Here is a 144,179-nt window from a genome sequence, read left to right as displayed (position 1 = left end):
ACACTAAGTGGTTCTGACTATATAATTGTGGTTTTTATAAAATAAGTGTATTATTCATTCATTAATTCATCATCAAACTTGTTCAATCCATTCTGGGTTGTGGTGGGGCCAGAGCCAATACTGGCAGTCAACCACACCCTCTTATCTGGGGAGCTGTTAACTTGCGGTTTCTGAGACTGGTAACTCTGATGAACTTGTCCTGTACAAAAGAGGAAACTCTTGCTCTTCCTTTTCTGGGGGGGAGGGGTCCTGATGAGTACCAGTTTCATTATAACATTTTTGATGGTCTTTGCGATGACTGCACTTGAGGAGACTTTACTTAGTTGAGTAGTTCTTGCTTTTCATAATATGGATTAGAACATAACTTAAGTAGAGCTATTCACTGTATACCTGTAACTCTACCTCTTCACTACTTTACAACTGATGCTCTCAAACACATTAAGAGAAAAGAAATTTAAATAATTAACTCTTGATGAGTTCCGCACAGCTGTTAACTGAAAGCCTGAATTCCAGGTGACTCTACCTCATAAAACTGACTGAGAAAATCCAGCCAAGACGTGCAAAACTGTCCCTATCTAAGCAAGAGGTTCTATTTTTTTATTATTTACAATTCCATATATTTTTTTCATAGCCTGGATGACTTTGTATTAATGTACAATACAGAACATTTTAAAATAATGCCAAACCACTAATTGTAAGGTGTGTCCAAACTTTGACTGATACTTAATTTATAAGCTCTGGTAAAAATAAGAGACCACTTAAAAATGATGAGTTTCTTTGATTTTAATAAATTGAAAACCTCTGGATTATAATCAAGAGGAAGATGGATGATCACAAGCCATCAAACCACCAAGCTGAACTGCTTGAGTTTTTGCACCAGGAGTAAAGGCATAAAGTTATCCAAAAGCAGTGTGTAAGACTGGTGGAGGAGAACATGATGCCAAGATTCATGAAAACTGTGATTAAAAACCAGGGTTATTCCACCAAATATTGATTTCTGAACTGTTAAATCTTGATGAATATGAACTTGTTTTCTTTGCATTATTTGAGGTCTGAAAGCTCTGTATCTTTTTTTTATTTCAGCCATTTCTCATTTTCTGCAAATAAATGCTCTAAATGAGAATATTTTTATTTGGAATTTGGGAGAAATGTTGTCTGTAGTTTATAGAATAAAACAACAATGTTCATTTTACGCAAACATAAACCTATAAATAGCAGAGAAACTGATTCAGAAACTGAGTCGTCTCTTAATTTTTCCAGAGCTGTACATAATATCTCTTATTTGTGCCTTTAAAAAAAATATCATCATGTCATTGAATCTATGTTTTTTGGTGTATCATTTTTGTGTATAGTATAGAATGTGAGAATTTCTCTCTGTGCTGTGTTGTGTATTGTTTCGGACTGGTTCTCTTTCTGTCTGTCTGTCTGTCTGTCTGGCTTTCTATCAATCTGTCTATCCCAAAGGATAATAGAAGCTCCACACTCTGCTATATGCTATATTTGGCCAGTTATTTTTTATATTTTAGTTGTTTTGTGAGAGGGTCTGTCCTTCATTCACAGTTAATTTCAGACATTAGCGGTGCATTATAAAGGGAACGCATTCAGAAATAGCATTCATTAGCTCATCTCCACAAGGTTCTGTCAGCAGAGTGGTGGAGAGAGCGGCGCGGCATTTGTACTGGCGCAGAGCCACGCCAACTGTTCTACGGACAGACACCCACCACCACACTGCAAGCCAAGGCCCAGGGAGACTGTTCTAGAAACAGCCACCGTTAGACCGTCCACACCGGGGACGTAACCTGTGGAGCGTAACTGCAGCTCCAGTCACTGCTCTAGGACCAGTGAAGCCCGCAGGAATCCGGAGAGCGGTTCCGTGTCGACAGCTTCTCGGGATTGACAGTGCTGTGTGAAACTGACATGAGTGAGGGGAAGCCATCTGCCTCTACGAGCTCTCAGCACAGTGTGTGTGTGTGCTTTAGAGAAAAATCACAAAATCAGAATAATCGTCTCATTATTTTACACTTTAGAGATGATTACTGTCTTCAAGATCATTAAGCTGCATTCACAAAGCAGGTAGAAGAACCCAAATTGGATTTTTCCACCAAATCTTATGGGTTTTTTTTTTATTTTGGCTGAAAAAATCTCTAATCTAAGGAAGAGGTGCTATTTTTTGACTATTAATAATTCCATATGATTTCCATATGAAATCTTCATAGTTTGGATGACTTTGTATTAATCTACAATGCAGAACATTTTAAATTTTAAACCACTACTTTAAGCTGTGATCAAACTTTGACTGGTACTTAATTTATACACAGCTCTAGAAAAAAATAATCGATTTTACCAAATTGAAAACCTCTGGAAAATAATCAAGAGGAAGATGGATGATCACAAGTCATCAAACCAAACTGAACTGCTTGAATTTTTGCACCAAGAGTAAAGCAGCATAAAGTTATCCAAAAGCAGTGTGTAAGACTGGTGGAGGAAGAGAACATGATGCCAAGATGCATGAAAACTGTGATTAAAAACCAGGGTTATTCCACCAAATATTGATTTCTGACCTCTTAAATCTTGCAAGTCGTACTGTGTATTATTATGTATGTGACAAATAAAAACGGAATTGAATTGAGAAATAGAGAAATGAGCAGTGCTTCACGTGAAGTTTCAGTTTCATCCTTGCCAGAATCACAGGAACTATAGAGCGTTCAAGCTCCCTTCAATAACAGCTCATTACTCAGCCACGCCCAGTTCTTTGGTTTGTGTCCTTGGTTTCTTTAAACTTTGTTGTATGGCTTTTAAAATTATATAGCAATAACACAAAAGTAATAACATTGCAATACCATGGTAACAAGAGCATACTAATAACACAAAATAAATACAATGTAATAGTGATACACAATAATAATAACATTGTAATCATATGGTAATCATACATTAAGGATAGTATTGTAATAACACATCAGTTGTAAACGTAGTGAAGAGGTAGAGTTACAGGTATACAGTGAATAGTGAATATTTGAGTAATGTTCTAATCCAGATTATGAAAAGCAAGAACTACTCAACGAAATGAAGGACAATCAATCAGTTATGATGAAACTGGCTCTCATCAGGACCGCCCCAGGAAAGGAAGAGTAAGCGTTTCCTCTGTCTTTCAGGATAAGTTCATCAAAAGAACCAGCCTCAGAAACCACAAGTTAACAGCTCCCCAGATAAGAACCACCTAAATGCTTCTTTACAGTGTATATTTTGGTTTGTTTAGCACTTTTAAGTTACTACATGATTCCTTATGTGTTCCTTCATAGTCTGGATTACTACATTATTCATTTACTATTTAGAAAATATCAAAAATAATTAACAAAAAAAACCCACTGAATTTAAAGTGTGTTCAAATTTTTGATTGGTACTGTATTTATATATCTATATATCTTACTACATGTTAATTATTTGTAGATTTCTAATTATTTGTAAAGGGTTTAAAACCCACGAAACACATAGGAATTTTATTCAAACATTCAATCAATAGATAGATAGATAGACAGACAGACAGACAGACAGATAGATAGATGGATTGTCTATAGAATGTCTGTTAGTTGTTACTTGAGTTTTTAACTCTTTAGGCAGAAAACTACAGTTGAATGAAATTTCTATGTTAGACCGATATCTATCTATCTATCTATCTATCTATCTATCTATCTATCTATCTATCTATCTATCTATCTATCTATCTATCTATCTATCTATCTATCTATCTATCTATCTATGTGATTTCTTATTTATCTAGTCTGTATAAAAGGAAATGCATATCTAGTTTGTATGTATTTATGTTTTAAGTACATAATTTAAATATGAAAAAAAATGATATTGTGTGATGTCAGTACTTTATATTTGGGCAGATTTGCTGTCTGGGGCCTCAGGTGGCCGCAGTAAAGGCTGCAGGCTGCCTGTAACCCCAGCAGGGCATTATTAAATAAGGGTCAGTGAGTTGGTGCCATGTGCATGTCCAGCGCACTCACGGGAGCTTTGATTCCAGGAAATGAGCGGCGTGTTTCCTCGGCGGAGGGCGGCTGTAGTGCACAGTCAACATTTGAGAAAGAGCATGCCAAATATTGACTGACACACATGGCTGCCACATTTATGAAAATTCAGAGCAGATTTCAGGCCGTCGCATCTGTTTCTGTATTTTTATTTTTTGTTTTGGAAAATTCTCAGTTCAGAGTAGAAAGGCCGGCTTCCTTATGATGTGTAAACAGATTTATTATTCCATCTGTATTAAAGAGTCAATCCGCACTCCTTCATTTAGTATTTATAGACATCAAAGCAAGGAATGACATGAAGACAAATGAATAAAACTGATGAGCTTATAGGGACATATGCTGATAATTATTAATTTCAATATATAATGTATAATGTTTTGTGCCACAAAATAGTTTGATGCTTTAATTTCATACAAACACTGTGTAACAATACTTTTTCTTAATTAACATATTATTACACATATAGAAGAATGCTGGTTTTCACTTTAAATCACTTTTAATACATTTTATACACACATCTTTGATATCAAGGGTTTTAAGGGTTTTAAGAATTTTTGCAGTGGCTTGCAAAAGTATTCATACCCCTTGATTTTTTTTTTTTACATTTTGTTACTTTACAACAACAAACTTGAGATTTAGAGATGCTTTTCTTCAGCAGGGACAGGGAAATTGGTCAGAGATGATAAAAAGATGGATGGAGATAAATACAGGGAAATCCTGGAAGAAAACCTGTTGACGGCAACAAAAGACTTGAGACTGGGAAGGAGATTCACCTTCCAGCAAGACAATGACCCTAAACATACATCCAGAGCTACAGAGTAATGGTTTAGATAAAAGAAGATTCATGTGTTAGAATGACCCAGTCATAAATCGCACTAAGCTTCTGTGGCAAGACGGCGAGAGCTGTTTTATAAAGAAGAATAAAAATATCAGTCTCTAGATGTTCAAAGCTGGTAGTTGTAATTGCAGTTGTAATTGCAGTGAATGGTGGCTCTACTAAGTATTGATATAGAGGGATGAATACTGCATTGCATTTCACACTTTTCGGATTTTTCATTTGATAAACATTTTGAAAACCATCTGTCATTTTCATTCCACTTCACCTCTATACAATACTTTGTGTTCGTCTATCTTAAAATCTCAATAAAATACATTTAAGTTTGTGGTTGTAAGGTGACAAAATGTGGAAAAGTTCAAAGGGTATGAATACTTTTGCAAGCCACTGTAAATGTGTACAACAATTAAGAGTTCCCTGTTCCCCCAGTCATCTTGGAATAACTCTGCCCCTTTAAGAAATAACCATAACACTGTTTTTATTCTCATAGGACTGAAAGCTCTTGCTGCTGCATGTTTAGCTACTAATAATAATAATTTAACTGAAAGTAGGAAATAAAGGCCTGTCAATCGAAAATATTTCAAGATTTTTGAAAGTATCCGTCACCGCAAAGACCATCATAAATGTTATGATGAAACTGGCCCTCATCAGGACCACCCCAGGAAAATAAGAGCATGAGTTACCTCTATTATACAGGACAAGTTCTTTAGAGTTATCAGCCTCAGAAACTGCATGTTAACACATACACGATTCCTTATGTGTTCCTACATAGTCTGAATGACTTCAGTATTAATTTACAATGTAGAAAAAAATAGAAATATTCAATGAGAAGATGTGTCTAAACTTTTGACTGGTACTGATAGATAGATAGATAGATAGATAGATAGATAGATAGATAGATAGATAGATAGATAGATAGATAGATAGATAGATAGATAGATAGATAGATAGATAGATAGATAGATGGGTTGGACAATGAAACTGAAACACCTGGTTTTAGACCACAATAATGTATTGTGGTGACGGACAGTTCTGGTGGAAACAGGAGAGTTGAGGTGCACATTGAATTCTGTCGTGATTTGATCAGCCGTGGTTTTGTGTTTTTTAGATACAATCCGGGTTAGCACCCGAACATCCCTTTCAGACAGCTTCCTCCTACAGCGTCCACAGTTAATCCTGTTGGATGTGGTTGGTCTGTGCTCTTACCCTGCTAATTGAACCTTCACTCTCTGCTCTTACTGGTGCAATAATGTGCAATTAGTGAAGATTGGCCACCAGGCTGCTCCAATTTAGCCATGAAACCTCCCACACTGAAATGACAGGTGTTACAGTTTCATTGTCCAACCCCTGTAGAGCATCCAGTAGCAGCAGGTATACACAGTACACAGAAGATACAAAAAAAAGGATAAGATAATAGGATCCAGATTTCCGAATGATGTCAGCTGTAAAGGATGTGCAAGTAAGCAATTATATAGTAATTTAGCAATGGAAAGTTTTTATATATATATAAATTATGAGACTCCAGAAAACAAAGCATTATGATAATGACCCACAAATCAATCACAGGCCTAATGAATGTATTTATCTTAAACCAAAATAAAACGAAGCACAGAAAGTCCCATTTTTCCTGAGGTAGAGGAACAGCAGTGTGTATTTCTCTCGTTCACAGTGTTATTGATTTTTTGGTGCTGCAGCTGGTTTTATTCCATCTCTGCGTGTGTTGATTCTCCAAGTGGGCCGTAAACAGTTGGCCGAACTCCTGGAAAAGCACTGCTGCCTGCAGATCAGGAGACCGGGAGAGACTTTCACTGTCTTTTTTAACTTAATATTTCAGAGCAGATCAAATTTGGAAATAGATCACGCTGCTCACCCCCCACTGACCCCCATTATTTCATATCATTCACACAGAGCTGAGCTGAGCCGAGGGCTCTGATGATGATCATACGGCCGGCCCATACGCCAGAGCCATAACCCACCGGCTCTCAGAGACTCGTCCATCCAACTTTCTGACTCTCAGACCCATGATGAGACCTCTGATGCAGCGAGTTTAGAGCTCAGCGCTCTTCACTTTATATTACAGAGAGAGAGAGAGAGAGACTGGACAGCATAAGACAGAAGAAAGGGGAGAAGGAGCTGTGTGAGAAAAAGAAGAAGAAGAGGGAGTATGTAAAATATAAGATTAAAAAGTCAGAAGATCAATAATTGTGGGAGAGTGAAGAAAAGAAAATTACAAGTGAACATAAAAAGTGTGAGACGGAAAAAGAGAGAAAGTTTGGGCTGCATTGGACAGAGAAATTAAAGAGAGAAGAAGGGATATAAGAGAAAGAGGAAGAAGAAGGAGTAAAGAAGATACAAATACAGAGGGAGTAGATAAAAGATAATATAGAAGATAAATGATTGTGGGAGAAAGAAGAGGGTCAAAAAAGACAATTAACAGAGAACATAGATAGTGTGACATAGAAGCGAGAGAGAGAGAGAGAGAGAGAGAGAGAGAGAGAGAGAGAGAGAGAGAGAGAGAGAGAGAGAGAGAGAGAGGACTAAATGGGAAAGAGAATAGAGAAAGTGAGTGTACAGATTGAAGAGAGAGACTGGAAAAGATGACAGATGAGAAAAAGAGAAAGAAGAAAGAGAAATGAAGATCCAGTAAAATAAAATAAAGAGAGGAGAGAGGGGGAGTACATACAATATAAGATAAACATGATATAAGATAAATAACTGTGGGAGAAAGCAGAGAGTGAAAAGTGAACATAAAAAGTGTGAGACAGAAGAAAGTGAGAGAGAGAATTTGGGCTACACTGGACAGAGAAAATAAGGAGAGAAGGAGGGATGTAAAAGAAAGAGGAAGAAGAAAAAGGAAATAAAATAAAAATAAAGAGGGAATACAAAAAAAAAGATGATATAGAAGATAAATCACTGTGGGAGAAAGAAGAGGGTCAAAAAAGAAGTGTGAGATAGAAGAGAGAAAGAGAGAGAGAGTGAAAAGAGGATTAAATGGGAAAGAGAATAGAGTAAGCAAGAGGACAAATAACAGAAAATGACACTGAGAAATTGAAGAGAAATGGAGATTGGACAGCATATAGATAAAGAAGAAGAGAAACAAGTGTGAGATAGAAGAAAGAGAAAAGAGAAACAGAATGTGAGTGAAAGCTAAAGCAAGAGAAAGAAAAGATAAAAGAGATAAATATGGAGAAATGAAACAGATAGAGATAGAAGAGCAGAATATATGTAAAGTGTATGATGAAGAGAAAGAGAGAGAGAAAAGAAAGAGAGAGGACAGACACTGAGAAAGTGAAGGTATAGAAACTGGATAGCATACAGAGAAAGAAGAGAGGAGAAGAGATAGAGGAATGTAAGAGAAAGAGACAGAAAATTAGGGGAGGAGAGAAAATGGACAATAAGATAAAACAAAGAGCAAAAGGAAAGAAATGAACAAAAGAAACAGAGAGAAGATGAATAAAAAGTGTGAGATGAGGAGAGAAAGAGAGAGAAGAGAGAAAAAATAAAGAAAATAGTAAGAGTGTGATGAGTAAGAGAAACAAGGGAAGGGAGGATATAAGAGATAGAGAGATGGAGAGAGAGCAGAAACAGAGAGAAAAGAGAACTAAGTAGAAGATAAAATAGAAAAAAGTTATAGGAATGATAATATAAGAAAGTCTGAGAAAGTAAAAAGAGAGAGAGACTGGAAAGTGTTACAATTATTGTGAAGAAAAGGAGATAAAATAAAGGGAGGAGGACAGAGGGAGAGCGTAAAAGAGAACATAAAATAGATCAATGATTGTGGGAGAGTGAAGGAGTGAATAAAAAATAAAGAAAGTTAGGAGAGAACATAAATAGTGCAAGATAGGAGAGAGAGAGGAAGGACAGAATTAAAAAATGAAGAGCATAGAAGGAGAGAAATGTGTGTGAGAGATGAAGAGAGATAAAGAAAGAGAAAAGAAGATGGAGAAGATACACAGGAGGAGATAGGAGGAACATTTTGTTTCATCCCAACAATTAAATACTTGTTGTGTTGTTTGTTTTGGCATTGAGTAAATACATTGGTGTAAAAAAAGTATTTGTCCCTTACAAATGTATTTTGCTTTTCTTTTTTTTTTGCCTACGTTGCTGCTTTAAGGCCTGGAAAACTTGCTGTAATTGATGAAACCATGAATTTTGCTTTCTATAAGGAGAATGCCTGGCCATCAGTTTGTTACCTTAATCTCAGGCATGCTTGGGCTCTGCAGCAGGACAATGACCTGAAGCACACAAGCAAGTCCACCTCAGAATGGCTAAAAAAACCCCCACAAACTGATGGTTTTGGAGTGGCCTAGTCAAAGTCTGATTGAAATGCCCTGGATGATCTTAAAAGGCTGTTTATGCAAAAAAAAAAAAAAAACCTAATAATTAAAACAATTCTGTAAAGAAGAGTGAAGCCAAAATTCCTCCACAATTTACACTATGTTATTTTTAAAGCCATTAGAGGCATTACAGTATTAAAGTCAGACACAATTTCCTTTTTTCTCCAGTTAAATAATAACAAATACATTCAGTTCAATGTACATTCAAATTATCCTTCAAGCTACAGTATAAATATATTTAAACAGGGCTATAGTTACTGCTCTTGAAGCTTTTTCGCACCTTCTTTCCAGATTTTTATGGAGTTTTGTCACTTGTGCTGAAGAAATGATTCCGTACCCACGACCGATTCTGGGCTCGTCTTTACTCTGAGCTGTGGACCAATTATTTAATTCTAGTCATTTCTTTTACATTTACACTGCTCTGTCGCGTCAACGCACAGCGACGTATCCCATTCATTTTCAATGGGAAGCACTGCCACCGATACGCTTGTCCTGCTTGGAGAGAAATAAGAAAAAAACTTTGTCTGAGGAGCTCCTGCTGCTGTTCCTCACTGTATGAGTGTTTTTTATCAAAGTAAAATAGAAAAACAACAGAAAACAGCAAATATTCAATTATTCAGAAAGAGATGAATGGAATAATACAATCAATCTTCAGCTCAAAGTAAAGATGAGCCCAGAATCGATAGTAGGTATAGAATCATTTATTCAGCACAAGTGATAAAATTCCATAAAACTCTGGATACAAGGTGAAAAAAATATTTTAAGAGCAGCAACTATAGCCCTAGTACATACTTAGCGTATGTATTACTTTATAGGAAATAATAATAGCTTGTATAAAGGCATTTCCCATTTATTAAAACGATTTAATTGGACGATGCAGGGAACGCCTTTGTAACGGCCACATGCGACCAGTTGGAGGGGGGCAGTGCGTTGATGCGATGAAGCAGGGTAGATGCACCGTTAGTTGTTGGTTCTTGTACGTCTTTACATCTGTTTGTTTGATGTTTTTCTTTAGTTCTATGGTTCTATGTTTTGTTTAGCTCGTTTTACTTACTTAGGTTATTTTTGTCTGATTTTAAAGTTTGTTTGATAATCTGAAAAACGTAGGAATGATAAAAAAGGAAAAACAAAGGAAAACCGTAGGAGGAAAATGCTGTTTTTTCACAGCAGTGTAACTGTGAGAGAGACAGAGAGAGCAGCTGTAGACCTCAAGCCCATTTCTTTCAGTCCCAGTTTATGAATTCCAGTATTTTCTGGATCTGAAGCCCCATGTATTTCTGTCTGTCACTGGCTCTCTGAGTGGAGAGATGAAGAGGACGCTGTCGCACAGTGTGATTACCCCTGAGCACACAGGCCTTTTCCCAGCTCTTACAGGACTCTGAAACCCTGTTAACTGACTGAAACTCTCTGGACACTTTCAGCACCACCTCCCGCTATCAGAGAGACGCGGCGAGATGGAACAGGATTGTTACGACTTGGAAGAAAAGCTTTATAGCTAATCAACGGCGCTGTGAAAGGAGGACGCCACCCGCACCTCCCTCAGGTGCTCGATCTGCACCGATCACTGCAGCTTCCCCGACAGAACTCATTTAGCCCGGTGTATGCATAATCAATACTGGCTCTATAGGTCCAACAGAGGAATGACAGAGCGAGAAAAAGAGAGGGAGAAAGATAGAGGGAGCATGAAGGGACTTTAAATCAGGAAAGAGCTAGAAATGAATAAGCAATCCTCTCATTACCATCTCGCTCCTGTCCTGCCTGCTTTTGTTGCTCAGTGGTTAAAGCTGACTCAGAATAAAAAAGTGAAAGTTAAGTTTGTAGTTTTTAACTCGCATTCTAATGGAAAATGCTAAAAAAAAAAAAGACTTAAACGTAATTCATTCACGTATACAGTACATTTCTCCTGGCCTGTTCTCCTGATGTGCTGAGCTTTCAGAACAGAATAAAAACAAACTTGCAACTGCCAAAAGGCTTGCAACTGCCATTTTTCAGCAGAATAATGCTTACCCACATAAAGCACAGGTTTCCCAGGAATGGCTCACCAGATTTATTACCAATTAAGCATTTATAGGAGCAGCTATCCCACAAAATTACACAATATATGAAGAAATCAGACATCAGAAATCATTAAAACAAAACAATAGACCATTAGACCTTAAAAAGAGATACGTCAACAACTGTAACACGGCTTCCTTTACAAAACTAAACGAAATATTTTAAATTGTTCCATAAACACTATAAACAGACCTAAAATACTCAATGTTTAAATATTTCTCTAAAAGATCTACTGTACAAGTAAGACACAAGTTTAATATTAATTTACAGTATTAAAATCAGCCACAATTCCCTTCTTTCTCCAGTTAACAAATACATTCAATTTTAATGTGCATTAAAACTTACCTCAAGCTACAGTATCAATATATTTAAACCTAGGCTATAGTTACTGCTATTGATTTTTTCTCTCTTAAAGAATGACTGATTAATTGCTGTTTCCGGTTGTTTTTCTATTTTACTTGGATAAAAAAAACACTTATAGAGTGAGGAACAGCAGCAGGAGCTCCTCAGATAAAGATATGTTCTTATTTCTCTCCAAGCAGGACAGAGCCAGACGAGCATTTGAGTCCTCAGATCTAAGCTACCATTACTCCAGTGTGTTATCTTGTTATGCTAACTCAATAGCATTAGCTTGCGAGCTGTGCAAGTGTGCTTCTTTGGTGGTGCTGTTCTACTTTCTACTGAAAAATGTATACCGGTTTTAATTTCCCCTCAGGTATATGGGATTCATATACTGGATGAACTTTTATGCTGCTCATAATAAGGCAAAAGTTAAGTTTTAAGTTCATGTGGGCAATTGGGACCAAGTGTATACATGGTTACAGTTTTTCTAGATTGTTTACACACAATTTCTGGTACTTGAGACACAATGACCACAACATGTAACCAACCCCTTGAACCAGTTCTGCTAAACTACATGCACAATTCTTGCTTTACACTCAAATTGCATACACAAATTTCTGCATTTGGCACAATTTCCATGAATAAAATCTCCTGTTTTCACAAGGAACACGCTGTTATTTAAAACTCTGAAGTTAATTACCCTACTATGCACACTGACTGGTCACATGGGCAAACACCCTTCACACAGGTTTACAATCAGCAATCAAAGCTTTAGCAGACCTAAACAGAAGCACAGTTTTTTGTTTACTGTAACTTTATTTATTTTGTTTACTGTAACTTTCTGTCGTTTTGTATGTAAATCACTGCATCTTTGTGTTGGTTGCATTGTACACTGTGTACACTGTTTTGGTTGGAAAAATAAAATATATTTTACTGTGTATTTGTGTGTTCTGAGTATAAAAACAATATTATTAAATATTTTACAATGCCCTTATGTATTTACTGTCTGTAGTAAGTGTAACACTGAACAAAAATGAGTCATTATGATGAATGCAGAATGGTGTTTTACACTGAGCACAACAGTGTTCAACTGCTTCTTTTGATTTTTCTGTTCATATGATGGTTTGTGTTCGTCATCTGGACACAAAATAGCCTTTTGTGAAGAGATAACACTGTTTTGCAGGATAATTGTGTGCGTGTTTGTTGGATTTGTGTGTAGAGTTCTGAGAATATTAGGCATGTTTTCAGAAAATGTGTGTTAACAATCCAGAAAAACTGTAATACTGGCTCTACAGTTCCAAAAGAAAGAAAGAGCAAGTGCGAGAGCATGAAGATACTTTCAATTGAAATAGAGTTTTTAGAGAAATTAATCAACAATACTGTCACTCTAATCTCACTATTGTTGTCCCTGCTGGGACTATTGATGTCAGCAGTGTTCTCAAGTCAAAGCGTGAGACACACGCACCTCAGCGAGTTCACACGCTCACACACCACACATGGTATTTCTCATGCTTGCCAATCCATCGGCTGTATATTATAATGTACTCTCGTTGAGCCAATTGGAATATAGATCGCTTTGTTGTTAGGCAGACCTAGTCAAAGAGGATGGAGTTTCAGCCAGAGTGTCAAGTGCGAAGAACTGTCCGATTCGAAAGTTCTGAAACATTCACGTCGGTGAACAACTTCAAAACTTGAGAGCCCTGATGTCAGATTGTGAAAGCTGACTCACAATAAGGCAAAAGTTTAGTTTGTGTTACAGAGTTCTAATGGAAAAAGCTTCGGCAGTACTTCTGCCCTGTTCTCCTGATGTGCTGAGCTTTTCAGAACAGAATCGAAACAAGCTTTTGTTCCCAAAGAAAACTCTTTAAAGAAAAGTCTGGCTTGTTTTCTTTCCACCCAAACACTGGACTGAGTCCATTGAGTATCTCGCCAACCGACCAGCACACAGTAAACAAGCTTTTCTCTTCAAATAAAACTCAACTACAAAAGAAAAAGCTCCTAACTGGTGTTTTTTTCAGCAGGATAATGCTCACTCACACACAGACTGCAACCCTTCCTTGGCCTGGCTGCTCTCCAGATTTATCACCAACCAAGCATTAATGGGAGCAACTGGGACCCAGTGTATATATAATTAATACTGGCTCTACAGGTCCAGCAGTGGAAAGAAAGAGCAAGTGCGAGAGCATGAAGAGACTTTCAATTAGAAAAGAGTTAAAAAAAATAATCAGCAATACTCTCATTCTGTTCTCACTATTGTTGGCCCTACTTTTGTTGTCAGATAGTGGAAACTGATTCAGAATAAAGCGAAAGTTAAGTTTGTGTTACAGAATTCTAATGGAAAATGGTACAAAAAGATTTTTCTAATGTAATTCCAATAAGGCTACATTTCTCCTGCCCTGTTCTCCTGACATGCTGAGCCTTTAGAACAGAATCAAAGCAAGCCTTTTTCCCCTAATAGTAGTCTCCGTAAAGAAAAAGCTTCAAGTGCTTTAAAAAAGTTATGCTTTTTAGATTTTCTTTACTTCCAAACTGTATAAATTGAGGAACAGCAATAGGAGCTCCTCAGATAAAGTTCTGTTCTTATTTCTCTCCAAGCAGGACAGAGCCAGATGAGCATTAGGGCCCTTAGATCTAAGCTACCATTACTCCAGTGTGTTAGCTTGTTATGCTAACTGAATAGCATTAGAAATTAATCAAAAAATACTCTCATTCTGTTCTCACTGTTCTTGGCCCTGCATGTGTTGTCAGATGGTGAAAGCTGAATCAGAATAAGGCAAAAGTTACATTTATGTTACAGAATTCTAATGGAAAATGCTACGGCAAGAGGTCTCTAATGTAATTCCAGTAAAGCTCCATTTCTCCTGCCCTGTTCTCCTGATCTGCTGAGCTTTCAGAACAGAATCGAAAACAAGCTTTTGTCCCTTAATAATACTCTCCGTAAAGAAAAAGCTTCAAGTGCTCTAAAAAAGTTATGATTTTTAGATTTTCCTCCCTTCCAAACTGTATAAATTGAGTCTACAGGCTCATTTTGTTGGGCAATTTACTCATAATACAAGTATTTTCAGTATACAATATAAAAAAAACAGATTAACCTTAGTTCAGACTTCTGATTTTCAGGTGTGAAAACGCCCTGATTGACCATAGAGACAATCAGCCCAGATGTTGATTTATCTGTTTTTATCTGCATTGTCTCTTGGTTTGTTTTATCAATCAATCAATCAATCAATCAATCAATCAATCAATCCACTTCAAACTCATTTACAATGCAGTCAAGCCTTTAAAGTTTAAAAGTAATTGAATCATTTAATAATAAGGAACAAAATAGTAAAACAAAAAAATAATAAAAAATATATTTTTAATTCTTTTAAATCAATGTTTAATATAGATAAATAAAATATGTTTGTAAAAAGGATGTAAAATAAAAAAAAAATAAAAAAGGCCATAAAAAAGTAAAGAATTTATTAAATATAAAATGAAAAAATATATATTAATAAAAGTAAAGTAAAATGACAAGAATGATAAGAAACAACTAAATTAATGATAATGAACAAATAACATAGGAATCTAAATTAAAACATAAGAATAAAAAAACGTAAGTGAATAAATAAATAAATAAAAATGAACTAGACAATATTTTTTTTAAGTATGTTTGATTCTATGGCAAAATAATAAGGTTGTAAAGGGTGTGCTTTTCCCACCTCAACCAAAGACACATTATTTCTATTCATACATCAAAGATCTAGTCATTTTACTTATTTATGAAGGCATGTGTTACATTAGAATTATACTATTCCATTTACAATTCCAATTTACAAAGTTGTGGTTACATATGATCTGCAATGTTTGCACAGCTCTGCTGGGTTCTGATACTGTACTCTGCACTCTGGAGAGGCATATCTGGTTAGGATTCTGATACTCACTGTATTGGGCTGAAAGATGCACGCTGGACAGGGGTATCTGGTTAGGATTCTGATATTCACTGTATGAGCAGAAAGATGCACTCTGGAGAGGGGTATCTGGTTTCAGTTTTCAGATACTCTTATCGTCTCAATTTAAGCTACTTTGTAACATTTGTATTGGTCCAATTATCAAGGAATTTGTTTATAGTGTAAAGAACAACTCATTCATAATTCAAAAAATTACCTCAAAAAGTCAAAAACTGCAGAATTGGAGTACATTAAAACATTTTTTTGCATTGTTATAATGTTTAGAACATTTGATGTGCCTAAATAAAATTGTATGGTATATTTAGAATTGGGTATATCAATCATTGCTTGCGGTTAAATATGAACCATTTAATTAATTTTAATTGTACAATTCTAATTAAATGATAGACTCAAATTAAAACAGATTTCTAGTCAATATGATTTAAAATTCAGCTTAAATAGTGAGAATACCATGTGTTCTGCTTAAACCTGGTTTGTTTCAGCCCTGCACTTTCCACAGTGCAGACTCTGCTCTGTGTAATGAGTGACCGTCTTTAGGCTCCTGCTTTGTTTACTTTTTCCGTTCATATGAGGAGGTCACAAAGGACACATGTTCTTTCTCTAAATCCCTCAATATATCACAGAGCAGCTTTTCATTACTCAGTTGATTTCTCTGAGGATTTATCAGAAAATGTCGTTAAAAAAAACACCTCTTCTCTGGACCAAAGTGGTTTGTGAACGTTGATTAAAATTAACCGCGGTCTGCGGAGAGGGAAAATAGCTTTTGGCATTAGTGTTAGTGAGCCAGCGGTGCGAAGGCAGCTGGGGTGGTCATTAGAGAGGGCTATTACACCACTGAAGCCCTGAGGAGCAGAGAAAGAAGTGTGATTGCAGCTTTGATTAGGTCTGCTTCCCCACGTTTCCTGCGTGACCTGCTTTCAGGAGCGCCTAACTAGTGCGACGCACCACAGGATGCGCTGAAAATAACCCCAACAGAACCCCAACAGCGACCTGAGAGGCCCTGTCTTCATCACGATGCTCGAGGTGAGAGGACTAATCCCGAATGACGCTCCAGTCAGAATACAGTGAAACGTATTACAGACATCCCACTTCTCCCGTGAGCTGCGGGATTTTCACTGACACCCGCTAATCGGGAATCGGGATATTGTATATCAGGCTACACATTTATTTATTTATTTGTTTTTAAATAATTTTATTTCTGATTTTTCCCCATTTTCTCCCAATTTGGCTATTTGGCACAGCGGCTAGGTTCTGATACATCCGTTCACCGACGCCTCATGCCGCCCGGCGACACCTTTAAGTGTGAAGGGGAGAGAGCGCCATCTACCTACACGGAGGGAGCAGGGCCAATTGTGCTCCCTCTGAGCGCCGGCAGCTTGATGGCAAAGCTGCATGAGTGGGGGTTTGAACCTGCGACCTCCAGCTCACAGTGGCAGCGCATTAGACCGCCTGACCACTCAACGCCATCATCTCATACACATTTTTGAGAGAGATCAAGCAAGACAGAGAAAATAAATTACATATTGAGCATCCTGATTGGTCCCATCATGGTTCAGTAGATCTACCAGTGTGCTCTACACGGCGGAATACACCAATGATTTATAAAGCAAAATCATGAAAATGATCAGGGTGTCAGGTAGGAGCAGAAACAAGACATGGAGAGCAGACACAAGTGCGAGTATTTATTAAAACTTGAATAATAAACAAAAACAAAGAAACAGAAACTAAGACCAAAAGAAACAGAGAACATTAAGTAACACCAGACCTGATTGACGGTAGACGTACAACCATGGAGGGGGAAAACAGGTACCAAAGGACTATTTATACAAAAGAACAAGAATGGGAAACAGGAAAAACCTGGGACCAGGGGCGGAGCTACAAATGAACAGGTGAGAAACAGAGGGTGAATAAACACAGGGACAGACCAGAGAGAAGCAAAACCGGACAAGAACGTGAAACAGCGGTGCTCAAACTTCTTCACTGCTAAAGTTTGTATGATAGCTAGCTCGCTTTAGTTAGCTAAAGTTGGTATGTTAGCTAGCTCGCTTTAGTTAGCTAAAGTTAGTATGTTAGCTAGCTCGCTTTAGTTAGCTAAAGTTTGTATGTTAGCTAGCTCGCTTTAGTTAGCTAAAGTTGGTATGTTAGCTAGCTCGCTTTAGTTAGCTAAAGTTAGTATGTTAGCTAGCTCGCTTTAGTTAGCTAAAGTTTGTATGTTAGCTAGCTCGCTTTAGTTAGCTAAAGTTTGTATGTTAGCTAGCTCGCTTTAGTTAGCAAAAGTTAGTATGTTAGCTAGCTCGCTTTAGTTATCTAAAGTTTATATGTTAGCTAGCTCGCTTTAGTTAGCTAAAGTTAGTATGTTAGCTAGCTCGCTTTAGTTATCTAAAGTTTATATGTTAGCTAGCTCGCTTTAGTTAGCTAAAGTTAGTATGTTAGCTAGCTCGCTTTAGTTATGTAAGGTGTGTATGTTAGCTAGCTCGCTTTAGTTAGCTAAAGTTTGTATGTTAGCTAGCTCGCTTTAGTTAGCTAAAGTTTGTATGTTAGCTAGCTCGCTTTAGTTATGTAAAGTTTGTATGTTAGCTAGCTCGCTTTAGTTAGCTAAAGTAAGTATGTTAGCTAGCTCGCTTAAGTTAGCTAAAGTTAGTATGCTAGCTAGCTAGCTGCTAAAGTTATTATGTTAGCTAACTGGCCACTAATTTTAGCTAGCTTTTTGCTAACCTAAGATCTCTCACCGGATTAGATGTTTACGATGGACCACTGTGTTTCCCCACCAGCATTAAACACACCGTCTGAAAAAATTATACCTACAGCAAAATTACAGTAAAATTAAGACAATTTAAAACCTTAATTACCCAGATTTTAATTTAAGACTTTTTAAGACTTTTTAAGGACCTGCGGGAACCCTGGATTACTTCATATATGATCAATGGAGCTGAAAATGAAAATAAAGGCTGTAGAATCAAGGAGGTGGTCATAATGTTATGCCAACTCCCACATGCCTCTGATAGATCTATAAATCATGTAAATGGGCCCAGAACAAGTCACTTTCAGTAAGTTAAAGACATCAGACCTCCTCTGAGTGCTTCCTCCAAAGGAATATGGCTCAAATTAGAAGGATTTCTCGTAGCAGGACAACACAGATGGGTTTTCGACATTTTCACATTGCAAATAGCTGAGTATCATTTCCAAGACACTGAAGCAGCTTGTGCCAGATAGACAGATTACACACTGAAATCAAAGGAGCAAACGCCAAGACAGAATGAGGGAAATTACAGAGCATAATGCATGGAATGATCCGCAGAATTTAACACCTAAATTATTAATAAAGACCAAAAAAATCAGGCATTGAAATTCTGCAGAATGTTCAGACGCACAGCTCTGACAAAGAGTGGGGTTTAAATTAACAGTATTTTACAGATATTTCCACACTTTCACCCTTCGTACTGAAGATTTTGGCCCTTATATGTAACTTGTTTTACTGCATAATTTGTGCAGCCTCACCAGTGTCAATTTCACCAGTGACAGTAACATCAGAGACAGAAACACCAGTGAAAATAAAACTAGTGACAGTAACACCTGTGAAATTAAAACCAGTAAAAGTAACATTATTAAACAGTAACACCAGCAATGCCAGTGAAAATAAAACCAGTGACAGTAACACCAGTGAAAATAAAACCAGTGACAGCAATGCCAGTGAAAATAAAACCAGTGACAGTAACACCAGTGAAAATAAAACCAGTGACAGCAATGCCAGTAAAAAATAAAACCAGTGACAGTAACACCAGTGACAGCAATGCCAGTGAAAATAAAACCAGTGACAGTAATGTCAGTGAAAATAAAACTATAAAGACACTAACACTAGGCATAGTAACACCAGTGACATCATCACCAGGGACAGTAACATCAGTGACAGTAACACTAGTGACTGTATCACCAGTGAAATTGGAACTAGTGACAGTAACACCAGACACAGTGACATCAGTGAGAATTTCACCAGTGACATTATCACCAGTGACAGTAACACCAGTGCCATTATCACCAGTGACAGTAACACCCAGTGCCATTATCACCAGTGACAGTAACACCAGTGCCATTATCACCAGAGACAGTAACACCAATGGCATCATCACCAGTGGCATCATCACCAGAGACAGTAACACCAATGGCATCATCACCAGTGGCATTATTACCAGTGACATTATCACCAGAGACAGTAACACCTGGGACACTGTATTCTATTTTTTCACAGTTTCATTAATTGGAATAAAGTCGTCAGTGACATCAATTAAAAGCTTTATATGTAATTATGAGCTAAATGAGAAAATATTCGAAAAAAGAGACAGTAGATTTAGAATGTGCTTCAGTGGAGTGGTACACCATTGACACAGTGACTCCTGTTTTCTGCATTTGTTTATTTATATCATATAAATCGTATAAATCTTATAAATAAAAATATTTACTTACTTACACACATCACTGCAGGGACGAGCACTTGTGTACTACTTGGAATAATTAAATTTGAAAGTTTCATTGTTAAAACAACAAATATACATGAATTTTAAAGTTTTTTTCCAATTATAATTAATATTGTTTTAAATATATCTGTAAAAGCAAAATGGACCTTTCCATAAAATGACCCAATTGTGTAATTATGTTGATGTTGATTACAGGTCATTTAACCAACTATAGATGAAGTGCATCAGCCGCTGTCTGAATCAGGCAGTAAATGAAGGACGTGTACGTGGGATGAAATGTTAAGTTATTAAATGAAGTGTTTAATTGTATGCTACAGAGTTAGAGTGAGGCCACACAATAAGCCTGCATTATATTCACTGCAGTCTGAACAGTAACACTGCACTGTAGTTCTGCGTGCAGAGTTTCTGTAGTGGAGCACCAGACTGCTGCCTGATCAGTATTCTCATCAGCACAGTACTCTACAGCACTCACTAATCACCCTGTACTTCACCAAAGGGCCTTTCTGACAGAGAGAGAGAGAGAGAAAGAGAGTGAGGAAAAATTGTGGAGGTGTGGTTGCCAGACCTCCATAAATCATAACAAGGTGCTTAAGTATATAAAGATTAACCCTTTAATAAGTCCTGCCATTACATAATGAAGCAACAACAAGCTGCTTATCATCACCTGGACTAACTGAGAGCAGGTGCAACCTGGATAGTGCAAGAGTAGTGAGAGTTAAATGACCGATCTGTATTATATTTACTAAACAATCACAATGTCTGGATAGATATTAATGAAACATGCTTGTAGGGTTGCCAGGTAGGGAACGCAATAGCAGGAACCCCCTGAGGACAGATGGAGCGATGGACCACAACGTCAGTAAATATTACCAATGCATTTGATAGATGGAAACAACTTAGAGCCCAGAAGGACTACAAGACAAGTGTTGAGCTGGTTAATTTCCTCCTGAGAAAGTTAGCACTGAGTTTTGGCTATGGTTTGCAAGTTAATTTGTCACAAGTCATTTTAAAATTTAAAGTCTTGCATTTAGGGATTGAAGTGAGATTTCAGATTGATGAGTAAAGTGATCCAGACTAGGGTTGCCAGGTAGGGAACGCAATAGCAGGAACCCCCTGAGGAGAGATGGAGCGAAACATCAGTAAATATTGCCAATGATTTTGATAGATGGAAACAGTGAGTTTGCAGTGAGATTTGAGATTAGTAAAGTGATCCAGACTAGTGCTGGCTAATGCTACAATATGCTAACAGCTATCAGTCACAGTAGAAGAGCAGACAGACCACAGCTGTGAAAGGAGCAATACGGTTATATTTTTGGTTAGAACTCAAAAATAATTGGTGGTGTCTCATCAGATATTAAAGGAACACATTAAATAAAAATTTTATGTGGATTTTAGCTTTCAAACATGCCCACCGCCAAACTCCCGGTCCCATTTCCACACCCTGGATTGCCAGATATAGAAAACAATAACAGCCATGGAAGCAAGCAAGCATACTGATTTAGCTGAAGCAGCATTGGGCTCTACACATCCTAAAAAGCTTTGGAATCCACCCAAAAAGCTATTTTATCATATGGCAGTGAGTTTGACAGATTGAGACAATTTAAAGGTCAGAAGAACCCAGCAGATGGACTAATTTTCTCCTCAGCAAGTAAGCACTGAGCCTCAGCAACGGTTCACTAACCACGGCTAAGTAATTTATCTAAATTGCATAGTTGGAATGGGTATTTTAATTCATTTGCTTGCATTCATACTCAGTTGTCTGTGTGCAGCTGGGTTACCTAGGCAGCAAGTATCTGAGATAGGTAGCTATGATGGTTAATATGGTCATGCTACAACATGCTAACATGAACAGCCATCAGTCACAGCGGAGGAGCAGACTAGCCACAGCGGTTAACAACCACAGCAGCATCCAGTGTGACAGTAATATATAACAAAAATTATAAATTTGACTCCTAATAGCTCTGAATGTGATAATACTGTAAACTAAAATACTGTACAGCCAATAGTAAGTTGAATTTATGTCTCATCCCAGATAGCATGAAGAATCGATACAAGTTAAGCTGATGTATGACAGCATCGACAGAGACTTGGCATTGGCCAAGCGGACAAAGGTACTTTATACTTGGCAACCGGGGTGCTGGCACAAGTGGCTCAGGCAAGTTCCCATATTATACTCGGCAGTTGGGGTGTTGGAAAAAGTCGCTCGAGCCAGTTCCCATATTATACTTGGCAGCTGGGGTGTTGGCAAAAGTCGCTCGAGCCAGTTCCCATATTATACTCTGCGGTCGAGGTGCTGGCCCCAGTGGCTCTAGCCAGTTCCCATATTATACTTGGCAGCCGGGGTGTTGGCAAAAGTGGCTCAGACAAGTTCCCATATTATACTCTGCGGTCGAGGTGCTGGCCCCAGTGGCTCTAGCCAGTTCCCATATTATACTTGGCAGCTGGGGTGTTGGCAAAAGTCGCTCAAGCCAGTTCCCATATTATACTTGGCAGCCGGGGTGTTGGCAAAAGTGGCTCGAGTCAGTTCCCATATTATACTTGGCATCTGGGGTGTTGGCACATGTCTCAGGCCAATTGTTGTACTCAGCGACTGGTTTTTTTTAGGGAAAACGCCTTGGGCCAATTGACATATTACACTCAGTAACCAGGGTGTTGGCACATGCAACACTATACCCGGATGTGAACTGAGCATTCCTGAACTCTTCATCTATTCTCAACTTGGCAACCTGTGTGAGCTTTAAAGGAAGAGCGGATGGATCAGACAATGGATAATCATGAAATTGCACCCTTTTTGAAAGATCTGTGAACATTTATTTATTAATAAACCAGAGACTGTAAAAAAAGATGGACGCTGTGTCGCCGTTCCCATTCATTCAATGAAAATGAAGCCAAAATCTTCCGCCCTGTTGGCGATCCTGAAACCTGAGTCTGCGCAGTAGAGTCCAGAGGAGGGAGAATGACTGTGGAGAGCAGCCTACTCATTTGAATAACCCCACCCCTGAGGGCTGCCTCGTGGTCACAGACTGCAGAGCGGAGCGGAGCGGAGCTGACGGTCTGTTATTGGTCCCGCCCATAACCAGCCCTTTTACAATAACCACACCTTTTATGAATAGAGCTGAATAACGCTTTTAAAAACGAGTTCTGTGGGGATATAAGAATTCAACAATATAAGCAGAGGTTACACTAGCTGCTGCATTTAAATAAAGGAGGTAAAATTACAGTATATTAGAAAAAAACGTGATTGAAAGTTGTCTGTTTTGCTATTGAAACCTATGGGAATGGGTGGGGTTACACGGCTTTCTGAAACCGAACAGCAGGGGGCGCCCGACCTGTGGTGGCTTCACTTTTGAGAGATGATGCTCTGTCCAGCTATATACAGTCTATGGAATAAACTCAGAGATTGGAATTGGAATGTAAGTATATTTAAATAATGAATGAATAAAACTGCTGTTTTGAACAAAGACAAATCCAAGCAGATTCATGTTAACAGGCTCTTTTAAAAAAAAAAGAAGAACATAATGCATGATATTGAGGTCAGCACAAATACACTTGTTTCCATATATCATACGTAATCTAGGTAACGTAATTGTTGTGAAATAATACTTTTTTCTTGTGTAAGCAGCGCTACTGTAGAAACTAAAGAACAGCCCAGTAATGGCTCTTGAGCCTACAGATCCAGCTGAGAGGCCCATGATTCCCCCACTCATCGTACAGCATCAAACACTCAGCCTTCAAACAGAAGAAAGGCAGGCCCTAGAGCATGTGATCAGGTTGAGTAAACAGCTGCTGTGAAGTCACGTATATATACACAGTGCTGCTTTCAAGAATTAATTGAGGGCTTTTTTGTTGTTTTACAAAGAGTACTACAGAAATGTAGAGTACACTACTAGTGTAGGCTGAATTTGGTGTCTTATTTTTTATTCATTTTTTTTTATAGTGTTTGGATGTGCAAAATACTGAACAACCAATAGTAAGTTGATTTTGTGTCTCATCCCAGATAGCATAGAGAATCGACCCAAGCTCAGCTGGTGTTTGACAGCATCGACAGAGACTTGGCATAGGCCATGCAGACAAAAGTACTTTATACTCGGCAACCGGAGTGCTGGAACAAGAGCCTCGGGCCAATTCCCATTTTATACTAGGCAGCCAGGGTGTTGCAGGAGCGGTTCGGGCAAGTTCCCATATTATAACCTCCAACTGGGGTGTTGGCGCTTGTGGCTTGGCCCAGTAAACATATTATACTCAGCAGCTGGGGTGTTGGCACATGTGGCTTGGGCCAATTCCCATATTTTACTCGGTAGCCAAGGTCTTGGGCCAGTTTCCGTATTATACTCGGCAGCTGGGGTGTTGGCACAAGCGGTTCAGGCAAGTTCCTATATAATATGGATGGAATTACTACTCAGTGATAAAACTCTTGCAACCGGACTGCAATTTTTTTAGGCTTTTTCTCTGTCACATGACATCGTGTTCAGTAGCTCCTCCATTTCCACCCGCTGTTGTGTTTGTGTATGTGGATCTCTATGCAAACGCCCGCCCGAAGTGTAATTATGGTGCGCGGCAGTGGACAAATAGCTATTTTATGAAACACGAGGTGACGAAACTCAGAGATGTGCCTCTGGACGAGAATAATAAAATTACTGGAGGACCACGAAAAACAGTTCAGCAACAGGAGATAATTCAGCCTGTCATTTTCTCAGTGCACGTCTGAGAAAAACATGTACATGGTCGTTCCAGACGGGAATAAAATCACAGAGGTTCCCCATAAAAGAGAAAATTAACCCATGAGAAACTAATTCCTTCCGGATAGGGTTGTATTTTGGGTGGAATGAGCATATATAGAATGATGTAAATGATTGTAAATGAGTAACAAATCTATTATGGTCTACTCCAAAGTGTATTAAGAGTATTACACTCTTGTAGACTCAACCAACAGTGTAAGCTGAACTGCTTGTTTTGACACAAAAAAAGTGATATTTTTTTTTTTTTAGCATCGCTAACATAAAATAATAAATCAACCTATCTCTCTTTCTCTTTCTTCCATCACGGCAAGAAAATCTATATCCAGAGCAATGCATCAAGTGAGTCTCTTAAATATTTATGACATCTGGCGAGGTTTAGAGGAAGATCGAAATAAATATTTACATCACCCCAACATCACCGTCTGTTCGGCCATGGCTCGCCCAGTGCTCCTCGCGGGCCGAGCCGGTCTCTGTAGGTGTGAACAATGATCTGGTGCTAAACTTAATGTTCTCAATAAAACATAACTCCATATTTCACACGCGGATAAAAAATTCATGGCCCTTCCCTCATAAGGCCTGCCGAGCGTGGTGCGGAGTGCTGCTCTAATATTAAAATGGCCTCTTGTTTCTTTTGCGGGCACGACTGCGGGGGGAGCTCTCCGACATGACTCCCCATGACGCTCCTCACTCACTGTGATGTATTAATGCAGCCCTGTGTAGATTCATTACAGCAGGAAGAAAGCTCTACATCAATGCCCGGCTCGTAGCTGCTGGAGAAGGGTTCCTGCCTTTGTGCTGCAACACTTGGACACAATAGAGACGAACTGCATTCACACATGTACTACAAACACATTCACGGAATATGGAAACTCCACACAGATAAGGACTTGAACTAGGGCTGCACGATATATCGTTTAAGCATCGTCTTTGCGATGTGTGCATGCGCAATAGTCACATTGCAGGACGTGTTGCAATATTTTGATTCTTGACACAAGAAGTAGATACACAGTGCTGTCTCTGTGTCTGTGTGAGTGACAGGCTGCTGCTGCCTGAGAAGCGCATGGGGGGGGGGCTGGAGTAAACAGGAGGCAACCGCATGGCCTCCTTTCACATGGTTGGGCACGTGCTTGAAAACTGGGCATGTGTCAAAAGCTGTGTACCTCAGTCCAGCACAGTTTTGCGGCGCAGATATTTCCAGTTACAGCAGAATTCATGCTTTTAATCCCAGAAAATGCTCTTATTCACCTTTTAAAAAGCCATTTAAATGCCTGATTAAAGGGTTGATAACAGTTGTTTTGCTGTTTTCCTCTGGTTGTGAGAGCTTGGTGATGATTTAGCTCTTGATCGGTCCGGGAGCAGACGCATCACCGGGCTGGTGACGTCATGGGATCTGCATTGTCTAATATCGCGCTATATATTGTTGAAAAAATAACATTTGCAATGTTCATTTTTTCCAGTATCGGGCAGCCCTAACTTGGACCCAAGACCCCAGGGGTGGGAGGTGAATGTGCTAGCCACTAAGCCATCAAATAGCACTTTTCCACCGTTGCTCTGGTTAGTGAACCTAATTTTAAATTGGTTTGTCGTGTTTCCACCAGCGAAAGTAGGTTCTGGAACCAGGAACATTTGTTCACAGTGGGAACCGAAGAATATGAGATACTTCAATGTGAATCGTGACAGCTTCTGTGGGTGTGTCTGTTTGTACAAAAGCACCGCCACTGTGCAGTGCCCTCTGTTGATGACGTATGATGTGACATTTTGACGGTTCCACTTATATTGGTGGAAACATGGCTGATTCGCTGAAAAGCACCACAGTTTTTAGGTCTAATCAGAACTGGTTCAAGAACAAGAGATCTTTTGATAGAAAAGTGCTAAAAATGAATGAATGAATGAATTAATTAATTAATTAATTGGGACATCACAATAAAAACATAATGAAGGCATGTTGTGATGTTCATTGCTATCTTACATCTCACCAACAGTCTAAGTCTATCGCTTAAATTGCAACAGTGCTTGTGTGTGTGAGTAACTAGGAAGGGTGTACTCTCTTTAAGCTATGCCAAGATATCAATGAACATCTGATGGTTGACTGTTGCCAGGGTTCAAATCGGTCAAATATCTACACTGATGGGCATGGTGGTTTGAAAATGAGGTGTGTTCATTTCTGGTGTATTGCTATCTTGGCAACAGAAAACACGTGTTCAACTGATCGTTTTGAACCCTGACAAAGGTCAACAGTCAGTTTTTTCATTGCTATCTAGAGCGCAGCTGTCTCTAAAAGCAAATGGCAGGTGATACCCTGATTGTTTTTTTTTTTTCACGTAACGTACAAAACACACTCATGATTGATTAAGAGAATTAGTACATGCCTTTTTTGCATTTTGAGGTGCACAAGGTGTACTTTTCCCGTTGTTACCATAGCAAAGACACAATGACATGCCCTAAATCAAGCTGTACGATGCACGGTTTAAGACTTACCTTTTGATCACTAAAATAGTGACTGTGTATAGAATTTCTATCTACTGGATGAACAGTAGGTGTGTATCCAGCTCTGTTGAATCCAGTGAAAAAAAAAAACATCCATTAACAATGTGCACTCGTGACTCCACAAGTGTGAGGGGGGGAGTGTGCAGTGTGTTGCGGAGTGTGTGAGTGTGAGAGTGTGTGGATGGATATCTGAGAGGAAGATTGCATTTAGCAGTGAGGTCCTGCAGTCGTGCTGTTCTCTTCACAACATCATTACTGGGAAAGGACTGTAATACAGAGTAAATTGCTTAGTGGAAGCTCGGACTGCAGTGTAATTTGAGACCCCGCTATTGTTTCCTTTGTGGTGTGTATGAGTTCTGAGGAATTCAGTGTTGAGAAATGTGTTATTACAGGCCATTAGTCAGCAGGTGGAAACCTCCACTCGGCTCGAGTTTTGGCAGGTTGGGTCTAACCGGGTCGAACCTATAGATCTCACCACGGAATTATAATGCACATATGGTAAAAACATATATATATATAAAGAATACAAACCGAACAAATTTACTTTTGAAAAACATACATATTGTAACAAGGAGGAGGAGGCCGGATGCAAATGCAAGTCATATTTATTTTTAGACATAACAAAAAAGGAAACCAAAAACTGAGACAAAGAAAACACTTAAAGTAAACACTTAAAGTCTTTTGTGATTCCTCATTTTCTGCAAATAAATGCTCTAAATGACAATATTTCTATTTGGAATTTGGGAGAAATGTTGTCTGTAGTTTATAGAATAAAACAACAATGTTTAATTTTACCCAAACATAAACCTATAAATAGCAAAATCAGAGAAACTGATTCAGAAACTGAGAAACTGAACTGACAGCAACCAACTATGAATGAATATCCTAATAGCCTAATTGCAAAATATTCATAGGGCTGCACTGAAGAGGATGATGATGACCTAAGGAGCATGTTGCATAGGGACCCCCTGCATGCTCAATATCCTCATTAATATTAATGAGCCTGAGAAACAAAGCACTGGGTCTACTCTTGACCACTGTCCAGGGAGATGCGCCGTGATAAACACACATGGCACGTCTATCTATTGTGTAAAGGGCAAGTGGCACTCAATGAAGTCTAGTGAGCGCCCCCATCGCCCTGTTTAGCTCATCTCTCGCTCTCTCGCTTTGTTCTCAACGAGTGTCAGAAAAGAGACGACACAAAAACTGGAGCGGAGGGAGGAAAACAAAGGAAACTCAATTACAGCCGAGAGCCTGGAGGACGGAGAACAGACAGAGCAGACAGGAGGAGAGCGCAGAATGACAGGAATGAAGAGATGGAAGTGATGAGAAAAGGTGAAGGTGTGTACACGTATACATGCAGGTACATAAACAAATTATCTGGAGTAAAGTCCATAGAAGATCTATTTTTGGCCCTGTAAAGATTTTTCAATAAATTATTTATTAAAGCAACAGTCCATAAGTTTTGGGGATTTGGAGTCTTTTGAATGAGATGGAACACTGGCCAGTGTGCTCATGGCAAGGCCACGTGAATTATGGGAGTTTGAGTACGCTGCGGGCTGCTGGCGAGCGGGCCGCGGCTGAGCACTAGCCTGTACTAAGCTAACGCTGCTGCGGGTGTCCTGTGTGTATATACGCCGTTACTCTGCAACGTGTCGGCGGAGTGACACAAGTTTAGTGTGAGAAGGCTGTGATGTTATCACAAATATCAGCACGGCTAGAACACTTCTCAACCAATCAGATTGTGAGGTCGGAACTAACTGTTGTATAAAACATATTATAACACAGTGGAAGAGACTGGGAACGACAGCGACTCTGTGCTCTGTCTGTGTAAAATAACAGAGCAGGGTCAGCGGATGCTGAGGAGCATAGTGCACCAAGGAACCAACAGACCTCCAGCAATGCAGGCGAGCACTGGATACTGGATACTAGTGCATATTGATATGTTTTTTAGACCCCCTATCTAGACCCATTTAGGAATCGTTATATTTAAAACTGTAGACAGAACTGAACTCTGTGAATCAGAGATGAGATTGGTCTGACACTGGACTTGTGGGCCTCAGGCGACCAATTACAATCCCACAGAAGAGGAAAGGCCATGTTTCAGTGATGCATGCATTATTGATTAGTCCTTATACTCTCCACACACATCCCTCAGTCCTCTGGCAGCTCCACACACCTCCCAGCTCTCAAACGTCTTACACAGTCTCCCGCAGCAGAGACGGCTATCAGCGAATCAGAGTAAAAAACAGAACCATCCCAGAGGAAAACAGCACACATTCATAACATTCAGAACTGTTATTAATGCTGTTCTGTGCCGTTTGATCCAAATCAAAGCTAATCTTGTGGGAAGTATATTTTCTAATATTTATGGCTTCAGGTCGAAACTTCATTTCTCAGAAATGTAAAGAAAAGTTAAAGGATCGGTTTTCTAATGATGCAAGATGTACACAACCTTGCGAGCACTTCTTAGAATTCCCTCAACACTGCACTGCTGATCAACAGCACCACCTACTGAGCTCTACTCAAATCACCCACAGTTGCAGGATGATCCATTCATTTTAAATTTGGACACACCTTCTTATTCAATATTTTTCTTTTCCTTTTTTTTTACATTGTAAATGAATACTGAAGTGATCCAGACTATGAAGAAACACATAAGGAATCATGCAGTAACTTAAAAGTGCTAAACAAACCAACATACTCTGTGAAGAAGCATTAAGGGGTGTTTGTTATCTTGTGTTTTTTTGAGGCTGGTAACTCTGAATAACTTATTCTGTGCAACGGTCCTGATGAGGGCCAGTTTCATCATAACCTTTTTGATGGTCTTTGCGACTACAATTAAGAATACTTCCAAAGTTTTAAAAAATTCTCAAATTGACGTACTCCTTATTTCTTAAATTATTTTTTCTTTACTTATGCTAAGCATACATTAGACCACTTTGAAAAGACTCTGAAAAGACTTTTAATAGATTAAAGTCTGACCCCCTCTCACATCTAAAGACAAGTTACAGACTTTTTAGTCACACACCAAGATTTTGCAATAACTGGGGATCTTGCAGAGTCACTATTTTGCAACACTGCAACTAGATTCTTTCTGAGATTATTTTATGTTTAATTAAGCAATAGAACACGAGAGGGAGTGTGTTATCACGAATAACATCACGTGATGTTATTCGTGATAACACACGACCTCGAATGTTCTATTGCTTTTATACAACAGGTTTTTTTTTTTTTACAAAATGAATAAAGGAAATAAATCAAAGAACTTTAAGAAATTCAGAATGAATATGCTTTAATATGGACTGTGCCTTCCGCCAAAAAGTAGTTCCAACAACTGTAACAGAACTGAAACTTAACTACAAAACGGTGTATGGTTTATACAGACTAACACCACGAAAGTTAGCTTGAAAGCAAAATTAGGAATAAGCGAAGATGGTAACGTTAGGAGCGTGAAATAACGCTAATACTCTCCTCTCCTGCTCCGTGGAGTCGTCTTCAGGTGAAAGCTGTGCATTTTTTGAGCATTTCTGCCTGTTTTGCTGGGTCGTGTTGGTTTTAGCTAGCCGGCTGGACTGTGGTTAGTTTAGCGTAGCTTGCTTTAGCTACGCATTAACTTAGCTTAGCCTGGCTGGTTACCGTTCTGGCTGTCAGACGGCAGTAGCCGAGCGGTTTTCCTTCCCTTTTTTCCACAAAAGACGAGACAGCGCTGTGGGCGAGCGTGCCGTGTTTGAGCGCTAGCCTGTGCTAAGCTAACGCTGCTGCTGGTGCCGGTGGAGGTGATGATTCAAAACTGTACTGTGTATATACACAGTTACTCTGCAACGCGTGGGCGGAGTGATACAAGTTTAGTGTGAGAAGGCCGTGATGTTATCACAAATATCAGCACGGCTAGAACACTTATCAACCAATCAGATTGTGAGGTCGGAACTAACTGTTGTATAAAAAAACATAATTTATATTTTTAATGTTTATATATATACTTTTATTTTATTATGCTTTTCCGCTCTTTCATGTTATAAATGGGAAGACACGTGAAAGAGACACTCTTTCTCCTCCTTTTGTACGCTCCAGGAGAACCGTGGTTTTCGAGGCATCATCGGGGTCTCATCCAGCGCTGCTTCCCGTAGTTCTCCTATTGGTTGTTGACATTGTTCATGTCACTATTTGCGTGAGAAACCTTCTTATTTAGTGTTTTTCTTTTTCTTTTTTCTCAACATTGTAAATGAATAGTGAATGATTCAGAATATGAAGGAAGGAACACATAAGGAATCATGTAGTAACTTAAAAGTGTTAAAAAATCCAAAATACTCTGTAAAGAAGCATTTAGGGGTGTTTGTTATCTTGTGTTTTTTGAGGCTGGTAACTCTAATGAACTTATGCCACTTATCCTGTGCAACAGAGGCAACTCTTGCTCTTCCTTTCTTGGAGCGGTTCTGATGAGAGCCAGTTTCATCATAACCTTTTTGATGGTCCTGCAACTGCAGTTGAAAATACTTCCAAAGTTCTTTTATTTATATATACTTTTATTATAGTATACTTTTCCTCCTTTTTTAGATTATTCTTTCTCCTCCGTTTGTACAATCCAGGAGAACCCTGGTTTTCAAGGCATCACCGAAGTCTCATCCATGTCCCGTTACGCAAACATTCCCACATTTGCCTTGCTGCTTCCCGGAGCGTTCCTATTGGTTGTTGACATTGTTCGGGTCAGTATTTGCGTGAGATAAATCTCAAGACTTCAACACATTAAAAGGCAAGAAATTAAAGTAATTAACTCTTGACGAGTTCAGCACAGCTGTTAACTGAAAGCCTGAATTCCTCCAGGTGATTCTACCTCATAAAGTACTGACTGAGAAAATCCAGCCAACATGTGCAAAACTGTTGAATCTAAGCAAGAGGTTCTTATTTTGATAGAATGTAAAATATAAAACTTTTTCTGATATGTTTAACACTTTTTTCGTTTACTAAATAAGTCCACTGTGATGGATTGGCGGCCTGTCCAGGGTGTATCCTGCCTTCTGCCCGATGCCTGCTGGGATAGGCTCCAGCACCCCCCCGCGACCCTTAATGGATAAAGCGGTTGATAATGACTTGACTTGACTAAATAAGTCCATGTTTTTTTCCTCATAGTTTGGATAGCTTTAGTATTAATCTACAATGCAGAACCTTTTAAAATAATAATAAAAAAAAACTAAAATTAAGGTGTTTTTAAACTTTTGACTGGTACTGTATGTGCTACTTGACTTTTAAATTGCAGTACAATCAAACTCCTAATAGGTGGCTTAATAGTTGTGGCATTCTGTAAGTAATTATACTTGGTATATATTTTATATTTAATGTAGCCAGTATGACAAATATTACATAATATTAGTTAGCTGGCTATAGAAATAAAAACAGGCATATAAACTGAACTGCTCATTAAACTGAGCTCAGTATGCAGATCCACACACACACACACACAGCAGTTTTAATAGATGAGAGTGTAAAGAGAGAGAGAACCTGTGGTTAGAATTATTGGAGAAAAGTCTGCACAGGGTCCAAGAGTCCAAATATATTTCAACAATATGTGAAATGGGTCTCTTTACAAATCAATTAAAACTTAATCCCTATTTTAACGCCAAACTTCTAACACAAGTTTGGTTACCAAATTTTGCTTTTTTAGTTTTGGATAAATCATTAAACATGTGCTTAAATCATTAAATCACTACTTCTGTTTCTGACCTGCCTTTCAGTCTGTTTTGCAACCCCCCACTCACCCCCCACCAATGTTCTCATCTTAGAGCACATGGCCAGTGTTATTGTCCTGTTTCCACCCCAGCCCTGCCCTAGCCATTAGTGTTTTTACCTTGTGTCTTGTTGTAACCCTGCCCCCTTGTTTACTGTCCCAGGTGTTCCTCACCCTCACCGTGTATTTAAGCCCGTCTGTTTTAGTGTTCAGTGTGGAATTGCTTGTGTGCCTCAAATGCTGTATATTGGTTTTGTGCTTGAGTTGTTTTGTCAGGTCTCTAGGTTTTTTGTGCTGTTTGTTCAATGTTTTTTGTAGAGGTGGGCGATAACATAAATTCTGTTATTGATCCGCTACCAGTGCAGAGCCAGTATTGCCAATACTTTTTAATATTTAAGCTTCACAGATCCAAAGGATCCAAAAGGTCTAGGATAAAATTTTGCCAAATGTTGTACAAAATACTTTATCACAATCAACATTTTTGTTTAGAAACAATGAAACAGTAACAAAACTTTAGGAAAATAAATATTTTTTGTGGTAGAAAAGGAGAAACTGCAATACAAAAATACAATTAAAAAATCTTCCCTCACTAGACATCTTTCCTAGTTTTTTATTTCTTTGTTTCTTTTTTCAAAAAGAATTGTTCTAAAAAAAATAACAAATTCAATTGTTCAATTGTTTTTTTTTTCTTAAATAAACAGAGTGTGGATCAAGGTCACACCTCTAATTTCTGTTTTTTAGTTTTAGTCTTGCTTTTTCTTGTTTTTTTTGTAGTTTAGATAACTTTGTCTTGTTTGTTTGTTTTTACATTTCGCTACCCATGTTTGCTTTCAGTTTTGCGTTTGATTATCTTGTTTGCCTAACATATTTGATACCCGCAATTATGTCCGTCTGCTCACCATTACTTGTGTGACACCTGGTGGCTAATCTTTTTTTTACTCATTGGCCTCGTACCACTAGTGCAAACTAAGGCTGAACAATAATTCGATATTAATATTTATTGTGATATAAAAGATTTCAATAACTGCAATATAATTTTTTCGATAATTCACCTTCATTCAGAACTGCCTGAAGGCCACATAAAGCCAGTAGCTAACTACATCCCAGTGCTTTGACATTAATAACATAAGACTAGAGTAACATACAGATATTACACACATATCAAATACAACTGCAGAACTTACTCTATCTATCCAGTACATAATGCTGATATCAACAGAATGATATCAGATATCAAATAGGTAATAATCACTGACCAGGCTCAGTTGTGAGAGCATAAAAACCTGCAGTCTAAAAAGCAACAGTTCTTTGTCGCACCTTTGTAGAGAGGTGACCGGTAACAGTACGTAACAAGAAAAGAGAAATTAAAAAAAGAAAGCAAAAAGAGATCTTTAAAAAAGTTTTCCCTAAGTTCCTTTTTGAGTTAGTTTGTTAAAGCCATGCCATGTGGCACTTCCTTTATTTTCTTTTCCCGCCTTTTTTTTTTAGCACACTGGCCTGAAGCCCCCTAGGTTGGAAGTTCAAATACTACCCTGCGCAGCGCTTAAACACAATGCACATCAGCATGGGCGTGGTAGTGGGGGGAAAAGTGGACCTGACTACACAGGGCCCGAGTAAAAAGAGGGGCCCATGAAAATCCACGTTCATTGTGTACTGGCATGGACAGGGGCCCACTGACATTGAGAGTGTACAGGGCCCAGAATTTGCTGCTACGCCCCTGCACATCAGTAACTTAATCCTGAATTAACAATAAACTTTATAACGAAATACACACAAATAAATAAATAATACAAATATATAAATAAATAAAATCAAATAATTATAAAAAGTACAACTATGCACTTGAGTCCACCTCCCCAGTACACTGTAACACACATCAAGTTACTGAGTGGTATGGGTTTGTTGGTGTGTGTGTTAGATCAGTGCTGGAACTGATCTCAGCTGGATGGTCTCTACTGGATTGTCTCAATTATATCAGCTTGTTTGTTTCCATATGCTGTACAGCAAATCTCAGCTTCCTGGGTGGCCCACAAAGAGTTCTGGGAACTGACATGTTTGTTTCAAGCAAGGAAATGGTAGAAGCTTTAATGATGAACATAAAATATAGTTTATACACACACACACACACACACACACACACACACGCATGCTATAACTGTCTCTACTATTCAAGCCTGGCTTTTCTAGTATTCCATTGGCAGAAATTCTCTAGGGGCCAACATGGGCTGTGCTTGAGTCAGCAATGGTTGCAGCTTTAACCAATTTTAAAGTAAATTAAATAAAAATTGACTGTATTTCAATAATTCAGTTCAAAATGTGAAACTCCTATATTACATAGATGCATTAAATTCAGAGTGGTCTACTTTAAGGGTTTATTTCTTTTATTTTTGATGATTATGGCTTACAGCCAATAAAAACCCAAAAATCTCAGGTTGTCTCAGAAAATTAGAATATTATATAATATCAGTGATGGTTTGGAGAGTCATGTCATCTGCTGGTGTTGATCCACTGTGTTTTATTATCAAGTCTAAAGTCAGTGCAGTTTTGTTTTTCCGCAAAATCTTACAGCACTTCATGCTTCTCTCTGCTGACAACTTTTATGGAGATGCAGATTTCATTTTACAGCAGGACTTGGCACACTGCCCATACCGCCACAAAGTACAAATTGGTCTTATAAAATATTCTAATTTATTGAGGCACTGATTTTTTATTTTCATAGGCTGTAAGCCATAATCATCAACAACAAAATAAATAAACTCTTAAAATAGATTTCTGTGTGTAATACATCTATATGTTAGAGCCATAAATAAGATTCCATATTTGTTTTATTAGGTTATGAGTATTTTTGTAATATTTGTGTTATTTCATGTAAGTAACCTTAATGTCAGTTTAATTGAACAGGGAATTTAATAAGGGACTCTTATTTTGATAGTGTAAAAAAAGACGCTCCTGAGCACTGGCTGAGTGAGTGAAGGTTTTGAGAGCACAGATTCACACAGTTTTTTGACCGTGCTTAGCGTGTTTAGAAAGTATTGGAAGGAAACTGTAAAAAGAGGATTTTGGATTTATATTTTTCCCAATTTTTTTTATTTTTTATATAAAACTTTTTTGTTGAACTCAGGGTTTCACTGGTCCATTACTTTTCTGCTTTCTAAATCTTGAATGACACAGATACTGGAGCTACTGCCATAACATTTATATAGAAGATGAGTTTTACATTTTCTACTGATTAACTAAAAATAAAGCATTTTTTATGATATTCTTTTATTTTATTTTTTTGAGATGCTGTTATTATGAATTACTTCAGACTGCCACAAGAGGGAGACATAATATCATCTAAGAGACTTGTTTTATTCTTAACCCTTTAGGTATTAAATAAATTAGGTATTAAGAAAAGCCTTGGCTTTTATTTTGAATTAAATACAATTAAGCTAAATTCATTCATAAGAGGGTCATCCTTCTGATCTATTGCAAGTCATCAGAAATGCATTTGTTACATAACAATGCCCCTTTAGGTTTTAGGCAACCTAATAAAATTTACACCGGAGTCACACTGGCTTCTTACTGTATTTTAGGCCTAATCTGTGCCTAAAGCAGATTAATAAATAAATATGTACAGATCCACAAATATACAATACCAGTCAGCTGATTCTGCCTCCCTCCACAGCTCCAAAGCCTCTTTTTAATCCCCAAACAGCTGCTTATTGAAATCAGATAAGCCTAACACTACCAAGACTTCTGCCAATATCTTAATCTGGACACAGTCATCATTTAAATTCTCATAAAATCCAGCAGAGAGGGCACAACCCCGGCGTAATGCTGCTGCAGCACGCCGAGCACTGCCAGCTCAGCCCAGCTGGAACCAAATCCCTGCACTGCTGAGCATCTTCATCTGAGGAACAGCTTTATCTCCAGCTGAGCTTAAAGAAATGTGTAAAAAGTATAAGTTTACTTACATGCTTTCTTATTTGCCGTTTAATTAATCACAAATGTATACAACATGTTTACAACATATTAATAAGGGTTGCAGTGGCTGCAGCAGGAAGGGATGCATGGAGTGGACGCAATTACACATAAATAATCATTATATAACAGTATATAATATCAAATATTATAAATCAAAATCAAATAAACAAAGAAATGAACAAAAAACAAACAGAACTAACCAACAAAAACAAGCAATAACCTGAGACAAGGAACATCAACCTAACCGACAAGAAAACAAAAACGTACAAGAACCAACAAACTAACAATAAAAACACAGGGGCTTAACTACACATGGAGGGAACAGAAAACGGGAAACACCCAGGGACAGGTAATGAGTGGGCGGAGCTACAAATGAACACAGGCGGGAGCACTGAAGGCATGGGTGGAGACAACGAGAACACAGAGAGAGCCATGTACTTTGAAAGGTAAATCAACAAACAGGAGGGCAAAAAAAAAAAAGCACAGAGACAAGAATGTGACAAAATGTTTAAACTAGAATGATTTTTAAATAAATATTTAGAAATTTATATAGACCATATTTTATTTAGCTATTTTTTCTATTAATAGCACAACACTATTCAAAAATATGTCAGAGAATTCCTTTTCCTCCCTCTCATCATAAAGGAAATAGCCCCGCCTCTTTATTTATGGATTTCTTTTATTACATTTGGTCAAATATTTACATTGGTGAATTTAGTCCCGCCTCTTTAAGAAAGCAACCAGTGACGTTTGATACCAGTGACATCACAACTTTAATACTGATTTACTTTAAGAAACTAATGAAACAAGTACTGCTGCATGTTCAGCCATTACTACTATTATTTCATTTAATATTTCTTATATTATCCTTTGTATACCTTGTATACCTTAAAGAGTTAAAGCTAAAACTATCCACCCTGTCTTGGCAAAATACCACATACATTAAAATAATAGGAGATTATCTAAATATATCTTTGAAACAGAACATGTTTGCTCACCATGAACAATAACAAAAACTAAAAATATGATTTTTGTGTTTTATGAGTTTTATAAATATGATTATAATCATTCATTATCACTGTTTTTCTTTGCATTTGTAATTCTCATTCAGCTCCATTTTTAACCAGTTAAAGAGGAGGAATGTTTTTTCATTGTTTTAACATTTTCTGCATTGTAGATTAACACTAAAGTATTCTTAACTATGAAGAAAAACATATGGATTTATTTAGTAAAAAAAAAAATGATTAGAAAGCGTTAAACAAACCAAAAAGTCTGTTATATTTTAGATTCTTTAAAGTAGCACCTCTTGCTTAGACGACAGCTTTGCACATCTTGGCTGGATTTTCTCAGTCAGTTTTATACACAACAGTCACCTGGAATTCAGGCTTTCAGGTCTCTTAATGTGTTTGAGAGCATCAGTTGTTGTAAAGTAGTGAAGAGGTAGAGTTACAGGTATACAGTGAATAGTGAATATTTGAGTAATGTTCTAATCCAGATTATGACAAGAGCTACTCAACTACTCAAGTAAATGAAGGTCAGTCAAATACGAAATATTTCAAGAACTTAAAAAAGTATCCTCAAGTGAAGTGGTAAAAAAAAAAAACATCAAAAACATTATGATGAAACCGGCTCTCATCAGGAGCGCCCCAGAAAAGGAATAGCAAGAGTTCCCTCTCTTGCACAGGATAAGTTCATGAGATCTAGAGCCACCTAAATGCTTCACAGAGTGTTTTTAAGTTACTACATGATTTCTTATGTGTTCCTTCATAGTCTGGACTACTTCACTATTCATTTACTAAAGGAAAAATATAAAATATATATAATAACATTAAACGAGAAGGTCTATACACACTACTGTGTGATGAATGAAAAAAATCATCCATAAAGAAACCCAGTGCGGTGTATAACTGTGCGTGTGAGTGAACAGTGTGCAACACGTAGCTTTAGCAAGCCTCTCTAAATGCAGCTTCCTGCACTGTAATAAAGATCTCTGCAGGAGGATAAAGGTAGTGTTTTGCCTGATTGAGGAGCTTCAGTCTCCTCGACGTTCATCTCTAAACCCACCTTATGGGCGCGTCTGCAGCAGAGTCTTGTACGCCTGCGCGCGCGCGCTCACGCTCCCTCTCTTTCTCACACACACACACACACACACACACACATACACTCGCGTACGCACACACGCGCACACGCAGAAGGTATGAGGTAATTGTTTGGTCACGTGACTCCTGCAGTAGCTGTCAAAAGTGATACAGCAGCGCATCCCTGACCAGCCCACCCGCTTCCAGCTGATTGGACTGCCGTCAAGGTGTTAGGGATCATCTGCAAATTCCACAAAACGTGAAATGCAGGTATATCCCCTCTGTCATCTAAGCAAGAGGTACTTCAAATCTAAATTCCATATTTTATTCTTCATGTTTTAATGACTTTAGTGTGAATATATTTTTTCAGTTTTTTTAAATAAATAATTGGCAGTTCCTGTATACATTTTTAATGTAAGTGTAGTTGAATACATACAATACATATATATACACATACCATATTGTTGAATCAGTTTTGAATCAGTGTAAAATCAATGTGCATTAGAGATGGAAAAACGATGTTGAGTCAATGTTCTTTTGCTATCTGGGGAGCATATAAACCATCAAACTTATATGAAAACATACCCTGCCATGCTGGTCATAACCTAAGCTTAGTAGGATAGTAGTAATACTACTACTAATAAGAATTATACTAACATTATGTCTAATATATCTATATCTACATCTATTCTTTGACATATACCATCATAACATCATCAGGCAATCAATTATTATTTGATTTATGTTTTCACATTACCAGTTACTTACTTACTTTGTTTTTAATGTTATGGCTGTGATCAGTGTCCACACATACTAGTGCATCTCAAACAAATAGAGAAACATTGAAAAGTTACTTTTCAATTGAAAATGTTCCGTTGAAAATGTGAAACTCATATATTAAATAGATGTATTACACACAGAGTGATCTATTTTAATCGTTTATTTCTTTTATTGTTCATGATTATGGTTTTCAGCCAATGAAAACCCAAAAATAAGTGTCTCCGAAAAAATGAATATTACATAAGGCCAATTGGTACTTTTGGCAGCGTGGGCAGTGTGCCAAATCCTGCTGGAAAATGAAATTCACACCTCCATAAAAGTTGTCAGTAGCAGAGGGAAGCATGAAGTGCTGTAAGATTTTGTAGGAAAACACCAACACTGCACTGACTTTGGACTTGATAATAAAACACAGTGGATCAACACCAGCAGATGACATGACTCTCCATTAAACCATCACTGATCATCAGTAAATTTTACATTTTATTTGTAAATCAAGGGATCAGAGTCTGGGGGAAGAGTGGAGAGACACACAGTCCAAACTGCTTGAGGTCTAGTGTGAAGTTTCTACAATCAGTGATGGTTTGACTGTTATGGAGATGCTGATTTCATTGTCCAGCAGGAATTGGCACACAGCCCACAGACCAATTGGTCTTTATGTAATATTCTAATTTTGTGAGACACTGATTTTTGGGTTTTCATTAGATGTAAGCTATAACCATCAACAATAAAATAAATAAACGCATCTATATAATATATAAGTTTCGCATTTTGAACTCAATTACTGAAATAAAGTAATTTTCCAATGATATTCTAATTTTTTGAGATGCACTATTAGCTATGTTCTCACACTTTATCCTCGGTCCCTTGCTCCGGAGCTGTGACCCCGCCCCTGTCGGGAGTCCTGAGCTCGTGCAGGCTAGAGAGAGTCAAAGGAGGTGAGGCGCGCGGAGAAAGTAGGGGAAAGTGGGGCAGTGGAGAGGGGGGCTTCAGGGACCCCCGCGCGGCAGATTTGGGGAGCTGGGAGGAGAGATGGTGGTCCAGCCTTCACTTTTCTCTCTCTGCCAGTAGCAGCAGACGGAGCGGGGCGCTGGTGACGCCTGGAGAAAGAAGCTGAGGCAGTGGAGGAGGAGGATGAAGAGGAGGATGATGATGATGATGATGCTGATGGTGAGGATGAAGATGATGATGAAGATGATGATGATTTCTCGTGTGTCATGGCAAACGGGACCGGCACGATCATGTTGAAGTGCGTGGTGGTCGGCGACGGCGCCGTGGGGAAAACTTGCCTGTTGATGAGCTATGCCAACGACGCCTTCCCTGAGGAGTACGTGCCCACGGTCTTCGACCATTACGCAGGTAAATAAACACACTTATACACCGGCTCTGGTGGGTCAGGGGTTGAGGACCCTGCTGAGACAATGGGCATGGCTTGGTCAAGGTGGCTGGTTTACAAGCTTAGATTTGGATCAGCATTGGGTGTGTTTAGGTCTTCAAGCCAGTATGACCAATCTTGACCATGCTGGTTGAGACAACATGACCAATAGGACCAAACAGGTTCAGCCAACATGTTGAGCCAGCTAGTTTATCAGTGTAAAGTATGTTTTTGCCTGGATGACCAGCTCTTAAGTAGCCAAGACTAAGATCAGAGATTGGGTTTGTTTTTTTGTTTGGGTTTTGATGGTTTAGCTAGTCTTCAAGCCAGTATGACCAAGGTGATCAATACGACCAAGTTGGTTTATTCAAGCAGCATTACCAAAACCAAATTAAATATATACTATACTGGTCAAGAGCTGATTAACCAGCTACTTTAGGGTGTTTTTGTTTGAGTTTGATTGGTTACCTGGTCTTTAAGCCAGTATGACCAATCTTCACCATGCCGGTTGACCCAACATGAACAAGACCAAGCTATTCAACCAGCCATACCAAAACCAAATGAAACATAAAATATGCTGGCCAAGAGCTGATTAACCAGCTACTTTAGAGTGTTTTTGTTTGAGTTTTATGGGTTAACTGGTCTTCAAGCCAAGCTGGTTGAACAGCTAGTTATAAAGTATAAATTTTTTGCCTGGATGTCCAGCTTTTCAGTAACCTAGACCGAGATCAAAGATTGGGTCTGTTTTTGTTTGAGTTTGATGGTTAAGCTGGTCTTCCACCCAGTATGGCCAAGTCTTACCAAGCCTCACCAAGCTGGTTGACCCAATATGAACAAGACCAAGCTATTCAACAAGTATTAGCAAAACCAAATAAAATATATACTATGCTTGCCAGTAACTTAGTTTGATGGGTTAACTGGTCTTCAAACCAGAATGACCAAGTATGACCAAGCTGGTTAAACAGCTAGTTATAAAGTATGTTTTTGCCTGGATGACCAGCTCTTCAGTAGCCTAGACCAGGATTCGAAATTGGGTCGGTTTTTGTTTGAGTTTGATTGTTTAGCTGGTCTTCAAGACAGTATGACCAAGCCAAGTCTTACCAAGCCTCACCAGACTGGGTGACCCAACTTTAACAAGACCAAGCTATTCAAGCAGCATTACCAAAACCAAATGAAACATAAGATATGTTGGTCAAGAGCTGATTAACCAGCTAATTTAGCATGTTTTTGGTTTGTGTTTCATGGGTTAACTGGTCATCAAGCCAGTATGTCCAAGTATGACCAAGCTGGTTGAACAGCTAGTTATAAAGTATGTTTTTTGCCTGGATGAACAGCTTTTCAGTAACCTAGACCAAGCATGACCAATAAGACCAAACTAGTTGACCCAACATGAACAAGCTGGTCATAAGTTGTTTGAACAGCTAGTTTATCAGTATAAAGTATGTTTTTGTTCACGTTTCGTAGTTTAACTGGTCTTCAAGTCAGTATGGCCAACTGTGTACCATGCTGGTTGACCAACAATACATGAAACAGTGTTTTAATCTCCTTTTTCTGTTGGTATTTAAGCCACTATGACCAAGGTTGACCATGCTAGTTGACCCATCATCAACAATATGACCAAGCTGGCTGAGTAGCAAGACCAAGCTGGTTAACCAGCATGACCGAAACCCCCACATTAAACAAACCATATGCTTGTGAACTGGTTAACCAGCTAGCTTTACAATATAAAATATGTTTTTTTTCCTGGGTGACCACCTAGACAAAGATCAAGGACTATTTTGAGGTGTTTTTGTTTGAGTTGATGGTTTAGCTGGTCCTCAATCAAGTATGACCAAGAATGACCAAGTATGACCAAGCTTGACATTGTCTTATCAGTATAAAGTATGGTTTTGCCTGGATTACCAGCTTCTTAACCACCTAGACCTCCAGAACCATCTACCAGCAAAAGTAGGTCTTCAGTTGGGTTTGTAAAGCAGAGAACTGATCTTTTGTCATGTATATGGTTAAAAATGCTTAAGAAACTGGTCTGAAGTGGCACTCAGGCTTTGTCTGCTGTTGCCCCTGTGATCAAAACCACCTGTTGGCTTCATGGAAGGAAGGAAGGAAGGAAGGCAGTTGGTGTGTGTTACCATCTTCCACCACCAACACCCCTCCCCCCACACACTTTTTTAGTGCAGAAACCACACACACAACAGTGCCAGCTTGCCGTTATTTCGTCTTCCCTGATAGCAACATTAATGTGGCTTGTTATTGGGTCACATCTGGAAATTTAACATTGGCTCACACACTGCTTGTAATAATGGCCAGAGGTGGCCAGATGTGGTTGCTGTAAAGGTTACTGTGGTAGTAGTTGAGTTGTAGTTGTTGAAGTGGTTGAATTTTGGGACAGATTTGAGTTTTTTTAAGGTGTGTGCAATGCTGCCGTTTTAGATCTGTAACAGACAGCTACAGCATTAAATACTGCTGTAAATACTTACCATATATAATGTAATATATTATAATAAAATTCTACCTCAGAACAAAAAAGTATATAATATTTAGTGCATGAATATAAACTGCAAAGATAGACAGTCATTTAAAAAAATAGTTTTAAATATTTAAAACTGCATACCAGTAGTATCATGATATGGATTTTGTGTACTTTAAGATATTGCAAAAATCTAAAATATTTACAAAATATTTCTCAATTTCAGTTGATACGATATGAACAGTATTAAAGCCACCACAAATAGAGCTGGGTGACATGGTACAAATATTATATCACAATATTTAAAGACATTTTCACAACACAAAGTATTTATCATATATATTTGCTGCACATGATTCAATAAAAACATGATTTTTAGGATTTGGGTCAGAGTTCTTTAAGTATTAATGATATCCATAAATATCTTCTCGTTGATAACAACGTTTATCACATTACAGTGAAATATTGATATGTTGTCCTTCTCTGTATATATACAGCTCTGGAAAAATTAAGAAAACACTTCAGTTTCTGAATCAGTTTCTCTGATTTTGCTATTTATAGGTATATGTTTGAGTAAAATGAACATTTTTGTTTTATTCTTTAAACTACAGACAACATTTCTCCCAAATTTCAAAGAAAAATATTACAATTTAAAGCATTTATTTGTAGAAAACTTGCAAAAAAAGATGCAAAGCTTTCAGCCATCAAATAATGCAAAAACAAAACAAGTATAAGTTCAGTTTTCATGCATCTTGGCTTCATGTTCTCCTCCACCAGTCTTACACACTGCTTTTGGATAACTTTTTGTCACTCCTAGTGCAAAAATTCAAGCAGTTCAGCTTGGTTTAATGGCTTGTGATCATCCATCTTCCTCTTTATTTTATTCTAGAGGTTTTTAATTTGGAAACTCATCATTTTAAGTATTAAGTCTTAGTTTTTTCTAGAGCTGTATATATGTATGGTATCCACATCTGATTCACCTCTGGCCATCATTCCAAGTATTTTTTGGTCCATCTTCTGTCCATATTATTTATGCTATTAAGGTTCTAATGTAATGTATTAGTGTAGCTATTAGATTGTGTTGTAAAGTAACCTTCTGTAATGTGTTTTAACAGTGAGCGTGACGGTGGGAGGAAAGCAGTATCTCCTTGGGCTGTACGACACTGCAGGTCAGGTAGGGACTGAATCCTGCTGCCTCTCTCTCTCCCTTTCTCTCTCTCTCTCTCTCTCTCGCTGCCTGATGTCCCTGTGTTTTATTGGAAGTGACAACAGCTCTATCCCTGACAACAGAGCAGGCTGACCTATGTGCCTAAATTCATCAGCGGAGGGAAGTGTCAGCTTCTGCCTCTGCAGTACGGCTCAGTCTCTGAGTCACTCAACAGGTGATTAGTGTAAACAGTGGGGCTGTGCAGTATAACGCTTGTTAATCATTATTGCAGTACCGATGCAGAGGGCTGCCGTATGCAAATGAGACCCTCAGTCATCAGATTTTCACTTTACTGTGAACTGTGAGCATCCTGACCAACCTGAGCTGCTTTAAATGAGTGTTAATGCAGTCATATTATTCAACAAACATAAATCATTTTGTTCTAAAATAAAGAAGAAATTGTTGTTTAGCCTGGTCATACAGGATTCAAGAATTTAAGGAGATTTTATTGTCATTTTACATCATGTTTGATACATAAGGTGAAACAAAATCATATTCATATTCACGGTTATAAATAAAAAATAAAATAGAGTAAAAATACAATAATGAAATACGATATGTAGTATTGTAATAATATAGTATATACTACTATAATACTAGTGTATAACAGTGCATTTGCAATATGTTGTTTGGTCTATAATTAAAATGTATTATAACTAAGAATGTTCTTAAATAGCAAATTATATTGCCAAAAGTATTTGCTCGTCTAAATCTAAATCCATCCAGTTTAATATGATATCTGTTCACCTTTACCTTCAGCTTCAACAAATGTGTGAAAGCTTTCCACAAGGTTTAGGAGTGTGTTTCTGGGAATTATTGACTCCTGATTCTTTCAGAAGAACATTTGAGAGGTCAGAGTCTAATGTTTGAAGAAAAGGCCTGGCTCTCATAGAGCTTTTCCACCAAAAGAACTCTGGTTCTTGAACCAGTTTCGTTCTGGCTTATAAGAACCGTGCGGCTTTTAAGTGCATCAGCCCACGTTTCCACCAGTTTTAGTGGAACTGTCAAAACCTCCTGTACAAGCAGATGTCATCACGGTTCGCGCTGAAGAAGGCAGTATTGTTGGGTTCCCATCGCAAAAGAACGTTCTTGGTTCCGGAACCAACTTTTGTTGGTGGAAACGCAGCGGTTGGTTTGGTGGGTTAATTTGTTTCAAAATTAGTTTTGCGAACCAGAGTGGTGCCGGTTCCATGGTGGTGAAGAAGCGCCATCAGCCTCCACTTTGATTCATCCCAAAGTTGTTCTATTGGGTTTAGGTCAGGACTCTGTAGGCGCTTTTCCAAGAGCATGGTGCTGGTGCCAGGTTTCCAAATGGTTCTTTGCGTTTCCACCGCAAAATCACAGGTTCTCGGCCAGAAAAGCTGGTTCTGTTCTGGCCCCACAATCTAGCTGGTTTGGAACCAGCGAACTTGTGACGCAAGCGGCCAAAGTGCGGGGCGTTGTAGCGTCTCTGGGGCAAAGTTGTTTACAAACCTCACCTCCATTCACAGCTAAGAGCAGCAGAAGCAGCTAAATGAATAAAAATGAATCAACAGTGGTCCACGATAGCAACACAAGTTCTCAAGCTCGGGTTCCGCTAAATTGTTTTCAAATCGTCCCCTGACTTCTGTTGATGCCCACATTTACATACGTAGTGAGTGACTCCTTGAAGCAGTGGAAACACGGGCCGGTTCTTAAAAGGTTCGCAGGAACTGGCTCCAGCTCCGGCACCAGCAATTTTGGTGGAAAAGAGGTATGTGTAGGCCAGTCAGGTTCTTCCAAACCAAACTTGCTTATCCATGTCTTTATGGAGCTTCTGCACTGCTGTCTAATCTTATTGGAAACGGAAAGGAATGTCCCCAAACTTTTCCCTCAATGTACACAGCATGAAAATGTCACATGTGGCCAGGGAAGTAACTGAAACACCCGAAACATCTAAATGTAACGATTTGGATGGGTGAGTGAATAATATAGCGCAACATAGTGAGCAATAGTGTAACATGAAAGGCCTATACCCAGCACAAGAGTTCTTCCCATTCCTCATTAGTGCATCAGACCTATACAGAATCATTTCTCAGAAGCAGACCACCTTCCAAGAATGGGAAAAAAGAAAGAAGAAAAAATGACTTCCTCTCAAACCCAGCGCTCAGACACAGCGTATACTGCTGATTAATGCACAGAGCGCCTGAGCTCCTTCAGATCCTCATTCTGGATCATCTGGTTGCACTTTTGCTGTTAACTCAGTACCAGAGGGAAGCATTGTGGCCACTTCCCTGATTTACACACTGTGACCACACTCTCTTTAATGTGTCCAATAGATTTGTTTAGGCTTCCAAGCTCGGATTATAACTGTGGGCCCAGGAGTGAATGAAATTGGGACAAATTGAAAATACTAATATTCTATGTAATCTGAGCAGAAATGTTAGGACATGTTACTCAATTTGATACAAATCACTCAGTTATACCCTAGGCTTGTAGTAAAGGCAATGCTTGCTTATTACGGTTACTGTCAGAACAAAGTCTTTTATCTCTGTATTTGACAGTTTTATTATATATATATATATTGTTGTTGTCAGAGTTTAGCTGATGTGGAAGATTGCTATTTTCATGGTTTGGAAAAACAAATTATTAGCAAAAGCAAGAATTATTATAAGTCTGAGTTGCATCAGTTCTGGTTTAAATAAATAAGCTCAATTCTGATACAAATGCTCAGCTCGAATCTGGGCCAAACGTTGAATGTGCCTGGTTGCCATATATAATACAGTAATTGACCTACGCCACTTGTGCCAAAACCCAAGTTGTTGCAGCCAACGGCCCTTTTGCCAAATATAATAAGCACCTTGGTTGCCAAGTACAATATAGGAATCGACCCACTCAACTTGTGCAAACACCCCGGTTGCTGAGTATAGTATAGGAATTAGCTTGCACTGCTTGTGCCAAAATCCCATTTGTTGAGTATGATAGAAGAATCGGCCCACGTAACATGCACCAAGACCCCAGTTGCTGAGTATAATATAGGAATTGGCCAAAGCAAAATACACCAACACCTCCATTGCTGAGTATAATATAGGAATCGGCTTGAGCTGCTTGTGCCAACACCCCGTTTGCTGAGTATAATAGCAGAATTAGATTGTGTTGCATGCACCAACACCCCGGTTTCTGAGTATATTATAGGAATCGGCTTGGGCTGGTTGTGCCAACACCCCATTTGCTGAGTATAATAAGAAAATCAGACCATGTTGCATGCACCAATACCCCGGTTGCTGAGTATAATATAGGAATCAGCACAAGGTGAATACGCCAACACCCTGTTTGTTGAGAGTAGTATGGGAATCGTCCCGAGCTGCTTGTGCCAGCACTGTTTGCAGAGTATAATACAGTAATTGGCTCACACCTCTATTGCCAACACCCCAGTTGCTGAGTATAATGTAGGAATTGGCCAAAGCAAAATAAACCAACACCCCATTTGTTGTGGATGATATAGGAATTGGCTTAAACTGCTTGTGCCAACACCCCATTTGCTGAGTATAATAGGAGAATCTGACCATGTTGCATGCACCCATACCCCGTGTGCTGAGTATAATATATTAATCGGCACAAGCTGAATACACCAGCACCCTGTTTACCGAGTATTATATGGGAATCGGCTCAAGCTGCTTGTACCAACATCCCATTTGCTGAGTAACATAGGAGAAATAGGGCCGTGACGGATGCACCAACACCCCAGTTGCTCATTATAATAGAAGAATCAGACCGTGTCACATGCACCAACATCCCAGTTGCTTAGTATAATATAGGAATCGCCTCGCTTATCGTGTGCCAACACCCTGGTTGCTAAGTAAGATATAGAAATAGACTCGAGCTGCTTGTGCCAACACCCTATTTGCTAAAAAATATAGGAGAACCGGACCTTGTTGAAGGCACCAGCACCCCAGTTGCTCAGTATAGTAGGAGTATAATTATAGATTATAGATTACTGAGTACAATATAGGAATCAGCTCGAGCTGCTTGAGTCAACACCCCATTTGCTGAGTATAACTGGAGAACTGGACTGTGTTGCATGCACCAATACCCTGGTTGCAGAGTATAATATAAGAATATTTGCAGAGTATATATATATATGCTAGAGCAAATACACCACCACCCTGTTAGCTGAGTTAAATATAGGAATCAGCACAAGGTGAATACGCCAACACCCTATTTGCTGAGTATAGTATGGGAATTGGCTCAAGCTGATTGTGCCAACACTACGTTTGCAGAGTATAATACAGCAATTTTCCCATACCGCTTGTGCCAACACCCTGGTTGCATAGGATTCTACCTGAGGTGCATTTGCCAACACCTTGGTTGCTGAGTATAAAGTAAACCACATTTGGCCTAAATCTGTATGGCCAATTTTGATTCTCTGCCATTTTGATGCTGTCATACATCAGTCCAAATGAAAATGAAAAATACAGAGGTTAGGAAAAATGCTTATTTCAAAATTTGGTACAGTATTGTCAGAATGATTGTAACGGGCCTAGTTGTGTATAAGAGGAGCTCGGAGACTGAACCTTCTCTCCTGGGTGAAGCAGAGCGGGGCCGGATCTGACATGGCTGCTGTTTTTCATTCAGAACGCTCTTTAAAGAGGCCTGGAGATGAAGGGATGAAAATGTGGGGAGTGAGCCAGATGTGGAGAGGGGTCAGGGAGGGCCAAATGCTGGGATTTAGTTTCAAAGCAGTTTGAAACCCAAAAGCTGTTCGGCGCTCTGGTTCCCCGCACACAGCTGGGTTCTATTTAAAACTGTAGAGCGACTGTGATTGATCAAATGATCAGAGGACTCATTTAGATTGGGAGTAAGAGGGTGGGTCCACGGACCCCAGTACAGCTAAAGCTGATGACTGTAGAGAACAAAGGCAAGATTTCCATGTGTGTTGTTCACTACTCTGATAATTACTGTTGGTCTCTTTCCTGCAGTATGGCTAGACGATATGACAAAACAAAACAGTAACACTTAAAAGGTAACCCACAGATCCCACAGTTCTGATTGCAATAAACTTGCAAAAAAGGTTTCTTTTATTCAGATTTTAAAAAATATCGTATAGTATGTGTTTTATACTACACTGCCTAGCCAAAAGGCACACACTCTAATATTTGGTTGGACCACCTTTTTGATTGCAGCATGCATTCACTGTGGCATTGTTTCGATAATAATTTTACACAAAGATCTTGCAGCAGCATTGATGATGGTAGAGTCTGACCACTGCACAAAGCAGCTCTTCTCCATCCAGCACATCCCAAAGATTCTCAATGAGGTTAAGATCTGGACTCTGTGGTGAACTCTCTCAATCCATGTGTGAAAATGATGATCTCATGCTCCCTGAACCCTGAACTCTTTCACAATTCCAGCCCCATGAATCCTGATATTGTTCATTTTGGAATATGGCCGTGCCATCAGGGAAGAATTGCAAAATCCATTGATGGTATCACCTGGCCTATATTCAGTATATTCAGGTAGTCAGCTGACCTCATTCTTTCAGCACATACTGTTGCTGAACCCAGACCTGCAGACCAACTGCAGCATCAACCAACCCCACATCATTTACTTACTTAAATCCAGGTGGAGACTTTTTTTTGGCCAGGCAGTGTATTATGGTGCAATATCACAATAAATAGCAATATAAATTGATATATCGTAATATATATTACACAACCTTAATAAAACAATTTTTTACTTGAAAATAGTCATTAAAATTCAATATTGTGTTTTGGAAAATCGGTACAGTAAAAAAAAGACATTACTGAGATGTAGGGTGAGTGTATAGTGAAGGAATCTGATATACAGCCCCACACACACACATACACACACACACACACACACACTACATGAGGAGAGATCAAAGCAGCTGCAGCATTTGTATTTGGGAGTGTAAGGTGTGCTATCAGCTCAGTGAGTCCTCACCCACACATCAACTCCCTGCCGGCCCACTTTGAACTGCTCCTCAAACTGCATCACACACACACACACACACACCAGGGCACTGGACAAATATCTCACACAATGCCGCTCCGACTTGTTTATCCCACAGTGGCCAAGTTTATGTTTTGGTTGCCAAATGATTTGTGTAGCTTTGAACATGAAAAGCAGCATGGAGAGAAGGCATGGTGTCCAGAGCTTTGTTTGAAACGATGCTGGATTTGGTATCTTCTATTTAAGCACAGCAAGTCACAAAACAGAGCAAGCTGTTTATTATTGTAATGGTTCGGTTCTTTAATTTAAGCTTTTGATCATTATCTGGATTAAAGCTCGACTCAGGCGAGCCAAAATAGCACCAGAGTGTTGTTTGAAAGTCTGTGTTGTGGAATCAAACAGCAACTTTACAGTATTGTGAGTGTAGACGACCAATTCATACAGGGAATGTGAAGTGTAGTACACAGCAGTACTGGTAAGAGTGTAATTAAACAATTAGCTTAGAATTCACTTTGATCCTGTTTACACCTGGTCACTTCATAGGAGTGTTTTCTGGACTATATCCCGAAAAGATTTTAGCTTAATGCATTTACACTAACAGAATGTATCTCTATTCAGTCAGACTGACATCCAATTGCTGGGAGGGTCAAAATTTGTGAATTTGCTTGCTAACTAGGGGCGTCACAGTTCCTTAAATCCTCGATTCGATCTTATTTCCGATTTTAGGGTCACGATTTGATTCGATTCTCGATTTTCTTTTTTCTTTTTTTTTTTACATCAGAGAGGCCTATGCCAGTTTTAGATTAGTCTATGGTCAGTTATTGGTTTGATTCATCAAATTTACAATATCTTCTTTCAAAAGGTGGGCTTGATATAAGTGATGCAAAGTGATACAAGTGATCTGTAATACACCACATTAGGCACTAATGGTCAAATTTAAATTATTTAATTAAGATATATATGTAATGCAATCTAGTGGCTTTTTTGGTAGCAGCAATGTGCAACATAACAAAATAAATAATAAAAGAAATACAGGAACAGTCATGTAAAAAATAATAGAACAATTAGAGGCTTAACAAACTGAACTCTATCCTACTATAACAGTTAAACATGAAAAATAAGACTAAGACTTTTTCGGTCCCTGAGAATGACAAGTTTTTTTCTTTGATAAAGATATATTATTAACTTTATCTGAGAGAAAGATGCTCCTTAAGGTACCAAAACTATTAGCATATTTGAGGCTAGACAAAACAAATGTCCACATTCTCTGTAGAAAGGGCTGCTCTTTGAGCTACAGTGCGCTGCGCCATTTGCATAGCATGCTGCGCCATTTGCGGGAGGGATCGCCGATCCTATTTTTTACTTCAATGCTCGAGACCATGACATAATTTCTAACATTTATCACGCATGTCACGATTTTTTGGTGGACGATAAATCATCCCAGAAATTATTGCGATAAACGATATTATTGTCATTTTAAAACCATTTAAATTCCAATGACAAAATGATAATAGTACAGCATAACAAAGCGAATTTGCAAAGCAACATTTTAAATAATCATAGTTTGGAAAATACTAGGGGTGTGACGAGATCTCACGAGATTAAAACGTGACGATATTTCTCGTCAATCTTAAACCTGTCTCGCAGGAAAAAAACAGTTTAGCGTGGACTTTTTAAGAGGGATCTGGCAACAAAGTAGCGATCGCAGTGAGTGTGGTGGCTGAGCAGTGAGAGCAGCTCTCAGCAGAAGAGGAAAATTCAGGTATTTGTATAGAAGATGCTTCTGCTACTTTTAAGTTGTATGTCTGGCTGCATTTTGGCTCCAGTGGAAACAATAAACGGTAACAGAGTGACCAACAAGACACAAACCATATATAAATACTGTAAGTAAATCCTACACGTTACTGTTTCATAGACAGCTGTACTAATCCCTTAGCTCTGTACTGTATTTAAAAACATGTTCTGTCTCTGTTTGCACTTCAAGCTTAGTCTTAATATGACTGGTTATGGTTTGGACTTATTGTTTGCACTATATAAGACCTAGATAAGTTTTATTTTTATTTTTTATTCTTATTTCTATTTCTTATAGAATCAATGTGTGAGAGAAACCAGTCTGTTAAAGTCTGCGTTATATGATTTTGTCAAATAAAACTCTAGTTTTCAAGCAATTTTTCATTTTTGACGTTTTCTTTAAAATTTTAATTTTAAATCTCATCTCGTCTCGTGAACCCAATATCGTGTCTCGTCTCGTCTCGTGATATTAGTGTCTCGTTACACCCCTAGAAAATACATATTCTTTCCTTCACCTACTGCAGTCCACACATGACTGACTAAAATACTGTTTACTGTTATATATGTGAACAAACATTTAAATGAACACAATAGATGATATCACGATTATCAAATATTATTGAGGTCATGTCCATTTATTGTACAATAATGTAATTATTGTAATAGGCCTATTCAGATATAATCGTGATATAATCCTCAGGACACATGAAGTGATTGGGTCAAAAATTGGGTCATGTGATTTTTACACTCAAAACTAGGGATGCACCGATGTGGGGATTCTGGGCTGATTTTTTATTTAATATAACACATGTATATATCCACCAATGCTGATACCAATATACACATTTAGAACCTACAGAGAGACTAGACACCCTGGTGCATCTTTGGAAACAAATGTACCATTTATTTTCCTTACATTTAAAATTTCAACCAACTGCATAGAAACAATAAAATGAAAGGTTTCTTCCGGAGAAATTCCTTTCACATTTGTCATAACGCAGGCCTTTTCCAGCATACTATAAATACGTCAGGAAATATTGATATTGGCCAAATACTCCAATATAGCAATATATAGTGGCAAAAAAAACTATTTGCCCCATTACAGATTTCTTCTGTTTTTACATTTTTGTCATACTTACGCTTTTCAGATTATCAAAGAAACTATATTATTAGACCAATATAACCTGAATACATATACAAAGCACTTTTTAAATGATGGCAATCACTTAAATAGTGATGAAGCAGATAAAAAAATCTCAAAAAGCAGCACATTACACACTGATCTACAGAAATGTAAAAACAGATGAGAAAACATCTGGAAAAAAGTCTGGAAAGTCATTTCTTAAACTTTGGAACTCCAGAGAACCACAGTAAGAGCTATTATTCACTAATGGAGAAAACATGGAACAGTGGTGAACCTTCCCAGGAGTGGCCGGCCAACGGTAATTATTCCAAAAGGGCATGAACAACTTAGACTGAGTCTGCTGGCCCAGTGTTCGACATCACTTATAACACCAAGATAACACCTCACAACTTGTACAGGTGTGGATATTCCCAAGCGGATATGTTATCGCACCTTTTTGAACGTGTTTATCATGAAAACTTGGTCTGTAATGGTCAGTTTTTTTGTGGATGATATATCGTCCCAGAAATCATTGCGATAAACGATATTATTGTCATTTTAAGACTGTTAAATGCCACTGACATAATGATAATTGAACAGCATAACAAAGTAATTGTAGCCTTTTAAATACAACTAATTTTAAAATAAATCATAGTTTGGAAAAAAAAAAATCTTTATCTACTGCAAACTGTGCACACTGTGTGTATAAAGTCACAGGTATTGAAGCATTGGTCTGGTTTCGCATGACTGGTAAAAATACTGTTCACTATTATATATGTGAACAGAAAAAATAACCATACAAATAAACACAATAATATTTTTGAGGTCATGTCCATTTACTGTATGATAATGTAATTATCGTGACAGGCCTACAGTTTCTCCTACATCCCTAATGATTACTGTTTATACAACAGTTAGTTCCGACCTCACAATCTGATTGGTTAAGAAGTGTTCTAGCCGTGATGATATTCGTGATAACATCACGGCCTTCTCACACTAAACTTGTATCACTCCGCCGACGCGTTGCCGAGTAATGGCGCATACACACAGGACACAGGCTAGGCTAAGCTAAGTTAATGCTGAGCTAAAGCAAGCTACGCTAACCTAACCACAGTCCAGCCGACTAGCTAAAACCAACACCACCCAGCAAAAAAAGCAGAAATGCTCAAAAAATGCGCAGTGTTCACCTGAAGACGACTCCACAGAGCAGGAGAGGAGAGTATTAGCGTTATTTCATGGTCCTAACGTTACCATCTTCGCTTATTCACAATTTTGCTTACAAGCTAACTTTGGTGGTGTTAGTCTGTATAAACCATGCACCGTTTTGTAGTTAAGTTTCAGTTCTGTTACAGTTGTGGTGGAACTACTTTTTGGCGGAAGGCACAGTCCATATTAAAGCATATTCAAACTGAATTTCTTAAAGTTCCCTGATTTATTTTCTTTATTCATTTTGTAAAAATAAACTGTTGTATAAAAGCAATAGAACACTCGAGGTTGTGTGCTATCACAAAAAACATCACGGCTGTGATCCGGTCGCAGCCGATCATCACAGCCGTGATGTTATTCGTGATAACACACTCCCTCTCGTGTTCTATTGTTTAAACATACTGCTATCCCATGACATTTGACATTGCCAGTGTAATTTTGTTGGCACTTTAATAATGATAATATAACATTACTATCAACATCACCGCCTACAAACACAGAACTCAAGACCAGTTCCTTAAATATATCTGGAATGTATGAAATGGAATCGTGATATTAAACGTCCTCCTCCAGCGCACTATTTTTGCACATGCCTGCGTGTCGCTGGCTCTGGTTTTCTGTAGGCACGTCTGTGTGTCTGGCAGCTCCTGGACATGGTGTCTGGGTTTAGGTGGTGATAGATGGACTGCGCTGTCCCCTACTCTCCATATTCCCCACAGCCCTCCACACATCACACACCTCTGACTTCATCTGACAGAAGACCGCAGGGCAGCATGGGACACTACGCTGGACAGGGCTATGAATACAGTGACAGTGAGGGTGGGAGATATTTATTTATTAATACTATATATACAGCTCTGGAAAAAAATAAGAGACCACTTAAAAAACGATGAGTTTCTTTGATTTTACCAAATTGAAATCCTCTGAAATATAATCAAGAGGAAGATGGATGATCACAAGCCATCAAACCAAACTGAACTGCTTAAATTTTTGCACCGGGAGTGTAAAGAATAAAGTTGTAAAAAGTAAAAATAAAACTATTGTCATTTAGAGCATTTATTTGCAGAAAATGAGAAATGGCTGAAATAACAAAAAAGATGCAGAACTTTCAGAACTTAAATAATGCAAATAAAATAAGTTAATATTCCTAAAGTTTTCTTTTATAAAGAGTTCAGAAATCAATATTTGGTGGAATAACCCTGTTTTTTAATCACAGTTTTCATCATGCATCTTGGCATCATGTTCTCCTCCACCAGTCTTACACACTGCTTTTGGATAACTTTATGCCTGAACTCCTGGTGCAAAAGTTCAAACAGTTCAGTTTGGTTTGATGGCTTGATCATCCATCTTCCTCTTGATTATATTCCAGAGGTTTTTTCCAGAGCTATATATATATATATATATATATATATATACATATATATATATATATATATATATATATATATATATATATATATGTAAACATCTGTCATTTTAGTGTGGGAGGTTTCATGGCTAAATTGGAGCAGCCTGGTGTTCAATCTTCATTAATTGCACATTATTGCACCAGTAAGAGCAGAGAGTGAAGGTTCAATTAGCAGGGTAAGAGCACAGTTTTGCTCAAAATATTGCAATGAACACAACATTATGGGTGACATACCAGAGTTCAAAAGAGGACAAATTGTTGGTGCACATCTTGCTGGCGCATCTGTGACCAAGACAGCAAGTCTTTGTGATGTATCAAGAGCCATGGTATCCAGGGTAATGTCAGCATACCACCAAGAAGGACCAACCACATCCAACAGGATTAACTGTGGACGCTGTAAGAGGAAGCTGTTCGGGTGCTAACCCGGATTGTATCCAAAAAACATAAAACCACGGCTGATCAAATCACGGTAGAATGTTCAATGTGCACGTCAACTCTCCTGTTTCCACCAGAACTGTCCGTTGATACAATAAATGATTGTGGTCTAAAACCAGGTGTTTTAGTTTCATTGTCCAACCCCTGTAGATATAAACAAGCTGATTGTTATCCAAGGTAGCCACAGGCAGGTAGCAGCAGTGTTATTGCAGCTGGCTGAGATATCTTGTTATAAATGTCATCTCTCGTCTGTAGTTTCCTCTCAGCGGCTCGGAGCGCAGCGTCTCTCAGCTCATTGGCAGATGTGCGTCAGTTGAATGACTTCATGCACTCTGTCTGATTGGTTCTGACATGTGGAGTGCTCTAGCGGCAATCTGGGAGAGAGCTGAGAATACAGCGAGAGAGGGGAGTTTTCCCTTTTCCTTCGGGCTCTCTCTCTCTCTCACTCTTCCCTTTTGTTTCACCCCACCTCGCCCCTTTTTCAGAGACACAGTGGGAGGGTGAGCTGTTCAGAATCTTCACTGAGGCTCATCCTGTTCTGATTCCCAATTCTGCTTTATAATTGTCCCTTTTCTCACTCTTTCCTTGTCATTCTGTGCCTCTGCATTAATGGTGCAGGCTAGTTTTGAGCAAATTTAGGGTTTTTCACACCTGAAAATCTGGGCCATTGTCCAATCCAGGGTTCATGCTTTTGTTAGACTGTGAACATCATCTATGTAAGCTGCATCTACCTGTACTTAACATTGATTGGATTGTAGAAGGGCATGTGCTTAAAGTGCACCTGTTGTTAGGCCTGTCACAAATAAATATACAGTCATATGAAAAAGTTTGGGCACCCTTATTAATCTTAATCATTTTTAGTTCTAAATATTTGAGTGTTTGCAACAGCCATTTCAGTTTGATATATCTAATAACTGATGGACACAGTAATATTTCAGGATTTAAATGAGGTTTATTGTATTAACTAAATGTGCAATATGCATTAAACCCAAATTTGACCGGTGCAAAAATATGGGCACCCTTATCATTTTATTGATTTGAATACTCCTAACTACTTTTTACTGACTTACTGAAGCACAAAATTGGTTTGGTAACCTCATTGAGCTTTGAACTTCATAGTCAGGTGTATCCAATCATGAGAAAAGGTATTTAAGGTGGCCAACTGCAAGTTGTTCTCCTATTTGAATCTCCTCTGAAGAGTGGCATCATAGGCTCATCAAAACAACTCTCAAATGATCTAAAAACAAAGATTGTTCAACATAGTTGTTCAGGGGAAGGATAGAAAAAGTTGTCTCAGAGATTGAACCTGTCAGTTTCCACTGTGAGGAATATAGTAAGGAAATGGAAGAGCACAGGGACAGTTCTTGTTAAGCCCAGAAGTGGCAGGCCAAGAAAAATATCAGAAAGGCAGAGAAGAAGAATGGTGAGAACAGTCAAGGACAATCCACAGACCACCTCCAAAGAGCTGCAGCATCATCTTGCTGCAGATGGTGTCACTGTGCATCGGTCAGCAACTGGTAGCCAATGGAGCTCAATGAGCAGTGGGGTGACGTGCCCCTTTTGACTGGTTGAAGACCAGACGTGCTGCTGCATTCGGCACATTAACAGAACGAGTCCCACGGGTGAAGCGAAGCTTCCAATAAAGTGAGATTTATTTTGGCAAAACTGTTATGTTGAGACAGTAACTTAAAAGTAACCTAGTTACTTTTAAAATCAAGAAATCTATAAACTAAATAAGTTACTTTTTAAATGGGTAATCAGTAATCAAATTACTTTTTCAAAGTAACTATACCATTCATGGTTGCAGCTCTACAATTAGGTACAACAGACTGTTGTGAAACAAGTAACGACAGCCTCAACTAATTAAGCGAATCTTGAAAAACGTAGCAGTGTTTGACACCTGTAGCAGTATGTGGGATAGATGATATATGGCCCATTACACCGTGTTCTGAGTAAGCCTGCTGTGGTGCTGTCTCAGCTCCAGATGTCAAGAACAGCTGTGTTGATTGCAGACTGCTTTCACTGCATGAGAACTCCCACCCTGAGCCAAGCCACCGCTGGTGCAGTGACTTCTTCCTGAGATAGCAGGGCAGACTCAAAGTCAAGCCTTTAGACTTTTAAACAGCCTGAATCCAGCAGCTTCAGGACTCCTTATCTCTTTTTTTGCCGTAAGGTTTCATCCTCCTAGTCCTGTTCATCCTGCATGACCTTCTGAGTTGATGGCATAAAAATGCAGCCATGTGATATAGATGCCTCAGTTTTGTAATGTTGGATTCGATTCTAATCCATTACATTTAGTATTTTGATATTTAGTTAAACCCAGGTCAGTGTTGGGTTTCACACATTCAAACAAAACTAAATAGCTTTGTTTAGATAAAAGGCTATAGGGACCACAGAACAATAATATTTGCGGCATTCACATCTACAATTTTGGCCAATTTCTGTCACAAGCTCACAATGAATGGAACAGAAATTCACTACTGTACTTAAGTACCAAAATGCTGTATCTGTATCTACTGGAGTATTATTGATTTTACTTCACTACTGTACTTAAGTACTAAAATGCTGTATCTGTATCTACTCAAGTATATTTTTTCTTTTTTTTTCTTTGTAAAAACTACATAACACAGTACTGTACTTTTAGTTTCAGTACTTCAGAACTACATTTTACAATAAACCTTTTTCAATACTTAAGTACAAAAAATCTTGAATAATTTAGTACTTAAAGAGCTTAAAGAAAACTTCAACTGGGTTTTGGTCTCTAGTACTTTATACATGTCTGAAATGGACCAAAAGAACAGCTCTTATAGGTTAAAAATACGTTTTTTTTTTCATATCGCCAAGAATATCATTATTGCAAAAAATATGCTGAGATATTATGATGTTATATTAGGGCCATATCGCCCAGCCCTTGCCTTAAGTCCAAAATTCCTTCACGGATGGCATGCCAGCCTGAGTTTCTGGAAGGAAGAACGATTATTGATTTTGATCACAAGTAGACCACATGCACTCATCATCCTAACATAGCACACACACACACACACACACACATAGTTTTCATGTCATAAAGCATCAATCAGTGAAGACAGCAAAAATGGAGCAAGCTAATCTAAGCTGATCATTTCCCCTCGGGGGGCGTGTCTGTGTGTGTGTGTGTATGTGTGTGTGTGTGTGTGTGTGTGTAGCATGGATAAGGTTTAAGCAGTGTGTGGAGATGTTGGCACATGCAGGGTGTGTGTAATCCCAGGTGCAGGAGGCCGAGAGCATCATACCGAGACAGCAAATAAAAAAGACATAAGGAGATAGAGCTTTCAGCTGTGTGTGTGTGCATGTGTGTGTGTGTGTGTGTGTCTGGGTGTGTGCTGATGTGCACAGCAAGCTTCAATTAATCTGCATCGGATGAGTAAATACAGGCATGAATTATTCTCTTTGGATAACAGCACTGAACCAACCCCACACAAACACACACACACATACACGCTTACACACACTCCATCAGCCCCAGCACCACCTTTCTCCACTGCTAACTCTCTCCATATCTCTTCATCTCCTGCCGCCGTCACTGTTCTGTGTGCTGTAGCTCTGTGAATTAGCAGGGATGTAAATATAGCTGCCTTATATTCTCTCTCTGTGCTGAACTGATTTATATAAGGAAGCGGTGCAGTCTGTAATAAAACACATTCAGCCACAGATTGACTCATTTAATGCTAAACAGCAAGCTGCAAATCTACAGGTGTGCAGACACACACACTGACAGACAGATAAGTAGATAGACAAATTAACAATTTATTCAAGACAAGAAACACACCAGAAATATAATGTAGAATTAATTGTCATAAAAAAAACGGACAGATTTTACAGCACCTCATGCTTCGCTCTACTTACAACTTTTATGGAGATGCGGATTTCATTTTCCAGCAGGATTTGGCACACTGCCTACACTGCCAAAAGTAACAATTGGTCTTATATAATATTCTAATTTTCTGAGACACTGACTTCAGATTTTATTGGCTGTAAGCCATAATCAACAATCAACAATAAAAGACATAAATGCTTAAAATAGATCACTCCGTGTGTAACATATCTCTATAATATATGTGTTTCACATTTTGAACTGAATTACTGAAATTTGAAAGGAAATTTTCAAGGTAGAGCTGGGCGATATGGCCCAAAAAAAGATTTTTTTCCCTACTAAAATCTCCTAAAAGTCGCTAAATGGCGTAATCGCCTAATTTGCATAATACATGTTTTTGAAGCTGTAAAGGATTAACTTAAAACACTCTAAATATGTTAGAAATGATACAAATATACTCCAACAAATGAACAACTTCTGTTGGTTTTAAATAGGCAGTCACGTCTCAAAATAGCTTTATTTTTACGGAAATTACATAAATCAGTTTTTTGCCGTGATGTTAAATTTTATTATTAGAGCAGTTTTTGATTTTATAATTTTTTTATTTTGCTTTCTTTAGTTTTCTTTATTTTCAAACCTATTATAGACAAATTGTAGAATAGCTTTTTACAAAGTGGGAGACACTGTGGACGAGGTGAGGGAGAGAGGGGCGGGGCTAAGCTCAGGGGAGCGTCGGTGGTGAAAATTATAACTCAGAGAAAATCGATTTTCATAAAAACACATCTTCCTTAACTATAAATTCAAATTCTTCGATAAAATCGATTAATTGCCCAGCTCTATTTCAATGATATTCTATTTTTTTGAGATTTACTACATAGACAGACAGACAGACAGACAGACAGACAGACAGACAGACAGATAGATAGATAGATAGGTAGATAGATATAATGGAAATACATTGAGCTTTGGAAATAGATTTAAAAAAGGTCAATTTCCACTAGCTTTGTCTGTAGTAAAGCAGTGCTGGAACAGATGGCGTTACTGAACCACTTACACACAGCACATTCACACTTTCACCATAATAACTAGAAAAATCTAGATAAAAACAGATAACTCTTATTAACCATTAAAAATAGAAGTTCTTTTCTTTAGAGAAATTACAGAAGAAGCCAGAGAGCGGTGAGTACTGTTTCCTATAAATTTAAAAGACTCCTGGAAACTGGAGAAAACTGCTACAGGAAGACGTCTGGCTGACCTACATGGCAACAGCTTTAGCCTTTAGCTCAGATTAACATTGGAGTAGGGGTGTGCCATATCGTATCGTACGCGATAAAATCGCCAACATTTTTGAATATCGCGAACGATATTATACCCTGAAATATGGTGCCATATCACCCACCCCTAATGATCACATCAGGGTACTACTTTTTTGCTGTTTTTAGCAAGAGAAAAATTCACATCTTTCTAATTTCTGTACAATATGATTAATTTTACTTTAATCCTGGATATATATGGAGATTTTTGGGGTATATTATTAGAATCATGGCATTCTGGATTATTTACTTCTGTTACAAATCTGATTTTGTATTTTTTTATATCTTAGTTAGATGTATGCCATATCATATTGTATGCAATAATAAAATAAAATGTAAATTTTGTTGGAGTAGTGTATTCTAAAATATTTTTTTAATTCAGTTTTTTGTCATATCGTCAAGAGTATCGCTATCGCGAAAATACCACAAAATACCGTGATATTATTTTAGGGCCATATCGCCCACCCCTACATTGGAGTAAGTCTCAGTTTCAAGTCTTCACCCAATTAAAAAATAGGGCTGTTCTAAAACTTTTGATCGATAGTGGACATACATAAAGGAGCACGGAGTTCCTTTAAATATAAATGTTTCATAGGACCAGCAGTTTGAGACACATTTTGCCGCCTCTTTTCTCTTTTGTTCTAGTCTGTTTCAGTAGGAATCAGACAGAAGAACTGCACAAGCATTGCAGATGGCAATCTTGATCTAAAAGACAAGGATAGAGGTAGGAGAGGACGGGAGTGGCTGCTGTGTGTGTGTGTTTAGTGTGTGTGTGTGTGTGTGTGTGTGTGTGTGGAAACAGAAGCAGTTCTCCGAAGAGCAGTAAAGCATCTCCACTACAGATAACACACTCCTAATCCCAAACACACACTACATACCCAGCACATATCAGCCCATATCTCTGTGGGCACCACTGGTAAACTCAAGGTAAGAGGGGCGGTAAGGATGGTGAGGTCTGTTTGTGCACCTGCAATTGTGAAAAGTTCTGTGGCTGTTCAGGTGCAGTTTAACCTGATTTATTACCCAGTAATTATTACAGCTGTTATTTAAAGCCATTTCTGCCACTTCTACAACCTATTTTGTGCTGAAATATGTGATAGTCCAGAGCACAGGACCTTCTTTCTGTATTTACTTTCTTGCTCTGCCCCAGACAGATCTGACCAATCAGTGTAGAGAACAAAATTCTGGCAGTATTTTATATTGTCAACAACTGAAAGACAATTCAAATTACATTAATTAATTAGACACAACAGATTCTTTAAATAAATGTTTTTTGTTTTTTTTTTAACTTCCAGTAGCCTAAAAACAAGAGACACATACTACATTTTCGGACTATAAGTCCCACTTAAAATTCTTTAATTGTACCAAAAATTAACAGTGCACCATATATGCAAATGTGACCAGTCAGGTATTAAGGTAAAGCCACTCTGCTAAAGTACAGCATTATAAGGGTTTATGATATTTTTCAGTCAAGTTTATCCAGCACTAAGGCTGGGTGCAGTATTAGCATTAGCATTAGCCGCCAATTGCAGCGCTAGCTCTTTCACCATTCAAAGTCTATCAGACTGTAGTCTGCGTGTTAACCGTGTTAAAACAAGCTACGTGTGATGAACCGCTAGCTGATAGCGCCCTGGGTTACAGGAACACTCATGGTTCCTCAGCCTACAGCCCACTTAGACAAAATATTGGAAATCTAAGCTTACTGTAAATAAATGGAATCGCTTTACTCACCCAAGTAAACAGTTTTCAGGAGAGAAATCTGTGTAGATTAACATCCAGCTCTTGTTTGACTTTGAACTTTTTTTTTTTTTAAGGATTACAGTTTTTTTTTATTAGGCTCTTCCCCCAGCTTCCCCCCATTATAAGGTAAACATGGCGACACCCTTGCTCACTTTGATGTAGGCATCCTTACTAGTGTCGCTTAATGCGCCTTATAATCCAGTGCACCTTATATATGAAAATGGACCAGAAAATAGACGTTCATTGATAGTGTGCCTTATAATTCTATAAAATTATATTCTAAAAAATATGGTATAATAAATGTGCTTTTGGAAAAGTGCATCTAAAGTGCTTAAGAAAAAGTGAATAAGTACATAAAAAGAGCAGTTTGAGTTTTATTTTCCATTTTCTATTAATCTGAGCTGAAGCGGCGTCAGGTCTATTCTCATACCCGTGAAAATTTGCTGATTGGTGACCCCTCAGTTTAGGTTAGCCCTAAAATAATATCATGATATCATGAAGTTTTATTATTGCATACAATATAATATGGCACACACCTAACTGAGATAAAAAAATAAATAAAATAATTTTAATTTTGTCATAATTTTTTATTTTAGCATTTGTAACAGAAGTCAATGATCCAAAATATCATGAAAGTAATAATGCAAATATATCTTCATATATTCAGGACTGAAGTAAAAAAGAAATGATAAAGGACAGATATAATCTGTCTCTAGTAGATATATAATGGGAAATGAGAACAGTGTGATTTTTGTTGCTAAAAACAGCAAAAAGTAAAAAGTAGTACACTGGTGTGATTATTAGGGGTGAGTGATCTGGCACGATATTTTAGGGTATAATGTTGTTCACGATATTCAGAAATGTTGGCGATACTATTGCGTACGATATGATATGGCACACCCCAAAATATAAACAATATTGTTTCATCTTATATATTGTACGAAAATATATATGGATATTTCTTAAAAACTCAATATATTGCATAACACTAAAACTCGTGAACTGGTTTGTGCTCTGGTTTGGCTTTCAGGTGTGAAAACGCCCACAAAAAGACATTAAGGATGCTGGATGACTGTACATGGTACAGGAATGTGTGTGTATGTGTTTGTACAATTGAGTGTATTGTTTCTTGGTGCATACTTCAATGGAGAAAGCAAGCATTGAGGATGTGTGTGTGAGTGTGTGAGTGTGTGAGGGCTGCTTGCTGCGAGCAGTGTGGGGCGAGCGGCAGCAGCTGGAGTGAGAGAGAGAGAGAGTGAGAGAGAGAGAGAGAGAGAGAGAGAGAGAGAGAGAGACAGTGAGAGAGCTTTATGGTAATGCTGGAGGCTCAGAGGGAAGGGTATTTCCAGGTTCACTGCATTAGACTGCTGTCTCTGTTTGTTCCAATCCATTTCCCTCAGTCTTTTAACAGCGCAGGGTGAGTGCGTACACACACCACACACACACGCACACACACACACACACACACACATATACGCATATACACACAAATACACACACACATATACACATACACAGACGCACCAGCGCACACCGCCATCTCTGAAATGCCTTATACTTCATTATTAACGAGATCCGTCACTGGGCGTTTCCACAGGAGTGAAGTACTGATCTAATAGCCTATTAAACAGACTGGCAATCATGTCCCTGAGTCTGTGAGTTTATTTCAGTAAGTATGTTTCACATAAAAGGAGTTTATTAAACTTCCATTACATGGATAAAAATTTTTAGGACACCTGCTTATTTATTGGTTATTCTAAAATCAAGATTATTGCAAAGCGTAGTTGAGTTTATCCTGCTTTTCTTGGAGTAACTGTCTCTACTGTCCAGAGAAGACTCTCTACCAGTGCTTTTCCGCCAATGTGGAACCAGCACACGAACCTAATTTTGAACCACTTGCTGCGTTTCCACCAACAAAAGTAGGATATAGAACCAGGAATTTTCGTTCGCAGCAGAAACAGAAGATTACTAGGTTATTCAGATTGAACCATGATAATGTCTGTGAACATGTGTGCTTATACAAGAGTAAAATGGCGATTCCCAGAAGTGCACAGTCTCTGAGTTTATTTCAGGAAGTATGTTTCATGTATGAGGAGTTTATTACACCAATGCTACGTGGACAAAGGTTTTTAGGACACCTGCTCATGTATTGTTTCTTCTAAAATCAAGAGTATTGCAAAGCTTAGTTGAGTTTGTTCTGCTTTTGTTGGAGTAACTGTCTTAATGTCCAGGGAAGACTCCCTAGCAGTGCTTTTTCGGCACTGTTCTGGTTTGCGAACTTAATTTTGAACCCCTTGCTGGGTTTCTACCAACGGAAGTAGTTTCCGGAACCAGGAACGTTCACTGCGGGAAGCGAAGAATACTAGGTTAAGGATTTAGCAATGTGAAGTTTTGACAATTCAAAACATAGGTGCATTTAGTGCTGGGCGATATAACGATATCGATTTGTTTCGCGATAATTTTTCCCTCGATGACGATGATAAGCCTGTGCAATAGAATTCGATAAACATTCATTTCCATTTCCGTCTAAGTGGCGCGGCAAACAACGAAAACACAACGTGTAATCAATCCAGAAGACGCTGGAGCAAATTAATAAATAGTTAAGAAAATTGTAATAGTTATTCTCATGCATGCAACAAAAAACCCTAAAGAATAGTGGAGTATGGCCCGACACACGCAAACAACCATAGTGTTTGTACTTTGGGAATAAACGGCCGCACTGTTCAGCACGTTTTAAATAAATTTTAAGTAAATTTTAAGCACTAAATGTAATTAATTCAATTTATATTAGGACCTCGGGGCAGGTGCTGCAAAAATGTGTATGTGGGGCGCGGATTAAAGGAAGAGGTTTTTTTGCGGAGCGGTAACAGGACAAAAACACCTTAAGAATGATGTCTAAATGACTTTCCTCTAATCTAATATAATTTAACATGGTTTAAGGATATAAAATAATTTCTAAACAAACGAACTTTTTAATATTGAGCTTATGGCCCAAGTGCAAAAACACAAAATCATTTATCATTTAGATTATCTGCCTGAACGCGAGCCCGAACCCGAGCTTGAACGCCAGCCTGACTCAGGCGCTGCATGAACTCGGGCCGGTCGAGAACACCGCTTTCCTCTCAGATTAGGCGGAAGAAAATGGTCTTTTTTTTAATGTAACAAATCACACTGTGATTTTTGTGATATTTCCCCAATTACAGCTCAGCTGCGCGTTTAAAGCTCAACGCATGAATTAATCGGTGCGCTGTGCGCCGCGCGTGCTCGCGGGGGATTTGACGCGTCTGTCAAGCAAGTTAATGGACCGTTTTGGGGGCAGAGATTAAGAAGTACAGCAGGTACATCTCAGATTTGTAGTTTAATGCTCTACTAAATTACTGGCTTTAAAACTGGCTCATGATATGGTCGGTTCTGGCTGGATTTTTTCCTGCCTACAGGCTGCATTTGACGGAAAGCAGCTCCTCAGTCAGACAACAGTGTCAGCATACAAATCGTGTGCGTTTCCTACAGGACAAACCATTTAAAAGTGCAGATAAACTCATTAAAAAATCACACAGTGTCTGTCTGGCTTAAAATACTTTTAATAAGGTACAGCTTTTAAATTAATAAATCAACATTCATTAAAAATCCGTGAGAAGTTCTGTATGCTAAATGACAAGCTAAGCTAATAAGCTAATAACATTTAATAATAACAGAAAAATAGATATGAATTTGGAAAATAACCAACTAAAGTGAGCTCAAAATACAATAATAAATATAATCTAACGAATTTCAAAATATAAATTAGAAATATTGAACTTCAATATTAAATTCAACTTCAACTACAAAAAACGCAAGGACCGATAGAACATAACGAACAGAAAAAAATAAATTTGAAATTGGAAAAAAAGTTCAAAATGCTAAAAGAAATAAAACCTAACGAATTTCAGAATATAAAATCTAAATATTGCACTGCAGCAGTACAAAAGCCTAAGTGCTTAAACAAACAAACCAAAAAACAGCCTATCACAAATCATTTTTTGAGCCCGACCCAGCTGAGGAAAAGGTGGGAAATCTTTTTTTTTCCGGCTGGGTCTTGGAAAACTTTGTGGTGAATTAAAGGGGCCGAGTTGCAATTTTTGTTTTACTTTAATCAGTTTTTAATCCGTCTTTTTAAAAACAAATATTCCAATATTGGCTGCCAATCAGTGCCCAATATTCTGAGCTCAAAAAACGCTATTCGGGCCAGCCCTACTAATCTAATATAATTTAACATGGTTTAAGAATATAAAATAATTTCTAAACAAACGAAATATTTAATATTGAGCTTATAGCCCAAGTTTTTTTTTCAGTCATGGAAAATTGGAAAAAATTGGAAAAAAGCCCGAGTTCATGCAGCGCCTGAGTCAGGCTGACGTTCAAGCTCGGGTTCTGGCTCGCGTTCATGATTAATTTGTTTTTTTTAAAAACTAATATTGGAATATTCGCTACCAATTACTGCCAAATATCCGGAGCTCAAAAAATGCTATTCGGGCCAGCCCTAATAATTATGGAGATACAGAAAAAAATATTGTGATAAAACTTCCATCACTCCCTTATTCTCTCACTAATAAAAACAAACCTTTAAGTGTGACACAAAGTGATTTGATTTATATCGTGATACATATCGATATCGACTGATATGGAAAACTATATCGTGATAAGATTTTTTCCCATATCGCCCAGCTCTAGGTGCATTAGTAGATTTGGTGAGGTTACGAAACTCAGGATGTTGGATGATCACAACACCATCTTCTGTTGCTAATTCTTGGGATGCACCAATATGGAAGTTCTGGCTGATGCTGATATGCAAAATTACACATGTATATACACTATATTGCCAAACGTATTTGCTCATTTGATGATGTAAGGCTTATATTGAGCTGCTTGGCCATTAAACCCATTCCATACATCTCTCTACTGTTCTCTACTGTTGTTGATCTAATCTGAAGCTACATGAAGTTTGGAGGTCTATAGTGATTCTGTAGTGACTATGCAGAAAGTTGGTGACCCCTGTTATTTTACACTGACAGAGCACAGAGTCACTGTCGTTCCCAGTCTATTCCACTGTGTTATAATATCACTGCCAGTTGGCTGTGGAATATTTAGTAGTGAGTAGTGAAATTTCACGACTGGACTTGTTGCTGCACAGGTGCTGCGTCCTATCACAGTACCACAGTGCTGGAGTTCACTGAGCTCCTGAGAGCCTGAGACCCATTCTTTCACTAATGTTTGTAGAAGCTGTCTGCATGACTAGGTGATTGGTTTTATACTGAATTCAATGATTTGGATGAGTGAGCGAATACTTTTGGCAATATAGCATATATGCTGATGTCGGAGCCAATATACACATTTATAATTTACAGAAAGACTAGACACCCCGGTCTAACTTTATATCTTTAAAACTAATATATTAAAGAAAAAAAGCTTAAATTACATTTTAAAGTGGATTTTAAAGTATCGTGTCAAGTTTTGGCCAATTGTAGTAGAGCCACCAGCATTGCTTGGTCCTTTTTCAGTATACTATTAATGCTGATCATTAAAAAAAAAAGCTATTCTCAGTCAATACTGATGTAATTCCGATAGCATTGTGCCCTAGGTGATATGCAAACATTTATACCACCTCAAATGTAAAAGTTAATCTGCCTTGAATAACACGTATATCATTGTTTTTATTATTAAAAATGCTGTAAAATAATGACAAATCTTGGATTTTGGCACAGCAGCCAAGCACCAGCTAAACATTCTTCCTTTCTGATTAAGTAAATAAATTAGTGTCTGTTTGAAATGTTACTCAGATATTAATGACTGCTTGATATCAATTCCAAAAAACATCCCCTTTGAAAACAGGTGCTACAAATTTGCAAAAGGGGATCAATATGAGAAGACGTACAAGGAATGCACTGAATATTTGGCAACCAAATATTTTTTGTTCGGCTGATTAGTAAAAAAGACTAAATAAGTGATACCTAACAATGATGTTTTCTTTGAAAAGCAAGAATTAAAAAATAGATTTAGACTGTATTTAGGTTTCATGTATGCAGTGGTGAACAAGTGGTAAAATTCATTTAAAAACTGCAACAAAAAAAAAACATTTCATTTTGTTCGGTTTCAAACAAAAATGTTTATTTCTGTTTATATTTAATACGTAGATAAGTACAGGGTCTTAGGGAACATGTAATCTAGCATATGCTTTATATGCATGTGTACACAGTGACACAGTGATACATTATTAAACAGAAAAATATGTTCAAACTTCATTATCAAAAAACAAACAAACAAACCCCTCCCTCCCTGGACTGCAGTGCAGACACGAGCTGCAGAGCAAACCCGCGAATCGTCTGCTGTGTGTTTGTGTGTTGACGGTAGATCCAGAGAGATACCCGGTTGATGTTTTGGCTTATTCCACTTTTCAGTTGGTCAGAGGGCAGCTGTAAATAATACTCCCCTCCCTCCCTGCAGAACCTTTCAACAGGCCAGAGGACGAGCTGAGGGGTGTATTTATATCACCGCTGACCCACTGCGCACACATGAACGGTCACACCGCAGACACACACCTGCTCAGTGCTGTTCAGCCTGGTCCGGTTCCAGTAAACACAAGTTTATCTACAGCACAAGCAGCTCTACTGATGAAGGAACCCAAACTTAGTCTGAGGCTCAGCCTTGATAAACACATGCGCCTATTTATGAAGCTAAATGCAAGCTAGCTGTTAAAAGCATATTTGCTTTTAGGCAGAAAATGTAAGCACAGTTTTAAAATGTGCATCCTTTTAAATTTATTTAAGTGTGTTTATATATTAAGTAAGTGAGAAAAAGTAAGTATTTTATGTGTTTGCCGATTCAGCATACTGTACCCATAGACATCATATACATAGACACCGCATCGACTGACGCCGTCTGTTGGAGCTGGCGTGTCAGAGTGGCAACCCTGCGCCCCCAGTTCAAAAATTTACAAAACTTCTCCAATTTATACCCAATTTACACACGGTTTGGTTTGTTACAAACAGCAGAGGTGTAGTAATAATTCAGAACGCTGTGAGACATTACAAATATGAGTTTTCATGCTGGAATACTTTATATTATACTCTTTAACAAAGACAGACATATAGTATAGCATATTAATAAGTATATAAATTAATTAATTTTATAAGTATATGTACGTACATACACATATATACAACATATATACATATATATATATATATATATAGAGAGAGAGAGAGAGAGAGAGAGAAAGAAACAGATAGATAGATAGATAGATAGATAGATAGATAGATAGATAGATAGATAGATAGATAGATAGATAGATAGATAGATAGATAGATAGATAGATAGATAGATAGAAAGAAAGAAAGAAAGAAAGAAAGAGAGAAAAGCTCTGGAAAAAAATAAGAGACCACTTAAAAAGTTTCTTTGATTTTAACAAATTGAAAACTTCTGGAATGTAATCTATAATTCTTTGCATTATTTGAGGTCTGAAAGCTCTGCATCTTTTTTGTTATTTCATCCATTTCTCATTTTCTGCAAATAAATGCTCTAAATGACAATATTTCTTTTTGGAATTTGGGAGAAATGTTGTCTGTAGTTTATAGAATAAAACAACAATGTTCATTTTACTGTGTGTGTGTATAATATATTTACACATAAATACATATGTTTTAATACACAGTTTAAACTGACATATTAGCCAGATAACGCTGATTACCACAGCTATGAACAAACTCTTTGTTCATGCATGTGTGGTCTGTGCTGCGTTCACTGCTCACAGCCGTGTGACTCTGCACTGCACGTCCAAACCATGTGTTTGAAAGCACAACGTTCAGTCTTAAAGCACAGATATACACGCTGGAACACAGAATCTTCTTGCTATATTTACTTTGTTCGTATATTTATATTTACTCCCACGCCAGGCAGCTCTGACGAATCAGAGGAAAGAATGTGCTTGCGTGGTTTATTGGCGCACATTTTGGCATGTTTAGGTTTGTGCCTGTGTGAAACCAAACCAAACAGAGGGAGAAACGCTCCATGTAAACGAACTCATCAACTGATTCCGACCACAGAAACTAACTACAGGTGTGAAAACACCCTAAGTTCACTTTACAAATCATGGTTTGTGTTTGTTTTAATTAGTCTGGTTAATTTCCAGCTTCATGCAAGTCAACAATTCTTGAACGTAGGTCTTCTAAAAGCTGTTTTGTACAAGGTATGATTCACTTTAAGCAATGCTTCTTAAGAAAAGCAAACTCAAAACTGGTGTGTGTTTTTATAGTGCAGGGCATCTCATTCAGAGCAATTAGCTCTTAGAAAAGTCATTAGCCTAGGGGTTCACTTTTTCCACCCTGCACTGTGAATGGTAATATGTTGTGTTTAATAAAACCATGCAAATATATCATTTTTTGTGTGGTATAGGGCTGCAACGATTAGTCGATATAATCGACAATGTCAATTATTTAAATTTGTCGACTATAAATTTAATTGTCGACTAATCGTTAATTCGTAACAGTACTGCATTACACAAAATGCTGGGGACATAAAAACAATAGAAGATGGGTAACAGGCAAGTTAAATATTACATAAATCCTCACTAAACGTCAGTACTCTCCATGTTTAGACAACATCTGGACATTTAAATGCCTTTTAAATCTCATGTTCAGCTGTTTTTTTGTATTTTTTAGAGATGGAGGACATGGCAGAAATAATCGATAATAAAAAAATTAGATTAGATTAGTCGACTACTAAAATAATCATTAGTTGCAGTAACTTAGATGAAGATCAGAACACATTTAATGACCAATTTATGCAGAAATCCAAGTCATCCCAAAGAGTTCACATACTTTTTCTTGCAACTGTCTGTAACAAAATCTCACAGTTCTCACAGTAGTAACCCAGCCCCGGCAGAAGATCCGCAGTGCTATTCCTGTGCTGTTATAATGATGGCAGGAGATATCGTGGGGCTTTGTAGCCAGGCCCCCGCAGCCAAGGCTGTGTTGTGTAAAAATAATAAGTCTCATCTGTCTCTGACCTTTGGCAATGTGAGTCAGTGAGCGAGTGTCAGCAGCCGGCGGGTCTGTATTCAGTGTGGCACGGCGCTCCGGCCCACGGGACACGGGTGAGGTCATGCAGCTTCGCCCGCAGGACGCAGAAGGCCAGCGCTGCTCAGAGAAAGAAGGATGACAGAAATGAGAGTGAGACTGCAGCCTGTTTAGAGTCTGAGTCACCCGCTGCTGTGTGCCCAGGATGAGCTGGTGCCTTCTCTGTGATCTCACATACACACGTTTACCACATTTACACACATGACCGGGTCAGGAGCTGCTGGCTTCTGGTAAATGAAGCTCTGTGAGAAGCTCTCTCTGCTTCTACTGAAACTCTGATCCGCTTGGTTTCTGGCAGTTCAGGGCCAGTGCTGACATGCATGTGTCACTATTGAAACGCTTAGACTGCAGTGATTTCCTGCATGGCCAGAGGCTCACTAACACTTTATACGCTTGCATTTGAAATTAGAGTAATGAATGAATACTCCTTCTTAAACACACACACACAATGTTATCTTACGGCCCTATTTTAGAGATCTATAGCACACCAGGCAATTGTGCATTGCACAGCTGGATTTAGGGCGTGTCGGTGTGTCTTTAGTATCGTGAGTGCCCCAAAAAATATGCCTTGTGCCGCTTAAAATTCACTAAAAGTAATGTACTAATTCTCTTAATTAATTATGGGTGTGTTTTAGGGTTGCACGATATTGGAAAAAATTTTGATTGCATTACAATGTGCAATATATATCACAATATTACACTATGCAGGGCCCATTACATCACAAGCCCTACCCCCACCCGCACACAGTCTCGCATCCGGACCAATCAAGAGCTGAGTCAGCGCCGAGCTCAACCCAAGAAAAAAAAAGTAACACAACTGTAATCAACCCTTTAATAATGCATTTAAATAGCTTTTTAAAAGGAAATAATAGCATTTTCCTGGGATTAAAGGTGTGAATTCAGCTGTAACTGGAAATATCTGCGCTGCAAAACTGACTGTGCTGGACTGAGGTGCACAGCTTTCCACATGTGCTCACGTTTAAAAGCATGTGTCCAACACTGTGGATGGAGGCCATGCGGTTCCCTCTTGTTTACTCCTGCCCCCCCTCTCCTCACGCCCCCCCCTCCCCTTGCACTTTTTAGGCAGCAGCAGACTGTCACTCACACAGACACAGAGACAGCGCTGTGTATCTACTTCTTGTGTCAAAAATCAAAACATTGCAACATGACGTGTTTGATTTAATTGCTTTAGGTGACATTGCACGTCCTGCGATGTGACAATTGTGCATGTGCAAATCGCGATAACGATGCTTAAACAATATTTCCTTTAAGAGGCAGGTGAGCTCTGACTTTGGCACATTTGTATCTTAACAGCGCAGTGCTTTTGAGCATCTCAGCAGAGACAGATACTGACCTGCATGTTCATGCTGTGAAGATACACCAGCAGCTCATTTAAAGGAACAGCAAAGTTATTTTAATCTTTATTCTGTTTATTACTGATTGAAAAGCTGGGTTTTCAATGTGTATAACAGGGCCTTTATTTCTTGTGAGGACCTTCCAGTGACATAATGAATATTATAGTTATTCACTAGAGGTGAGAGATGAGATCATGATCAACAGCATGATATTTATCTCGCAATACTTATGAACAGGTAACCAAAACAAATGTTTGTTCATTAAACTAAAGTGTTTGAGAGCATCAGTTGTAAAGTAGTGAAGAGGTAGAGTTACAGGTATACAGTGAATAGTGAATATTTGAATAATGTCCTAATCCAGATTATGAGAAGCAAGAATTACTCAATTTAGTAAAGAAAAAAATAGTTAAAAGTAATGAAGGTCAGTCAATCGGAAAAAAAAATGTTATGATGAAACTGGCTCTAATCAGGACCTCGCAAGTATAGCAGGACAAGCAAACACACACTCACACACACACTGGCACAGACCTAGACCCAGATATACATGCACACACATAAAAATCTGAGCTCCCAGAAACATCAGTCACATGTCCCCAGCAAATCCAGGCTTATCTGTTGTTGTGAGTGTGTGTGTGTGTGCCTGTTTCCAGAGGACACTGTGCTCTCACACTCTTTCTGCTGGCTGTTGGAGGTCACAGGGGTAGAGCAGAGAAATGCTAGTGAATAAAATACGTCTATCTGGGTCATAAGTCCTAATCTAAATCAAATTAATCACTCCTGGATCATCAGAACCGTCGTACATCCAGACTTCTATGTAGGCAAGTCATTAATAAATCACTGCTAAGCATTTGCTCTGTGTGATTTACCACAGGGATGGCAGCAGACATAATTCTTTCCTCATTTTAACACATTAGAAGAGAAGCGAGAGGGTCTAAGAAAGTTCCAAACTTGCTTGAATAAGAATTTTGTAGCACTTCTCATATTGTCCACTTTCACAAAAAGCAGTTTCATGGAAATGCAGGAAAAACTCCCTTAGAGAAAACTCCCTCCGAGCAAGAGGAAGAAAGTCTGAGAGAAATCAAGAATCAAAAGGGGAATTTATCCTCTATCATTTCTAGTGGACACTATTTAGCAGAACAGTAAATACAATAAACTGCAATGTTGTTATGTTGCAATCTATTGAATCCTCTAGACTTGCTGTGCTGTTATTATATGTAGAAACTGCTATGAGATATTTAATTACTGTTTATCATATCTTGTGGAATCCCACAAGGTTCTATTTTAGGGCCTACAGTATAAAACTGGTGTTAATTACAGTAACAACTTCAATTACAGTAAATGTCAGGAGTGAATTTTCCCCTCGCTCTTTCCCCTCATCATTCCTAGGGTGATGTCGATCACATGTGACACTATGGATTGAGAAATGCTCAGTGTTTAAATTCACTCATTTGGCTCAGATTAGTCGCTGGTTCGAATCCCGATTATGCAGCTTGCCATCCGCTGCCAGAGCCCTGAGAGAGCACAATTGGCCTTGCTCTCTCTGGGTGGGTACAGTAGATGGAGCTCTTTCCCCTCATCACTCCTAGGGTGATGTTGATCAGCACAAGGCTGCGTCTGTGAGCTGATGTATCAGAACCGAGTCGCTGCGCTTTCCTCTGAGTGCGCTGTGATGCTACTCGGCAATGCCGAGGAGTCTGACTTCACGTGTGTCGGAGGAGGCATGTGCTAGTCTTCAACCTTCTTGTGCTGTGGCATCACTAGTGATGAGGGACATACTGCTAAATGGGTGGAACAATTGGTAACCTAGCTAAAAATAGGAAAAACTAAACTAAAATAAAATAAAATAAAAACATCATTGCAAAGTAACTAATGATTTTTATTTCAAAACCAAGCATCCAGTTATCCTTGAACAGTCCTGAATTTTTGTCTCCGTCACTCTGTGTGTGTCTGTAGGAGGACTATGATCGTCTCCGGCCTCTGTCGTACCCCATGACGGATGTCTTCCTCATTTGCTTCTCGGTGGTGAACCCGGCCAGCTTCCAGAACGTGAGGGAGGAGTGGGTGCCTGAGCTGCAGGAGTACGCTCCCAATGTCCCCTACCTGCTCATCGGCACTCAGGTATTACCGTCTGTTTAATCTGTTTAAATATGGTGACAGCGTGCTGTGTATCTATCACTCAGTCCAGTAAAAGGGGCAACTGGGTTTTTCATATACAAAAGTGCATTCATTGCACAATATATTGTTTAAGCATAGGTGTCATATTTTCATTCTTTTCTTTCTATAGAAATGAAGCCAAAATTGTCAGCCAGGTTGTAAAATTTCAGACTGTTAGTATAACTTTAATGCACACGATAAATTTGTAATTAGTAACACGCTATAATTTTTTATTGGTGCTTTTCTGCCACCAAGTTTGACCCCAACTTTCACTGTAAACTGCCCTGCCCCCGCCCAATGCGTTGTTTTTTTTTTTCTGAAGGGGTTCGCCTAAAATAAACTGCTGATAAGGCTCAGTTTAACCCTTGTGTGGTGTTCGGGTCTGTGGGACCCGTTTTCATTTTTCATCAAATGATACAAAAAAAAAAAAAAATTCTAACTCAAACTCATTGGCATTGGCTCATTTTTTGTAAAAAACATATATCAAAACACATTGCCCCCCCCCCCCCCACACACACACACATTTATATTACATACAGTATGTTTGGCCAAGGGCTAAAAAACATTGCTTCATTTGTAAATTTGAAACTAAACAAATTTTCTACTCATATCTTGAGTTTTTTTAATTTTCTTTTACGTTTTATTAAAAAACTAATAAAAAAAGAGTAGCACTTTTTAAAAGAAATGTAACATAAGAAAGGTAAAGGGCAAATATTAACCATGTAAGCTGTTTATATTGCTTGCAATTTAGGTGAAGCAAGCATGTGTAAAGCATTTTAATGTAAAATTGCTTAATGTTGCTGAATTAATACAAGTAACAAAGTAAACGAGTAACAAAAATATGAACACCACACAAGGGTTAAGAAGAGAAAGTGCGATTAATTGCAGTTAATCAAAGAATATTGCTGTGATTAATCTGATTAAATTTTGTTATAAGATTGACACCACTAATGTTTAGCCATTCCTTTATCAAACTGAAATCCTTACACAAGCAATACTATATAAATGCACATATAATGGCAATCATATACCTGAAATTGGACACTTCTAACAATAGCAACTGTTTCATAGTTATTACGAGACGCTTCCTGGTCTTAATTTAAGTGGAAAAAGAAATCACAACCTGTGTACCGTGTCCGCTAAGCTTTGGTGAGGGAAAAAGTAACCTTAGCAACCAAACACAGCCTTCGGGAGTGGAAAGCCCAGGTGGCTCTGGGAAAACTCTATTTAGGATGCTTGTGACGCAAGCACACAAGTGAGAGCCCTCCCAGAACCCATTCATATTGCACGTAATGCCTGAATGCTGATTCATTATGATATTTAGAGGCAGGACCGGCTGTACAGAGCAGTCACAACTAGTTTAACACTGTTTAAATGAGATAGAAACACTTTGCTCCTTCTTTCCCTTTGGTGGACATCTCCAGATCACCCTAAATGAAGATGCTGCCACTGCTTATAACTATACAAACATCAGTCATAACATTTAACTAGTGCTGAATGGTATGACCAAAAATGTATTTTATATAGATTTTTAACTTACTGTACTGTTAGGAGTACATATAAAATAAAACACTAAGGCTTTAAACTAAGGCTTTAATTACTTTTGGGTTTATTTCCCACAATATGTACAGGTATATACACAATATATGAATAAACTAGACTTCATTAGCATAAAAACAGTTGAAGAAAGTAAACAATAGACTTTAAAAAAGAGATACTGTAACAACTGAAAATGGCTTCCTTTACAAAACTAAATATTTTAAATAATTCCATAAAAACTATAAACAAACCTTAAAATACTCAATGTTTAGGTATTCAAAAGATATATTTCTCAAAAGCTCTATTGCACAAGTATGACACAAGTTTAATTTTAATTTACATGTTTAATATGTTATTCTTGGATCCATTAGAGGCATTAAAGCATGAAAATCAGCCACAATTCCCTTCTTTCTCCAGTTAACAAATAAAGTAAGGTCACTGTGTATTAAAATTATCCTTCAAGCTACAGTATTAATATGTTTAAGCAGGGCTATAGTTACTGCTCTTGAAGTTTCTTTGTACCTCATATCCAGAGTTTTATGGAGTTTTATCACTTGTCCTGAATAAATTATTCTATACCAAGGATCGATTCTGGGCTCGTCTGGGGGATGAGAGGAACTTTTTCTTATCTGTGGATCGATTTCACAATTCTATTTGTTTCTTTCTTAGTAAATAATTGCTGTTTACTGTTATTTTTCTATTTTACTCAGATTAAAACACTCATATTGCAAGGAACAGCAGCAGGAGCTCCTCAGATAAAGTGCTGTTCTCATTTCTCTACTATTTCTCCAGCATGTTAGCTTGTTATGCTACCTAGATAGCGTTAGTTAGTGGTGATGTTCTACACAGTGCTCCACAGCACCTCTAGTGGTATATGAAAAATAAACCAGTATACTGCCCAGCATTACATTAAACCCACCTGCCTAATACTGTGTAGATTCATCTAATGTTGCTCAAAATGCTTCAGAAAAGGTGAATCTCCATGGATAGGACTTGTTTGTCCAGCATATCCCACAGATGCTCAATTTATTTTAGAGACAAGGTCAAGATCTTAGTCTTTCTGTCATGTTCTTCAAAGCTTTTCTGGCAGGGAGGCATTTTCTTGATAATGGAGCTCACTGCCATTAGGGATGACCTTGTCGTTGTTTCACCTGAAACAGTGCCACTGTTTTCCTGGTGGAATTCTCTACCAGTTTGATGTGTCACACAACAGACTGCTCATTTAGAAATCTGAAGTCTTCTATGTTGGTGGCATGGCCTATAAGGTTTATCGTTCTCTTATAGCTTGTGTCTAAAATTGGATCTCCATCTGCCAAACCGTTTTCTTACTTTTTAGACTGTGTTTTAGTTTTAATAGACTTTACTACAGATTGTCCTTCAAATCAATCCAAACCAACCCAATTTCTCTTTGAGAATCATCCATGTTATAAATCATGCAAAGCTCTATTCAGTTTTCCACATTCTGTCATCGAACTCACTATTGGCCATTCTGCCATATTTAGTTAGAGTTTCCATCCGTCTTGCTAATGAACAAACGTGATGATGCAGCAAATAAGCCTAAATTAGTCATAATCAGTTTCGTAGGGGACCTGTTCACTGCTAATCGATTGTCCTTCATAACAAAAGGACATTAAATTAGTGTAGTTACAACAACAATGGCATTTTTGTCACCTATTGTCTTTGGAGAGCTGTTAGGACCCCACATGATCAACACTGTAAACTGTGCAGCAACTAATTCCGAGCTTCTATCTCTGTCTTTACTTGATCTACAAGGTGTTTCAGCTGTAGGTTGGAGTGTGTAATAGAGTGGAGGACAGCAAGTGATTAAACACAGTGTTTAAAAACTCCAGCAGCACTGCTGCTGCATCTAATCCACTTACTGTGCCACCAGCACAACATACACTAACACCTCATACACCACCACCACGCTAATCACTGCTAATCACTTCTGTATCTGATCCACTCACTGTACCACCAGCTCAACACTCACTAACACCTCATACACCACCACCATGCTAATCACTGCTAATCACTGCTGTATCTGATTCACTCACTGTACCACCAGCTCAACACACACTAACACCTCATACACCACCACCATGCTAATCACTGCTAATCACTGCTGTATCTGATCCACTCACTGTACCACCAGCTCAACACTCACTAACACCTCATACACCACCACCATGCTAATCACTGCTAATCACTGCTGTATCTGATCCACTCACTGTACCACCAGCTCAACACTCACTAACACCTCATACACCACCACCATGCTAATCACTGCTAATCACTGCTGTATCTGATCCACTCACTGTACCACCAGCTCAACACTCACTAACACCTCATACACCACCACCATGCTAATCACTGCTATATCTGATCCACTCACTGTACCACCAGCTCAACACACACTAACACCTCATACACCACCACCATGCTAATCACTGCAGTGCTGAGAACAATAACCCACCACCCAAATAATAATTATAATAACAAAAAGACATTAAATTAGTGTAGTTACAACAATAATGGCATTTTTGTAACATGTCTTTGGAGAGTTTGTGCAACAGGTGTTTGTAGTTAAAGCTAAGCTGTTAGGACCCCCACAGGACTGCATTTCAGTGACTCAAGGGTTTGCACTGGTATGAGTACATCAGACACAGCAGTGTTGCTGGAGTTTTTAAACACTACAGTGTCACTGCTGGACTGAAAATAGTCCACCAACCAGAACTATCCAGCTGAGAGTATCATGTGAGCAGCGTCCTGTACCCACTGGTAAAATACTAAAGGATGAGTAACACTGTAAACTTAGCAGCAACAGATTCAGATCTTCCGTCTCTGACTGTGTTGTACAATATATACAAGGCGTTTCAGCTGTAGGTAGGAGTGTGTCTGATCCACTCACTGTACCACCAGCTCAACACTCACTAACACCTCATACACCACCACCATGCTAATCACTGCTAATCACTGCAGTGCTGAGAATAATCACCCACCAACCAAATAATAAACATAATAGCTGCTCTGCGATGGTCCTGTGGTTCTAATTATAGAACTACAAAACTCAACCAGAAAGTGAAAAGTCCTGTGAGTGTACATCAGTGTAAGTGTCTATCATTAACCCCGGTCTTGTCAGGGATTGTTTAGTGCTGGCTCTGCAGATGCAATCTTAATAAGGTTCACGCGTGTGACGAATACAGATACACAGATGATCAATAGAAGAAAGAGCTGACCTTAGTCCACAGAGACAAAGACAACATGTCAGTGTGTTTGCAAACCTTAATGCTGTAACTGCTTAACCACCAAAAATATCACTACCAGAGAACAGTGATGTCAGCAGGAAAAAAAAAATAACACAGTAGGCACAAGCATGTAGGCTAGCTGTAAGGTATTAGATTAGCTACCTGTGTAGGCTACGTATAAGAAATAAGGTAAACTACCTATGCGTATGCTGCATATAAGAGGTAAAGTAAGCTAACTATGTTGGCTAAAAATATAGAGATAAAGATATGCCATAAAGATATGGCAAGCCACCTATGTAGGCTACCTGTAAAAAATAAGATAAGCTACATGTGGAGGCTACCTGTAAGGTATAAGGTAAGCCACCTATGTAGGCTACATATAAGAAATAAAGTAAGCCACCTATGTAGGCTACCTATAAGAGATAAGCTAAGCTACTTATGTAGACCTTCTATAAGAGATAATGTAAGCCACATATGTAGACTACATATAAGGTTTAAGGTAATCTACCTGTGTAGGGTACCTATAAGAGATAAGCTACATGTGTCTTAAAGAATAACTGCACTCTAATACATTTTTTACATTAAACAGCTGCAATATGTTTCTCTGTAATATTAAAATATACCAGCCCTGCTTAAAGAGCCACTAAACCCCAAAACTATTTGTTTTTCATTAATAGCTGAATTGTTTTTTAAGTAACGAAACACTCAGCTCCAATCAGCTCTCCCTCCTGCCCCGCCCCTAAACCCATACATCACCCAGTGCCCCTTCCAAAGGTATAACGTAAGCCACCTGTGTAGGCTAACTATGAGAGATAAAGTTTTTATGCACAATATTGATACAATTACGTCATATAAACTCAGATTACCCTACCACATGCATTTCAAAGGCGAAATGCTGAAAACAAGAGGAGCCAGCTCAATAATAGATTACAATACAAATAATAAATAATAAATTATTAGCTATAGACTAGAATAAATATGTAGCACAGATAAATGTGCAATAAGAACCGTTAAGCTGCATAACATAGCAACAATATTCAACTGCAAATAAAAACAAGCTGCTACACAATAAACAGTAGCAACATTTGACAGATTCTCCAAATCAAGAACTGCAGAAATCCAATTGATGGCATGATCTGAGCGACCAAATCTCACACCAAATTGTGATTCTCAGAATAACAGACATTTAAAAGCATAAATTAGAAGATAAAAGAATCAATGTTTAGCCTTACCCAGTGAACACAGCATATGACCTGAGAACTGAACTCTACACCAGTCTTTATACATAACCAATACATGACTGTACTTTACACTGTGAGCATGTTCTTAAGAGCAATCAAAACCAAACTCCAGATTGTCAAACATGCTAGCTAGAAATATTACTGTACAGTTTTTTTTAATTACTCCAGCCAGATGAGAAAATTAAATCATTTTCTTACCTGTGGGAAGTTCGTTCTGCGTCTCCCTGTTTATTTGCTTCCTAAAAAAATATAAAGAAGAAAGGGTGATTGGTAACAGAGGGCAATGAAACGAAAAGAAAAGAAAATAAGACAAAAAAAAAGAAAATAGAACAGTAAAATAAAAGAAAAGACAAAGCTATCAGCATAACCTAGTTTGTTAGAATTAAACAATGTAAAGAAAGAGAGGTGCGCTTTAGGTTTTGTTGTGTTGTACAAGGGTTGGATAATGAAACTGAAACACCTGGTTTTAGACCACAATAATTGATTGTGGTGACGGACAGTTCTGGTGGAAACAGGAGAGTTGAGGTGCACATTGAATTCTGCCGTGATTTGGCACCCGAACATCCCTTTCAGACAGCTTCCTTTTACAGCGTCCACAGTTAATCCTGTTGGATGTGGTTGGTCCTTCTTGGTGGTATGCTGACATTACCCTGTATACCGTGGCTCTTGATGCATCACAAAGACTTGCTGTCTTGGTCACAGATGCTCCCACAAGATGCACCAACAAGCCATGAAACCTCCTACACTAAAATGACAGGTGTTTTAGTTTCATTGTCCAACCCCTGTAAGTTGTAAGTGGCATTTCCTTTGTTCTATTTCCCACCTTTTCTCTTCACCCGTTTTAAGGCATTTTCTTCCCACTTTTTCTTCAACAAGTTTAAATTCCAGCCTGCTTAATTTTCTATACAGTTCCTGAGCTTGCTCAGTGTGTGCAATATTACAGTTCCCAGTACCAGGGATTGTACCAGATATAAAATAAAGTAAAGAGTGTCCATCAGTTGTTTGCCGGACTAAATCTGACATTGCCAACAAGAACAATTAAGAACCCCAAATGCAATGACCTATAGTTAGTGACAGTAACACTAATCACTGGCCTTTTAAATCTGTTTGCATCATAATGTTAGACACAGCCAAATACCACATCTCATTTTTAAGCACATTATTCATATTTTATTTGTAAGTAAGAACACAGGATTACAGCTGTCATCCCTTGTAAAAGAAAAGTGCATTTAAGTATATTTGTTAAAGGTATACTTAACTTTATGGAAAAGTACATACTTTTATCATTAAAATTAATACACACTTAAAAACATACTAAATGTACTATTTTTGAACAACTTGAGTATATTTCGATTGTAATTAAGATATATATATATATTTAAATACAACATAAAAGATTCAGATAGTGCTTTTGAGTAATTTTTCCTATATCTTCTCCAAACTTTAGATTAGATTTAAGTATGTGTTTTACATAATTTTTTAATACACTTGAAGTATTTTTTTAAATGCACTAGTTTTTGTATTGATGCACATATTGTGCATACCTTAATGACACTGGACAAAAAAACTAAAGTGCACTTTAAACAGTATTTAAGGCTAGGGTTAAAAAAAATGTTTAATTTAAAGAAAATTGCTTAAAATACATTTTATGAAAATACAGAAAAAGTATTTTTAATGTACATTTTCATAAAGTTTATTAAATTGCATTTTTTACCTAATTTAAACATACTTTAAATGCTCCTAAATATATTTGTTGTTTTCAAAGGATCAAGTCAAAAACAACTACTTTAATCTTTTTTAATGGTCAGAAACACAATAAAAACAACTAAAAATAGACAGTTAAAAGTGTCTATCATTATTTTGTTGATCCGTCTCTGGTCTTGAAGACTCACACTGAGTTACATTTTCTTAGGGTTTTCTTACAATGATGAAATAAACCACCTCCCACACTTTCTTCACTGCAGTTCCCAGACCTCCTACAGTGTTTAGGGTTTTTCATGTCACACGATCATGAGTTCTCCTTGCTGAAGCTGCTGATTGCATCAAAAACTGGAAAATTTGCTGCAGTGACATCACCTGAACTTCCTCACGGCTCATCCCACTCAATCACTTGATCAGCTGATGAGCATTGCGGCAGCTTGCATGTCTGTCTTATTTTTTATTTTTATCCCCAATTTAGCTTAGCCAATTGTCCCACTCATTCAGCTGCTACTCAGCTGTATATCCCCCATTACTTATAGCCACAAGACCAGTACATGCCTCCTCTGATACATGTGAAGTCAGCCACCTCCTTTTTTCTAACTGCTGCTGATGCAGCATTACCGAGTAGCATCACAGCGCATTTGGAGGAAAGCGCAGCAACTCAGTTACCTTGGTTACCGATACATCAGCTCACAGAGGCCTTATGCTGATCGACATCACCCTAGGAGTGATGAGGAAAAAAGAGCGCCATCTACCATCTTTCCACCCAGAGAGAGCAAGGCTTATTGTGCTCTCTCAGCTGTGCTCTGGCAGCTGATGGCAAGCTGCATGACAGGGATTCAACCCAACAATCTCCCAATCATAGTGGCAGTGCTTAGTTTGCTGGACCACTCTGTGCCGTATATACAATAATATATTGAAATATTGCTGGTACTATTAAATATATAGTACCAGTCAAAAGTTTGGACACACCTTCTCATTCAATATTTTTCTTTATTTCTTTATTTAATTTCTTTATTTTCTACACTGAAGATTAATATTAGGGATATGAAAACAATTAAGGGACACATATGGAATTACGTAATAAACAGTAAAAAAGTGGTAGTCCTCCACATTAATCCCCTGATCTAAACCTGATCAATTGATATGGTGATTTGTGTTGATTTGGAGTGCCCAAACGTTTATTTGGTACGGTATAATTTAATTTAATCTGTTTTGCAGTATAATTAAAATTTGGTCATACAATTTATGTTTAATTTTACAGTTTTACTTAATTCAATAAATAGATTTAGTTTAGGTTCAGGTTCGAGTTTTTCCAAAAAAATAAGCATACAGTATAAACAGTGTTTACCTATCAAATGGAATCGGTTATTTTTACTTGTTTTTTTTTTTTTTTTTTTTTTTTACATTTTTTTACAGAAAAAACTTTAAATGTGCTTAATTTAGAACAAAATAAAAATATTAAATAAAATTATTTTTTCCCTAGAGAAGAAGAAGAAGTGAAGACATATTATTATATCTTATATATTTCAGTACATATAACAAAAAAGTGCCAAAAAAGCCATTTATGATCATTTTAAGTTTGTTTGTAATCGGTAAATATTTGACTTTGGTGGGGGCAAATATGTTTATTTACAGTTTTAAAAGCCTTTTTTTTATTGCAAGCCTGTTATTTTACCTCAGAATAAAACATGCAAATATATAACTTATAGTACTTCCTGCTTCCTGTATTGTAGCTATATTGTATGACACTGCTGTGGGTCACAGGATCCATGTAACTAGCACCTAGCATAGCACAGTATTTAACACTAAACAAAAACACTTACCGGATAGTGTTGCTGTTTTCTCTGTGTCCCTGTAGCCTTGGTTAGCTTTAGCCTTTTCCTCAGGTTTGGCTTCATTAGTTTCTTCCTTTAAGCCTGTGTTTTATCTTCTGATGTGTGTTTAGCTCCAGTTCAGTTCAGCTGAGGTAGATAACTAGACTAGTTTTCTACTAGTTTTAGATTTTGAGGGAGCAAAGAAATGCTAATAAAAGCTAGTCTAGCATTTACGCTAATTTTTACTCCCCATTTTATTACTTTTGCACAGGTTACTGCAGACACCAGCACAGAAAAGCCTCATTTGGAAGGATATATATAAGGAAAAACACACTCTTGTGTTACCAGTGTATTAGCAGCTCAATGCTAGATAGGAGCATTTAGCTGTATTGACATCAGCTGTTACCATTTTAGCTAATTAAAACAAGAGGCTAGATCACTGCTAGGTAAACTCTGAATTATACCTGACTGCGTGCCTTCCTGCCTCAGAATCCTGACTAAATAGGCAGGCTTTTTAACGTTTCAGACACACATAGGTCTCGTTTAGCTTATTGTCTCCTTTGGAAGAAATTAGTTATGTTCATTACTATTTTAAGCTATTAAATTAACGTGCTGTAATGAATAAAGATTATGTAAGTCTAAACAAAGCTTTAGTTTCTCCTAGTTTCTCACAGAGGTGAGAAACTGTTAATACAGGGATAAAACTATATATTATGACCATCTTCTTGTTTCTACACCTATTATGTATTTTGTCAGCTCTACTGATCATACCGGACACTTTGTAGTTCTATAATAATAATTACAAACTGTAGTCCTGTATCTGTTCCTTTGTATATTTTATACATTACTAACCTTCTTTTCAGATTAGGACCCCAAAGGATAGAAAAACACCACAGAACAGATATTATTTTTTGGGTGGTGGGTCATTATTCTCAGCACTGCAGTGATTAGCACTGATCAGCATGGTGGTGGTGTAAAAAATGCTTTAAATGTTCAACTTTTTTTAATTGACTGACCTTCATTTCTTAGGTTGGTTTCCTGGGGCGGTCCTGATGAGAGACAGAGCATACTTTCAAAGTTCTTAAAATGTTTCAGATTGAATGACCTTCATTTTTTAAATCCATTTTCCTTACTTATTTAAGTAGTTCTTGCCATAATATTGTGGCGTGGAAGAGGAAGGAAGACCCGTGAGACTCATGCTGAATGCTCAACAGCTCCTTTATTGAACCGGCTTGCCACTCACTTACAGTCTTTAGCAAGACTAGGAGAGCTAAAAAACCATTACCCCACAGAGCTAAAACAGCCCAAAGGCCACCAACCCAGATCCAGAGTGGTGCCCACCCTCTCTGCATAACCCCTCCCAAGGGAGATGCCCCACCCCTGTCATCCTCGCACACAGGAGAACAGAACCATGCCTACAGGCAGCCACACACACAACCCAGAGCCGCCACAATATGGATTAGAACATTACTCAAATAGGGTTATTCACTGTATACCTGTAACTCCACCTCTTCACAACTTTACAACTGATGCTCTCAAACACATTAAGAGGCAAGAAATTCAAGTAATTAACTCTTGACGAGTTCAGCACAGCTGTTAACTGAAAACCTAAATTCCAGATGACTCTACCTCATAAAGCTGACAGAAAAAAATCCAGCCAAGATGTGAAAAGCTGTCATCTAAGCAAGAGGTGCTACTTCGAAGAATGTAACATATAAAACATATTCTGGTTTGTCGAACCTTTTTTTCAACTAAATAATTCCATATGTTTTTCCTCATAGTTCTTAATAGTCTGAACTTTTGACAAACACTGGTGTATATGGTTTTTTGTTGGAAGGACTTAAGTTTCAAATAGACCATATTTATTGGAAAAAAGGCTGTGTTGCAGTTTAAGGGGTCCAAATGCTTTATCTACCGGGTTTACAGCTCTAAAAAATTAATTTTATTCCACCATATGTTCCCTACCATCATTAACAGTAAATAGTAGCGTGATTATTTTTTACTACAGATACTATTGCAGTTAAAAATGCATTAGCTCTATTTGAGTTTATGTGATAAAGTAGGCTAAGTGCATTGAAGCTGAGTAGGTCTGGAAGCCAGTCTGAGCAGTGGGGGAATTTTAATTGGAACCAGGGATATATGAAGAGACAGAGACCCTCCCAGTCAACTGTAATGGAGCTTTTTAGGTGAAAGGGGAATGTGTGCAGACGACTGCCAGCATCTGGCTCTGGGTCAGATTTCCTGGAGCCTTCTGCTCTAAAAACAAACCCCAACATATGGAATCCCATCCACCACCCTCAAAATAAAGACGTGAGGCACACATGAGCTAACACAGCCCACCATTCCTCTCAAAGCAAAAATACAGCTCAAACTTTACTAAAAGGTTTTCTTCTCTGTTTTCTTTTCTGAGGTTTTCTTTCTCTTTATGCTTTTTCCTTCTGTTTTCTTTGCCCCAGATTGACCTAAGAGATGACCCCAAGACCATCACCAAGTTAAACGATGTGAAGGAGAAGCCAATTGCGACAGAGCAGGGGCAGAAGTTGGCAAAGGAGGTGAGGCAAGAGAAATGTACTACAAAAACCTGGGTTAAAATATGAATTAATAACTTTAAATCCTCTGAGGATACATCTTCAGTACTGAACTTTGGTTTTAAGTGAAAGGTTCACCCAAATTTAAATAGACAACACAAAGCAGAAATACAAAGTTTTCACTTCTCAAAAACCACCAAAGTTTGCTCTTCAGACCTCTCTGAGAAAACAGTGTGGGTGTGGCCTTATAAATCTATAAATGTGCATGATTGACAGCCCCCTGGTATCACTTTTTTGTTTGTGTTTGTTATGGAGAGGCTACATTCATATTAATAGCCTGAAATAACTTTTTGCCAATTATCAATATTAAACCCAAACAAGCACCGAATGTTAATCTACACAGATTTCTCTCCTGAAAATTGTTTGTTTGAGTGAGTAAAGCACTTCCTTTTATTTACTGTAAGCTTAGATTTCCGGTTAGCGGGCAATGCCCCCCCAACAGTGCAACAGAGTTCTGGTAAACCAGGGTGAAATTAGTGGTTTGTCCCAAGTAGCTTGTTTTAACATAGTAAACGCACAGACTACAGGCAGTAAGCATCTAATGCTAACACTGCTCCAGCAGTGCTAGCCAGGGTTAGCAGCAAGCAACAGTTTGATAATACTTACCTCTGAGCGGCAAAAGAGCTAGCACTACAGAAAGTGGCTAATGCTAATACTGCTCCAGCAGTGCTAGCCAGGGCTAGCAGCAAGCAACAGTCTGATAATACTTACCTCTGAACAGCAAAAGAGCTAGCGCTGCAGAAAGCATCTAATTCTAATGGTGCTCCATCAGTGCTACTTGGGGTAAGCAGCAGGCAACAGTCCGATAATACTGACGTCTGGATGGTAAAAGAGTCAGCGCTTAGAGCAGTTAACGAGTAACGCTAATACTGCCAGGGTTAGCAGCAAACAACAGTCTGATAATACTTACCTTTGAGCGATGAAAGAGATAGCACTGCAGTAAGCGGCTAATGCTAATGGTACTCTAGCGGGGGTTAGCAGCAGACAACAGGGAAATTTAGCTATTTTGGGAAAATTAAAGGATTTTAAGTGCACCTTATATTGCAAAAAAAAAAAATATACAGTAAGAAAATACTGGCTGCAGCTCTTATACATCCTTATTATGGTATAAGGTTTAACAGAAAATATAATCCAAGTCTTAACATGAATTAGTGCATATCATTTTGATTAATCAGTCTTTTTTTTAAGTGATTGACATTTCTAATTAACACCATTCTGTTTCTACATAGATTGGAGCCTGCTGTTACGTGGAGTGCTCAGCCCTGACGCAGAAAGGCTTGAAGACGGTGTTTGATGAAGCCATTATCGCCATTCTGGCTCCAAAGAAGGGCGTGTTAAAGCGCCGCCTCGGCCCGCGCTGCATCAACTGCTGTCTGATCACGTGAGCAGACTGCCCCCACGCGTCAGTGCCAGGGCAGGGAGTCGGGGGGCGAGAGCTGGAAGACTGATACTGATACCCAGCCCACTGCTGTTGGAGGGGGCGGGGTGTCAAGGTTTCAACAACAACCAGGACAACAGGACCCTGTGGGTGAACTGTTCATAAACAGGTGATAAAAATGAAAACACACTGTTTTGACATTGCAGGGGATGGAGAAACTTGGATACGAGACGTTTTTAATGCTCAGAAGCTGAAGATGAATAGAGGGATGGAGGGAGTGAGCAAGAACAAGCGACAGAAAGATTTTCAGCTGTGAGAGATACTTAAAAAATGACAAGAAAAAGGAAAAAAAACAACAACACTAAATCACAAACAAACAAAAAAAAAGCACAGAGGAGAACAACCTTCCAGGGAGAGACAACAACGAATGGCACACTGAAACACTGCTGATTATGAACTGAAATGACTGTAATTCAGCAGATCCACTGTTTTTCTCGTCTGCTTCTGTTTGCATGTTTGGTTTGGAGAGAAAAAGAGAAAACGAGAAAACAAAACAGCCCAGACAGTCTAACGAGCACAACCAAGACTTTTACAGAAGTAGGACTTTATTTGTCTCCGAAAAAAGGGAAACCGTTATCTTGCAACATGAGGTTGCAAAATGCGCTTGCCTTTCGCAAAATTCTTCTTCTGAAGGCCCTCATTTACAGGAATTTAAAGATAGGATAGGAGGAATGATCTAATGGGTGGATCTCACCACTGAAAATATATAAAAAAAGGCTTAAACTAGGAACAAATAAGTTAATATCTGAAGGAAACTGTGAGATATTTAGAGAGACATTTAGAGAGACATTTACAGATATTTATGTCCCCCGCAGTGTTCAATGACCTTGGAAGAAATACTGTATCTGGGATTTCTTAGGACAAGCATGTGGAACCTGGTAAACCTGCTTTTTTTTTTTTTATCACAGTCCGATATCCATTGTCGATATCCATCGACGACTTGGCCTTTGCCCACAACTTCCTGTTCCTCTTCCTCCTCAAGTTCCTGGTCTTCACTTGAGCTTGTAGGTGAGCTGCTTGCGATGCCAGCGAATCCAAAGCGGCGCTGCCAAGAGCCCAGTCAGAAAACCTACAGTCGCCCCCAGGGAACAGGAAACGGGCCACACCTACAGGAAGCAACCACAGAAAAAAAATCAGCAACAACCAATCAGTCCTGACCGTCAGTTCTGACCGTCAGGGGCACAACTATCTGCAACTGTCTAAAAACTGCTGGCTGCAACGAACATAAAGAGATCACTGTGGTGTTTAAAAAAAAAAAAAAAAAAGTCAACTTTTGTACGTTACTCTGAGCTTTAAGCTGCATTAATTCGTTCTATCTGCTTTTTTTTACTTTAAAAGTTTGATATCTGTGTGCATTTCTCAATTTCTGAATTTCTGAGGCCTTGCCTCTCTAAGCTCTGCGCTCCTATTGATCTCAAATGTCAGAATTTATTGAAAAAAGTAAGACTAAAAAAAAAAAAACAGTGACTTAAATCTTTAAGTGACATTAGTTGCTATTTTAAACTCTGCTGCACTTTGAGTACATGCGACCAGTGATATGAGTGTATTATGAGTGTTTTTTAAAACTTCCAGCGTCTAATGTTTTTTTTAATCAAATAAAAGAGAATTTAAGAATTATGACTATAGTGGAGTATAAAAAAAAAGAACTAGTCAGTTACGAGTGGAATAAAAAAAACTCACACATGAAGTATATAAAGTAAAAAAAAAAGAAAATCTACATGGCGCAAAGTTATTTTTAATAATATTTTAAAGTTTAAAAAAATGAAAAAAAAAAAAAAAAGACAGTTGCATTGACTTTCTAAGCTCTAAGTGAACCGTGATTCATGATTCATGATGTTTTAATTCGATTTATGTACATTTTGTTTCATGACTTGCCTCAAAATGTTGATGATTGCTGATTATAAACTTTTTTTTTTTTTCATAAAACAAAAAAAATCTTTCCTGCTTTTATCTTCTCAGAATGTATGTAAAAAAAAAAACAAAAGAAAAATGAAGCACACGTACTGGGCCTTATTTGTTAGTTATTTACAGATGAAAAACGTTTTTTTATCTTTTGCAAGTAAAAAGAAAAAAGCAGCTGCTGGTGGTGAAGTGGGGCATCTGATCTAATCGTTGCTCGTGACGCTACATGGCATTTATGTAAGCTTTAATAAATCTGTTCTGGTCTGATGACTGAATCTACATAATGGTGACCTTTCGAGAGATGGAGAAGTGTTTTTTTGTATTGTGCTCAGTTGTGGATTAATCTTCCTGGAGCTTCAAAAGGGTTAGAAGTGTGACTTTTCTTAGCTTAAAAAACTGAAAGACAACTGAAAGACTGTAGTCAACACACTACAGGGTTTGGACAATGAAACTGAAACACCTGGTTTTAGAGCACAGTAATTTATTGTGGTGACGGACAGTTCTGGTGGAAACAGGAGAGTTGAGGTTCACATTGAATTCTGCCGTGATTTGAGCAGCCATGGTTTTATGTTGTTTGGATACAATCCGGGTTAGCACCCGAACATCCCTTTCAGACAGCTTCCTCTTACAGCGTCCACAGTTAATCCTGTTGGATGTGGTTGGTCCTTCCTGGTGGTATGCTGACATTACCCTGGATACCGTGGCTCTTGATGCATCACAAAGACTTGTTGTCTTGGTCACAGATGCCCCAGAAAGACGTGCACCAAAAATTTGTCCTCTTTTGAACTCTGGTATGTCGCCCATAATGTTGAGTGCATTGCAATATTTTGAGTAGAACTGTGCTCTTACCCTGCTAATTAAACCTTCACACTCTGCTCTTACTGGTGCAATAATGTGCAATTAATGAAGATTGGCCACCAGGCTGCTCCAATTTAGCCATGAAACCTCCCACACTAAAATGACAGGTGTTTCAGTTTCATTGTCCAACCCCTGTATATGGCCAAAAGTATTCGCTCATCCATCAAAATCAATGAACTTAAATCTAGGTGTTCTGATCATTTCCATGACCACAGATATATAATAAAAGCAGCAGCTAGGCATGCTGGGACTGCTTATTTTACTAATGCTACAAACATTAGTGAAAGAATGGGTCTCAGGCTCTCAGTGAACTCCAGCACTGTGGTACCGTGATAGGATGCAGCACCTGTGCAGCAACAAGTCCAGTTGTGAAATTTCACTACTCACTACTAAATATTCCACAGCCAACTGATTTTAACACATTATAACACAGTGAAAGAGACTGGGAACGACAGTGACTCTGTGCTCTGTCAGTGTAAAATAACAGAGTGGCGTCAGCGAATGCTGAGGAGCATAGTGCACAGAGGAGCCTGAACCCGATTTAAACCAAACATTTTTTTAGTAAGTAGAGCGCTAATACTGAGCTTTTTAGAAACATTTTCAGGCTGTTTGAATGAGCGAAATCTGTTCAGAATGATGTTAATTAACATTGCAACACTGAAGAAGTATAGACCTATTGTTTAAGAAAAATGTTTTTTTAAGAACAGCTACACACAGCCCTTCAAGTCAAATGTGGACAAGTAGAGAAGCTTGTCTGTGAGTGAGCCCCAGAGCTGCATGATTATAACATTCTAACTTGTGCAGTCACGCTCCTCAACACCTTGGAATAAACTCTGAAATACTCTGATACGCCACCAAAGAGTTTCCTTCAATTTAACTTATAGTTTAATTTGGAGAATAAACTCAAACAATTTAACACTTTCACACATTTTTGTTTAACTCTAAATTTGCTGTGTACAATCTTGATATTCTAGACGAAAGTGTAAGTTGTAAGGTCAATTCCTTGATATACGGACTAATAATAATGTACTGAAATAATTTTGTAGATACAAGGTTTTTATATACTAGATCAGAGGTCACTAATAGCGGACCACGGTTCGGGTCCGGACCCAGACGTTGTCCAATCCGGACCCAAACCGATAAACTACTGAGAAGGATTTAATTCTGACCGTGTTCATTTAAAGCGGCGGAGCGTTTATTGTCTTTATGGTTTACGTGCTTTGCGTAGTAAACTTACAGACCAATCACGTGTGCTGTAAGATCACCAAACGCTCTCATCAGCCAATCAGATCTGTGCAGATGCGAGAGCGCGGAGCCACACAGGAGAAGCAGGCGGTGAGAAGTGGGAGAATAAAGCGCGCTCTCTTTACTCCCAAAACAACCCTACCTCAACACTAAGGCAGCCCCCAGGGGACAAAAAGCATTGGCAACTTTCCCCATCAATTTTACCCACAACATAATAAAGTCTGATACAGTAATAAAATAAAATAAAATAATACTGCTGTTTTTTTTTTTTTAAAGTTGATATTTTGGCCATGTTCAGCAAACATTTCTCCATATATTGTACGATTTATCATTCATGTAATTATTATTATGACAGGCAGGCCTAAATCTAATATTAATATAATCAAATAGAATAAATATAGCATTTTGAAACAAAGTGAACATACAGATTCACATTATTAGATTCGATATGTTAAATTATTATATATTAGGGTGTGTCCATTTATTTTATGATAGGTTGATAATATAATTATTGTGACAGGCCTATTTAAAACAATAAATATTGTTGAAATATATTAGTATGTGTAATTTGTTTTGTCTTTCAGTTGTTGATTGCATAAAACACTGACAGAACTACTATAGGCTTCTTCAGTAAACAGAATAAAACACTGAATTATAACACAAGTTAACGTGTTGTTACATGTGGCGACGGTCCGGACCTTAGCCTGATGAAATTTTCCCTAACTGGACCAAACTGAATTCTAATTAAATACCCCTGTACTAGATACTAGAATTTCTGGCTTAAGAATGTGTACTCTACACACCCTTCTTATACACTTCTTAGAGGAAGAAAGCATCTCTCTTATGATCTAAAACATAAGACAGAGCATTTTCAGAGCGAGCCAATAAAGAATGGCAGGAAGATTGATTTTTCTATTATGTGAGGGCTGTGGAAGTGATATGAGCTTCATTACAGCGTGGTGTCACAGTTCTGAGAGTAGTGGCTCATTTCATCATCAGCCTGCTCTTCTGAGGAGCTGCTTTACTGCTTTATTCCAGCTGAACTGAGCACAGAACGCCGGTCCCTCTCTGCCTGTTTATGTCAGCTGCCGTCTCCATGGCCTCGTCTAGACATGGGCTGCGTGTGTGTGAGGGAGAAAGCACACATGGGACACTTCAGCCTCACATTTTGAGGGCACGACGAGGACACACACAAGCCCCCCCACTCTGATCGAGGTCTCCGTACCATGTATGAATAATTCACGCTGCAGTGCGGCCCTTCCATGCTTTGTGAAGTTTTAATTTTTCATGAACATCAGGTCACTCATCAGTCCACTCTGAGGTATTTACTAGTGATTTGTTGATTTGATGGTCAGTTTTATGTCTGATCTGGTTTTATGTTTTAGTTTGACAATAATAATAAATATTAACAATAAGTATTAACTACTGGACTGCAGTTTAGGTTGATGAATGACGTGATGTGACTAAATATTTAAAAAAACGCAAATTTAATAATGTTATTATATATATAATGGCAGGAGAAAAACAAAGGTTGTGGCATGCCTGGATGACTGGCTCCCTAATCCCTCAATTGTGTTAATAGTGCTATACAGCTCTGTAAAAAAAAAAAAAAATTTTTAGGTTTTACCAAATTAAAAAAACCTCTGGAATATAATCAAGCCTTCGAAGCCATCAAACCAAGCTGAACTGCTTAAATTTTTGCATCAGGAGTACAGCATAAAGTTAATCCAAAAGCAGTGTGTAAGACTGGTGGAGGAAAACATGATGCCAAGATACATGAAAACTGTGATTAAAAACCAGAGTTATTCCACCAAATATTGATTCTGAACTCTTAAAACTTTATGAATATGAACTTGCTTTCTTTGCATTATGTGAGCTTTAAAAGCTCTGCATCTTTTTTGTTATTTCAGACATTTCTCATTTTCTGCAAATAAATGCTCTAAATGACAATATTTTTATTGGAATTTGAGAGAAATATAGAATTTATAGAATAAAACAACAATGTTCATTTTACTTAAACATATACCTATAAATAGCAAAATCAGAGATACTGATTCAGAAACTGAAATGAAATCTTTACTATGAAATAATTTGACACTTCTATGTTGTAGAAACCGAACCTTGCAGAGGCAATATAAGAAATGTTAAGTAAAACTAATATTATTAATTGCTGATTACATACACCAATAAGTGTCTTCAGTCCCTTGAAAATAAAAGTCCCATTATGAAGGTTGTGATGTCACTGATGACAAAGGTTACTTTCTTAAAAATGGGTAAAGTTTTCTGCATTAAAATGACAGCATGGACAGAGAATTCTTGGATATGTTTAAATAGCTTGATGTTTTAATTAATATAGTTAAATGACTGCTGATGATTTTTCTGTGTACCAGTAGTCTGCGGTCTAATATAATAAATACTCTAAAGAATTAAAAAAGTAATTATTTAAACATCATTATTAGGATTCTGATAATGATCCATAAAAGGTGATGTAATAAATATCGGACAGGGAAATAAAGACATCATATACTACAGTGTGCGTTTCTTTACTTTGAATTATTATGAAATCAGGTCACTCTGCAGGGTTTAAAGAGAGAAAGATCTAGAGATGTGTTTGCTGAAGAAATGCTCAGACTGAGTTGTTAGAACTGGCACACATGATAAAAATAGATGCCTTTGTGAAATTATATATATATATATATATATATATATGTGATCACAAGCCATCAAACCAAGCTGAACTGCTTAAATTTTTGCACCAGGAGTAAAGGCATAAAGTTATTTAAAAGCAGTGTGTAAGACTGGTGGAGGAGAACATGCCAAGATGCATGAAAACTGTAATAAAAAAACTGGATTATTCTACTCTGAAGAAGCTCTGCATCTTTTTTGTTGTTTCAGCCATTTCTCATTTTCTGCAAATAAATGCTCTGAATGACAATATTTTTATTTGGAATTTGGGAGAAATGTTGTCTGTAGTTTATAGAATAAAACAACAACAATGTTCATTTTACTCAAACATAAACCTATAAATAGCAAAATTAGAGAAACTTTTTTTCCAGAGCTGTATATATAATGTATACCGCGAAGTTGTCTATAGCATTTAAAAGATAGACATTTAAAGCCCTGAAACAAAAGGTTCTTTAGGTTGAAACTGTGGAGAAACCCCTTATGGTGCTTGGAGACACCTTAAATAATGAAATTTAATTCTTGAATGTTCCTTGAGGCATTGGGGGGGTTCCTCCACTGTCTTTCACTTCACCAGTCATGCACATGAATGGGACATGACTTTTGCAAGAAAGAAAAAAAAAAACACCACACTGATATGTGGGATATGTGTGTGTGCGATCTCCTGCATTGTAGAATGTAGATTTCTACCAGAGTCGCTTCTCTGTTTGCATGGAAAATCTGAGCCAGATGCTGCCGGACACGATCATTACCACTCACTGCACTGTCCATTTTATAGGCTGAAAATCGGCCTATACGATACATAGAGGATCAATCTCACCATCTCCAGTTGTAAGGACAATTGTATATCAGTCTACATTCAGGGGTTGGACAATGAATCTGAAACACAGTTGAGGTGCACATTGAATCCTGCCGTGATTTGATCAGCCGTGGTTTTATGTTTTTTTGGATACAATCCGGGTTAGCACCCGAACATCCCTTTCAGACAGCTTCCTCTTACAGCGTCCACAGTTAATCCTGTTGGATGTGGTTTGTCCTTCTTGGTGGTATGCTGACATTACCCTGGATACCGTGGCTCTTGATGCGTCACAAAGACTTGCTGTCTTGGTCACAGATGCGCCAGCAAGATGTGCACCAACAATTTGTCCTCTTTTGAACTCTGGAATGTCACCCATAATGTTGTGTGCATTGCAATATTTTGAGCAGAACTGTTAAAGCTCTTACTCTGCTAATTGAACCTTCACACTCTGCTCTTACTGGTGCAATAATGTGAAATTAATGAAGATTGAACACCAGGCTGCTCCAATTTAGCCATGAAACCTCCCACGCTAAAATGACAGGTGTTTCAGTTTCATTGTCCACCCCTGTATGTAGTGCATTATATACAGTGTATGGTCTACAGCACTTTAATACTGACCTGCCAGGGTCTATCCCAGTCGAGGGGAATGGGAAAAGCTCCAAGCCACGCTCCAACTATGCTGCAGCCGGTCGTGATTTGGAGGGATGTGTCCCACACCGACATCGCTCTGAAACACACATGCATTTATTACTCAACACTACGGTTAATCCTGTTGAATTAGTTGTTAACTGAGAGCCGATGTGCAATTATATATATGTGTACAGTGTGTTTTTCGTCCATTTACAGACTGTTAAGTCACAAACGAAACAACATATCACACACAGGCATAAGCAAACGAACAGGTTATTGGGTTCAAAGCCGACAGGAATTCTCATATGAATCCCATATTTCGTTGCAAGTAAGTAAAACCTCAGTTGTTTATCTGTACCGGAGAAAAATGTCCCGCAGTTCTTAGGTAGAGATAACACAGCTGTATAAACACGGGGCATTCCTGACCAGCTCAGACCAGCTGAGCAGATCTGTCCGTGCTACTAATATAAAAACAGACATGCACTAGAATGCACTAAGTTCAAAATTCCCTCACCTATTCAAGCTTTTCTGTTTATTAATAATACGCTCTGTGCATAGAAATGATGTGGCATATACTGTATATTTATCCCATCATTAGTGATAACACAACACAAGGAGGGTAAAGAGGCAGGCTAGCACATGCCTCCTCCGACACGTGATGTCAGCCACCACCTCTTTTTGATCTGCTGCGGAAATGGCATTACCGAGTTGGAGGAAAGAGCAGTGACTCGGTTCTGATACATCAGCTCACAAATGCCTTGTGCTGATCGACATCACCCTAGGAGTGATGAGGGGAAAGCGTTCCATCTACTTTACCCACCCAGAGAGAGCAAGGCCAATTGTGCTCTCTCAGGGCTCTGGCAGCTGATGGCAAGCTGCATGACCGGGATTCAAGTGAGCCAAGTGAGTGAGGTTAAACACTGATTGTGGGTATTTTAAATCACTTTCCAAAGCTCAGTTTGTTTCCATTGCTACTAACCAGTGGTACGTTGTTAACTAATGACTTGTTTCCTAAAATGTACCCCCACCTAATTTTTACAATACACATTTTTTTCTGTAAAACCCCTGGCGGTTTAAACTTTTGTATCATTTAAGTTCACTGAATTTTGGTACCATGTCAGGTTTAAAAATAAGGGTTTTAAAACTTCTAAAATCTTATATTGCCAGGCAGGTATTAAGACTAGTCCTGGACACTACCAAAATCTATTTTTTTATTTCAATAGACAAACTGCAAAACATATTTAAAAGTCCTATAAAACCAAGCTTGAGAAGAAAAGGAGTACAGGAACCTGTACTACTGATCCCAATGTTATGCTATGTCGCCACCTTGTGGTTCATAAGGGTGTAAAATAAGGATAATAAAGGATAATGTGTTAATACTCTGTTTGAACAACTGCTCAAGGACTCAACGTGTATATAAATTTATTTCTACTTTTTTCCCTATTATCTCCTAATTTTAGCTAGGCCAACTGTCTAATATATTCAGCTGCTACACAGCTGTATATCCCCAAGCACTGGTGATGCCACAACACAAGGAGGGTGAAGACCAGCACATGCCTCCTCCAACACATGTGAAGTCAGACTTCACCTCTTTTAGAACTGCTGCTGATGCAGCATTGCCGAGGAGCATCCCAGCGCTCTCAGAGGAAAGCGCAGCGACTCTGTTCTGATACATCAGCTCACAGACGCAGCCTTATGCTGATCAACATCACCCTAGAAGTGATGTGGAAAAAGAGCACCATCAGCACTTTCAGACTGCTGGACCAGTTGGAGCCCCTTATGGTGTGTATACACACTCTACTCACTCTCCTATATATACAACAGTACTGATCAGACAGATCCTAAAGTCCAGCACTCACCCATCCCTACTGAACACTCGTATCCACGCCTGCACGTTCGGCCCGAGGACACACAGACACCTCAGTGTGGTGAAAGTAGAGAGCAGCACAGCCAGTGAAAACGTCTCCAGCGCTGACCTTTACAATTACATAACAAGGACAACACAGCAGTGTGTTAAATATATGTAACTATTATATCACAATATTTAATTAACAATAAACTTAAGGATACAGGACAAAAAAAATCAGTTTAAAGCAGATGAATCTAGGGATGTTAGCAAGGACTCTGTCTTTACTCTTTAATTACAATAAATATATTACAATATTTCGCCTCCTTACGACTCAGGAATACTACTGAATCTGCTTTCAATTAATTAAAAAAATCTTAAGGACTGCTGTTTAAATACACACTTTTCTTCAAAATGTGCTGTACTTCTTATTGAACAGCACTAATTACATCTACATTTAGTTTAGTTAGTCTTAGTTAATGTTATTCAAGCATTAATAAAAAAACAAATTGATATGCTTAGAGAATAAATTTACATTTACATTTAGGGTATTTAGCAGACGCCCTGATCTAGAGTGACTTACAAAAGTGCTTTGTTGTTTACTTCAAAATATCCATAGATAGTTCGTAGAGACAAGGATCAGGAGATACAGCAAGCTTTGATAATGTTTAGAACTCTAGCAGAATTTTATTGTATATGTATATAAAAAAATGATCAAATCAAATTAAATCAAATGTATTATTTGTATAGGGCTTTTTACAACTGATGTCATCACAAAGCAGCTTTCCAGAAATGTGATCACAGGACAGAGTATCAGGCAGAGTATCAGCTTTTAAATAAAATATATACAGCTCTGGAAAAAATTAAGAGACCACTTTAGTTTCTGAATCAGTTTCTCTGATTTTGCTATTTATAGGTTTATGTTTGAGTAAAATGAACATTGTTGTTTTATTCTATAAACTACAGACAACATTTCTCCCAAATTTCAAATAAAAATATGGTCATTCAGAGGATGTATTTGCATTAAATGAGAAATGGCTGAAATGCCAAAAAAAAAGCAGAGCTTTCAGACCTCAAATAATGCGAAAAAAAAAAAAAGTTCATATTCATAAAGTTCAGAAATCAATATTTGGTGGAATAACCCTGGTTTTTAATCACAGTTTTCATCATGCATCTTGGCATCATGTTCTCCTCCACCAGTCTTACACACTGCTTTTGGATAAATGTATGCCTTTACTCCTGGTGCAAAAATTCAAGCAGTTCAGTTTGGTTTGATGGCTTGTGATCACCCATCTTCCTCTTGATTTATATTCCATGGGTTTTCAATTTGGTAAAATCAAAGAAACTTATAATTTTTAAGTGGTCTCTTATTTTTTCCACAGATGTATATATTATATTATGTTTAATATAATTAATCCCAATAACAAATGTAACTATACACAATAAAATAATGCCATATTGCCCAGCTCAACTAAATGCATGGGAAAATATGATACGGAACATCTTATGTAAACTCTAACAGCCTGAGGTCTATGTTTTGGTTTAACAGCCTAATTTACATACTGCGATCTACACAACAAAAGCCTTATTTACACATAATACTCACTCCAGCAGCGGCGCTCCGTACAGAACAATCACCGTGTGGAAGAAGAGACACGACAGCAGCAAATACACACAGGATCTGATCAGCTTAGACAACTGAAGTAATAAAAAAAGAAGAAAAGAAATGTTATAAATAAAGTATCAGATCAACATATCATCCAATGAGTTGTGTGGATTATTTATTTATTATTTAATTTACTACCTTATAACTCAGTGTGTTCTTCTTTGTTGGTGGACTGATGCCCAGAAGCCAAAACACTGCGATGTTGACCACAGCAACAGAGCCAGCAACAGAATACAGCCAGATTAGGTGCGTCCCGTACACGGAGAACTTCTCCACCAGAACGGCCGGCATCACTGTGGCCATAAAGATGGAGGCGGCGATGATGGCGTGGGCCGAAGCCATCCCCCTGATCTCCACGTCCCACATTATTCAGGATATTCTTATTGAGCTATGTAAAAAGAAAAAAAGCATAAATTCAAAAGTGTTATTGATTAAAATGCACAAAATGTGTTTTATTATACAAGTTACAGAATTTGGAAATCCGCAGTAGGGGTGGGCAATATTGCCCTAAACTAATATCAACATTTAAATTTTCTTAGCGAATATAACAAAAGATTTAAAAAGAAAAAAAAACATTTTATCTGTTTCGTAAACAGTAACTTACCAAAACCTTGATTTCGTGTCAAACATTAATACTACCACAATTGTGCAGCATTTTAGTGCATGTATATAAACAAATAATTACAAGTAAATTCAGTAAATAGCAAAACAAATTTAAAAAAAGTCAAAAATATTGCTATCCCAATACAGTGTTTTTTATAGTCTTAAAATAGTTAGAAATATTAATCCACAAATATGGCACAACTGATGCTCTCAAACACAGTAAGAGGCAAATAATTAAAGTAATTAACTCTTGATGAGTTCAGTACAGCTGTTAACTGAAAGCCTGAATTCCAGGTGACTCTACCTCATAAAACTGACTAAGAAAATCCAGCCAAGATATTCAAAGCTGTCATCTAAGCAAGAGGAGCTACTTTGAAAAATCTAAAATAGGAAACATATTCTGGTTTATTTGACTCTTTTTGTTTACTACATATTTACATATGTTTTTCTTCATAGGTTAAGTGACTTTAATATTAATCTAAAATGCAGACATTTTTAAATAAAGAAAAACTACTCAATTTAAGGTATGTCCAAAATGTCCACTTCTACTGTATGTATACAAATTAAATTAAATTAATATTAAACATATTGTGACACAGGTACATGGGTAATTTAATGGCTTTAATATTGCTAAATAAAAAGGTGCAATTAAAGAACGCAATAAATAAGTTGTACAAAAACATTTTAAAACGGTGTGCGGTATGTATACAGTAAACGTGATGTATAATTTATACATACATACATACATAATACATACATTTAAAATATTAAAATCATCAATAAATAAAATAAAATTCAAACTTGCTCTTAGTATCGAACATTGATGCAGAAATGAACATAGAAACCTAATAATTGTAACACTATACTGTACGAACCAATATGAATCAGAAGAATACACAATGGTTCGTACAAAAAGACACAGTAATTAATAAATAAGCTGTAAAATATATAATATTAAATTAAAATATTATGCATACAGTGGAATTAGATTAGATAACCCAGATGTAGGAACAGCAGTCAGTACTTACTGATACAGGTTTTCTCCAGACTTCTGCTCTTCTGAGGCTCGCTGTGTTTTTATTACTGCATTTGATAAAACTAACCTAAAACTAACATCAACGTAGAACATGAAATATTAAACTATGAGCTTTAGTTTAATGGTTCAGGATGTTTCTATAGAGAGGAACGACATGACCGACTGAATTAACTACAGCGAATATCCGGCAACACCGAGCAGTCTATCAGCGGGACACAACAAGGTTAAAGCCCCACTCTGTCAAAATAAAAGTCTCAAATATTCTCATTATATTCTGTAATAGTTTACTATTATAATGTTCTACTAATTCAATAAATATTTATTTTTAATATTATAATGATAATAATTCATATTTACTGTATACGTCTAACATTATAACGACAATTACGATTAATGTACATTTTAAGCATTATAATGATAATTAAATTGCCTAAAAAGCATGTTTCTAATAAAATAATAACAAAAAATATTACTGTCTGTTTTTAACATTACACTGACAAATAAGATTACTAAAAATCATGTATGTTCTTTCTTGAATTGTATTGAATATTAATTATAATACTATCACTTTAAACATCTGATTTGGCAGCGTATTTATTTTATGAAACCAACGTGCACACAACAATAGTGCTATATAATATATCGAAAATTCACAAATATACACAGTTTAAAAAAAAAACAATTACATTTTTAAATTTGTCACATATTTCAATGAATAGTGTAGATGTAATTTGCCGTTTTATAAATAAATAAGCATGTAAATAATTAAAAGAAGAAAAAATATATAATATTAAATAAAATGAGAAAATATTAAGGATTTTAATTAAAATTAACGAAATCAAATTAGTAATTTTTAAGAATAGTATAAATATAATTTGATCTGTAAAAAATAATAACAAAAAAATAAAATAAATATAAATTTAATTTGTTATCGTTCTTCTGTGAACGTTAAGCTGGGACTTTTATTGTAAAGTTAAGGACTTTTATTGTAAAGTAAACGGTTGCTGTATTCTGGAGCTGCGCAGTGTGAGCAGTTACAGCTGCTGTTTACGGGTTTTAGATTGAGGATTGTGTTTAACGGCAGCAGGATGGTCTGTGATAAATGTGAGTAGTTTTATATATGTAATAAGACCGTATATTAATTATAATTCAGTAATTTAAGGTGATTAAATCGGTGAATTTCGGGTTACAGCTGAAAGTGTCCCGTTGTTTCCTGGTGTTGTTTAGACTGTTAGCTAGAGTTAGTGTTAGCATTCCGGCCCAGATAACCCTTCACTGTTATAACCTGCGTTTACTGTAATAATTTTAGTTTACCTAGTCAAATAAACGGTTCATCTTCTTAAATTACTTACCTACACATCATATTTCACTATATATACAGATAAACTGTTTAGTGAAACTTATATTAGCTTTAGTTTAACTGTAAACACTAAACACAACACAATATAAATTATTTAGTCTGTTTTGGGTGCCCTTCTTTCTGTTATCTAATCTAGCGTAGTTTAACTTAGCATAGCCAGTTTATATAATAAATTAATTATTATATATATATATATATATATATATATATATATATATATATATATATATATATATATATATATATATATATTATATAGATGTATCACACACAGTGATCTATTTTAAGCGTTTATTTCTTTTATTGTTCATGATTATGGCTTACAACCAATAAAAACCTCAAAATCAGTGTCTCAGAAGATTAGAATATTACATAACTAGTGCAGAAAATGAAATCTGCATCTCCATCAAAGTTGTCAGCAGAGGGAAGCATGAAGTGCTGTAAGAATTTAGACTTGATAATAAAACACAGTGGATCAACACCAGCAGATGACATGTCTCTCCAAACCATCACTGATTGGTGGAAACTTCACACTAGACCTTAATCAGCTTTGAGACTGTGTGACTCTCCACTCTTTCTCCAGATTCTGCTCTCTTGATTTACAAATGAAATGTAAAATTTACTGATGATCAGTGATGGTTTGGAGGGACATGTCATCTGCTGCTGTTGATCCACTGTGTTCTATGAAGTCTAAAATCAGTGCAACTTTTGTAGAGAGGTTTTAATTTTCTTATTATTCGTTTTCTTCCCAGGTGAGAAGAAGCTTGGTAAGGTTATCACTCCAGATACCTGGAAGGATGGTGCACGAAATACAACAGGTACAGCCTGCTTAATAAAACATTATTCAAAATGTTATTTTTTTTATTCTCTGCTTATAGTTAATACATTAGTAGATCTTTGACAAGTAAAAACAGCCACAATATAACTAATATGTTTGTTTACAGAGAGTGGTGGACGGAAACTTAATGAAAATAAAATGCTGACCTCAAAAAAAGCCAGGTATGACTATTACTTTTATTTTTATTATGTCTAATTTATTAGTTTATTTATTTGATTACTAATTTAAACCATTGATTACATTAAAGTAAGCATTTGCTTGTATTTCCTCTGTTAGGTTTGATCCCTATGGAAAGTCTGGTTTCGCCACCTGCAGAATATGTAAAAGCTCTGTCCACCAGGCTGGATCTCATTACTGCCAGGGATGTGCTTACAAGAAAGGTAAGTTTAGGAGCAACATGTCACTGAATGTTTCAGACATGCTAAGTGGAGTAGGGATATTTAATTATTTTTGTTGATTACAGTTAGGCCTGTCACGATAACAATGTTTTGTGAATGATATGTTGGCCCAGAAACTATTGCGATAAACGATATTGTTGGCATTTTAAGACCATTAAATGGCACTTATATAATAACATAATATCATAACAAAGGAATTACACCCTTTTAAAGACTATACACATTGCGAAGTGTTCAGGCAGGGGAAGCGTAGGTCCCACCCCACACTATGATGTGCAGCCTCAGTTTGTCCCAGCTGGCCCACATTGGACCGGCATTAAGATCCTGCCTGAGAGATATGCTGATGGTGAGAGGAAGGCTGAGGCAACATGAACCTAAGAAACACTAAAGTCAAGTGACTACAGCCGCACTGGGCCGTTACTATATGTTTCTTCATGTTGGTTTGGGTGTTGATGGAGGGCATTTTTCCTAATGAAGGTACGTTTTGAGTTCATCCACTCCCTGTGTCTGTGACTCTCTGTGCTTCCGCAGTACCCCGCGTCACGGTGTCACAATATATGTGCATTTCGTAAGTGCAAACAATATGGACGATATAACGATTATTAAATTGACTAAGGCCATGTATATTTATTGAACGATAAGTCGATAATGTAATTACTGTGACAGGCCTAATTACAGTCAATATTATACATACATTCTTTTTATTGATTTTACTATACATTTCTGCCTTAAACCTTAATACTAGTTTCTCAAGTGTAGAGAAAGAGAGGGAGAGAGACTGCACAAGTGAGCGAGAGACAGACAGACAGAGCAAGGTAGACAGCGCAAAGGAGAGCAAGCGAGAGGGAGAGACAGCGCAAGTGCCTAAGACATTTCAGCACAGTGGCGGTGTGTGGACAATTTGAAAGATCTGCATTTCTCTCCGCTCTGCATTTGGTGCGTTTATGAGTGTTTCATTCAAAATGATCAAGAACAGACCTTTTTTTTTTTTTTAAACCATTTGATTCTTGGTAGTACCAAGACATTTTGGTCGGTGCCTTTTTGGCATCGAATTTCAACACCCAATCGTAGTTTACATGAGGTTACATGTTTTCTGTGAGGTTTTATTCCCATCTGAAATGGCGTATGTTTTTTTTTTTCGTCTGTCCTTTCTATGAAAATTTTAGGTAGAATTATCTGCAGATTTTTTCACAGAAGTGTCATTTTGCAAACCACTGCAATAAATCATAAGGCTGTGATTGTTTGTGTAAACAATGTTTTTATTTGTTACAGGGATCTGTGCCATGTGCGGGAAGAAGGTTCTGGACACCAAGAACTACAAACAGACCTCAGTGTGATTGGAATTCTGTTTCATAGACAGACAGTTCATAATGTTGGGAGAGGTGAGGGAGGGAATTATAGCAGTGATTAAGATTTTTTAACTCAGAACTTCTATTCGCTACCTATTCTCAGTTTGTTAAATTAGTGAAGTAAGAGGAGTTCACCGGTTGGTGGTGTTAAATGTGTGATAGCATATTGGTGCAGTAGTTAATAGCTGTATCAGTGCTGATATCCCTCCCTCTGTAGAACACTTTAAAGCAATATATGGGCTTGCACTGTTTAAATGAATTTAGATGCCTTCCACGAGTGAAGTGGTGGAGTATTTGTTTTGTGTGCCACTTATTAAATATTTTAAATGTAAAAAAACATCTATTTTGACCTCCCTCTTACTTCTCTTTCTTTGTAAATACACCATGTTGCCAGGCAAGACCTTCTAGACTGTTCAGTAGTGGATGTTCTTTGCTAAAACTGGTATCTTGATTTTTGCTGACAAGGCCAAGTCCAATCTGAGGTCTCAAAATGACATTTAAATACCATCCGTTCCCCGAGGCGGTTCTTTCTTCTTCATTCAGGACTCACAGGGCATTTTCTCTCTCTGTTCTGTTTTCTGTTGTAAGTATCATTGCATAATAAGTGAATGGAATAAACAGTTATGTAAGTAATGTGAGCAAAATGTTTTATGGACTGTTTATTGTGTAGTTTCAGTTATCATATTAAAAACACCTGATTTTTAAATATTATTATAATTCATTACTTCTGTAAACCTGTATGATTTTGTGCTTTTCATCATGTTATGCTTGTATATGTTTTTTTTGGGTTGTTTATTTTTGACAAAATAAAATGATGGAGCAAACCATGTTAAAGGAAATCATTTTTCATAATAAACACACTGAAATTAGAAGGAATTGTGACATGTGAACAATGATGAAGAAAATATAGTGTTTCTTACAATTACTCTGACATTTATTTAATTGAAGGCCTTATTTAAAGGCAGGTTTCGGTGAGCCTTTATTTGAAATATATACAGCGCTTCAGTTTCTGAATCAGTTTCTCTGATTTTGCTACTATACTATATGTTTGAGTAAAATGAACAATGTTTTATTCTATAAAATACTTGAATTTCTCCCAAATTTCAAATAAAAAAAACATTTATTTGCAGAAAATGAGAAATGGCTGACATTAAATAATACGAAGAAAACAAATTCATATTCATAAAGTTCATAAATCAATTTGGTGGAATAATTTGGAGGCATGTTATCCTCCACCAGTCTTACACACTGCTTTTGGATAACTTTATGCTGCTTTACTCCTGGTGCAAAAATTCAAGCAGTTCAGTTTGGTTTGATGACTTGTGATCGTCCATCTTCCTCTTGATTGTATTCTGGAGGTTTTCAATTTGGTAAAATTTGGTGCAATTCCTTCTTAAAACATTTAAAAGCTATTTTGGCACTGAGGAAACTAAATGATGAAGTGTTTTAGGATTTATTTTGGCCCATTATTCCTTAAAACACGTGTAATGTATGCATCAGGACAGGGTAATATTTGTGTCTTTTTTCTTTTTTTAATTTAACATACACATTCTTCATAAATGAGAACTGTTGCTGATAACCATCTGGATGGTTTGATTCTTTTTTTGCTCCAGAGCACACAGCACCTGTTACCTCTGCAGTAAGTGATCTGCAATACTGATTTATATAACAATAATACATCTTTACACTTTGTGATGGTCTGTCCCAGATGCCTCTAAACCCAGACAAGTTGAGGCCAATTTCTAGAAATGATTAACATACAGTTTATATTAACTCCTCTAGGTCTAAAAGGCATTATCTCGATTTTTGGGTATTTTCTTAGTTTTGCCTTTAAAGGCACTTGCATGTAATATAATACCCACAATATTTTATATTAAAATTGATATATTCAGATCAGTCTTAGCTGTCTCAATAATGAGGGAATATGTGGCCTAGAGGAAGTATGACGGAAAACTAGAAATCTGATTCATGTATCTTGTAAAAAATATATTTTACCTGTGTGGATGGACTTTTTTTACGCTTGAAATTGATTTACCAGAGTCTGAGCTTTATATCAGTAGTTAACGATGAATAAAATATTCTGTAAAAACATTTATTGAGTAGAATTTTGCCATTCTACTTGATACAACAACCATAAACTTCACTGTTACAAAAAAAACATAAAATCACTGTTTATTAGTAAATGTTTACTGTATAATAGTCCATTGTCTGCTCATTAGATTAAATGCTTACTTTCACATACAAAAGCATGACATTACATTACACTACATTTAGCAATAGAGGACATAGAAGTTAAAGGCAAAAAGACAGGGCCTAAAAGACACCAAAGGGAAAATAGTAGGATAGAGGAGGAGAGGGAAAGGAGGGAAAGAGGTTAGAAGTAGTTAGTTTGGTAGTTAGAGGTGTTAGGAGAGTAGGTGCTCTTTGAAGAGCTCAGTCTTCAGGAGTTTATTAAAGATAGTGAGGGACGCTCCTGATCTAGTAGTGGAAGGTAGTTAGTTAGAGGTGTTAGGAGAGTTAGTGCTCTTTGAAGATCTCTGTCTTCCGGAGTTTATTAAAGATAGTGAGGGACGCTACTGAGGGAGATTAGGAGGTTGTGGTTATGGTGTTGAAAGTTGTGTTGAAAGTATTGTTGTGAAGCAATCATCAAAAACCCACAGATTAAAAAAAAACTAACTTTTTACACCATTTTCTTTTCTGTGTTCTGTCTCATGCCATGCAGCAAAGCAGTTTCTGTCCAGCTGCAGGCACAGGGCAACGTCACACTTACTGCACTTCCAAGGTGTGTCTTTTCGCCTACCTTGGCTTTGGCAATGTTCACACCTCCTGCGACCTGTGGTGGCTTTATCACTGGGAGTTGCTGATTGGAGATTGCTAATGGCCACGGGAACATGATCTGCTGGTGACTTTGCAGAGGACTTTGTGAGGAGAGGTCTGCCGCAGAGCTCGGAGGTCAGCTTCTCTAAGAAAGCTCTGTGTGTCAGGGGTTGTTTCTCTTGGGCTAGGCAGAGCTCTTTGTGGAGAATGAAGCTGTTGGTTGTGGCGATGTCCAGAAAGTGGTAAAACATCTTCCTGTACCAGCGCATGGTTTTGTGTTGTGCTGAATAATACTGAATGAGTTGGTCTGAGAGATCAACACCACCCATGTGTTGGTTGTACTGTTTGACTGGTGTTGGACAGGGGATTGATACTTTTGCCCAGGAGCCATCGTCTTGTTTCATCCTGCTTTGAGCGATTTCACCAGAATGCGCCGGGTGAATGGTGGAGCACACCGAAACTTCCCTTGTGTCCATCCATTTGACGTAAACGATGGGGCCATCCCTGATCCATCTAATGGATCCTCTCTCTGAACGCTTCGTGAGGGCGTTCACGTCTGTCTGCGGACAGCCCTTGCGGTTGTCCCTGTAAGTCCCGCAGGCAGAAAATTTGCACTCGTGGAGAGCCCTGAAGAGCTTGGGACTGGAATAAAAATTGTCCATGTAAATGTGGTAGCCTGTGCCGAGGTAACCTGGCTGCACAAGCGACATGACAACATCGTAAGAGAGGCCGTGTCCAGAGGGGATGTCACTTTTGCCTGTGTAAACCGAGAAATCGACTGTGTAGCCATTCCTAGAATCAGCCAAGACAAACAGCTTGAACCCCCACTTTATGGGTTTTGCCTTCATATACTGGGTCATCACATTTTTAGCCTTGGACGCAACCATCCGTTCATCCACAGCCAGGTTTTTGTGAGGGTGATAGAAAGACTTGCAGGCGTTCTTGATGGTGTCCATCAGAGGTTTTAGCTGGAAGAGCTTGTCATGCTCTGCTGTGCCCTTTTTCCGGTTATTTTTGACAACTTCATCTGGATCGCTGAGATGAAGATTCCAAGATATGGTTCTGTATCTGTCGCGTGACATGATCTGCGCAGGCAGGGACAGCGAAAAGAGGTGATCCTGCCTCCAGTAGTCACTAATGCTGTCAACTTTTACCAAAGACATGTACAGAACCAAGCCACAGTACTTATAAAAATCCTCTACATCCAAGTCTGTCCATTTGTACTTCTTTCCCATCGACTGATTTTTAGCTGCCTGCTTGTTTGTGTTTTGGCACATTGTTTGCACAGTTTCAAAAGGGAAGAAAAGCTTGAAGAGCTCAAGAGGTGTATACGTGGAGCTTGAAATGAGCTGCGGCCCTGGTTTTCGAGCTGGTTGAAACCTGGAGACGGAGGGAGCGATGTCTGGGTCGCTGTCTGTCTTCCAGGACAGTGTAGCTCTATGGCGTGGTACTTTTGACCGAGGGGAACGAAACCTCTTTGCTAACCAGGCTGTTGGGGACCGCTGTGAGGCAGGAACTTCTCCCGAGGATTTAGGAGGAGGAGATTGTGACTGCTGGGAAGAGTTACATGTGGTCTCTGTCTGTAAAGGTGGTGTACGAGGTTTTGGTGGCTTTGTGGGAGTTGGGGGAGTTTGTGCAGTTAGAAAACGAGTCTTCTTTGCTGGCTGTGGTGGTGATGACGGTGGTGAAGACACTGAGGTTGCCTGAGGCGTGTCAGGCCGAAAATGAGGTGGTGGCGTCTGGAGGGGATCTGGTTGGTGTAGAAATTCTGCTAAACTTGGTTTAGTAGGCTCTGGCAGCTCTCTGTAAAAAAAAAAATATATATATATATATATATAGGACACTGATTACTAAGGTTACGTTCACATTATCAGGCTGAAGTGGCTCAGATCTGATTTTTTTCATGGCTGCGTAAACATGCCAAATAAATCCATGAAAAATCCATGGACATGCGATATGAATGTGAACAGCTAAATTGAAATTTAAGCGTCTTTTTGATTTTTTACGCATTAGCAATATTGCTATGTGCTTCACTCTCATACCCACACATCTCTTGGTGCAGCTGTGCAGCTATAGCTGCAAAAACAGCAAAAGCAAACCACCTGGCCTTTTTTCACCTCCTGGACTTGAGCATGAACTTCAGACCAGCTGTTTACTCTCCACTCCAGCAAAAGATGCTCCACATACAGTGTTGGGAAGTAACGGATTACATGTAACGGCGTTACGTAATCAGATTACAAATTATAAGTAACTGTAATCCGTTACAGTTACTGCTTCAGTAAGTGGTAATCAGATTACAGTTACTCTGCTAAAATAAAAGGGTTACATTGCGGTACTTTCCTATTTTTGCTCTTCCAATCCAACACTGACAAAACGCAAATAACATTTTGCGGTGAAATCGCTCTGATATGACAGGGAACTCTCTGCCCCTCCTCCCGTCTCGCTGCACACACACACACACACACACACACACAGGGAGGAGGGGCAGCGGCTCACAGCGGCTCCACGCTCACACAACGAGACGAAATTAACTGACATTTTGGTCAACGAATAAAAACGAGACGAAAATGTTTGGCAGGGACGAAATCCAATCAGAACTGATTTAGTTCTGTGAAAGGAAGGGACCAGTTAGGAAGAGATCCAATCACTGCTACTTTAGCGAAGGTGGAGTACCCGCCTCTCCTGCAGCAGCGCCGCGCGGAATTAAACTGTCGATACGGAGCTCGACTGGAAGTTAACTCGACAGTGTTCAGCAGGGAGAGAGAGAGAGGGGAGAGGCGATATATTTCTCTTTTGACGTCGCGAAAAACAAGATAACGTGTAAACCGCGTGGAGCGACTCCATCTCCGGTAAAAACACCACTAATCTTTCAGCTTCTGCAGACCAGAGTCACACAGATCTCCATGCAGAGATCCGCGTTTTAATACTGATGTTATTTCATGAGCTGATGTGTTTAACTCGGCAGTGCACTAAAACACAGAACTGATACAGAACTCACTCATTAAGATCAGATCATCTGTTTAGTCTCACAGTGGGAAAGATATAGCTAGTGTTAAATCAGCAGCAGGTCAGAAAGGAACTCAATAATATAACGAAAATAAAACAATAAAATAAGTGAATCTCTGAACCCAAAAGTCTGTGTAAAGTTCCTTACAGCACTTTCTCATAAGTTTCTCACTTTAACTCATGAAGTCTCTCTGTACATCCTGAGAGCATCTCTACAGGACAGTGTGTGAATGTGTGTTCATTTATAGACTGTAGCTCCAGTAGATGTGCTGGGTTAGTGCTGGAGATAAAACTAGATCCTTTAAAAGTTTTTGCATCTACAGCTCTGTTTAAACTATAATTAAACTATTCAGATGTTTTATGACCTGATTTCTAGAGCAAAATTTTAAATGTAAAAACACCTACAATAATAATAGTAATAATAATAATAATAATAATAATAATATACATTAAATCATATATAAATATATTTCACTTTCAAACATTAACAATATTACTCAAGTGGTTATTAAACGTTTCATTTCGTATACGTGTAGAGTTAATAATTCAAGGGAACTGATGAAAAAGCATTTACATTTACACCCTTTACATTTTAGTCGACTAAATTTACTGTAATTTTAGTCTACTATATTCTTATGACATTAAGTCGACTAAAACTAAAAACATTTCAGATGACTAAATTGTGACTAAAACTAAATACTATTTTCGTCACAAGACTATGACTAAGACTAAATCAAAATTTGTTGTCAAAATTAACACTGGTGGCAAACCTGCAAATAGATAGCTTACGGTTGTTGTTACATTGTTTGGTTTTTAATGGTTTTATCATCAATTTATAGAAGTGTTTCATAAAATTGTTTGATGAAATGGTTTCATAAGTATTTTTATAGAGTGATTGAAAAGGCTGTTTTATTTGTTTATCTATTTGTTACATTCATTCAGGCTTAAAAAAATGACAATATTTAAAGTAATCCAAAGTAATCAGATTACGTTACTCACTTGAAGTAATGTAACTGATTACGTTACAAATTACATTTTGAGTGATGTAATCAGTAATCTGTAAGGGATTACATTTTAAAAGTAACCTTCCCAACACTGTCCACATATGAGCTGCTTACGCTACATCCATTTCCCTTTATAAAGCTACAAGTCGTCTCTCTAATAACATGAGTTTTTGTTTTTGATGAAGAACGTGACGTTTATTAAATGTATCAATGTGTTTACACACGTATCCACCCCCCCAACATCACCTAACTCCACCTCCAGTCCCTCCAACTCCACCTCCACCCACCGATCTCCACCTCCACCCCCCAACTTCATCTTCACCCCCTCAAATCCACCTCAACCCCCCAACTGCACCTCCACCACCCAACTTCACCTCCACCTCCAGCCCCCCTTACTCCACCTCCAGCCACTCCAACTCCACCTCCACCCACCCATATCCACCACCATCCCCCAACTTCACCTTCACCCCCTCAAAACCTCACCTCCACCCCAACTCCACCTCCCCACTTCACCTGCACCCCAACTTTACTACCACCCAACCTTACCTCCACCTCCCCACTTCACCTCCACCCCCTAACTCCAAATCCACCTTCCCACTTCACCTCCACTCGAACTCCACCTCCCCACTTCACCTCCACCCCCAACTTTACTTACACCCAACTTCACCTCCACCTCCCCACTTCACCTCCACCCCCTAACTCCAAATCCACCTTCCCACTTCACCTCCACTCGAACTCCACCTCCCCACTTCACCTCCACCCCCAACTTTACTTCCACCTAACTTCACCTCCACCCCCACCCCCTAACTCCAAATCCACCTCCCCACTTCACCTCTACCCCAACTACACCTCCACCTCTACCCCAACTACACCTCCACCTCCCCACTTCACCTCCACCCCAACTCCACCTCCCCACTTCACCTGCACCCCAACTTTACTACCACCCAACCTTACCTCCACCTCCCCACTTCACCTCCACCCCCTAACTCCAAATCCACCTCCCCACTTCACCTCTACCCCCAACTTTACTTCCACCCCCAACTACACCTCCACCTCCCCACTTCACCTCCACTCGAACTCCACCTCCCCACTTCACCTCCACCCCCAACTTTACTTCCACCCAACTTCACCTCCACCCCCAACTTTACTTGCACCTAACTTCACCTCCACCTCCCCACTTCGCCTCTACCCCAACTACACCTCCACCTCCCCACTTCACCTCCACCCCAACTCCACCTCCCCACTTCACCTGCACCCCAACTTTACTACCACCCAACCTTACCTCCACCCCCAACTCCACCTCCACCCCCAACTTTACTTCCACCTCCCCACTTCACCTCCACCCCACCCCCTAACTCCAAATCCACCTCCCCACTTCACCTCTACCCCAACTCCACCTCCCCACTTCACCTGCACCCCAACTTTACTACCACCCAACCTTACCTCCACCTCCCCACTTCACCTCCACCCCCTAACTCCAAATCCACCTCCCCACTTCACCTCTACCCCCAACTTTACTTCCACCCCAACTACACCTCCATTTCCCCACTTCACCTCCACTCGAACTCCACCTCCCCACTTCACCTCCACCCCCAACTTTACTTACACCCAACTTCACCTCCACCTCCCCACTTCACCTCCACCCCAACTTTACTTCCACCTAACTTCACCTCCACCCCCTAACTCCAAATCCACCTCCCCACTTCACCTCTACCCCAACTACACCTCCACCTCCCCACTTCACCTCCACCCCAACTCCACCTCCCCACTTCACCTGCACCCCAACTTTACTACCACCCAACCTTACCTCCACCTCCCCACTTCACCTCCACCCCCCAACTCCAAATCCACCTCCCCACTTCACCTCTACCCCCAACTACACCTCCACCTCCCCACTTCACCTCCACCCCAACTACACCTCCCCACTTCACCTGCACCCCAACTTTACTACCACCCAACCTTACCTCCACCCCCAACTCCACCCCCACCCCCAACTTTACTTCCACCTAACTTCACCTCCACCCCCAACTCCACCTCCCCACTTCACCTCCATCAGCATGATCAGCATGGCGAGGCGCAGCTCTATGTTTATCACACCTATTCTTCTTTCAACAACATGAACTCTCTGTCTCCAGATCAAAGAAACATCCCTCTTTATTACTGAGAGTTTAAATTAACACACTTACTGATCTTCAAACGGATCCCGATTGTTTCCATATTCTTCCTCATCATATGAATCAAAGCCTTCAGGCTCTGAAGAACCGCTGTCTTCATCACTGCTGTTCGATATCTCTACTTCAATCTCAAAAATCAACTCATTACTCCCCATTTTTACCTCTCTCTCTCTCTCTCTCTCTCTCTCTCTCTCTCTATCGCTCTCTATCGCTCTCTCTCTCTCTCTCTCTATCGCTCTCTCTCTCTCTATCGCTCTCTCTCTCTCTATCGCTCTCTCTCTCTCTATCGCTCTCTCTCTCTCTTCTTTCAGGTTTTAGTGGGGGTTTGCAGACCAACTTTAGGTGTAATACCCCCACCTACTGAGCTGGAGAGTGAAGCAAAATTTCAGGATAGTGAGTTGCAGTAATTTTAATAAAAATAATAAAAATAATATACAGCTCTGTAAAAACATAGGAGAGCACTTAAAAATTATGAGTTTCTTTGATTTTACCAAATTGAAAACCTCTGGAATGTAATCAAGAGGAAGATGAATGATCACAAGATATTAAACCAAGCTGAACTGCTTGAATTTATGCACCAGGGAGTAAAGGCATAAAGTTTTTCAAAAGCAGACTGTAAGACTGGTGGAGGAGAACATGATGCCAAGACGCATGAAAACTGTGCATTAAAAAACATGGTTATTCCACCAGGGTTTTTTATTTCTGAACTCTTAAAACTTTATGAATAAAAGCTTTTTTCTTTGCATTATTTGAGGTCTGAAAGCTCGGCATCTTTTTTGTTTTTCAGCCATTCCTCTTTTTTTTGGCAAATAAATGCTCTAAATGACAATATTTTTATTTGAAATTTGGGAGAAATGTTGTCTGTAGTTTATAGAATAAAACAACAAATATTAATTTTACTCAAAAATAAACCTATAAATAGCAAAACCAGAGAAACTGATTCAGAATTTTTTTTTCAAAGCTGTAAATTTTCGAAAGCTGTTATATAAACTGGGTTGTTCAAAGCGTGTAAAAAAAATAGCATCTTCTAGCATGGAAATTGCGGTACTCAACTAAGTATAGAAAAAAATACTTTAAGAAATAAAGGTCAGTCAATCTGAAAAAATTCAATAACTTTGAAATTATCAGCAAAATGTTATGATGAAACTGGCCCTCACCAGGACAGGAAGACCAAGAGTACCTCTGTTGCACAGTTGATCAGAGCAAGTTAAGTTAAGTTACTACATGATTCGTTATGTGTTTCTTCATAAACTGGATGGCTTCAGTATTCATTGAGCAGAAACAACATGGAGGTTCTTTGTTTTGTAATGTCTGTCGTGATTTTTTCCAATTTTTACAAAATTAATAAAGGAGAGACATAAAATGCAACATATTTCATAAGAGCTTTTAATGATTTTGAATATATTACATGGTCTTATACAACAACACAACCTAGCTAAACTGTAATTTAGTAAAACACAATATTTCATTGGCAGTAGAACATTACAGAAAAATCTGCTACATTTACATACTCTGCACAAGTCACAGCATATGTAAATAATATTCCATACATTGACATTTCACAGGAAAAAAAACAACATGGCTCAGATTTAAAATAAACACGTTTTTTGTGCATCACTTTCTTCTTATCACAGAATTGTGCGGAGGACAGAAACGGACCTGGGAACTGTGAAATATATATATATATATATATATATATACAATTTATACTCGCTATTAAAAATATGCATCGCTTCATTTGGTCATTGTCATCTCGTTTGCTGATCTGTTAGATGGACTCTATGCATGTGAGTTAAAGGCACGAGGCTGTTCATTCAGATAAATGCTGGTTTCAGTTTAAACAGTGTAACTCAAAATAATGCAAATTATTTTAGACCTTAATATGTCTTTTATATATCTTCAAGAATGTATGATCCATTTACATTTACAGATTCCACCGATGCATCATTCTGACATGTGAGGGTGGTGATGACATACACTCATGACATAATGAATGCCTTTAAGGGATGCACAGAAATGAATATTTTGTCTGGATCCCAACTAAATTACGTCTGTCTCTGCAGCTTAACATTGCAATATATATTATTACAAAATACAAAATGCAGTATATTTTGCATTTGTTTTGTAATTAACTGTACTTAAGCTTAGTACTTACTAACGCTCAGTGTAAGTACATGGCATGGCCAGCAACAGCTCATTTGCATAAAAGTGTCCGAGCCCTTAAACGGCTCCTTTTGAAAGGGACTAAAATTGGTAAATAAATCTCTTTATTTGAGTGATTTTGTGTAAAGAACTTTTGTTATATAGCAGATATAGACCCACAGTATTTTGAATTATGTAGTCCCCTTTAATATATTATATTTAATATATTTTAGTCATATCAGCAGGAATAATGTTATCGTGTCACAAAAAATACCCTGAAATATCAATCTAACATTTTACCTCTGGTCCGGTGTAAATGATTCAATATTTTTATTTAATATTTTACTTACATTTGCCATTTGTAGCCTTATATTTGCGAAATATATTCAGTGCATCCCTGATTTTTGACCAGACAGAGGAGGTAAGAGCACCATCCCTCGATTAACCAGGCATGTAGGCAATTAGAAAGCATGATCAGTTAATATAAAGACACAAAAATGAATAAAGCATAATAGTTAATTTGTCAGTTTGTCATTCAAGGCAGCTATAATTCAAATAATTTTATAAACGGCAGCATTTATATTAGACAACATTATAAAATACATAAAGCTATGTGTAAAATGATAAACGTAAATAGCAGACAAAAGTAATAGTAATAATAATCAACCTGAAATCATATTCTAGGTTGATTCGACTGTACTGTACTGTACTGTATTGTACCATACTATACTGTACTGCAGTTCAGTACTTCTGATTGAGGTGATGAATTGAGGTGTATGGCCTGTGATATTCAGCTTTTCAGATATTATTCTCCCGGCAGGTTTGCTATGCTAGAGTGGTACTGGTATTATTAACAATCACTGAAGACCCCTGAGGTTCAGCTGTAGGCAATACAGTACACTGAAAATACAAATGTAACCAGGGCTACGTTCACAAAGCAGGTTAAAATCACCTAAATCTCATTTTTCACGTCATACTTTATGTGACAGAACGGTAAAAACACTAAACACTAAATCTGATGCTTTTTTATTACAAAATCCGATATATGTATATAATTTGCAGCATTGTGTCTGAGTCTGAACAATCAGACTGAAATTTGTGCGACTTTTATACAGCGAGAAAAAGGAAAATATGTGCGTCAGCAGTGAGTAGAGCTGGGGAATATGATGATATTTTATATATGTATAGCATCAATACATTTTCTTATTTTCTTATTTCTTACCTAATTAGAATGGACCAATAGAAATACTCCAAAATTACCTAAATAGAAATACTCCAAAATGACCTGAAATAAACTCTTTTTGCATTCACGTCCATTGAAAGTGATTGAAAGGTTTTATCTTTCTCCTATACATTTGCTGTTTTAGAGATGCTTGTTTTGCATTGGATATCGAGTGTAATTAGCCCTGAATAATTTCATGATGTGCATGCAGTATTTTAAAAGCAGTTTTGATACACTTAATTACAAATATTTATATGATTAAAAAAAAAGAATGTAATCTGGCATAGTCAGTGCATGATAATCAAAAATTGAGAAATACAGCTGTAGAAAAAAAAATAAGTGACCACTTCAAATTATGAGTTTCTTTGATTTAACCAAATTGAAAACCTCTGGAATATAATCAAGAGCAAGATGGATGATCACAAGCCATCAAACCAAGCTGAACTGCTTGATTTTTTGCACCAGGAGTAAAGCAGCATAAAGTTATCCAAAAGCAGTGTGTAAGACTGGTGGAGGAGAACATGATGCCAAGATGCATGAAAACTGTGATTAAAAACCAGAGTTATTCCACCTAATATTGATTTCTGAACTCTTAAAACTTTATGAATATGTTTGTCTTGTTTTCTTTGCAATAATTTAAGGTCTGAAAGCTCTGCATCTTTTTTGTTAATAAAATAATATAAATGCTCTAAATGACAATATTTTTATTTGGAATTTGGGAGAAGTGTTGTCTGTAGTTTATAGAATAAAACAACAATGTTCATTTTACTCAAACATAAACCTATAAATAGCAAAGTCAGAGAAACTGATTCAGAAACTAAAGTGGTCTCTTAAATTTTTCTAGAGATGTATATCATGATTTAAATTTTGCCCATATCAGAGCATATAAAAATAAGGAAATAAAAAGTAAAAAAAACTAGGACGCAAACAAAAAAAGTGGGCGTGGCCTAATAACATGCAATTTAAACAGTAAGCTGAAGTGCATTCTCTATGATGAGCCTAAATGTGAGCCACTGGATCTGTGACTGATAGATCCTGTGATTCTCTCTAAAGAGTGAAACTGAAACTTCACGTGAAGCGTTCAGATCTTTAGAACATGAGCATCAGTTGCACAGCATAAACTGTTTAGACAAATATCAGATCGCATTAATAGATAAGCATCAGATTTGGTAAAAAAAAAAAAAAAACCTGCTGTTTGAAAGCAGCCTTGTTGGATGGTGGCCAGCTCTAAAGCTCAGCCTCAATAATACAAATCTAATAGCACCATAGCAAGTTTGATTCCTCAGGAACCTGCAAATCCTCGCCTAAACACGAGCACTGACTGAGGTTCTGGGTTCTGGGGAAGGACCACTGGAGATGCGGGTGGTGTGTGGCGTGGTTCTGGTGGCTCAGTGTAGCTGAGTTTACAGTGTAACAGTGCAGTGTTGCTCTGTAGAAGTGCTGCTCAGGTTGGAGGAGATGTGCAGGATGGGATGGACGCGGTTGAGGTGGTACTATGAGGTCTTGACCAGGGACAGGAACTCCTCCCGGGTTTTGGGATCCTCCCGGAACACTCCCAGCATGGCGCTGGTCACGGTGCGGCTGTTCATCTTCTGGACTCCACGCATGACCATGCACATGTGACTGCAATAAGAAACACACAAAATGCTTTCAGTTTATGGTTTGCAGTCTTTTATTTAGTAAGCATCCAACAACCTCTGCTGTAGCACCTGGTGAGGGTTAAGGTTAAGAACAACCTCATTTTTCCACATTTTCTTGTAAAAGAAGGGGCAAGACGAAGAGCTTATGTCCTCTATGTCTTCAAATGTCTTTGATACGTACTTAAATATTCAGATTGGGTATTTTTTCGGGTACCGGTGTTTACAAGGCCATTATTTTTAAAGATCATCCATCTTGTTGGATAAAAATTGTATTCGGAATGGCCTCAATCGGACTACTCCGTTCCCATTAAGCTATTTTTCCGATTGTTAACAAATTATTAGGCTGCATTTAAACATATCCACTGGCAGCTTTTTGAACCAGGGTGTTGGTGCAAAATAAGGCAAACCAAGGTATCAGTGGTAAGATAAGGTACCAATGCCAAAAAAGTTTACCTTTCTAAAACCCCATTTGGTTCTTTAAGAAACCATTTCAGAACCATTTCCATGGTTTCTATTTTTAAAATGTAATCTTTTTAAATGGTACCTTAATTTGTGGGGGTGATGGTTATTTACCACTTTTAGCAAATCAAAATTGAACTAAAGTAAAAAAACTTGAACTTGAGTAAAAAAAAAATATTTCAAAGTTTCAGAGTTTCCAAGCTTCGGTTGTAATCTATGTGCAATTCTATCCCAGATGCTCGAGCTGCACATGCCATGCCAACACCCTGGTTACCAAGTATAATATGGCAATCAGTCAATGCCACTTTTGCCAGCTCTCCGGTTGCTAAGAATAAAACAGGTTTGGTACAATTCCCCATGTCTATTACAGAGGATTCTGAAAAAAATTAAGCGCAGGCTCTAAAGCTAAAATCTGCTGAATGCATTTACGGTTGTAGTAAAGAGTACTCTTTTTAAAGAATACTCATGCTGTCTCAATCAGTGGTAAGATAAGGTATCAATGCTAAGAATGTTTATCTTTGTAGAACCCCATTTGGTTCTTTAAGGTACCCTTTCAGAACCATTTTCATGGTTTCTCCAAAAATATTAATATGTATACACCTTTTTTAAGAATCAAAATTGGATTCGAGTAACCATTTTTTCCGTAGTACCCAAAATCTTGGGGCGATGGTTCAGTAACTTCTTTTAGCAAATCAAAAAAAGAGTAAAAGTTAAAGCAAAAATGGTAACACTTTACTTGGATGGTCCATTTTATGGCCTTGTTGATGCTCAACTGACATTCAACTAACACTGAATTGAATGTCCATTAAATTTAACTCAATCCTATGTTGAATGTAAAAATTCAAAATAGAACCTAACCCTACACCTAACCCTAACCTTAACCCTTAATCAACCATAAAATCAAACCCTACACCTAACCCTACACCTAACCCTAACCCTTAATCAACCATAAAATCAAACCCTACACCTAACCCTAACCTTAAACCTTAATCAACCATAAAATCTAACCCTACACCTAACCCTTACCCTAAGCTTAAAATCTAACCCTAAACTCAATCCTAAAATATTAAGATAAGCGTTTGGATTAGAGTTGGATGTAGGGTTATATTCAATAGAGAATCATTTACTTTCACCTTTTAGTTCATTTGCATTCAATAGACATGTAGTTGAAAGTTAGTTGAATGTCAGTTAAGCATCAAAGAGGCCATCAAATGGACCATCCAAGTAAAGTGTTACCACAAAAATTACTCAGGCCATTTCTGAGTTTCTAAACTTCGGATGTAATCTAGATGCAATTCTAGCCCAAATGCTCAGCTCACATCTGGGCTGAGAGCTGCATGTGCCATACCGACACCCCGGCTACTGAGTATAATATGGCAAACAGTCCAAGCTGCTTTCTGAAGAAATCCAAGCTCTGGCTTTGAAGCTATAGTATAATATAGTATAGTATTTGTGTGTTTGTGTGCAGTTATGGTTGAAGTAAAGGCTTATTTAAAGAATACTCACGCTGCCTCAATGACTACTGCTACTCCTGCTGGCTGCAGGGCCTCAGAGATGGCCATGGCGATCTGCTTGGTCAGACGCTCTTGAACTAAAAAAGATGCAACATCAAAGACAAAGGTTGGTGACAGTAAGACATCACACATCATACTGCACATCCATAGAGAATATATACTGTATTATCTTATTATCTAGTAATCTATTAATGAGACATGTTGAATAAACATGCCTAGGCATTTAGTTCAGTGACAGGGGTTGGTGTGGCGCAGTGGATAACACCACCACTTGCCTGTGAGCTACCACATCATGTTGGAGACTGGGGTTCAATTCCCGGTCTGGGTGACTATACTGTGATACACTAATAAGAGTCCATGGGACTCCTAACACTACTATTGGTCCAACTCTGTAATCTGTAGTTGGAAAAACCTTGTAATTCCATAAATGTAAATGTAAGTGTAAATGACAGTGAAGATGGTTACCTTGAAGTCTGCGGCTGTAGATTTCCACAATCCTGTAAAGGAGAAATATTGGAATATGGTGTTAAACACAGTATATTGCATATATCAACACTTGGACAATACAAAAAATTGATTAAAATTTCGTTTCTGGTCAATGTCACAGAGCTTTTTGCTGGTAACTGATTTCAGATCTTCTATTTCGTGCTTGGTTCAGTTCTCTACAGTGTAGAGATTCGAATAAGCTGTAGTAATCATTAATCCTCTGATCGATGCACTGTTCTTTTTGGTGTCTGGAACCATGTACCCATTGCCTGATGCCCTGCTGTAACCTTACATAGGTCTGGAGGTGTGCCATCAATCATTTACATCGTTTTCAAGGTATACACGCAAATATTTAAGGAATCATTACATCGCCACTGGGGCAAATGGGGTGATTTTTGGGTTCAGGCCAGTTTTTAAAGAAGAAAACAACATCACTATACTACTTTATGAACCCCTGGCATATAGCCAGGAAAAGGTGAACCATTAAAACCAGATAAAATGTCAATTTGTAGCAAGAAGCCTGGCCATTTCCTGAAAACTGAGGCCTTTCTCCCCAATTTACAAGGTCAATTATCCAACCCACTCATTAGGGCTCTCCCTATCACTAGTTATGCCCCCAACACCAGGAGGGTGAAGACTAGCACATGCCTCCTCTGATACATGTGAAGTCAGCCACCAACCCCTTTTTAAACTGCTGCTGATGCATCACAGCGCACTCGGAGGAAAGCACAGCGACTCGGTTCTGATACATCAGCTCACAGACGCAGCCTTGTGCTGATCGACATCACCCTAGGAGTGACGAGGGGAAAGAGTACCATCTACTGTACCCACCCAGAGAGAGCAAGGCCAACTGTTTTCTCCCAGGGCCCTGGGAGATTAATAAACATTTAATAAACATATTAATTTCATTTTCTTAGGCATAGAAGTGGGTATAGAAACAGGAATAAGGACTTGTTTAATTGTTGTAATTAAACAAGTAAAAATAAAAAATAGTAATTCAATTAAGTTGAATATATAGGTAAAATTAGGTGTTTAACAACCTGTCTGTTGAATACAGGTAAATATGCCAATAAATTCATAAAAAAAACATTCTTTTTGTATGTCCCCCTCAGTAACAATGCTTCTGATGCCCCTGCCTTGCTTAGAGTATCGCAATATATTGATATATTGAATCGTAACACTTGTATTGGTACTGTATACAAACTGTATCACCATGTTCTTGCTAATATACAACAAGCCCTATCCTAGAATCCAGTTTCCAGTCCTGTGTTTTTTCTGTTGTTCGCAGTGGATGTAAAGGGCACAGTTAATGTAAATAATTGGCACCTTACCAAGCATTACAAAGTCCAGAACTGAAAACTGGTAAACTGATTTAAGGTCTAGAGCTGAAGACCAGACTGCTGGTGTAGACTAATGTAAATACTGGCTGTGCATCCCTAAAGCAGAGTCAGCACTGAAGAGCTTCTTGCTGAATGTATGAGCATGGCACCGGCTCAGCTGGTTTCCCACGGCTTGGTAAAGGCTGAGAGGGATTTCCTCAGCGCCAGAAGCGAGCTGGCCTGGCTGTTTCCAGATGGGAGAGGATGCGGTGCCAGGCTTTGAGTCTAAGCCTCAAGTCAATGGACTATAATAACAGAAGAACGCAGTGGCTCGTCACTAACGCGTCCCCTTATTCTCTCCCACTCTGATATAATAACCAGCGCCTTTATCACCAGCAGGAACTGCCATGATAAACTGTGTATAGTTTTAGTTCTATAATTAAAGAGTCCTGTAGTCCTGTATCTGTTTCTCTGTATACTTTATTATTATTATCCTCCTTTCACTTTGTTCTATAACGCAGGGACACTGGCACAATATATTGAATCAAATACAGCAGTGCTGCTTGAGTTTTTAAACACCTCAGTGACACTGCTGGCCTGATACTCATCAGTGTTCTCCAAGCAAGGTGTTGAAAGGTATTGAAAACCTCTGGAATATAATAATCAAGACGAAGATGGATGATCACAAGCCATCAAACCAAACTGAACTGCTTGAATTTTTTTGCACCAGGAGTAAAGCAGCATAAAGTTATCCAAAAGCAGTGTGTAGGACTGGTGGAGGAGAACATGATGCCAAGATGCATGATGAAAACTGTGATTAAAATCCAGGGTTATTCCACCAAATATTGATTTCTGAACTTTTAAAATTTTATGAATATGAACTTGTTTTCTTTGCATTATCTAAGGTCTATAAGCTCTGCATCATTTTTTTTTTTTGTTATTTCAGACATTTCTCATGTTCTGCAAATACATGCTCTAAATGCCATTTTTTTATTAGGAATTTGTCAGAAATGTTGTTTGTAGTTTATAGAATAAAACAACAATGTTCATTTTACTCAAACATATACCTATAAATAGCAAAATCAGACAAACTGATTCAGAGACTAAATCTATGCATGTATAAATACATATATACACAGTTGATCATGGCAGATCCTGCTGGTGATAAAGGCGCTGGTTATTATATCAGAGTGGGAGAGAATAAGGGGACATGTTAGTGACGAGCCACTGCGTTCTTCTGTTATTGTAGTCCATTGACTTGAGGCTTAGACTCAAAGCCTGGCACTGCAACCTCTCCCATCTGGAAACAGCCCGTGTTACGCCACGGCATACACTAGCAAATATTCTGCATTACCAGAGTCTTGGTAAAAGGTTTACAGATCATATTGGTTCAACTTAACGTTTGAAACGGTCATAATAATACTAAATAGAAAATATCATGTAGTTTGTAGCAGTAGCATATTCTTAAAATTAATATTAATCTATTTTTAGTGTGTTTTATATTCAGTCTGTGTGTATGTGTGTGCACTGAATACTCACCTGGCGAGTTTACTAAGGCCGACAACTTTTTTGCTTGGCAGATATCCTATGTGAACCTGCGGGTCAGAGAACACCAGAGAGTATAGATTAATCAGATCTGCTCTCTGTGGTTTTTGGCTGCCCTTCTGTCCCACTTAGCAAGAACCTGCTCACCTCTCTGCCTCTCTATCTATCTCTCTATCTATATTTCTCTCTCTCTCGCTCTCTCACACACACTCTATCTGTCTATATCTCTGTCTCTCCCTTACTCTCTCTCTGTTTATCCCTCTTTCTTTCTCTCTGTCTCTCTATATCCCTTCTCTCTGTGTATCTCTCAGTTTATCCCTCATTCTCTCTCTCTCTCTCTCTCTCTCACTCTTTCTCTCTCTCTATATATATACATTTCTGTTTCTCTCTCTAACTTTCTCTCTGTATATCCCTCTCGCTCTCTACCTTCCAATATCTCTCCATCTCACTCTCTAAGTCTCTCTCATTCTCTCCATCTGTCTCTTTCCCTGTCACTCTCTATACATAAAATCAATATCTCTATCTGTCTATATCTCTGTCCCTCTCTCTATCTTTTTCTCTCTACCTTCCTATATCTCTCTGTCACTCTATATGTCTCTCATTCTCTCCATCTGTTTCTAAGTCTCTCTATACATATCAATCAATATATTTCTCTTTCTATATCTCTGTCTCTCTCTAACTCTATATATCTCTCTCTATATTTATCTCTTCCTATACATATCAATCAATCTTTCTCTTTCTATATATCTCTGTCTCTCTCTTTATGTCTCTCTATGTCTCTCTATGTCTCTCTTTTTCTCTCTCTCTCTCTCTCTCTCTGAATAATCTGAATAATTCAGGTAGATGGAATCTGTATCATGTGTGTGTATATCTGTAAGTTTACCTTGCCGAAGAAGGGAACTAGATGATGTTCACACAGTGAGAACATGTCTATGTCCTTCACTATAACCATCTCATCGTGGTCCTCGTCGAAGATGGCATCATTAAGGATATCTGTGGACAGAAATAAAGAATGGCTTTATAGTGTGATCTGTAGATGGTATTGCTTGTATGTTGCATGATTTTTTAAAATGCTGTCAAACATGCAGCCATAAACATTACTGCTGTTCACCCATTCAACAAAAAAGGTTTTGTTTGATGTATTAATGACATCTCTCTTTGTGAAAGAGAGAAAACAGCTTTGCTGTTATGCTGTGATGTCTCAGTTTTTCAATAAATACAGCACAGAGCATTACTGCTGACCAATGACTGTTTTTCATTGTCTATTCATGATCATTTGTACCCTGTAGCTGCCCTGAACACAGTGTAAAAAAACTAATTTTACTTACTTTGCATTGACTTCCATTCAAAAGTACATGTAAATTTACCATATCGGAGACATGTTTCTTTCATTAGACAATGATGCTATACTGTACCTGTCCTCTCCAACCCTTCCTATTGGAGAGCTACCTTTAATCAAAATCTTACAGAACTGATGACCACTGATGAGAAGTTCTTGTGGTAACAAGAAGTGCAAATTGCACTGGGCTTATAATATAATAAATATATTATAAAAATGAAAACAATTAAAGTTTTGATGTATGTTTTCATGTTTTTTTTTCACTTTAACACACTGAATTCAGATGAAAATGAACTACAAATATCGTTTTTCCTCCAGGAAAATAAAATGGCTTAGATTAAACCGCTTTAACCAACACTACTGACAAACTACTGACAATAAAAGTAAAGCAACTGAGAAGCAGGACTGTGTTAATGGATAAAAGATGTTAATTCAGCTGAATAACAGCACTTGAACTGTGAAACTGGCTATATAAATCATATACATAAGCCCTTTGCACCGTGCCATGCGCGCGCTTGGCGGACGGCACATTTTTATCACATCCTCTATCTTATCACTGTCTCACGTGCAGGTTGCACTGGAACCAGAACTTTTTTAGGATGCTGCATACCGTAAATGGTCTCGTGGTAGCCCTTGGTGAGGAACTGCATGGCCTTGGCCGCGCGCAGCGGTGTCCTGAGGAGCCCCTGGCGCTCGGTGTTCTCTCCCAGGCCGCGCAGGATGGTGGTGTAGGCGGCTTCCAGCGCCGGCAGCCGCGACTCGTCCTCCGCCTTCTTGCGGGAGCTCTCGCTCTGGTCCTGGACGGGCAGCTTCTTGGACTCGATGCTCAGCTCGCTGAAGCCGTTGTGGCACAGGTACTCGGTGACCAGCTTGCTGTTGCACATGCCGTTCATCTCTGCGCTGCTCTTGGTCTGGTACTCCATTGGGCTGGATTGGGCTCTGGAGGTGAGGTGTTGAGGTGGTCTCTGGTGAGCTTCTGTAGCTGCTGATGGTCCTGGTACTGGTGGAGCCGGTGTGAGTAACCCAATGCGCGCACCTCTACTTATACAGCCTGCCTCTCCATCCCACCGGTCTTCTGCCAGGCCACGCCCCCTGCAATGGGATTGGCTGCCAGTTTAAACAGGCACATGCATGGAGACCGATGCCAACCATGCACTACAAGACTGTGAAAAGACTCAATATCAGCATAACGTGGCTTTTGTGTTGCAGCTTAGTTTATTGTTCAAATTTCATTCAAACACTGTGTGTCAACTTTAAATACAAGCTTTCTACACTTTATACAGTTTTCACTGATGTCTGAAAAAGAAAAAAAAGAAAAACACATTGAATGAGAAGAGGTGCGTCCAAACTTTCGACCAGTATTGTATATGGAAAATCTGGAAAATACAAAAGAGCAAATGAGTTTCTTTGATTTTACCAAATTGAAAACCTCTGGAATGTAATCAAAAGGAAGATGAATGATCACAAGTCATGAAACCAAGCTGAACTGCTTGAGTTTTTGCATAAGGAGTGGCATAAATTCATTCAAAAGCAGTGGGTAAGACTGTTGAAGGAGAGACCACTTAAAAGTATGAGTATCTTTGATTTTACCAAATTGAAAACCTAAAGAGGAAGATGAATGATCACAAGCCATCAAACCAAGCTGAACTGCTGGAATTTTTGCAACAGGAGTGGCATAAAGTTATCCAAAAGCAGTGTGTAAGACTGGTGGAGGAAAACATGCCAAGATGTATGAAAACTGTGACTAAAAAACAGGGTTATTTCACCAAATATTGATTTCTGAACTCTTACAACTTGAATATGAATATGAACTTGTTTTCGTTGCATTATTTAAGGTCTGAAATCTCTGCTTCTTTTTCTGTAATTTGAACATTTCGCATTTTCTGCAAATAAATGCTCAAAATGACAATATTTTTATTTGGAATTTGTGAGAAATGTTGTTTGTAGTCTAAAGAATAAAACAACAATGTTCATTTTACTCAAACATATACCTTCAAATAGCAAAAATCAGAGAAAATGATTTAGAAACTGAAGTGGTCTCCTATTTCTTTCCAGAGCTGTTTGTATTATATTTATATTCAGATCTTGAGCTTCTATGGTCTGTGGCAGACCAGTAATGTTCAGAACTTGACCTGGGGTGGGCTGTGGCAGGTCAGTTAAGTCGAGTTCTTGAGCAGGGATGGGTTGTAGCCGGTCAATTTAGTTGAGTTCTTGAGCTGGGATGGGCTGTTGCAGGTCAGTTGAGTTTAGTTCTTGAGTTGGGATGGGTTGTAGCTGGTCAATTAAGTTGAGTTCTTGAGCTGGGATGGGCTGTAGCAGGTCAGTCAGTTTTTGAACTGGAGTGGGCTGTGGCAGGCCAGTTAAGTTGAGTTCTTAAGCTGGAATGGGCTGTGGCATGCCAGTCAAGTTCAGATCTTAAGCTGGGGTGGGCTGTGGCAAGCCAGTAAAGTTCAGTTCTTGATATGGGGTGTGCTGTGGCAGGCCAGTAAAGTTCAGTTTTTAAGTTTGAATGTAATGTGTAGGCCGGTCAGTTGTATATATTGTGCTGGTGTGGGCTGAAGCAGGTCAGTTAAGTTGAGTTCTTGAGTTGGGATGGGTTGTAGCTGGTCAATTAAGGTGAGTTCTTGTCAGTTTTTGAGCTGGAGAGGGCTGTGGCAGACCAATGAATATCAGATATTGAGATGGGGTGGGGTGTGGCAGGCCAGTAAAGTTCAGTTCTTGAGCTGGAATGGTCTGTTTTAGGCCAATCATGTTCAGTTCCTGATCTGGGGTGGGGTGTGGCAGGTCAGTAGAGTTCAGATGTTGAATTTGGATGGAATGTGGCAGGTCAGTGAGTTTTTGAGCTGGGGCGGGCTGTGGCAGGCCAGTAAAATTCAGATTTTGAGTTTGGATGGACTGTGTTAGGTCAGTAAAGTTCAGCTCTCGAGCTGGAGTGGGCTGTGGCAGGCCAGTTAAGTTGAGTTCTTGAGCTGAAGTGGGCTGTGGTAGGTAAGTCAAGATCAGTTCTTGAGCTGGAATGGGCTGTGGCATGCCAGTCAAGTTCAGATCTTGAGCAGAGGTGGGCTGTGCCGGGTCAGTAAAGTTCGGATCTTAAGCTGGGGTGGGCTGTGGCAGGCTAGTCTGTTCTTAAACTGGAATGGGCTGTGGTAGGCCAGAAAAGTTCAGTTCTTGAGCTGGAATGGGCTGTGGCAGACCACTCTTGACAACTGCCAATATATTAGGACTCTTTGGAGCTGATAAACATTAAGATATGCCAGATGTTGTCTATATAATGGGGTTTCAACTATATTTTTTGGAATGAAGGCTTGCCATCTAATACTTTTGGGTTAAGTTAGGAAGTTGGTGATGAGGTAGGATTTTGATTATCCAACATCCTGCCCTAATACGTTTTTGTGGCCTGATTCAAACAAATGATGACAGTGAAAGAAGCAACAATTACTCCAACAAAAGCAGAATAAACTATTTTTAATACCAATTCTTTCAGTAGAATGAATGAAAGAGAAGTCGTCCCAATACTTTTTCCATTATTTGTTAATATAATTAGTTATAAGCATTGGTGGCTCTACACTCAAGGTCATGGTTTGGTGGAATATGTGTGGAAACAGCTCTGTTATCTAAATATGACATTTTAAAATGATGCGAGTGATACTATCGTCAACACAAATCAATCTGCGTTACTGTGAAAGGCAATCAAAGGCTAATGTCACACTTACGGTTTCCTCGGTAGGCATATGACCTCACGTGCTCAGGCCCATACAGTAAGCACCAGTGAGCTGTGTGAGTGTGAGCGCGTTGACCTCAGCTGTGAAATGAAAATGACTTCGTATTCCTTTACTGCCTTTATCAATGGTCACCATATGACTGGATGATACAGAATACAGAAGAGTAGTAGAGTAGTGAAATAAAACACTGCCTTGTGTAATCTGGAGGAGGTCACACGATTCACAGTGCTCCTAATCAATCAATCACATGCAGAAGTGTGTCCAAGACTGATCTCATGGACAAAGCTCTTTTCTCCACAGAGAGTTACAGTAGATGGTTTAGGATGATTTAGGAGTCAAACTCTGGCTGCGTCCCAACTGGTTACTACACACTAATAAGGTTATAAGCTACACAGCTTTAGAAAAGTTTCTCTGATTTTACTATTTTTATATTAAAATGAACATCAAGGGCCTTATTGTACAATCTGCGCAAGGTGCGTTGCGATACTTATTGCTATCTTACACCTTGTCAACAGTCTATTTTCACACCTTGCACCCGCACCTTTAAAATATCATCTCACTTTAAGAATAACTCTACACTGATGGGCTTGGTTGTCTGGAACTAAGGTGTGTTCAGGGAAATCTATGCTGTGTTTCTATCTTGGTGGCAAAAAAACAGGTGCGCCACTTACTGATTAAAACCCTGACAACAGTCAACAGTCAGCCGTGCAGTCCTATCTTAGCCATGTAGTTGCTGTTCCCTGCTGGCATACCTTTACATCGTGAACGCACAGGTCAGCATTCTTTGCCAAGACGCACAAAAGCATCACACTGTTAAGATACGAACGTGCCAAAATCTGAGCTCTCCCAAACACAGGGGCCATCTTGCCGAGACTCAAGTACGCAACTGGGATGCAATTTGCACTATAGACTGGTTTTCTAAACTAAAATGAATCCTCGTGTTGGACTAAACTGCAGTGGCCTTGATCAATCGCCAATGTGAGTCCTGTGTCGCCTAGAATTAGTCCTAATCTTAATCTGGGAAACCAGCCATAAATATCCAAAAGTCTCCAAATACTGCTTGTGATTAGTGAGCTCCACTGCTTTGACCTCTTACATTTTTTTGGAACCACTGGTAGTTCCTGGAACCCCCAACATGGGTATACTGTAGGAACAACTCAGTTTATATTATTTTGCATGTAGTTATAAAATAGTAGTAGTAGTCGTAATCATTTATAAAGCCTTATGGTCTAATAAAACTCATATCACTCATATGGTGATCATAAGGTGTACTCACACAGTTCGTATAATTTCAATGGGAAAAAAATGCCAATAGAATGGGATGCATGGATCTTGACTGTCCCTATAAACACTTTAAGCATATAAAAAATCCATTCATCTGTTGAATAGTTTAGTCTCAAGATTCACATGCTTCCACAAGCTGTTTGGATGCTCCCTTATTGTGACATCACAATAAGGTAACCTGCGTAAAACCGCCGTGGAACCGACCCCTTACCCGTCAACCTCCGCCAGAGCATCACCCATTACTAGATCAGGTGACGAAATGCCATTTCAGGCTGCTGTTTGAGAACCTCAGACAGTACACAGCAGGATTAGCCAGCAGACTTTGTCTTAGGGAGGGATCTGTACCTACTGTTTGTGGAAAGTCAGCAGATGAGGGCGATGTAAGAAAAATATTACTTTAATAATGACTTTTTTTGCTTTTATCATAGTTACGCATGAAACAGTTTGTGTTATGGGCTTGTTTGTGTTTTGCCATTTAGCACAAGCTAACACTTTCTCATAGCAAACACTCAGCCTTAACATGGCGTGGCCAGCAACAGCTTATTTGCATTAAAGTGACAGAGCCCTTAAAAGGCTCATTCTGAAAGAGAATGAAACTGGCAATAATAGAGCTGGTGAGATCTCTTTATATGAAAGTACAAAGAACTTTATGGACATGCAGACCTATTCTAACTTGTGTAAAAGGAGATATTGTAATATGTAACCTTTTAATATTTTATTTTTTATTATTTTTATTATTATTTATTATTATCAGTGTAAAAGTTTGATTTCTAAGAAAGAGCTTTGTCCTAGACTACACTTTGTTTCACATCCACACTGCTGGATTTTATGAGATGATTTATTGTAACCTTCAGGACCTTTATGATGAAGTCCAAATTCTGTTGAATGATGTCTTACTACAATGGTTCTCTTGTAATCGTATTCCAACATCTTATTCACAAGCCTTTTGCTTCACAAGTTAAAGGTTGAAAATCATGTTAATAAACTAAGAATATAGCATGGGGCAGGGGGTCCTCCAGGACCAGGGTTAGGAACCACTGCTTTGGTAGATCACACATATTTGGAATATTATGTATATTAAGTAATCTGTTGTTTGTTGTAACCCCTTTCTTTCACAAGCACTTCGGTTGAGCTATTTTGGTGTGTGCTAATGACAAAACAGCAAACCTGCAGAATATACACTGTGTCTGAAGATTATTCATTTACGCAACCTGTTAAAGTAGCTCATTGTACTGGAATAGTAGCTATATTGCATCAGCGCGTAGCTATATTGCATCACCTGCCCTCTCTCTGTGTTCCTGTGCTCAGCAGCTGGGGAACTGGACTGGGGAAACGGGGGAAGGAACGCAGGCTTACAGCTTAAACTGCTTGTGTGTGTGTGTGTTTATGACGTTTTTTTCAGTGGTGTGAATGGTAGATGGAGCTGGTGATGTGAGCAGGGCTGTTTTGGCCACGCCATCTGACCAGGCCTGGCTTTTCAGGGTCCATTGTCCCCATCCTGTGACGTGATTGGAGACGGCTACGGAACTCTGCTTTCCACCAGCCCTGACGCCATCGGTGGATGACAGGGTCGCAGTATCAGAGCATGGCATGAATCACTGGAGCCCTGGAGCTAGATCTAATCAGCCCGGCTATGGGCAGCAGGTGACCAATTGGCTTTTAGAGTGGTTTGTGACCCTGTGCGTTTTGCTTGAATGGTTGAAGATCTAGTGGTAAGAGAACAATAGGCACAGTAAACGTTTAAAAAAACATCTGGGATGTGCTTCCCATTCTTCACAAATCAATAAAAAAAATAACAATATCACATTTCCCAATCTGATTGATGGATTCAAGGATATATGTTGTGCATTTTGCATGTTTATTATTCACTATGAATTGTGATCATCATGCATCATCAGAAAGAATCATTTTAAACTGGGCGGGTGTGATGCTGTCTCCTTTCAGAGTGGATGAATCCGATTCCAGGTTATGTTCAGTCAGAGAGAGAGAGAAAGAGAGAGAGAGAGAAAGAAAGCGCTCAGCAGAAACTTCACTCCTTCGTTTCTTAGTTTTTACTATGAGTGAATGAGCTACTGAGGTCAGAGTTTCCCCTTCTGAAGTCTCCATTGCTCCACCAGCCGCTCGCGTTCAGTAAAACTAAGCCGGATCCTCTTTTAGAGGCTGTACGTGTAACGTAAGTACGTAAAGATGTGTGACGTGGCCATAAGAACTCCCACATAAGGAGACCCGACACCCCAGTTTTTAGAATGAATATATTAGTCTTAGCAGGGAAGATCGTTCCAGCACACTGGTACCATTAAACACAATATTTTGTCCCTTTTCCACTCAGAAATGCTTCTGATTTTAGTTTAGAAACAAAATAATACGGACTGTCACTTTAACAAAGCGTGCTGTAATTACTTTTAATCGCTAATTAATTATACTTACAGTATGTTAAATATTAGAATAGCTGCATGGCGCTGAGTGGTTCAATGGTCTAAAACGCAGCAACTATGCTTGGTAGATTGCTGGTTCGAATCCCAGTCATGTATCTTGCCATCAGCTGCCGGAGTCTGAGAGATTGCTCAGTCAGTGTAAAATAACAGTCAATTCAAATTGACTGCCCTTCACTTCTTAAAGTATTTCTTTCTTTACTTAGTTGAGTAGTTCTTGCCAATTTTTTTTTGGTTGACAAAACAAAAGATAATCATTTTATATCAAAATGTTTCATCATACATAGTGTATACTGTAAAATATGCAATGTATCTGGAAACACCTGCCATTTAGATGCTTTAAGCCTGAAGCATCATACTGGATGTTTGCTGGAGTGAACATATGCAGCTGTAAGAAGAGGTAATCAGCTGGAATCAGACCTGTGTTCTTTCACTGTATGATTACTGTAAGTGCTCTAACCACATTGCCATGACTATTCCACACTTCAGCTGAAGGAAGAAGGAATTTTATGATTAAAAAAAAGCTGATTATTGATATATACTGAGAAGCAGATATGTTCTGCATGGTGAGAACTCAGGAAAGAGGTGAACTTTAGTGGCTCAGTGAGATCAAAGGATCAGCTCGCTCCATTTGTAGCACATGTGCTCTCTGCACGGGACTTTTCCCTCACGCTTGAAAGCGGTCGTATGAGCAGCCACGTGTTCTGGAGCGGAGAATGCGGTGGTGTCCTCAGCCTGGATGAGGAACTAAAGAGTAGCCTAGAGGACAGCACAATTGTACATAAAGTAAAGTCAAAGATTGAAGCTCTGAATCTGTTGCTGCACAGTTTGTGATTGTCTTCCTCTAGTTCTTTATTAGTGCCCATTTACTCATACAAGCACAGCGAACACACTAACACCTCATACACCACCACCATGCCAATCAGTGTCACTCACTGAAGTGCTGAGATTAATGACCCACCTCTTATGTTATTCTTGATCTTTGTTTTTTGTGAACAATCTGGAAATAACTGTATGTGTATGTTGGTTTTTTTTTGCACTTTGGGGCACAATTGGCACATTTTTACTGTAAGGTGTTCTCACTTGCAGCTATTTAGACATTAATGGCTTTAAGTTGTTTTCAGAGGATCGTAAATGTATACTCCTACACAAGCTCTACACAGACTATTCTAAATTATATCCAAGTTTCATTTCTATAGTGTTGTCCCATGAAAAGATGTGAGACCAGAAATTCTAATTCAAATTCAATTTTATTTATATATCACTTTTTACAACAAAAGTTTTCACAAAGCAGCTTTACAGAGAAAAACAGGTCCACGCCTCTTATGAGCAGCACCACAGAGATTCCAATTTTTATGGTGACACAGTGGCAAGAAAAAACTCCCTTTAAGAGGAAGAAACCTTGGAAGGAACCAAGACTCAGTCAGAGGAACCCATCCTACTTGGGTTGACCCGCTCAGTACAAACAAATAACAAACAACAAACAAATAACAGAACAAAACAGTACAGAAAATGTATGTGAGCTATAGCTAACAGGTACTAATTTATAAATATAAGAATGTGATGGGCAAAAATTATAGAGCTATGGCTAATATAGAAACAGATACTGAGTGTGTTAATGTTGATCAGTGCAGGGTACAACACAGCGGAGTTGCCAGGCTGGGAACATCAGGAACAGGGCATCTCCATACATGTAAAAGAGATAGATAGAGAAAACAGAATAGAAAGAAAGAGAAATGTGAGGGTTATACTCACTTTTGTGGGATACTGCATATATTGTACTACTGTTATTTATTATACTGTTTATAATGCACACTATATAAATACAAGAACACAGGAAAATGCTCTTGTCACAAGAATGAACTAGAAAATAGCAAAGCTAACAAAATCCATATTTGGCAGGATGATAATAAATCTGTGCAGGTGGGTCACAAGCTTGTTCCAGTGAGCTAAATCAGTGAGGATAACCTCCTAACACCGAACTTTATTCCAGAACATTCACACATGCAAGACCAGAGAACCGTCTATTAGTTTTAAGGGTTCTGTACAGTACTGTACATGGTTCTTTATCATGTTATCTTGTATTATACAAAACTCACTTTTTTTGTGTGTGTTTGTATTTCCATTTGGGTCTCGACTGCTCCTATCACCATTTCATTTCATTTTGTTGGTTGAGAACCTCAGACAGTACACAGCAGGATTTGCTAGCAGACTTCTTTTGAATGAGGGATCTGTACCTACTGTCTGTGGCAAGTCAGCAGGTGAGGGAAATGTAAGTACTTTTAAATAATGGTCATGGATAGCAATAGCTTATTTTCATAAAAGTGACAGAGCCCTTAAACGGCTCATTCTGAAAGGGCGTGAAACTTAGAAGAAGAATAGAGCTGATGAGATTTGTGCAAATAACTTAATGAGTAGTTTTTTTATATAACCCATAGACCTACAATATCAGTACCTCTTCTTTTTAACCCGTTCAGACCTTGCGACCACTACAATGGACATCACATTTAACCCTTGTGTGGTGTTCGGGTCTGTGGGACCCGTTTTCATTTTTCATCAAATGATACTAAAAAATTTTTTTTCTAACTCAAACTCATTGGCATTGGCTCATTTTTTTGTGAAAAACATATATCAAAACACATTTTCGATAAACACACACTGTATACCCACCCCCCCCCCCCCCCCACACACACACACACACATTTATATTACATACAGTATGTTTGGCCAAGGGCTCATAAACATTGCTTCATTTGTAAATTTGAAACTAAACAAATTTTCTACTCATATCTTGAGTTAAATTCATTTTCTTTTACATTTTATTAAAAAAACTAATAAAAAAAGAGTAGCACTTTTTGAAAGAAATGTAACATAAGAAAGGTAAAGGGCAAATATTAACCATGTAAGCTGTTTATATTGCTTGCAATTTAGGTGAAGCAAGCATGTGTAAAGCATTTTAATGTAAAATTGCTGAATTAAATACAAGTAACAAAGTAAACGAGTAACAAACATATGAACACCACACAAGGGTTAAAAAAATGCTTTGTTGCATGTAACACTCATTGAGACATATTGTTCATCTGAATGGACCATAAACCAGACTAATAAAAAAAGTTTATAAGACAATTAAACAGCAGCTTAGCCCCACCCACTGCACTGAAAAAAACAACAACACTCAACTCAGACATCATGGCATGGTAGCTCCAGAGCCAACTAGGCAAAGAAAGAGCATAGAATTTACAAATTCTATGTGATTTAGAACATTTTTTGATGATTATGGATTTTTTTTTTATAAAATTGTATCTTAATATCAAATATTACCAAACAAATCTTAAGCAATTCAACAATTCAATATTTAGTTAATTGGATTTAAGTTTTACACACAGTTTATATTACAATAATACAGTCTTCTTCTGTGTGCATTACAGGCTGAAAATAGCATTCTTATATTTTTCCATCACTGGATCATAATTCTGGTCTGAAAGGGATAAACTTGTGTAAAAAGAAGAGGTGTAATATGTCCCTTTTTCAAGAAGGACAGACCATCAGTGTCCATACATTCAGATTAATATGTAGTCTAGCAAACATCTTTACATATCTATAGCTCTAGAGAAAAATATGAGGCCACTTAAAAATGATAAGTTTCTTTGATTTTACCAAATTGAAAACCTCTGGAATGTAATCAAGAGGAAGATGGATGATCACAAGCCATCAAACCAAGCTGAACTGCTTGAATTTTTGCACCAGGAGTAAAGGCATAAACCTATCCAAAAGCAGTGTGTAAGACTGGTGGAGGAGAACACGATGCCAAGATGCATGAAGACTGTGAATTAAAAAACAGGGTTATTCCACCAAATATTGATGTCTGAACTCTTAAAACTTTATGAAAATGAATTTGTTTTCTTTGCATTATTTGAGGTCTGAAAGCTCTGCATCTTTTTTGTTATTTCAGACATTTTTCATTTTCTGCAAATAAATGCTCTAAATGACAATATTTGTATTTGGAATTTGGGAGAAATGTTTTCTGTAGTTTATAGAATAAAACAACAATGTTCATTTTAAAAATGTAAACCTATAAATAGCAAAATCAGAGAAACTGATTCAGAAACTGAGGTGTTCTCTTAATTTTTCATAGCTGTACATGTTCTACATACTGTACCTGCTCATAATGTATTCTATTCATAAAGCATGTCATTCATTAAATCCAACCATCTAAACCGTGTCATCCCAGGATCTTGTGATTTCTTACAGTCCCTAAGACTCACATGCCTTTCCACAGCATGCCAAATCATGGAGATTTCACCAAGCTGAATCATTCATTTTTTAGTCCAAATATTATAATATTACAATTCTTAATGACTGCTGCTGGATGTGTTTGGATGATCATCTGACTATAATTAGCGTGGGTTCATTGTAATGAATAGAATCAGTCCGAGTGTATTAGAGGGATTTCCTTAATGCCTTTAGTACAGTAAACAAGCTGAATCAGCCTCATATTAGATCGTCTGCAGAATGATCTGTATTGTGTTGGTACTCGGGTCATTAGAGTAAACTAAGATTAAAACTGTTGAAGAAAAGCACTTTTGTAAAGAGAAAGGAAAATGGATCAGTAATTATAATGAGGGCAAGATTAATTGCCAATTAAAAATACTGATAAAGTGAAAGTTTAATGTATTTTACTACCAGTAAAATATCCCCTATGCAGGATTTAAAATTAAAACATTATTTTCTAGATTGCATCTAAGAATAATGATTTTTTCCTATTATTTTGTCAGAAAGGAAGGTTTTAATCCGGAATTCTGTACAGATGGAATTTTGCTGTTATTATGACAGAAATTAAGAAATTAAGATTCTTTTTGAACTAATAAACAGTTACTCTCTAGATACACAGTACCAGTCAAAAGTTTGGATACATCAGTGTTTTTTTTTTTTTTTTCATTATTTTGAAATGTTAAAATGGTCATCCAAACTATAAAGAAAAACATATAAAATGTATTTATTAAACAAACCAATGTTTTAAACAAACCAAAATATGTTTTATATTTTACATTCTTTAAACTAGGCACAACACAAACAAACAAACAAAAATAAACAAAAATACAAAAAAGTGCAAATACATATTAACTTTGTTACCTTTTGTAAATTTTTAACCATTATTACAAGCCTGTCTGGTGGTTTAACAGCACTAAAGTTTTTATTTTTTTAATTTGATCTAGTTTTCTTGTGGTATTCTACAAAGTAGTACATGTATGCATTTATAAAGGCATTTAAAAACTATTTATAGACACAGAAACCTTTGGTTATTTTTAGTCATTTTAACATAACTTTGACAATGGATAGAAATGGCACAATCATTTTGAGTAAAGTTCAATCCTGTCTTCAGTAAAATACAGTACCAGTCAAAAGTTTGGAAACACTTTAAACTTTTTTTCCACACTTAGTTTTTTTCATAATTTCAAAATGTTAAAAATATTATATTTTTAATTATGCAAAATTATTACAATATTACATACTTGTAAATGGTAAATGTATGTGAACCTGAAGGATTAGGAGTTAGTTGAAAGGTCAAAGTAGAGTCAGGTGTTTTTTTTTTAATTATTATTTTATCAATAGAATGACAATCAGGTGTGAGTGGGCGGAGACAGTTTTTTTTACGAGCAAGGATCTATCTTAAGCCCTATCCAGAAGGGTTTAGTTCCTCAGGGGGTGCTGGGTTATTTTCTCTTTTATGGGGGGTCCTCTGTGATTTTATTCCCATCTGGAACTTCCTCTGAGAAAATCACAGGCTGAATTACCTACTGTATCTCTGTGGTCTTCCGGTAATTTTAGTCCCGTCTGGACGCACATCTCTGAGTTTCGTCTCCTTGTGTTTAATAAAATAGCTGTTTGTCTACTACCACGCACTGTAATTATACTTTGGGCACATGTTTCCACGGAGATCCACGTAAACAAAACAGCGAGTGGAAATAGAGGAGCTACTGAATGTGATGTCACGTGACCGAGAAAGCCAAATAAAACTCACTGGTCCTCCTGTTTTTTCAAATGCAGAGTTTTATCACTGAGTAGAAGTGTGAAATATTTTTCACAGACGTCCCCCTGAGAAACTAATCCTGTCCTGATAGGTCTAACGTCTGCTTTTCACAGCACATATATGTGGAAGTGTATGTAATGGCACAAACAAAAGGAAAGGAAATTTCTATCTCTAAAGAGTCAGACAGATTTTAGTGTACAGCATGGTGTGTAATAGTCTGCGAGGTCACAAAGGACCCCAGGGTAACTTCTAAGCAACTAAAGGCCTCTCTCACAAGAGCTACTGGTTGCAATAAATCAAAATGTTGTGGAAGGACTTTAGGACTCTTTATCTACTTTTTGGACTTGTGTGAAATTTCTACATGGTTCACAAACTTTCAAGCACCACTGTACAACAAGAAAAAAGGGGGAGGGGCTTCACATCAGAGGATTTTTCCTGTTTTGTTTCAGCTATTTCAGTCTGAGCTTAAAGAAGGAATTAAGAGTAGAACAGTCTGCCTTTTCATACACCGCACATCCATGTCGCATGACCAGGTGGACTAGAGGAGGGACCAGGCTCACACTTGGTCATGTGACCAGGGACTTACATTACATCACACATATGCACCAGCTAATATAAGCAACTAACTTTTTCGTAAGGTTTTTTTTTGTACATATAATCAGGTTAATGTCATACTAGTGCATGTCAAAAAATTTGAATTTCATTGAAAAGTTACTTTTTTTTAGTAATTCAGTTCAAAATGTGAAACTCACATATTATATAGATGTATTACACACAGAGTGATCTATTTTAAGCGTTTATTTATTTTATTGTTGATGATTATGGCTTACAGCCAATGAAAACCCAAAAATCAGTGTCTCAGAAAATTAGAATATTATATAAGATCAGTTGGTACTTTTGGTACTTCAGTGCGAGAAGTGTGCCAAGTCCTTCTGGAAAATGAAATCCGCATCTGCATAAAAGTTGTCAGTAGCAGAGGGAAGCATGAAGTGCTGTAAGATTTTGTGGGAAAACACAAACACTGCACTGACTTTAGACTTGATAATAAAACACAGTGGATCAACACCAGCAGATGACAGACATGTCTCTCCAAACCATCACTGATCATCAGTAAATTTTACATTTCATTTGTAAATCAAGGGAGCAGAGTCTGGAGGAAGAGTGGAGAGACACACAGTCCAAACTGCTTGAGGTCTAGTGTGAAGTTTCCACCAATCAGTGATGATTTGGAGAGACATGTCATCTGCTGGTGTTGATCCACTATGTTTTATCAAGACCTTTTCAAGTAACTTTTCAATGATATTCTCATATAGTGAGATGCACTAGTATAAACAGACACAATTTCATACATAACATTCACAGTCCTATTAATATAAAACAGCCAAAAATAAGCCTACATATACTAAATCCTAATGGAACAGTAACAAAAAACAGCATATTTAATGCTAAGAGTTAATAAGACATTAGATAATGGTCACACAAAAAGAAAAGGTTTATTACAGTAAATATTTAAGCCTTCTCAGGTATGATCACAATTTAACTGTCAAGCAACTGATTGAAAACATTTCCAGTTTTCACCAAGTAAAGTTTCATTGTATGATGTGATTATTAATGATAGATTTATACTATTTTAACATACATTTTATAAGCAAAGATTATAGTGAATTATGATCACAATTCATAATTGCATAATAAACATATATATTTATAGCCATGTTTATAATGCCTTATGAATGGATTATACTATGTTATGATGTTATGATTGTCTATAGAGTCTTATAGACTTGACAGTTATAGAAAGCGTTCATATGATAAAATGTATCAACACGTAGATACTGCCCTCCAAAATGTGTGTGTATATATATATATATATATATATATATATATATATATATATATATATATATATATATATATATATATATATGTGTGTGTGTGTGTGTATATATATATATATATATATATATATATATATGTATAAATATATATACACACACATACGTATATCTATATCTATATCTATTATATACACACACACACACACTATTATATATATATATATATATATATATATATATATAATAGTACATAACTAAACACATTTTTTTAAGCTGACCGAAAAGGTGTAGTCTGAATTTGTAGCGTATTATGACAATTTTTTTATTTCATTTTCACTATAGTCATTACAGATAATGGCAAAAAAGAAACTAAATAATAATAAAAAATACATTTCAACATTTTAATGATTAGTAGAAAGAAAGAAAGAAAGAAGAAAGGGTCATACCGACACCTTGTGGTGTTTTTATGTTATAACCATATTCTCATTTTTTCTGTAAAGATGTTAAACCAAGTACCAGGGGTATTTGTAAAGGGTCACCCTGGGCCAGTAGAGGGAGACAGCAGCAAGAAACTGTAACTTAGAAAAACTCAAAGTCCCAGAATACCAAGGGGCAATCAGTGCCAACCAGGGCACACCTGTTAGTACCTGTATTTAGGAACATGGAAGCAGATCAGTTTTGTTACACCGTTGTTTAGGGTTAATTGGTCATTGAAATGTGTGTTATTTCAAAAGTGGTAAAATAGAACATTTTTTAAGCATCCCTATAAATCTACTAAGGTGACATCATGTTAAAAAAAGAAATGGAGGTGCCTTAATTCACATGTCATAATCCTCCTGTTCCAATGCATTAGGATCTCATTACCATGCCTTAATAAGCCGTGGCCATGCATTACTTTTTTTTTTTACTTTTTTCCCTTTGAATGAGAGATGTATTTGTTGATAATCATCCTATAGACTCATTACACACACTGTATAGGGCCCCACAAGTTAATGAAGGTCACCGTCTTTCGTCAAGTTGTGGAGAGACAGTGTCTCATATAAATCAGAAGATGACACTATTCTTCAGGATAGTGGAAAAAAGGAAGAAAAAAATCCAGGAAAGTGACATGAAGGATCAACAGTCAGGTAAACTTATTAAAGACCTTTTTTCTTAAGGTTGG

At 38.0% G+C, this 144,179-nt stretch overlaps 5 protein-coding genes across 5 annotated transcripts; 2 read left to right on the top strand and 3 right to left on the bottom strand.

Annotated features, from left to right (window-relative positions):
• Positions 1-40,707: 40,707 nt before the first annotated feature.
• rhoq (ras homolog family member Q) lies at positions 40,708-92,023 on the top strand. Its single transcript, XM_022670342.2, has 5 exons — positions 40,708-41,153; positions 44,752-44,810; positions 76,062-76,226; positions 88,262-88,357; positions 89,623-92,023. Exons 1-5 carry the CDS (start codon positions 41,012-41,014, stop codon positions 89,776-89,778), a joined length of 618 nt encoding a protein of 205 aa, XP_022526063.2. The 5' UTR covers positions 40,708-41,011; the 3' UTR covers positions 89,779-92,023.
• Positions 89,991-103,309, bottom strand: pigf (phosphatidylinositol glycan anchor biosynthesis, class F). The gene is made up of 6 exons (XM_007230972.4): positions 103,091-103,309; positions 101,598-101,847; positions 101,400-101,491; positions 99,807-99,923; positions 97,936-98,044; positions 89,991-90,937 (listed from the first exon to the last, which is right to left on the bottom strand). Exons 2-6 carry the CDS (start codon positions 101,823-101,825, stop codon positions 90,824-90,826), a joined length of 660 nt encoding a protein of 219 aa, XP_007231034.1. The 5' UTR covers positions 101,826-101,847; positions 103,091-103,309; the 3' UTR covers positions 89,991-90,823.
• Positions 103,310-104,070: 761 nt separating this feature from the next.
• On the top strand, positions 104,071-107,870 carry cript (cysteine-rich PDZ-binding protein). Its single transcript, XM_049464580.1, has 5 exons — positions 104,071-104,202; positions 105,211-105,276; positions 105,403-105,457; positions 105,573-105,676; positions 106,967-107,870. The coding sequence occupies exons 1-5, from the start codon at positions 104,187-104,189 to the stop codon at positions 107,029-107,031; spliced, it is 306 nt and encodes a 101-aa protein (XP_049320537.1). The 5' UTR covers positions 104,071-104,186; the 3' UTR covers positions 107,032-107,870.
• Positions 107,871-109,194: 1,324 nt separating this feature from the next.
• LOC103047390 (piggyBac transposable element-derived protein 4) lies at positions 109,195-116,345 on the bottom strand. The gene is made up of 2 exons (XM_022670343.2): positions 116,057-116,345; positions 109,195-111,663 (listed from the first exon to the last, which is right to left on the bottom strand). Exons 1-2 carry the CDS (start codon positions 116,197-116,199, stop codon positions 109,716-109,718), a joined length of 2,091 nt encoding a protein of 696 aa, XP_022526064.2. The 5' UTR covers positions 116,200-116,345; the 3' UTR covers positions 109,195-109,715.
• A 1,069-nt stretch (positions 116,346-117,414) lies between these two features.
• On the bottom strand, positions 117,415-128,729 carry gch2 (GTP cyclohydrolase 2). The gene is made up of 6 exons (XM_007230971.4): positions 128,321-128,729; positions 127,255-127,364; positions 126,366-126,421; positions 123,487-123,518; positions 123,014-123,098; positions 117,415-121,031 (listed from the first exon to the last, which is right to left on the bottom strand). Exons 1-6 carry the CDS (start codon positions 128,631-128,633, stop codon positions 120,902-120,904), a joined length of 726 nt encoding a protein of 241 aa, XP_007231033.2. The 5' UTR covers positions 128,634-128,729; the 3' UTR covers positions 117,415-120,901.
• Between the last annotated feature and the right edge of the window lie 15,450 nt (positions 128,730-144,179).

Source organism: Astyanax mexicanus, chromosome 15, assembly GCF_023375975.1.
Source record: "Astyanax mexicanus isolate ESR-SI-001 chromosome 15, AstMex3_surface, whole genome shotgun sequence".
Lineage (NCBI taxonomy): Eukaryota > Metazoa > Chordata > Actinopteri > Characiformes > Acestrorhamphidae > Astyanax > Astyanax mexicanus.
Note: the sequence above shows the minus strand (reverse complement) of the source record. Positions and strands in the feature narration are given on the sequence as shown.

Excerpts from the sequence above, each read along its gene's own strand:
- rhoq (XM_022670342.2), top strand. The coding sequence starts at position 41,012 with ATGGCAAACGGGACCGGCACGATCATGTTGAAGTGCGTGGTGGTCGGC. Across the intron at positions 41,154-44,751 it reads GGTCTTCGACCATTACGCAG|TGAGCGTGACGGTGGGAGGA; the intron begins GTAAATAAACAC and ends GTGTTTTAACAG. Across the intron at positions 76,227-88,261 it reads ACCTGCTCATCGGCACTCAG|ATTGACCTAAGAGATGACCC; the intron begins GTATTACCGTCT and ends TCTTTGCCCCAG.
- LOC103047390 (XM_022670343.2), bottom strand. The coding sequence starts at position 116,199 with ATGGGGAGTAATGAGTTGATTTTTGAGATTGAAGTAGAGATATCGAAC. Across the intron at positions 111,664-116,056 it reads CGGGATCCGTTTGAAGATCA|AGAGCTGCCAGAGCCTACTA; the intron begins GTAAGTGTGTTA and ends TTTTTTTTACAG.
- gch2 (XM_007230971.4), bottom strand. The coding sequence starts at position 128,633 with ATGGAGTACCAGACCAAGAGCAGCGCAGAGATGAACGGCATGTGCAAC. Across the intron at positions 126,422-127,254 it reads TAGTTCCCTTCTTCGGCAAG|GTTCACATAGGATATCTGCC; the intron begins GTAAACTTACAG and ends TCTGACCCGCAG. Across the intron at positions 121,032-123,013 it reads GCAGTAGTCATTGAGGCAGC|TCACATGTGCATGGTCATGC; the intron begins GTGAGTATTCTT and ends TTCTTATTGCAG.
- cript (XM_049464580.1), top strand. Across the intron at positions 105,458-105,572 it reads CTGACCTCAAAAAAAGCCAG|GTTTGATCCCTATGGAAAGT; the intron begins GTATGACTATTA and ends TTCCTCTGTTAG. Across the intron at positions 105,677-106,966 it reads GGGATGTGCTTACAAGAAAG|GGATCTGTGCCATGTGCGGG; the intron begins GTAAGTTTAGGA and ends TATTTGTTACAG.
- pigf (XM_007230972.4), bottom strand. The coding sequence starts at position 101,825 with ATGTGGGACGTGGAGATCAGGGGGATGGCTTCGGCCCACGCCATCATC. Across the intron at positions 98,045-99,806 it reads CGAGTGTTCAGTAGGGATGG|AGCGATGTCGGTGTGGGACA; the intron begins GTGAGTGCTGGA and ends TGTGTGTTTCAG. Across the intron at positions 90,938-97,935 it reads ACTGGGATAGACCCTGGCAG|GTGTGGCCCGTTTCCTGTTC; the intron begins GTCAGTATTAAA and ends TGCTTCCTGTAG.